Source organism: Mustela putorius, unplaced genomic scaffold (genome assembly GCF_011764305.1).
Source record: "Mustela putorius furo isolate JIRA1106 unplaced genomic scaffold, ASM1176430v1.1 tig00000139_pilon_pilon_pilon, whole genome shotgun sequence".
Lineage (NCBI taxonomy): Eukaryota > Metazoa > Chordata > Mammalia > Carnivora > Mustelidae > Mustela > Mustela putorius.
This window is the reverse complement of record NW_025421293.1, coordinates 13,327,174-13,469,369: the sequence shown is the minus strand read 5'-3', so window position 1 is coordinate 13,469,369 and position 142,196 is coordinate 13,327,174. Positions and strand designations below refer to the sequence as shown.

General features: G+C 51.0%; 1 protein-coding gene and 2 long non-coding RNA genes across 10 annotated transcripts; 2 read left to right on the top strand and 1 right to left on the bottom strand.

Moving 5' to 3' along the window:
- Positions 1-20,525: 20,525 nt before the first annotated feature.
- CARD11 (caspase recruitment domain family member 11) lies at positions 20,526-131,427 on the bottom strand. 4 transcript variants are annotated; one of them, XM_004776364.3, is made up of 25 exons: positions 131,180-131,427; positions 60,008-60,141; positions 50,875-51,087; positions 49,343-49,480; positions 48,131-48,456; positions 45,273-45,452; positions 44,241-44,393; positions 43,686-43,811; positions 43,031-43,228; positions 41,618-41,794; positions 40,814-40,865; positions 39,194-39,276; positions 37,957-38,057; positions 37,037-37,089; positions 35,537-35,669; positions 34,696-34,897; positions 34,166-34,292; positions 32,115-32,355; positions 31,443-31,539; positions 30,953-31,048; positions 29,256-29,391; positions 27,840-28,019; positions 23,986-24,110; positions 22,865-22,980; positions 20,526-21,173 (listed from the first exon to the last, which is right to left on the bottom strand). In XM_004776364.3, exons 2-25 carry the CDS (start codon positions 60,012-60,014, stop codon positions 20,969-20,971), a joined length of 3,465 nt encoding a protein of 1,154 aa, XP_004776421.1. In that variant the 5' UTR covers positions 60,015-60,141; positions 131,180-131,427; the 3' UTR covers positions 20,526-20,968. The 4 variants fall into 4 exon arrangements, with proteins under 4 accessions (XP_004776421.1, XP_004776422.1, XP_012903232.1 ...); XM_004776365.3 differs by lacking the exon at positions 131,180-131,427 and adding an exon at positions 74,842-74,931; XM_013047778.2 differs by lacking the exon at positions 60,008-60,141.
- LOC123390707 lies at positions 75,099-79,296 on the top strand. Of its 3 annotated transcripts, none has more exons than XR_006605279.1 (3): positions 75,099-75,448; positions 76,199-76,346; positions 76,570-79,296. It is a non-coding gene; the product is annotated as an uncharacterized LOC123390707 (long non-coding RNA). The 3 variants fall into 3 exon arrangements; XR_006605278.1 differs by having other exon boundaries at positions 75,106-76,346; positions 76,570-76,697; positions 76,792-79,294; XR_006605280.1 differs by having other exon boundaries at positions 75,109-76,346; positions 76,570-77,520; positions 77,885-79,294.
- On the top strand, positions 122,926-131,190 carry LOC106004090. Of its 3 annotated transcripts, none has more exons than XR_001176942.2 (3): positions 122,926-123,985; positions 124,649-124,918; positions 128,496-131,190. It is a non-coding gene; the product is annotated as an uncharacterized LOC106004090 (long non-coding RNA). The 3 variants fall into 3 exon arrangements; XR_006605281.1 differs by lacking the exon at positions 128,496-131,190 and adding an exon at positions 126,873-126,997; XR_001176941.2 differs by lacking the exon at positions 128,496-131,190 and adding an exon at positions 125,980-126,465.
- Positions 131,428-142,196: the final 10,769 nt, after the last annotated feature.

The window sequence follows — 142,196 nt, the reverse complement described above, 5'->3', positions numbered from 1 at the left end:
AAGGATGGGGCCCAGGCTCTGTGTCAAGGTGAGTGCTGGAGGATGAGGCTAAAGCCAGGCCCACTGAAGACCCTGAGAAGCATTTTGGACTCTGTTCCTGAGCTCGAGAATTCTCACAGCACCGAACACATTATGAAATTATCTCATTATTTACACGCTCATTCTCTGCCTCCCCCATTAAGGTGGACACTCTGTGAAGCCAGGCATGTGACCGTTTTGTTCATCTCTAGATCCCCAAGAGCTGGCGGGCAGTGGGCACTCAGTGCATGTTTGGGGGAAAGAATGCATGAAATCCTCCTGACTGGGAGGTGTGGTCCCTGTAGCTAGACCTTGCTGCCACTGTGTCCAAGTCCTCAGGCTCCCACTGAGCGGCTGCTGGCTTTGTGGGTGTTCTAACCTTGGCCCTGATCTGGTCTGGCCTCCTGGAGAACATGGCTCGAAATCCCCACTGGCACCCACCAGGTGGCGCTCATGCCACACAAAGAAACCCAGAGCGGGTTCTGTTGAACTGCGAGTGAGGAGGGGTAAGTGGGGGTGAAAATCTCATCTGGGAGCCACAAATGAGTTCTCCAGGCTGCCATTTGTTCTCATTAGTGCCTGGATTCCCTTCTGCAGAACCAGACGGGGTGACCAGTGTCTTGGGACCCCAGGCCTTGTCCCCCTCCCCAGCCAGGGGCAGCTGTAGGTGAGAAAGCACAATGGCACGGGGAGGGGTTGCTGGGGTCGGGACCAGGGATGCCTGTGTCTGTCACTCCCATCCAGCCAGGAGCTCTACTGCTGGCCACTACACCTGTTCACCAGGCTTGGTCTTGGCCGCTTGGGAGAGCAAGGCCATTCATCAGCCCACTGCATGCTGCCATGCCCCCACCCCCCCCACAAACCGCCCCAGCCTCCAGAGGCTCAGCAAGCCCAGGGCTGCAAGGTCAGACTCCTGACACAGCTCCAAGGGAATTCTCCCTGCTTGTAGCTCGAGGTGGGTGCTTCCAGCCCCAGGGGTCTGGCCATGTCTGCCTTCTCCCACACAGCTGAGTTCTGGAAGCTTCTGAGGCCACCCTGGGAAAGAACCTGTCTCATGACCTGGGTGGTGGGGATGCATTTCTTCCATCAGGGACTCAGGTGTTCTCAGCCTGATGGCTACTTTGAGACCGTATTCGAACCCATGGCAGAAAACGCCATCTTGGCCAGTTCTGGGTAAAGTGGGTCATTTAAACTCAAGAGTTTAGAGGGTCCCTTTGCCCTTCTTTTGGCCCTGGCGTGGCAGTTATGTTCTAGGGGGTCATACAGACTTACGGCGCTGAGCAGGTGCCTGGTCATTGGTTGTTCCTGATGCCAGTGTCCCCTAAAAGGACAGGGGTGTGTCTCATCCCCCTGCTCTACTTGTCCGGAGAGAGTTTCCTCTTCGGTAGCCTGTTCGCTGTCCCTTACTTCCATGCCCTTTGTCCCCTCTGTGCTCCCACCCCCACCAGCTCCTCCCGTATTGGCACCCCCCAGCTTACCAGATTTCCCTGGGGTCTGTCTGTCCCCCGCTGTCCAAGTCCTGGGGACTTCTCATTCCTCTCCCACCGGAGGGGGCAGACTGCAGGGCCCCTTGTCCGACCCCCCAGTGACATCCAAACCCCGTGCTTTCCCCTCCGTCTCTCCACTTTCCTTCCCCAGCTGGAAGGGGCTCCGGCTAGTTTAGGAGCAGGGAGAATGCGTTCTCTGGATCTTAGTTTCTTTCCACGGATTTTGGAGCCACATGTTTTGTTCTGCCACAATGGTCAAGATTTGGCTTTCTAAGCTCTCTCCCCCGAGGGGATGGCTGCCGGCTCTGCCAGGGAGGGGCGTGAGGTCGAAAGGGGTGTGCGCATGCACGTGCCCTGCGTATTTCCGGTGGGAAGACGCTCCCAGGACCACGTGGTCTTGGTGAAACAAACACACCTGTTCCACGTGGCAGGGGCGTGGCCTCGTTCCTGGGATCTGGACGTGAGATCGCTTAGCCCTGCCGTGACTGCCCGCGTGTGCTGGGGCAGGTGCGTACCAGGCAGTACGCGGGCGCTAATGGCGTCCTGGGCTTCTGCTCCCGCGGTTAGAGCAGAGCCGCTCACCTTGCAAACAGCATGCATGCGGCACACAAGCAGCGGAGGTATCCTGAGATTTTCTGGTAGCCTCATTAAAAAAGGAGGAAGGAACCGTGAGAATAAATTTTAAGAACATATTTTACTTAATGTGTGAGCAGTAGCAACATGTAATCAATACACGAGTTATTGATGATGCAGGTTTAAGTCTCCAAAGTCTGGTGTGTATTTTCTGCGTGTAAGGCATCTCAGCTCTGGTGCTACATTTTAATGAGAAAGAGTTGACCTGCCTTTAGATGTCACAAAACCTACAGCCGGAAGAGAGATTCGCATACCCCAGGTGCACCGAACGTACTTAAAAGTTTCCCAATAACTGAACAGTGTCAGTTTTCAAATTAAAAGAAAATTTAAAAACTTGGTTGCTCAGTCTCACGCCCCACGTGTCCAATGCTCAATAGCCACGTGTGGCCAGGGGCTACCCTGTTGGACAGAGAGGTCTAGAATGTTCTCTCCTTCTCTTCCTCTCAACACACGTTCTCTTCTTCCTTTACCTGGCTAACCGCTCCCCACCGGTGAGCGCTTGCTTCCCCCAGCTTCCCAGGATGCCCTGGCCCCTCGCTGCTGGGTGGGCGCGGCTGCAGGTTTGTTTTCCAAATTAATGGCTGATTTTGAGGAGCACAGAGACCCACCCTTGAGGCCCGGCCGCAGTGTTAAAATGAGGCTGCTATAAAACCCGCATCTGACAAAGACATGTATCCAGACATGTGTATAAAGAACTCTCCAAGCTCAAGGGCAAAGAAACAAACAATCTAATAAAAAATGCACAAACTATTTGAATGGACACTTCGCCAAAAATAGTGTTTGGGTAGCAGATCAGCACATGAGGAGACACTCCGCTTGAGAGCATGATATGGTGCCTGGAAAGAAGGAGGGTGGGTAGAGAGAGCCTCGGCTGGCAGGGCAGCTCCTGATAATCTCGGCCGGGCCAGCCGGGGGTTGGGAGGGTGTCACAACGCCCAGGGCTGCCTCCAGTTGGGCCCGGCAGCTCAGGGCCCTCCCTTGGCAGTTGCCTCCTGAAGAGAGAGCGAGGGCCGTCCCTGTGCTAGCAGATGGACAGGCGATGCAGCACGGTCCTGAGGTCAAGGAGGCTTCTCCAGGGGGGAATCCCACAGCGGAGATGTTAGCCAGCAGAAAGGGGTATCAGAGAGCAGGGGATCAGAACATCACGGAGGGACTGCACCAAGGACAGCTTTGTGGGAGCCCACGGTGGGGGGGGGTGGCAGGAATCATATTTGAGGTGAGGCTGGGAAGGTGGCAAGGGCCGGTCTTGCAGAGCCTAAGGGGCACATTTAGGATTTTGATCCTGACTACCGACTCCCTTTGAGTCTAATGGCCAATGCAGCTCAGACCAAACCTCCCCATTGGCCTGGCCGGGGGCCCACCAACCAGTGTCAGACTGCTGCCAAGCTCCTGCTGGCATTCTGGGCTCCTCTGCTGATATATGTCCTGATGCCTTCAGGCAAGTTCTGAGAACTCTCTCGGGCACAGGGAGCTCTCGCCCAGGAGCTCATGAGAAATGCTGAGTCTCGGGCCCCGCCCAGAGCAACAGGACTGGAGTCCTGGGGGTGGCTTCGAGGGATCGACCTTTCGCAAGCTTGGCTTATGATCTTGTGCCCATTCTGGTTTAGGAACGCCACAGTCTAGGGCCAGCTCTGCATTACACAGGTGTGTGGACTCCCAGGCTTGCTCTGGGTCCTGCATGGAGACCGTGTGGGGCCAGACAGCACGCCCGCCCTTTAGTGTCTGAAGAACCTACCTTGACACCGTCGGTAAAAAATGCATCAAGACCCACCTTGTGCTTTGTGGGAAAATGCCTGGGTGGTTGGCATGAAATAGAATTCATAGGCTCATTCTTCTGGAAAAGAAATCCATCCATTTGCAGGCAGTGAAGGGTGTCTGTGCAATGCCGGGGACAGTTTTGGGAGCCACGGTATGGCTTTGGCCAAGACCCACCTGCTCTGAATATGGTTTCTGAAGCAGCCAAACAGGCAGCCTCCAAAGTTGCCCACAGTTCTGGCCACGTTCTTTGCTCTGCTGAGAGAGTGGGTGCCTCTGTCCCCCTCCTCTCCAGCCGGCGGCGGTGGGGGGGGTGCCCACTCACCCTTGGGCACATAGCTTCAGTGTCCCCTCCTTCCTGCTTGAGCTTGTGTGGGACTTGCCTAGGAACTGCCCCCTGAGGGTAAGCAGCTGGGGTTGAAACCAGCCCCTCCCCTCCAGGGTGTGCGGAGCGGGCTCAGACCAGTGAAGAAGACCCAGGATCCCCATCTTGCCTGAACTTTGCATTTAGCAGCTGCGACAGCAGCAGCACCTAGCTGGCTTGACATGGCCATGGAGGAGTACTGACACCACAGATCCAGTGAACAAAACCCATCGGGGCTTGCTTTCCCTTCTAGTTAACCAGCTCTCCATACCGCTCCTGCCCCTCCACGGATGGGGCTGGCTCTCAGCGCGCTAACTCCTGGCACCCCAGTCTGCCCTGCAGTGGGCAGAGCAAGCTCCGCTGACCGGGCATCCCCCAGAGAGGCGCATGTGGGAGCTGCCCAAGGGCGACCTCTGGGCTTTGGCGGAGCGCGAAGGGCACCGGCCACAGGGGGCTGGGCTGGGGAATACCGGGGTCCAGCTTCCGGCTTGCTAGGTTTGCCAATGGGACTGAGCCACTGACTGTCTCTTGGCAGAGTCCAAGCCGTGCTGACAGGGGAGGCCAAAGGGCAGAGGGTGTTATTATAGAGGAGAGACCATGATTTACAGCAGCAGTGGTCCGGGACGGCCGGGCTCGTGGACAGCAAGGAGATGGAGGAGAGCTGGCAGGCTCCTAACAGGATGAGGGATGTACATTTCATTGAGACGGTGTGCCCGAGTCCACGCGGCAGAGATTAAATAGCCCGTCCCCTGCATGCAGAGAGGCAGAGATAAATCAGGCTTTACTGCAAGCAGGGTGGCAGGGAGTTAATTAGGAACAGGGGGAAAAAATACATTTCAACTCACAAGGAAACCGAGGGAGCAGCGATGCCCAGCGTGGCCCCACCCGGGGATGTTTCTCTTGGGGAGAAGCTGCGGTCCACCCTCTCACCAAAGGACACACGGAGGGGCTCTGGGAGTGTCCCCTGGGGAGAGTCGGCACCCAGGTGAGAGAGGGTGAGACTGCTGGTGGTCCTCGGAGCTGAGCCCACTTGCATCCATGGGGCTTGGCCGGTGCCTTGCCTGTGGGATTCGTGGGGTCTGGAACTTCCAAGCTGAGGTCAGCTCCCCAACTGGCCCACTGTCTTTCGGAGGCCCGTTCGCTGGGCTGTTTCGGCTTCTGCACCACGATTGTGCAGTACCCTCTACCTGGGACACGCACCGTTCAGAGCCCAGCTCATTTCCAATTGGTCATCAGCTCATTAATCATGTACTGAGCCCCTCCTTTGTGCTGGGCTCCTGCGTTGGGATCTAGAGTCCTTCCAGCCATGTAGCCGCCAGGCGCAGAGCCCTGAGCAGGCAGGGCTAACCCAGTGTATGGAGGTGTACTGGGGGCACTCAGGGGCTGTGGGCACCAGAGTCAGGGCAGCTGGCCTCCCTCTGTGGTGGGAAGAGAGGGATTGGTGATCAGGAAATTCTAGAGGGAAGCTTGGCTTGATGTATGTGACAGTCTACTGGGGCTATGGTTATAGTCCAAACGTCATCACTTAGAATGACAAGGCTTTGTGTGTTGGTAACACACCTGGCTGTGAGTCCCTGCGTCTCTCAGGTAGTTGTCCTTTGGGTAGTGACCAGATGACTTTGATCTTTGGCATCCCCATTCCCTGCACTCCCAACATGTGCTGGTCCGTGAAGGGAAAGGATCTCGAGAGCCTCTCCCTTGGTTAATTCAATGCTTCATCTAGGAAACAGCACAGCCCACTGGCCACGACTGGTCACGTGGTGCAGCCTGACCCAAGGGGGCAGGAAGCGGAAACTAGTGGTAGATCCGGAAGGAGAGGGAACCCAGTGACGGTGTACATGTCTGGGAGCCTGCACCCTGAGCTGAGTCCCAAGAGTAGAAACTAGCCAGACAGGGGAGGGCCAGCAAGGGTAGGGAAGGGGCAGAGCACAGCTGGAGTGTGTGTACGTGCATGTGTGTGCATGTGTGTGCACGTGTGTACGTGTGTGTGCACATGTGTGTGTAGGGTAAGATGATAGAATCAGCACAGGGTGCAGAGACCAGACGGGGCAAGGCTTTGGAAATCAAACAGCAGAGCAGATGCTGTCCTGAGAGCAGTTGGTTGCCGGGGGTGGGGGTGGGGGGTCCCTGGAGGGCTCTGAGCTGTGGCGGGACCAGGCCATATTTGCATCTAGGAAGATTCCTCTGGCTGGAGAGAGGCGAACAGGCACAGGGAGCCTGAGCAGAATGGGGGGAGACGCTTTCTCTGTCCAACGGAGGGGAGAGGGGCTTGTCCTTGGGGTGGGGCTGATGACAGAGAGAGAGACCCCGTTCTGAGTGTGTCTGTCTTGCAGGCTCTCGTGCAGGACCATCGCACAGGCTGACACTTTGGACACGTTGTTCTGCTTGGCTTCTAAGCCTGTGAGTCCATGGGGGGCACAGATCTGGAAGTTGTAGCCTTGGGATGTGAAAGAAGCTTTAATAACTACTGGTTCTCAAAAAAGAATAATACAAAATGGGGAGGGGACCACCATTTCTGGCCCCCTATAATGGGGCAAGCACTGCTCCATGAGCTGGGAGCTCCCTAACATGGTAGGAGCGATCCCCATGCTTTTCTGGGCGTCACCCTCTTTCCTCCCTGCCTTCTGCTTCCAGCTCAGGCCAGTCCCCATGTCCTGCAGCTCTGCAGCCCTGAGCCATCATCCCCCCTTCCCCAGGGTCACCCCTAAAGGTCAGAGGTGCCTCAATCCTTGTAGGAGGAGCCCAGGGTTCCAGCAAGGCGTGCACAGGGCAGGGTGGGGCTGGGGGAGGGCACAGAGGGCTGAACTCTCCTCCTATGCACCGGTGTGAACATCTGACGCCCAGACGGGGTAATGGAAACTTCTAGAAGCAGTCAGATGCTCTGCAGGGGAGCATATGGGTCTTGAAAAAAGCTTTATGGTTTTTATCATTACAGAAATATTATGGGCTGGCTGCAACGTTCAGATCTTTGCAAGGCGGGAAGCCAACGCCCCCTCCTCCCTCCAGTTCTGCAGCCCAGAGGTGAGCCTCGCTGACAGTGGTATCTACAGGCACATTTTCTGTGCATGCACAAGCCTGCATACATGCGTACACACGTCGGTATGTGTGCATACGCTCACATATAGTATGTGCTTCATGCATCATACATGTATTACACAGAAGGATAATTTTCTCCTTTTCTCCCTCCACGGGCTGGGACACCTTTGGATGTCAGGATACACGAAGCAGCCTCCCTCTTTTTCACGAGCCCAGAATCCCATGGGTCCGTGATGGCCATGCTCTGTGGACTGCTGAATACGTTCTTTTGCTCCGATTTGGGGCTATGACCAGCAGCAGGCACGCATGAACACAGCCGGTGCGCCCTTGGAGGTGAATTTCACTGGTACAGAGGCTCAGCGGTGGGATCTGCTGTTACCTGGCCTGGGGCTGAGGCTTGGTTCTCCCCCAGCGGGTGGGCACAGAACTCTGTACCTCAGTTTGCCTATCTGTGAAATGGGATTGCAGCAACCCCCTCCCCTTTTACAGAACAGCATGGGTCTGTGTTCAGTGGGGCATCGATGCCACTGTGGGTCGAGCTCTCTAACGACGGCTCTCCACCTGGGGTTGGGTGGTTTGGGGTCCAGGACCCAGGATCCCAGGCTCCAAGTGGGGCCCAGCCAGCAAGGGAACAATGCCCAGCTCTGGGAGAACAACGGGCCCTTCCCCGCCTGTCAAGGCATGAGGATTACATGCAGAATAATGCAGTCCCCGATCAAACCTGCAGCTGTAACTCAGGCCCCAGACGCTGCCAGCGCCATAAATTTGGGCGGGAAGTGCTGCTCTAGCAGTTTGCGAACAAGAGCGGGGGAGGTCGGGTGAATTACAGCCACGGAGGAAGCCGAGGCCCCCTGCCCGGCATTGTTAGCCAGAGCCTGGGATTGATTGCTCACTGGCTTAATGAAATTGAATTTTAATTTATATCTCAGCCCACGACGGGGGGGTGGGGGCCAGGGGCGTGCCTGGGCAGAGGTGGGCTCAGCCCCAGGATGGGGGCATCTCCGGCAGGGCTGAGGGCCCAGTGGTGCCACAGACAAATCCTGCAGGAGGGACGCATGGGCTGGCCAGGGTGGCAGGTGCTCCCCAAAGTTTCAAGGGCATTATCCTCATGGGCATGTTTGGCTTTTCCCTTCCCGCTAGCGTGCTCTGGGGGGTGGGGTGGGGAGGGCACTTCACAGAGTCAACATTTCGGGGTGACACTGACCTGGCCCTCATTCCCATGTCTCCTGGCCTTGGAAAGCCACTTGTCCTCCTCCAGGCCGGTTTCCTCCTCCAAAGCTTGAGATGGTGGGAGCACCTATCTTTTAGGGTGTTTTGAGGTTTCAGGAGGTGGTGTTTCTGTGTCCGGCCCACGGTGGAGGTGAGATTTGCAGGAACCACAGTCCCCAGTGGAGCCTCCCCAGGCATGGCCCAGATCTCATGGGCAGCGTGGGACCCACCCCCGTGGCCAAAGGAGAATGAGGGTCTCCTTCGGGCCCAGTGAAGAGGGGGCTTCACAGAGGCTCCAGGTAGGGAGGTGCGGGGTTCCCAGGAGCTAGGGTCCTGCCTAGATGGGAAGCAAGGACAGGCTGAGGGGGCAGGAGGGGCTGAGCCTGACCTGACCTGCCCGGGAGGTTGAGAGAAACACCAGAATTTTTCTCTGCCTTTTCCTACTCGGTGGCCTCCATCATCTGGGCCCTGCCAGGGGCTTCCTATGTGACAACCGGCAGGTGGCTTCAGGTGCAGTCCCCCCATGAGTGAGGTAGGGGGAATGGCCCAGCTTCTGAGGGTCTGGACCCCTCCCCACGTCAGGCTCTGTCCATTTCCCACCGTGGCACCTGTAGGGTCTCTGGGCTCAGGCAAGCTGTGATGAGGCCCACGGGCCCCCTGGAATGAGGGATGCAGAGACATGGGTCGTTCCTGGGTCCTCAGATAGAAAGGAGGCCACGTGTGGTAACATCCCTTCGTGTATAAACGTAGCTGTCCATCCCTGATGAGCAGGCAGAGGCCGGACCCCTGGCCGGCCCAGAGGGTCCTGATCAGCACCGACGTGCCCACCCTGTTCTTCAATGTAAACACACTGATTACAGAAGAAAAGTCTAGGGGAAGCCAGCATTGCTCGCCAAAACCAGACAGCTCAAAAATAAATATCTTAATTGTCTCCTGTCTCCTCCTCATACTATAGTGTATATTATCTGTATATGCATGTCTATGTATTTTAATATATCACATATATATTATTTGTGTATATCACATACATATCATTATACATAATATTATTTTTCAAAAGTCTGTGGAGTTCCTAACGTCATTTGCGTGTCGCATACCAGGAAACGCTTCCTCACTCTGAGCCTGTGAATTCATTCTCTTGGGTTGATGTCTGTTGCTAATCCGTGCACCCTGCAAGCAAAAGCAAAAGCAAATTCAGGCCCAAGGAGGAGCTGATCGGCTGGCGGTCCCAGGGCTGGGGAGGGACAGAGGACAGCAGAGGGGGGACAGTGAGGCCCCGGGTCAGGACTGGTGGGGGTGGGCAGCAGGTGGTGGGTGCAGTGGAATGGACAGGGGTGTCCCTGGTGCTGGGACTGGGTGCTTTCGACACACCCTCCTAACAGTCCTCTGAGGGGTGTTAACATTCTTGCTTCATTTTACTATCTTTTCATGAAATAATTCAAACACAGAGAAAGCCAGAGAGTAGAATAGACCTGTCCCATGCCTGTCTTCCAGCTCCCCTGAATTCTATGACTTGTCCTGTAGGTGTTTTTCCGGATCTGATGGAAGAAAGAGACCATGACAGGTGTACCCTATCCCAGGCCTTTTCCCTTCTCTCTCCTACCCGGGAAAGAGCCACGTTTGCAATGACTATTCGTCATCTCATCACACGAATTTGTGGTGTGATCAGGCACATAGGTCAGCGTAAACAGTGCGCGTGACCCTCTTCTGATTTTATACAGACCCACGCCCATTTTACAGCTGGAAACACCCATGCAGTTCCCATGGTTGTCAGCGGCACAGCCAGACTCACACCCTGCTGGTGGGGGCTCCGGTAAAAGCACAGAGAGAAGTTTCTCCCCTGAACGGGCCACCTGGGGCCTGCGGGAGGATGCTGGATTTATCGATGTGACTTTTAGGGTCTGGGACCTCCAAGGAAGTGCCAGGCCTTGGAGGGCCCCGGGTGACTTGGGGGGATGGCAGGAGCCAAGAGGAACCTGCCCTTTTGGCCCCGTGTTATTTTACAGAGGGAAATCAATAGCTCCTTGCTCCAGCCGCTGGTGCGGGGAAAGTCTGTGGCTCTGGAGGGGACAGGAGAGGCCGAGTCTCTGCAGAACCAGGGTGGGCGTAATCCTGGGAGACTGATGTCAGCAAGCATTGCGGAACTCTGGGCTGGGGGAACAGGGTCCCGGTCCCCCACCCCCGTCTCTGACCAGAAAGTGGGTCAGTGGGCCTGAGGGTGAGGATCTGCAGGGGACCGGGTGTGACAAGCTGGCCGCAGCCTGCCTGGGGAGATTTGAAGAGGGAGGGTGCATTGAGGGCAGATGGCAGTCAGCCTGCAGGGAACAAGGCCAGCAGTGGGGCTGGGGGTGGTGGAGGAAATTGGGGCAGGGAGGTGGGGGGGGGGTTTGCCCCATGAATATGCATGTGGCTGAGGGCCCTGGACTCCTGCGTGCCCTACCATGGACCTGACACCCTCCACACACGTGCACACCCACCCCAAACACACACACATGTGTGCACACACCCCAATACACAGACGGGCACGGAAACGGTGAAGCCTTTCCCACCACTAGAGGGTGCTAGAAGTCTTCCCAGACTCTACATCCACTGGCTGAAGCTGGTGTGCATGGACACACACACACACACACACACACACACACACACACAGCCTGCGTTGAAAAGAAAAGGAAAAGCAAGAGTGAAGAAAATCCTCAGAAAAACCAGCGGCTGATGGTAATTCGAGTGGACGAGGGCCACAGATCCCAGATGAAAGGAATGGGGCCAGATGAACCCGTGTTTCTTGCCTTCCCTCCCAGATGGAGGGGCTGTACAGACCCTGCTGCGCCAGCCCGGGACTCAGGGTGCCGGGCATCCGGCGGGCCTCCTTCCCCGTGCTCCCCTCTAACTCCTCTCCGCAGGGAGGGGTGCAGGGGTAAGAAATCACATTTCCCGGGCTGGGCTGGCCACCCTGCTCCCTAGCCATGACCTGGAGCGCAGCAGGAACCAGGCATTGCAAATGTTGCCGAGCGCCCGGCCACCACCCTTCCTGCCGGGCCTGGAGCCCTCCTGGATGGCAGCCCTTGGCCGCCTGGGCTTCCTACCCAGCCCCTGCAGGGGTGTAGCACAGGGCGTCCCTGCCGGGCCCCTTGTCCTTGGATTCAGAGAGCCAGGATGAGCGCAGCGGCTCTCCCTTGAGGCAACACAGCCTTCCTCCCTCTCGTCTGGTGCATGGGGAGGGTAGCTGAGAGTGTCTGGCGTTCCTCTCTAGGTGAGTTCCCGGCCAGGCTTCCCCCGCTCAAGCTTTCATTGAAGGTCTGCATTCCTGCCATGATCAAGGTCCGACCCACCCTTAGCCCTCGCCAGGCAGTTGTAGGGGGTGGTGCCTGGTTCCACTCTCAGTGCTCGGGACACCAGACCTCCTGGTCTGTCCATACCGCACCGTGGAGGTGGGGCTGGGCTCCCTTGCCCTGTGTCGGGGACACCTGCTATCCGCTCCAGGCTTTGCTAAGTTTGGAAACAGAAGGATGAACTAGACCCAATTTGTGTTCTAGACGGGCTCCTTCCCTTGGGCCTGTTGTGAACAGAATCCATGGGCATCTGTGTGCTTCGACTGGACGGAATGACTACCTCACTTTCTCTAACTCTGAATCAAGGTTGGTGTTTCCTTCTGTTATCTGCGGGGGCAAGGAGCGAGCCCCCTGAGGAATGCATCCGTCCCCGGGGCTGGCTCGCTGACAGACACGCAGGCACCTCGTGGCAGCTCCACTGGTGACTGGAGACACCATCACACCTGTCCCAATGTCCCCGCCCTAGGTCTTGCCGTTGAATCTTGTTACTTGAAGCATTTGCAAGAAGACACATCAGTGACCAGATTACAGATTTGCTCTTAAATACTTTGAGAACTGTATTTCAACAAAGACAGTTTCCCTTACAATCCTGTGAGCCTTATTTGATGCACGGGCAAATGCTGCTTTGAGAGGAGGAGGGTCTCTGAGGGGTTTTCAGATGCTGGAGGGATTATGGGGCACACCCTGGTGAAAACCACTCCTGGCCAGAGACACACTGGTGGCCTGGGGGCCGGTTGGGGCGAGGTCTGGCCAGCCCGCTCCCTGGGCAGTGGTTGGGGGTGCTGGGAGTGGGGGAGGGATTTGAAGGCCACAGTGGGTTAGCCTGGGCACTAAGGCTGAGTGTTGGTGGCTGGTGGGGGATGAGGTTTTCAGGCCACCCCGTTTGGTTTTGAACACTTGGGGCAAACCCAACCTGAGAAGCCTAGGGGCCCTGGCCTCGCCAGACTGTCCCGTTTGGGGGATCCCTTGTGTGAGGTCACTTGGCCCTCACAGCCACCCCCCGCTGGGCACATCAGGTTTTATGGCCTCACTCTACAGAAAGATGACCTTCGGGGAATTACAGAAAGTTCCCTTAGAACTCAGATGTTCCTCTTCCATCCCTGGGTTTCTGCATCTGCCAGCCCACAGACGCCTGGGGACCCCCTCCCCGTGCAGGTACACTGTCCCCAAGGAGTCTTGTGTCCACCCCATGCTGGGTTTTGGGCTGGGGACACGAAGGGTAAGGACCAGTCTTTTCTGGAAGAACTAAAGGTCTCTGAGCCTTGGTGTGCGTCTCCGTCTCTCACACACACATGCGTGCGTGCGCACGCACACACATATCCCACAGCCTTGTAGCCACATTTGTGCCCAGTCAGCCCAGCTGAGGAGCCTTGCAGCCTCGGTCAAAACAAGGTCAGAGCTGAACACGACATGTGATAGAAAAGGAGGAAATTCCAGTTATTAGACATTCATTTCCAGTCAGCCGTACCGGCTCGGAAACTTTCGAGACAATTTTTAGACGAGCACCTGGGGTTTCGGCTCAGCCAGTGCTGAGAGCAGAGCGTGAGCCCGTGGCCCCCTCACTCACAAGCTGCTAATTTTAGCACCCAAACAAACCAGCAAGCCAAGCGTCTCCTCTTCTGGTCCACGCCCCTCCTCTCCCACCCCCCTTCTTGTGAGCCCCACGCTTCCTGCCGCCCCTGCAGGGGGCCCCTCCCTCTCCCTCCCAAAGACCAGGGTGCTCCGGCGTGACCCTGACCCCTGCCCCGACAGTGAAGCCTACCCCAGGGATGCCCCAGCTGGCTGTGAGGGGTACCCCGAGCCCCCCCCCCTTCAAATCTCATCTCTGCCCCTTCCCAGCAACTGTACCTCAGTTCCCTCATCTGTTAAATGGGGCTGACGTTCGCCACGGGGACATGTTGGTGCCAGGACTGGTTTGAGGGTCTTGTTCAAGGCCAGAGGTCCAGGACCCTCAAAGCCAAGGGAGCAGGCAATCCTGGCCAGCTCGGCGGAGGTGGTGGTCAGAGCCCCAGGTGAGCAGATGACCAAGAGAAGGAGGGGAAAATCAATGTGGGTGAGGACAGGCTGGCAGTGCCCGGCGACCCCCCAGCCCCATGGAGGGAGCTCGATTCATCCACAGAGGTCGGATGACAAGAGGGCAGGGCGAGAGGCAGGACGGGAAGCCGCCAGGTGAGGGCCCGCTGCCCGGATGGGCCACTGCGTCCCTGGCCCAGGTCTGTGTGGAGGGGGTGCTTGGACCCTGCAGGAGGAGCCTGGCTGGCCCAGACCCCGGGGACCCCATGAACCCTGCAAGTGAAAGTGACAGCCACCTTTGGTTTGTGACTGTTTCTCTAACAAATAGAAATTCACCGAAACAATAGAATCGGATTGGGAGAAATTAGGTGCGAACCGGGTAAAGGTCACGGGGTCACGTGAGGTCACGTGAGCTGCCCTTTCTGCTAAGAGTGACACCTCCAGCTGTCAACATGCAGTGTCCTTCTGGTGTCCCACTTGGATTTCTCTTCTTTGAAGGTGAGGGCCTGGGGACAGCCAGGCTTGTGGAAGCGCAGGTACCCGGACTACCTTCCCTGTACCCCCTTCTCTGCCAATGGCTGGTCCCCTAACCCTGACCTGCCTGTGCTCACAGCTGGGCACGCCAAGGGAGCCCCCTGCCTGCTGTCAAGGGAGAGTGAGTCCTGACCTGGAGTTTTTGCTGATCCCATGGTATCAACACTGTCCCCACGCCGAGGCTCTCCCTGATACCATCTGGCTCAGCCACCCCCAGGGCTGCCTTGTTTGCTGGCCCCTTGTCACCCCCATGGGGCCTGACTGCTCTGGAACTTTCTGGCTGCAGATATTCTCAGCTCCTCTGGTGATGTGACCTGAGAGTGGCCTCTCGAAAGTGGCCGAAGCCAAGAAACACAGTCCGGCAACCATAAAAGGCATCCCAAGACTTGAGGTCCTTAAATGTCACGAAGCAAACACATTGTGTGCACTATAACCCTGGAAAACATTCTCTCTCTTTCTCCCATCGACTTCTCTCACTGCGGCTCCTTCCTCCACTCAGAGGATTCCCCCCAGGCCCCTATTCTCATTCTTGGCCTCCTCCTGACATAAAAGGTCCAAGGGTAGGAGTGGTAGAGCCCTCCGTAGGGGAACAGTGTATCCCATCACGCAACAACCTGTCCTTCTTTTCCACTTGAGCTAGCTGGGGCAGGCTTCTGTGTCTGCCCCAGGACTTTTGCACCTGCTGTGCTCACTGCTTGAACACTCTTGCTCCACATTGTTTTTCCATGGCTTGTTGCCATTCCCTTTGAGCCCTTGCTCAAAATGTCACCTCCTCAAAGGTGACATTTACCATCTAATAGATTTACCATCTAAATAAGCTCTCTTGTGGCAAATGTTGTTGTTTCTTCCCATAAGGACTAGTCCTGTTTCCTATGTTTGAGTGACAATGTGCATAGCCCCAGAGTGGGTATAGGATTCAATACTCGCCAAATGAGACATCAGAGAAGGCCTACTGGGGGTTTCTGGGAAACATATTCCTCCACAATAAAGGAGAGATCTTCCTTTCTTGTTTTGGGCACCAGAAGTGAGGATGTGATGTCTGGAGCTGTGGCAGTCATCTTGTAACAATGAGGTAATTGGCCCGAAGAGGAAAGCCAACTGTTCTCTAGAACAATGAGAAGGTCTGGTAAGATAGGGTTTGCTTCCTACATGACATTAAGTGATTGGGGCTGAGTTCCAACTACCTCCTTTAGATGAACTACATGCTGGCCAATTTGTCACAGTCCCCACCTATCCCTATGGACTTACCATGGCCCACTTCACTCACTTACATCCTTGCTGGACTCTGGGCAGCTCCGATGGAGATGCAATGACTTGCACTTAATTATATGTCCAACCCAGCAGCTGCCTGTGCCCAGCTACTAGGTGTGAGGGGTAAATTAGACAGACCTGCTCTCCACCCTTGTGAAGCTCACAGTGAAGACAGTCACCCCAACAGGGTCTGACAAGAATTGTGGCGGGTGTGCCCCTCAGGTCAGATCAAGTCAGCCATCCTCCCCAAGAGGACACCTGATGCATGAGTAGGAGGGAGGCAGAGTGAAGGGAACAGCATATCAGAAGAGGAACAGCCTGTGCAGAGCCCTAGAAGCCAGAGAAAAACCAAGAGGGCTGATGTGGTTGGGGGGTGCTATGTGTGGTTTGGGGGTGTCCCAGCTGACAGCAAGAGGCAAAAGGAGGCCCAGCCCCGAGGCCTGGGCCAGTGTGGCAGTGGCCATGGGAAGAGGTGAATGGCTTCAGGAGGGAGTTAAGAGTTCCAGGATGAGTGAGAGTATAAGTGAGACAGAGACACAGTGAGAGAAAGTGGGTGTCACCTAGCGTTTTTGGCTGCAGGATTGAGCAGGGGTGGGTGGGGAAGGCAGGTTTGGGGTCTGAGGGTGTGAATTTGGCTTTAGGCCTGTGTAGACTGGTATTCCTTAGTGGAGGACAGGAGGTGCTGTGGGGTCCTGTACAAAGCTCCCCCCACCAAACCCTGCTTAACCACTTTGCAGCAGAGAGCAGCCCCAGGGGCAGGGGTCTTAGAACTTCCAAGTTTCCCCAAGGCCAGAGAGGATTGGCTGGCCACACGCTGACAGCCCCTGTGGGTCTCGAGCGACAGGCCCATGGAGAAAGCCCCAGACCAGAGTGCCAGGCCTGTTCTGGTCCTCACCCACAGAAGCTGGCCCACAGAAGCTGGCCCACTGTGATGGAGGGCACCGGGGGCTGTGCAGTGAGTGGGGTGATCCAGGCAGAGCCCCTCTCAGAGATGCAGGGCCACAGCTAGTCCCTGCCAATGACCTACATATCTAACGAGAAAAAGATGGGGTGGCCTGCCGGGGACACTAGACAGCTGTGGGAACAGATAGGGAGAGAGCTCCTAGGTATAAAGTATGGGACAGCGTTGAGTAGTGTCCTCTGTCATGCACCAAAGCGAGCAGTGGGCACACCATAGCTCGATTGTGCACGAAGAGCCTGGACGGGTGCAGGCAGCTCTGGGGGATGGGGACAGGGCAGGGGACAGGATCTACGTGGATGGTGTCTTCTAACACATGCTTCTGAAGCCTGTGATATTTTATCTGTTAGAAATAGATTAAAAACCAAGGAGCCTCTGCCCCCACTGAGGTTCCTGGGTCCTTTCTGCTGGCCTCAAGGGTGATGGTCTGAATTGTTCTCAAGGTCTGTTTTGTTTCCCCCCCAAGCCCCACAGCCTGGGTGGGGAGGGAGCCAGGACAGTGGGGTAGGACACTTCCTGTTGCTTTTAGTTTGGGTTCCTGGGGTTTGAAATGGAAACAAAAAAACCAAGGATCAGTCTCAGTTGGAACCCTCCTCCTGGCCCCAGACTCCTGCCCCTGGAGATTTCTCTGGCCCCAGGTCATCAGAGCACAGGCTGAGGCTTCCTGGAAGTTGCTGGAACCCCTGCAGAACATTCTGGATAACACAGGGGCTGGAGCAGGTGCTAGGAGGCGCATCTCCCCATCAAGCAGCCAGAACATCCTGGTTGACCTTGGCAGGACTGCCAAAGACAAATCCAGGACAGGGAGCAAAGCAGGGCTGGAGGGAGATGCCAACCTAGATAGATGCACTCGCAGGGAACGTGACCCCGGATGCCGTGGGTTTTGAGGCCATTGTGATGGCACGACGCCAGGGCTCAGAGAGGAGTCCCTCCCCCACTCCCCTCCCCACCTCCAAAGTGTGGCCTGGTTAGGTAGAAACCCAAGCAGGCTGCCTCGGGGGAAGAGAGGAAACACACATCCTCTCCCTTCTGATCCTGAGACTTGGCCCCAAGCCAGCCACTACCTGGGACCCCGGAGACTGTCCCCAGTCACTGTGAGAGCAGAGAGGCCCGGCAGTTGCCACCAGAGCCCTGCCCTCTGAACTGGAAGATCCAGCAAAGCTTGCAGTTGGCAAGTCAGCTGGGGCTTGCTGGAGTTCCAGCTTTCCAGCTGTGTGACCTTCGTCTAGCTACTTGGCCTCTCTGGGCTTTTCTTCTCCTGTATAACATGGAGGAGAGTTGTGGGGTCAGTAAGTCAAAGAACACTTACAAAGTGCTTGGCACAGAGTAGGAGCTCAAAAAATAGCTGCTAATATTTTCCCAACCCGAGAGCACAGGTCATTAATCTGGGGATGCAGGGACCCCAGGAATCTGAGAAAGCCTGCCGTTTCTCCCCCCGGGGAAAGTGTAGATCTACAAATGTGACACAATTTCTGGGGCTCCAAGCTGTGTGGTTGGTGTCCTTGGAGGAAGACCATGCATCTAACCTTGGTGTTACCCCCTTGGCACAGGCTTCCTTCTCGAGCCTGGGGTCCTGGTTTCTCTATGCAAGCAGCAAGCTCTACTGTGCATTTCGGGCGCCTCCCTGAGCCCCGGGCCAGCTCCCAGGGGAAAACACTGGCTTGCAGACTCTGGTGCAGTAATTTGAGCTGCAGTCAGTCTCCCCATCACCCAGCCCCACGCATGTCCCACTTTCCTTCCCAGGCAGCCTGGAGCTAGAGCAGATGATGTCAGAGGTCTTCTTTGACACCCCCCCGGGGTGCCAAACCCCAGTCTCCTGCTGACTTCCCCGTTCCATTGGGGACTGACCCAGAACACAGCAACTCATTCCTGACCTTCTCTCCTCCTGCCCCATCTTATTAGCACACACACAGGCCTGCCTTCTGGAACCTGATGAAAATGGCTCAGGGGTGCAGGAGAGAGGAGGGAGAGCCCACCACCAATTTTTTCCAGACATCTTTCCCCACGTGTGTCGTTTCTTCACCCTTTGTCTTCTCCCGCCTCCCAAATTGCATGCAAGCCACGAGTTTGGTTAGTCTGCCCAGGCCTGAGCATCTGAAATTAAATAAATAAATAGAAATAAATCAGCAGACCTTTCATTCCGGGTCCCTCTTCTGGTCACGTCTGTCCCCTTGGCTCTAAGTACTTTAAGAGGAAGCACCGGGTATGAGTGGAAACACAACTGCCCCGGCTTGGGTAGAATTTACTGTTCAACGTACAGCTCTAGCAAGACAGAAGCCGCCACTTCCAGCTCCTGCGGACGGCTTATCTGGGGACAATTAACCACAGCTGGGCCTCCAGAAGCATGGCCTCTCCGGGCCCAGTGCATCCAGCTTGATTCTGGGGGCTGTTTTGAGAAAGGAAAAAAAAAAAAAAAGCCTTACTAACTGGCTCTTGGGGGAATATATTTTTGTTTGTAAAGGCGTTGCTCTCTCTGGCAAACCTGGGTCTTGGGTGCGGGGACTAATCATCATCAAAGAGGGACAAGGGGACCAGACCCCCTGCCTCGGACACCCCTCACCCCCACCCCCACTTGTACCTCCCCAGGCTTTGTGGTGCTCATTTGACTTCTAAGTGTCAAAATGCTAAAAAATAAAAATTAAAAAAATCCCGCAGGATGCACAGTGTTGTTTTTTAAGACCGAGATATTCATCAAAAGCTCTTTTATTTGTAATTCATATCTTGACTATGTGGCAAAAACCTAAACCACTCATGCCCATGGTATTTAAGACTAAGAGTTGTTCCTGTATCTGTTAGGAATTGCTTTAAGCTGTTAAGTAACCAAGGACTGAAATAATAGTCATTGAACACAAGATAAAAATTTATTTCTGTCCCATGTAAACAAAACCCAAGCAATAGCCCTAGGCTCCAAAGTGCCATCAGTGACTCAGACTCCTTTTCTCTTTCTTCTCCACCACCCTCTTGCACAGTTTCCATTCTCAACGTCACCTCAAGGTCCAAGGTGACTGCTGGAGCTCCAGCCATCACATCTGTAGTTCAGGCAGGAAACTAGAGGAAGGGCTGTTTGTCTGCTTTGTCTTTCCTCCAAACCTTGTTGCCTTACATTTTCTTGATTCCTCCCTAGCTGCAAGGGAGGCTGGGGTATATGGTCTCTTAGCTGTACACCGTTTCCCAGAATAAAAACAGGATCTTGTTAGTAAGTGGGCTGTCAACCAGCAGTTTCTCCCCCGGTTCCCATGAACACGTAGACCTGGGATGGAAGCCCATCCTACCACCTACCCGTTTGATAAATACTCAGTGTGGTGGCAGGCTGGACTGGCCTGGTTTTGGCCACGCCCAGTCAGGTCCATACTTGGAAAGTCTGCATGAAGAAGTCCAGGAGGAGAATGGTTCTAGAACCCCCAGGGTCTTTGCTATCTGCTGCGGAGGGAAGCACAGCTGTCCTGCACACACACCTGCCGCCCCAGCCCTCAGGCAGTGGGAGCAAACCCAATCCAGACCCTTACCCCGCATGCTGAACGGAAGGAAGCAGCCAGGCTGCATGTATGAACGTGACGTGCAGAGAAGCAGAGAGCCCGTGTGGGGAGAGCAGAGTAAGGGGCCCTGGTCTCTGGGGCTGGAGTCTGGGACGGGGGTGGGGGGAACCTCCCATGCAGCGTATGGAAGGACAGTCCTGTTCCAGAGTGACTTGATAAGTTGTCACCACAGTCAGGACGTAGCTTAGTCAAAGAGGAGCTGGGACCCATCCCGCCCAAAGACCAGGGGTGACTCAGGTGTGTCCTGGGTGAACTGGATGAACTGGGATGTCCAGTCTCCCCGCCTGCACCGGACATGGGGCTTGATCTAAGCGATCCCCGAGTGCTCTGCAGGTTACTGAGGGGGCAAAAGTTGAACACCTCTGCCAACGATGAAATAATCATAATTTTATAAAGGCTGAAAACAAGGAAATGGAGAGATTTTAATGCAAGAAAAATAATAGCATGGCACACTTCCCCCTCCGCCCCAACTGTCCTGCCTGGGAAGGCGTATCTGGCGTGTTCCGAGGGCTGGCGGGTGCCCTGGTGTTCAGGGTCCCTGCCTACAAGGAGGACACCTGTTCCATGCGTTACATTCATCTCCTGTTCTGGCTTCCGTGGGGCCGCTGGCCTCCGGCCTGGCGTCGGGTCCTTCGGGGGACCCTGCCTCCCTGCTGGTGCTGTGGGGCCAGGTCAGCCCCGGGGGGCATAAACCCGTCCCGTCCCCACTGGAGAGTGTCTGTCCCCTCAGCTGCGTCTGTCCCGGGGCTCCCTGGTGACCAGGAGGACCGAGCCCCCTCACCCCCCGGCACTGCCCGCTGGGGTCCGGACACCCTGGGAGCTGCGCTCGGACTCCGGGGGCCCCCTCACAGCTGGCCCTCGTCCACCCAGATGGTCTTGCGTTGCTCCTCGCTGATCTTGTCTTTGAGGACCCGGAGCAGCTCCTCCACGCTGCCCCACATGTCGGCCTCCACCGTGGCGTACAGGCAGGGCAGGGCCTCCAGCTCCTTCTCCTTCAGCCGGCACAGCCGCAGGAACTCCTCCTCTGTCTCCGGCCGTGGCAGCATCTTTCTGTGGGCAGAGGGCAGGGGCGGGGGAGGGACACACACACACAGGGCGCTGTGGGAGCTGCACGGCAGCCCAGGCCAGGGGACCATCTGTCCCCGGGCTGGGCGGGGGGAGCCTTGGGGTGGGGGTCAGGGGGTGCTGTGCCACTTGACCTCCCCTGCCCACTCCACAGCCACCCCCTGCCGCCTTCCAGCACTCCACCGTGCCACGGGCCCCGTTATTCTGGTCCCTGTGGAAATCCCAAGAGGTGGGGCTTAAAAAAATCTTAATTTTTTTCCTTTAGTTTACTTAAAAATTTTTTTTTTCCCATCTTTCAGAGCTAGTTGATGGACCACGCAGGGGAGCTACGCTGCTTAGTCTTATATAATCATGTTCACACACACGTAAAAGTTCCCGTCCTGACCGCTATTACAGAGCACAGGCCGGTAGTGTTACGTCTCTTCACATCACCGTGCCACCGAGCTCCAGAACTTTCTCATCCTGCGAAACTGAGCCGCACATCTGCGAACATGCTAACTCCCCCTCACCCTCCCCGGCCTCTGGGGTCACCATCGACTCGTCTGCGACTCGTCTGGGGGCCTAGAGTAAGTGGAATCGTGCAGTATTTGCCCCTTGTGCCTGGCTTGTTTCACGGAGCTTGGTGTCGTCGAGGTTCATCCCTGTTGTCACTGGTGCCAGAACGTTCTTCCTTTCTAAGGCTGCATCACAGCTGTGAGCTGTTCCAGAGATGATGCTTTGGGTTCCTCCGGGCAGGGTGCCCTGGCGTGGAACCACTGGGTCATGCGGCCATCCCGCGAGGACCCTCCGGGCCGCCGTCTTCGGCAGTGACCGTGTGCTCCCATGTCCCCGCCTGCAGCGTGTGAGGCTTCCCCTGAGCCTCGCCATCACGAGGCCATCTCGGGTTTCCGGACAGCACCCATCACAATGTGTATGCAGTGGCGAGGTGGGGATTTTGGTCTTGTGTGCTCATTCGTGGGTTCCTTGGGGCCAGGCACTTAGTAGGTGCACTGGAAGAATTTGGTGGAAGAGGCCAGTGGCCTCACTACCTCTTCTCACTTGCAGCTGTGTATGTGTGGGAGAACTGGGGTTAGGGATAGCACCGCCTGATGGCCAGGTGCCAAACCCCACAGCCAACCTGCCACAAATACCACGGGCTTGACCCTGAACATGGATTCAGACCTTTCCTCATCGCCTGCGAAAGAGGATCGGGTTCTAGCTCTCGCCCAGGTGGTCCTAACCCCTGTCTCTACACAGCACGGGAAGGAGCATTTTACGTCCTGTTAGATTATGTCAAATGGCGTGGTCTGGACCCCACAGCTGTGAGATGGCTCTCCCCGTTACAGTCCAGCACATGGTCTCTTGCCGCTGTCCCTGCCTCGAGGTCTGGGCTCTTCTCCCTCAGCACCTGCCCTGCTTGCCCTCGCAGCCCGAGGGCTGCTCCAATGTCAGCTTCCCTTCCCCAGCTGCCTGCCTCCCCCTAGTCCTCGTCCCTCTGGACGTGCTCTGGGTATTATTTTCTCCGTTGCTAGAGGCTGGGGGTCAAGTCTGCCCTGGATGGCAGCCAGGCACAGCCAGGCACCCTAAACAGAGAGCAGGGGGACCAAGTGCCCAGTGGTTCTAAGTGGCAACCCCAGAGGTATGGCAAGGAGGGAGGGGCTGCAGGAAGCCCGGCGGTAGGGGTCTCTGAGCTCTACCTGAACCTCTTGATATTCTTCTCTGACACCCGAATGAAGAGCACGATGGGGTAGATCCTGGATTTGATCAAGTCCCTGGTACAGCTGATCCCGGCCTCCAGCAGACAGTGTTTGTCCTGCAAGCACAGTGGCCAGTGGTCAGTAGCTCCTCCAGCCCCTCTGGGTAGCGGGGGCGGGGCCCATGGTGTAGGGTCAGGCTCTGCGGGACAGGGATAGGGGCGAGAGAGCCCTGAGTGCCCCCAGCGGCACCAGGGAACCAGGTGAAGCCTGACCCCTGCTTGTTGGCACACTTGGTCCCACAAGGCTATGCACAGCAGTGAGTGCTTCCAGAACACAGGCATCGAGCCCAAGGGGAAGCAGGAAGCATGAGTGAGTTTTAATGAAAAGCAAAATCAGCTTCAGGAACACCTGCTACCCCTTTCTGCTTACGAAGGCGTTGGTGGTTCTATCAAGGGTAGAAAACCCCCGAAAAGTGAGGTGGGGCTGGACAGTCCCGGGAGCATCTGCAAGGCGTGATTCTCTGGCACCGAGGAGCTCACTGCTTCTGAAGGACAATCTCCGTGTGACCCCTCAGTCACCATCCACTGCAGAGCTGACACCCTACATGCTAAGGCAGCACTCAACAGTTAGCTTTGCTTTGGAAAGGGCCCCAGAAGGAGAAAGAACTCAATGCTTGGGGCCAATAAGGACCATATTGTCTGGCTGCAGAAGATTCTAGAATGCATGCAGATACTTCTCTAGTTGCTACCAACTTCCCTCTGAGGGGACTAGAACTCCTGGTGCCCACTTGTTCTCTCTGCCTGTCTCTCTGACCCACACGCCCTGTCTCTGGCCCTTGTTCTCACAAACAGGCACATGATCCTGGGCGAAGTGAATTGGGAAGACCAGGGCCAGGGAGCCATCAGAAATAGAAGGTGGCTTCAAACTGTCAACGTGCATGTCAGACCCCAGAGAATGAGGGTGTGTGGAGAGGAACATGGGGCAGAAGAGAAAAGGAAAAGGAGGAGGTTTGCCCACAGGGAGATCAGAGCAACTCTGTACCCCACCCTTGTCCACGGCTGAGGCCGCCTCACAAATATCACTGGTGGTCTCTCCCCATCCAACCCCCAACTCCACCTCACCTTGGCGGCCACAGCTTCGATGTTGGCGGGAACAATACATTCAAAAGTGTTGGGGTTCTTCTCCCGGGAGTAGATGATGGTCTCTGTCTTCTGCTTCCTGAGGAACTCGTCTCTGGTGACAACGTCTGCGGACAGAGGGCCAGTCCTGAGGGCAGCACAAACCTCCCCTTTCTGGGCTCAACAGAACTCTACCTTGATCCCCTTCGGGCCACATTTAAATGAACCCTAGCTCCGGTACTAGACTGTGAGGCTTCTCAAGGGCAAGGTCAAGGGCTTCTTTACACTTCCCACAGCATCCCACAGAAGAGCTGGCTGGTAAATTCTCAGCATTAAGTTTCATTGGACAAAGTAGCTCAGACACTGAAGTGCAATACTGGTGAGTTGTCTGTCTATCGTGAAGGATGGACAACTGTCCACCCACCCAACCTTTCAGCCATCCATCCATCAAACCAACCATCCAACCAACCATCCATCCATCTGTCCTTCCATCCATCCATCCTTCCATCCACCCAACCATCCACCCATCCAACCATCCATCCACCCTTCCATTCAACCAACCATCCATCCATCCACCCACCCATCCATCTATTCATCTACTCATCTACCCATCCACCCAACCATCCACCCATCCAACCATCCATCCACCCTTCCATTCAACCAACCATCCATCCATCCACCCACCCATCCATCTATTCATCTACTCATCTACCCATCCACCATCCATCCATTCACCCATGCAACCAATCATCCATCCATCCATCCACCCATCCATTCATCCACTCACCCATCCATGCTTCCATCTACACATCCACACATGCGACCATCTATCCATCCACTTACTATCTATCCATTCATCCATCCATCTACTCATCCACCCACCTGTTCAACCATTCATCCAACCACCTACTCACTCACCCATCCAACCGGCCATCTGTCCGTCTAACCATCCCTCCACGAATCTACCCATCCATCTAACCGTCCATCCACCCAGCTACCCATCCACCTACCTATCTAACCATCCATCCCCCCTCCAGCTATCCATCTATCTCTCTACCCATCCACCAATACACCCGTTCATCTATGTACTCATCCAACTACCCACCCATTCATCCATCCCCCCACCTTCCCTCCATCCATCCGCCCATCGCTGAAGTTAATTTTTGTTGAAATTTATCATTTATTGAAAATCTAAGAATCAGTCATTAGAATAAAAATATGCTAAACACATAGCTGTTGTTGTACTTGAGAACCTATGACACAGCTGGGGAGAAGAATGCGGGATACAGGAAGCTACGAAACAATTTAGTAGGCACAGTGATGGGCTATTTACTGTGGCAGCAGTGAGGAGGTCTGGAGGGAATAGAGGAAGAGGCAGGCTTCCTGGAAGAGGAGGTATATACTGGAGACCCAACTCACTGGCTGGGTGACCATGAACACATCTTTAATCTCTCAACCTCAGGTTCTCCATTTATGAAAGGAGAGGGTAGAGTCAGTCCAGGACTGGAATTCCCTGCTCAGACCCAGGCTGGCCGGGGCAGCCCACACTAGCCCGTGGATTTGGTGTGTACGCTACATTGTGCACTGGAAGTGAGTGGGAGAGCCAGCATGGGAGGAGCCAAAGGTGATTTTGGGGGAGGGAGGCAGCCTAGAACGCCCCCCCTACAGTGCCCACAGCTGCCTGGCTGTGAATGCACCAAAGGGAAGACAGAGCACATTTGTAGGATTCAGAGCGGCTAAGTGGGCTTTTTAAATCGGCTTTCTACCTAATCTCGTATTGCCAGGGAGGAAGCCTCAGGCAGGAGTGAGGTCCTCTTCCCAGAGCCTCCCTGAAGAGTGTGTGAGGTTCCCAGATAGGCAGGCAGAGCCGGGGGTGGCACACCCTTGAAAGGTTCCTACACCTGAAGCTGGGCTTGGGAGGGCCTTGGAGACACACAGACCCTGTCGAGAAAGGCGGGGGTTGTCGCGGCAGCTGCAGGACTCAATGAGCTGTCTGCACCCGCCTGCTCCATGTGGGGGGGGGGCTAAGAACCTGGAACCCATGCTGTCCTTGGCCCCAGGGTAGCCTTTGGCCATCCATGAGCTTCTAACTTCTAGGAGAAGTGGCCACTATTATCCTAGTTCTGCAGCAGAAGGAACAGAGAGCTTGATACCCTGCCCCAAATAAACAGCTGGGGAGCGATGGGAAGGGCAGAACCTAACCCAGAGACCACTCGCCTCAAGGAACATGCTCATTCCCACCAACGGCACTGTCTGCCGAGGCCCTCCTGGCATAGAGGGTCTAAACCATGAGGTGGGCACTGGGGGTGCAGCCTCTCACTTCCCACTGAGCCGGGCATCCAGGGAGAGCTCAGGGTCATCAGTGCCAGCATGCAGGAGAAGCCTGCGTGTGGCACTGTGTCCCGGGAATCAGCAGGGAGGTCTGCTCCCACTCAGGCCATCCCTCCAATGTTAGGGCTTACTGATGAATGCAGGTGTCAAAAAGCAGGAGAGAATGCTCGTGATATCGGGACCCCACCCTGTGATGGTTCTGAACGTTCCCGGACCCAGACCCACACGAGAAACCCACACGAGGTCTGCAGAAAGGACCCCTGATGGATGGATACGGCCGCTTGGGTCGCAGGGATGGGACTCTGCAAGCAGCAGGAGCACGGATGGGTCTCAAAATCATTATGTGGGGTGAAGGGAGCCAGTTACAAGGGATTCTACGCTGCATGGTCCTGTTTGTAGAAGAGTCTAGAAAATGCAAACCAATGTGTGATGGCAAACAGATCAGCAGCGCCTGGGGCAGGGGGTGGAGGGGAACCCGAGGGGACCTTGAGGGGATGCAGTGTCCTGTCTCCTGCTCGTGGTTGGGTTGTGGGGTACAGACACCCGCCCAGACTCATTCAAGGGCACGGTGAAAATGGGGGCATGTTGCTGTATGTAAACTGCACCTCTGAGGGCGAACCCAAAACCTGGAGGTCTGCACGTCACATCCATTAGCACGACTGCTGTTAAGGCACAGGACCAGTGTCGGTGAGGTAGACACAGAGGGGACTGTCCCTCGGCCTTAACGAGGAAGGACATGCTGCCACCGGCTACCAAGGGGCCGGACCTCAAGGACACGATGCTGAGTGACAGAAGCCAGAGGCCAAGGGACAGACACCGGATGACTTCCCTCACACGAGGCCCGCAGAGAAGTCAGATCTACACAGACAAAGAGTAACATGGGCACCCAGGGCTTGGGGTGGGCACTGAGGGTTTAGTGGGGACAGAGTTTCATTTTAAGAAGATGAAAAAGTTCTGCAAATACGGTATACTTAACAAACCTGCACTGGATACCCTGAAGCTGTTGAAGTGGTAAATTTTATGTTACGTGTATTTTATTATAACAAACGCCCTGCTGGACACGTGACTTTCAGTTGATACAGGGGTCCCGGATGGCCACGAATTAAATAGATGATGCTAAGGACGACTGTAGTTTGCGGTCAGGATTGGGGCTCAGCCCTCTGTTATCGGGTGTGTGACCATGGTCCCCTAGCCACATCAAGGACACAGGCGCCCTAGTGATGAGGGATGGCTCGGCTCTTACCTAAGGGGCCGGAGTGGGCACCCCAAGTCCCGTCCTCTAACTGACCCTGTGCCCTTCATCCCGAACCCTTGGTGTGAATGGTGAAGGGGAGGTTCCCTGCTCTGGGGTCACGGGGAACTCCGAGGGGGCTGCCACAGCGACAGGGACCGTGACTCTACCTCCCTGTGCACACCGGGCCAGGAGGGAGCGTGGCCCTTCCATCTGCTCTCCTGCCTACCCCTGCACCTGACCTGGTGGAGGAGGCAGCCCCGGGATGCGCTCCTGGCCGGTGGGGCGCACTCACCTGGCTTGCACATGGTGAACTCCATCGCACCCCCAGAGTTGAGCAGTTTCTGCACCAGAGCCTTGGCTAGCATGGTGGGCGTGAAGAGGACGGGCCGGCGGCGCTCACAGTGCAATGAGTGCACTGGGCTGTAGGGGATCAGGCTGAGGTTCTTGCTGAGCTCACTCTCGGGGTCCATCTCTGGGAGGGGACAGGGAAGGGCCAGCAGTGAGACCCCGGCCTGCCCGCTGGGGTGCAGGGCACGGAGGGCCTGGGAGCCTCCTTGACCCCACGGGGTCTGCAGGAACCAAGATGTCCCTTGGCCATCCGGGAGTGTTTACGAAGTAACCCAGGGCCCGGCCCTGCTCTGGGCAGCTGGGGCCATGGCCCTGCCTCCTGGTGCCTGCTTTCAGGGAGGTGGTGGCGGCTGGAGGCAGGTCAGAGGCCTGTAATGAGCCCCACCACTCTGGGCGGCAGTGCTGAGCTCTCAAGAAGGGAGTGGGAGCAGGATGGGCAAGGATGGCTTTTCTGAGGACAGTCGGGGACTGCGGCCAGGATTGGGGCTCAGCCCTCTGTTATCCTTAGAGAAGGAGCCAGGTGAGAAGAGCTGGAGCAAGAGCTATCCCTGAAGGGGAGGGTGGGTGGGGGGTTCAGAAGGAGAGTGAGGGGCCGGCAGGAGCGGACGAGGGGGCTTGGGTGGGAAGGGCCGGCCAAGAGGGGCTTGGGGCTTATTTCAGAAGCTCTGGGAAGCCACCAGGGCCAAAGGCAGGGAATGATGTGGCCCCCCTTCTGCCTTTTCCAGCCTCTCTGGCTGGTGAGTGGGGAGTGGCCCAGAGATGGCCTGGGGCAGCTCCAGGAACCACAGCTCCAGAAACCGGCGGCTTGTCCTTTCCTTGGTCCCCTGACCTGGCTGTCAGAGGGCCAGTCTGGAGGGGAGCCCAGGCCCTCCTGCCATCTGTGCCTGGGCCACCTGGCCCCATGAGGGCAGCTGGGAAGGCTGGCTCGCCATCAGTCCCCTTCCACAGGGGCCCGTGCAGCTGGGGACCCCGGGCCGGCTTGATAAATGGCAAGAAGCACGCAGTGGGGAGAGAAATCAATAAGTGAACACTTCACAGCAAACAGCTCCAATTAACATGGGCATCTGGGCTCCAACCAACGCTAGCGAGTGTTTGTGAGGGGTGAGCCTGGCGGGACGCCCTCCTCCCCCACCCCTGCCGGCAGGCTGTGTGCGCCACGGGGCCAAGGCCAGGCAGGTCCCCTGGCAGCTCCTCCCAGGGTGGAACCTGTTTCGAGGGAGTGTGTGTACCAGACCCCTGGTGGGGAGCCACAGGACCCGCCCGGACCCCGGGAAGCCCCCATGCCAGCAAGCGGTAGGGAGGGGCCAGGTTCCCTCCTGCTTCTCAGTCAAGAGCTGGGTGGCATCCAGGAACGTCATACCTTCCTGCTTCTCAGTCAAGAGCTTGGTGGCATCCAGGGATGTCCGGGTCAGGCTCCCCAGGGGGCTCCCCGAGACGATGCGGACTCGCTCATTGCTGTTCATTCTCTTGTACTTGTTCTCGGACCTGCTGACGAACTGGAGGACAGGGGCGGGGCTGGTGGGCCTTGTTTCTAACCAGACTGAGCTGCCGCCACCAGGCTTGGGGAGACCTCTGGTAGGACCCCAGCTCTTCCCAGGGACTGGGGTCAGTCACATTCTCCCGTGAAGATAGGAGACACTTAGCAGGCTGGAAGGGTCCTGGAGCGATTTTGGACATCACTGCTAAGTAAGTAAGCAAACAAAGGCTGACTCTCCTCCCTAATCAGGTTTGAAGCCTGCCGAGGGGTATGGTGCAGGTGGGGTGCACGGGGAGTCCCTCTGGCAATCCCATGTGCATTCCTGGGGAGCCATGGGTGGGAGGTCCCTGGCTGGGAGCCCCCACCTGGTCGGCGTGGGCAGGACAGCTCCATCTCCCATGACACTGTTCTCCACAGTCCCTGCCTCAGTTTCTCCAAGTGCTCTGGGCGTACCCGCCTTGTACAATTCAGAGTTGAGCCCTGGAGGGTGGAGAGGGATTCCTCCATGGTGGACACAGACTCTAAATTCCCACCGACTGTCTGAGCTGCTTTGATCCCTCCATACCCTCCTGCAGCAGGAAGAAAAATCTGGGGAGCTGAGATCTCAGTCGGGCTCTGTCGTTCACCGGCCCTTGGGCCTAGGGGCGCCCAAGGTTTATGACTTTTGCACGAGGTGTGGGCAGTGACGTGGGCAGGACTGTGTGGTCTCATGTGGTCCTGCCTTTAAGAGTAGCTCAGACTCTCCAGGGCTCCTTCTACCTCCCTAAGTATCTCTCTGGTACCTGTCTGCATCTACCTGGTTTCAGGGTCACACCGCTGGGTGTGACCTGGGTTTCCTATGTTCTCACACTAGGATGAAGCAAGTGGAGTGACATACCAGCTCTGCTGGGGTCTGACTAGCATGGTATCAACGCAGGGACAACCTTGTGGGACCACACCTTAACCTTCCTCCCTTAGCTCTTGTCAGCAGGGCTGATAAGGCTGCAGAGGATGCTTCTGCATTTATGTGAAATCCCTTCTGAAGCTATCACCTACTGTGCTACTCAATGTCCTTGTAAAAGGATTCATGCAAAATAAAATCCATTTTAGAATTAAACATGAGGGAAACATTTTTCTGGTCCCAGAGAACTAAAATGTTTCTGGGATCAGATAAGATTTAAAGAATCTGCAGCCTTTCCCTTTTTCCCTTGGCTGCCATGATGCTCAGAGATAAATTTCATGCATGATCAGAGGGATGAAACTGACCTAGACACCTGTGATGTCTGTTTTTTTGGGTCCTGATTCACTGTTTCTGATCTATCAATATTTGAATAGCTAAGTCATTTAAAATCTTCTAGCCTTAACTTCCTCCCATTTTTTATGCAAGTGACATTGTTTCCAACAGGTGCAGAGACTGTCCACTGACCTGTCACTGTGAGGGCACGATGGGAGGGGAAACGTGAAACACTGGGGAAAGTTTCGAGTGGTATACAAACACAGAGCGCAGTTATTTTGATCAGGTCTTCTCTTCTCGGCAGCAAGAGGGCACAGACATAGCCAAACACGATTGCAAAGTCAATAGGCGCTCTGGGGCATTTTACCTGAAGGAGCTGGCCAAAAAGGAAACTTGCTCGAGAGAGGCGGGGACTGACCCGGGGGTCACTGGTGGAAAGTGGCTCTTCGGGCTGAAGGGTGTTCTGAAATCAGTTATCAGTCAGTCAGACTTGCTGGGCTCAGCAGGATGCGAGAGCCCATGGAGGCAGGCCACTGAGAACCAGGGACGTGTCCTCCAGCCCCCTTGGTATGAAGGGGAGAAGCATTAGTCGTGGAATCAAGGCATTCCAGATGGAGAGCAAGCTTGGAGGGTAAGAGGGGCCTTGTTCTAGCGGAGACTAGAGATGCAGGGGAAAGGCTGTGTCCCTGCTGGGGAAGGTCCCCAAGGGCAGGACTCCTCCTGGAGGGGCTGTCCCATTCCCAAGGAACCAAAGTCCCTATAGCCCATCACCCTTGAGATTAGTGGCTCCTGTGTCCGCCCTCTCCAAACCGCCCCTGGGTGGGAGGTGTCCGATGGCAGGGCACAGGGGTACCTACCCGGAGCGCCCTTAGGGTGTGGTGGGTGTTGTCTGTCTCTTCTCGGTTTCCCCTGTGCATTAGACGCTGTAACTTGACCAGGAGAAGTTGCTGGGCTCTGGGGGAAACGGGAGAGGAGGGCAGAACCTCAGGGCCAGGCCTGCCCCTAGGCAGGGGGAGCTCTGGGGCTCAGGGGCCACCCCAGGGAGGACATGACGCCAGGCAGCTCAGTTTGAGCCCCGCGGCCAGGGCTGACCATGGCAAATCCCCTCCTCCGAGCCCTGGGAGGGGGTGTCTGCAGGTGCTGACCTTACAGGGCCGCCCTGAGTGACCACTGGAGTCCGCAGGTGCTTAACCAACACCTGCCGTGTCTAACGGATGCACTATGGCTGTCTAATTACGTGAGAATGTCAGGGAGGTGGCCTGTGGCAGCACTCACCATGACTAGCCAAAGAGCATAAAATCAAAAGCCCCATAGCATCCCCCGGCAAGGCTGAAGGATGGTTTCCCAGGCGTGAGTGAAGCAACAAGACTCAAGGGAGAAACACCCATGGGCGGCTGGGGAGCTTCAGGAGGAGGAGGGAATGGGGGGGGGGCTCACTGGTCAGCAGGCGCCAGTTCCCCGGTGAGCCCCTCTGCTGGGTGGCAGCCCCTTCTTCCCCTCCCTTGCCCCGGCACCAGCTCTGTCCTCACCGGCTGTAGCTGGGTATGGTGCCCACGTCCAGGTCGTGTTTCGTGAAAGGGTCGACCCGCGCGCACAGCCACTCGTGCCTGTCCTGGTACATGGTGTCGATGACATGCACGATGTCATCACACTTCAGGGACAGGGAGCAGGCGTCCAGCTGACTGGAGATGTTCAGGTTCAGCCGGATGTAGAAGGAGTCCCCCGAGGTGATGAGACCCTCCTCCATGTCCTTCAGCAGCTTCCGGTACCCTGTGCAAGGAGAGAAGGTCAAGGACGCGGGGGCTGTCCGCCGGCGAAGGGCTTCCCGCTGCCAAGATCCTCCAGGCACAAATTCCCTCCTTGCTGCCCCTGGGGATGCACCCAAGTGGCGCATGCCTCTTAGAGCTTGCAGGGACTCCCCCGTGTCCTGTGCGGGTTTCCCTCTTTGTCTTGGCTGCCAAGAAACTCGCAGCTAAGTTGTGTGCCAAGTTGCAACAAGTCTGGGACCTCTGCTATGACGCCCTCCACACTTTCATTTAGCTCTTCTGCTGTGTGCGCAGCTGCACTGTTCCCAGGGTTTGGCTGTGACATGTCGCTCTGCTGGGAGCAGTTTCATACGTATCTTTTGAGGACACGCGCTCTCGTTTCTCCTGGCTGTACTCACGGAAGTGCAATCACTAGGTCCTTGATTATCTACACACGTAGCTGTCCAGACACCACCCAAAGGTCTTCCTAAGTGGTAGGACCACACTGTGTGCTGTTTTAACCTTATCTAATGCCACTGTCCTCTACAGTATGTGTGTACAAATCCCTCTGGACGAAAGCAGGGCATAAACCTCAAATACAATAAATCCAGCAAACTGAATGTCTATAACATAAATCCATAATGCAAATCCCTAAATCAGACCACCCCCGTCCCCCGCAAAGCTGCCTAACCCAGTAGAAGCTATAAACCGTTCTAAGAGTCAGGCTCTGTGTGTCGTCACCACACGCACTGGGGGAGGCTTGAACCCGCCAGCAGGGCTGTCTGGTCAATGTTTCTGGAGAAGCCAGGGATGGCTGGTCGGGTCCTTCCAGCTCCCCAGGGCGCCCCTGGGCAGAGTTAACGCCCATCGCTATATGAGCTCTCTGCTGACTCAGAGAAAAGCCCTACAGACCCTGCTAGGCGGGACCTTTCTGACCCTGAATTCTGGACCACAGAGTTTCAACTCAGGGGACTGCTGGCCAGTGGGCAGGGTGCTGCCCAGAGACTTTCTGCTGGGCTGGAAAGCCGGGCTGGGAAGAGGGGAGGAGACTGCCCGCGAGAGGAGGAGGAGGCTTGAGCTGCTGGTCCCTGTGTGTGGGGACAGAGCCGTCACAGTCATCTTCCCCAGCAACCAGCCACTGCCGGGAAGGAGTGCACGCTAGCAGGGGGCAGTGGGGAGCGGCTAGAGAGAAAGTGGTTATTTATTCTCTGTTGAAACATTCATGAGTCCTAGTGGTTAAAAATAAGATCCAGCTGCAGAGACAATCACGCAGGAAAAATAACCCAGAGGTGAGAATGGGCGCTTAGTCTTTGGAAACTGCAAGGTGGAGCCTGGTGCTCACTGCCCAGGACTCGTAGCCCAGGAAGAGGAGCCAGGATCGCAGCCCTGCTGGGGCCAGATGACAAGAGAGGGAGGCCTTCTGGAGATGGTCCTGGAGCCTCGACCACGGAGCAGAAGGCATGGCCCAGACTGTGGCTTGGTGGCCCTGCTGGTGCCGGGGCGGCCAGCCTGGAGTGTCCGCCTCCATTGGGGCCAGGAAGTAAGCTTCCACTGGGCAGGGAGAAGGGTGAGGGAGGCTGTCAGCCAGAGGCCCCTGCTTCCTCCTGCCCGGTCCGGCTGTCTACATGCGGCCAAGCAGGCTGTCTACACTGAGATATCCCAGGGTTCCCATTCACCTGCCCTCCCCTGCCTGCCAGGGTCCCGTCAGACCCTCCCGATGGGGCTGCGACCAGCTCGCTCCTCCCACTGAATGTGGAGGCTGCTTATCCAGGGCCCTACCCACACGGGTTGCGCTGCTGGCCGTGGCCGTGCACAGGTGGGCGTGGCGGCCTTACCTTCCTGGTTGAGCTTGTAGTGCAGGGTGATTGGGCCGCTGCATCTCTGGATGGTCCAGTGCACCTCCTCCTTTGTGCACGTGTCCAGGGGGACACTCTGCCGCTCGCCTTTGATGCAGCCTTCCACCTGGGTATCAGAGACACACTGTTCTTCTGGGGTCCACGGGCGGGAGGGGCTACAGGGGTGAGGCTGCCCGGCCGGGGAAACAAAAGCCCCTCTCCCCAAAGTGTGACCAGCTCAAGGTCACCAAGAGTCAAGGAAGTGGCCCACTTAAACTCATCTGCCTCCCCGTGGGCTGATGTGTGTGCACAGGTGTGTGTGCATACGAGCTCCAGACACATGCACACGCACACGCACACACACGGGGGCCTTTGGAGAGAACTGGGCTGACGGGCTGCAGGCCTGCCCCCCTCCTGCTCCCTCCTGCGGGTGCGTGTTCCCTCTGTGAGCACAGGTGTGGAAGGAGTGGGGAAAGCCCTGGGCCCTACTCTGGCTGTGCTGCCACCTCCCCCAGCCCCCGGCCCCTCACCAGCAGCAGCTCGTGGCCCTCACGGAGGCCTGCCTTCTCGGCCAGGGAGCCCGGCTTGACTGCGTGGACAAAACTGCCTCGTGTGTTGCCCCCGAGCAGGGTCAGCTGTGAGGTGAGACTGTCGCTGTTCAGCGTGGTGTGCTGCACCGACGGCCCGGGACCCCGCACGTGCCCCACGGACGTGACAGATGGCCGGAAGGGTCTGGGTCAGGGAAGAGAGCGGCGGTTAGGATATGCCCCACGGTAGGCCTCCAAGGGTAGGGTCCCCTCCCACGGGCTGCAGTGCTGCAGGAGAAGCCACCTGGGCTGGGAGGTGTAACTGGCATTCATGGGATGGGGGGAACCCAGAGGTGAGAATGGGAGCTTAGATTTCGGGAACTGGAAGACAGAGCCCAGTGCTCACTGCCCAGGAGTCACAGCCAAGGAGGAGGAGCAGGGTCCCATCGCTGTCCCCCCCAGCCCGTGGCCTCGGCCACACTGAGCTCTCCCACTGGACGTCTGTGCCAACGGGCTGCTCGGCTCCTCCTCGAACACCGGGGAGTGGACGGCTGCCGTCGGCACCGGTCACCAGGCTTCCCGCCTCTCAGGTGGGGTGGGGGCCCGATGGACATCAAGGGCTGCCCCCTTGCCTCTCTGGGGGACCCTGGACAGGCCCCTTCCTCTCTGGGCCTGATCGGGGTCCGGGGAAATGCTTTCCGGCTCTGGGACCCTCTGAGCCTAGAATCCAGGGGAGCTGGATGGTCCTATTTTGGGAGATCTAGGGGTTGGCAGGCTTTACCCTGCGGTCCCCTCGGCCGTCCCCTCCCCCAGCTCTGGCTCCCCTTTCCCGCCACCAGGGTACCTTTCTAAAGAGAACTTCCTAAACATGAGGTTGACTTGCTCCAAGTCGTAGGCATCCAGGCCCTCGGACTGGTGGGAGGAGGAGGAGGAGTGGATGGACGGGGGTCCGAAGGAGCAGTGCTCGTGACTGTCGTCTGCAAAGGGGCCAGTGTGCTCGTGAGAACCCGCAGAACAGGGAGGGTGGCTCCTGCTGCTCCTCGCCTGCCTCCCAGGAAATTCTCCCACTGGGCCCCGGGCCAGGAGGCTGGCCGTAGACGCTGCACTGAAACTTCTTCCAAAAAACCATGCCCCTGCCTCTGAGGCCCTTCTAATGGGAAGCCCTGCCAGCTACCTGCTTTTTAAGACTCCTGCGTCTATACGTAGGGAAGGGGTCTGCCCTAGCAGAATTGAATTGGGGTCCATCTTTTCACTCAGGACCACCTTAAGTCTTACATCTGCTGCTTCTAGGCTTGCGGGCTGGGGCGGGACCTGCAGGGCAGACTCTGGATGGAGGACTGACCCCTCTTCCCAACTCAGTGGGACCCCAAGGCCTCAGGAGTCAGACACCTGCTCCCTGCAGCTCAGGCGCCAGAACAGAGGACGTGCAAACCAGCTCTGAGCTGGTAACAAAGGCCTCTGAGCATCAGGAATTTGTCCTGACGCTGCAGAATGCCTTGGATGGCTGCCCAGAATTCTCTTTGGAGCTCTCCCCTTTCCAAAACTCCTTCAATTCTTCTCATTACCCAGCCTCTATGAGGTGCTAACCTCTCTTTAACACTTGATAGCTTCTGATGGTCCCCAATTAGGGAGAGCTGCTAATCCTTCATCGTATCTGCTGGCAGCCTGAACCGCTGAGGGTGCGGGCAAGGTTGGGGGAAGCCCGGGAACGAGAGAGGGCGGCAGGCCTACCTGGGGCCGTGGGGGCCAGCCCCGGTGCTTCCGGCGGACGAGGAGCCGTTGGAGGCATGGGAGCATCTCCAGGAGGCTTCTGGACCCTTCCCACCCATCTGTCTTCTGCCCACCCAGGCAGGTGCTTGGGGTGGGTACATCACAGCCCTACCAGGGGTCAGGCAGTGCAAGGACTCGGGGATGAGTCTTTGTGTCCTGTGCCCCAGGTGTAGTGGGCTGTGGGGGTTCCATGTGTGCTGGCCTAACCCCCCCCATGCCCCGATTGTAAGGGGCTGCAGCTCCCTGGAAACTGAGCCCTCGTTCCCAGCCTTTGCAGAGCTTCTTGTAAACCCAGGGAACGTCGCCTCTGTCACAATGGCTCTGCCGTGGGGCCAGTTTAGGACTGCTGCCCACCCTCGGTCTCCCCAGGGCTCGTCTGCCCCACACCTCCAGTCTCAGGGAGGAAGGGAAGGAAAACACTGTCCTCTCAACGTCCACACTGCATGTGGACCTAGGAGGCGCAGGGCTCTGCCCTGAGCTAGAAGGCCCGGAGTGTGGGTGACACGGTCGTGCCCCCGCCAGACGGCAGGCAGCCACCACGCAGGTGTGCCTCTGAGATCCGCCCGGTGCCTACCGTCAAAGTCCAAGACGTCGAACCCGCCACTGTCATTGTCTTCTTCGACTGTGCTGCAAGACACAAAGGAGGCACGGGGAAGGGCAGGTGACCAAAGGAGCTTCCCAGGCTGTGTGCCATGGTTGAGGGTGGGGGAAGATCCTGGAACGTTCTGGCTCTCTGAGAGGCCTTGGCTTAGAGAGGGCAGCATGGGCAGGAGGGGAAGGTGGCCAGAGAGCTGGACGGACCACTGGAAGCAGGGTGTCCCAGGAGGCCGGTGTGAGGAGGCTCATCAAGCAGCATCCCAACAGCCCCACTGGCTGGTTCCCACTCACTCCCTTCCTGACACAGAGCCTTGAGCACCCACTCGAGCTCAGGCCACCGTGTGGGATGGGCCTACATGGCTGAGGGTGCCCTTTACACAAGACAGGGCACATGCTCTGAGTTCTAAGCTCCCCACGGCCACGAGGCCCACACCAGGCCGTGGACAGTTCAGGGACATGGATTCCACCCTGCAGGGTGCTGGGTGCTGCCAGACCTTCTGGAAACCACGCAGGGATCTCTAATCCCAAGCCGAGCATGAGATGCCCGATGTCCCGCTGACCCGCAGCATCTGAGTGCCCAGGGAACACCTCCACTGCGGTCTCCCCAGGTGGGGATGGATGGTTTCCCAGAGGTGAGGAAAAGGGAGGGGAAGCAGGAATGGGGAGACTCTTGCTGGGGTCTATGGCTCTTGGCAGGAAAAGCCTGATTTCCACGCGAGCGGGGCAAACCGACGTAGGCTATGGCGTTTGGCAGTTTGCGGAGCGACCCTGGGAAAACCAAGCGCCTTCTCTGAGCCTTGCCTCACCGGTGAACTGGGCAGCGCGAGGCTGGCTCAAGGGCTGAGTGAGTGGGTGTGGAGACTGTGGGGCGCCCTCTGGTCACCCCCCGCCACCTACCTGCGATGAGGCGCATCTTCCTTATAGCGCCGGAGGATGGAGTCGTTTCCGGGGGGCTCGGCGGTGATGGACATGATGCTGGAGCGGCTTCGGTGGGGCTGCTTTGAAACACAGATGCGCGATGGGGAGCCCTGTGCCTCCGTGGGCACAAATATTACAGATACAGGGGCTCAAATGCACGTGGATGCGTCCCTGCCCCCAACAGGGGCAGGCGAACTGGTTCTCAGCAGTGACCTTGGCCAGAGAAGGCTTGCGCTCAGCCGGGGGCCGCTTAGGGCAGCTGTAGCCAGAGTGGGGCGCACATCTGCTCGCACATCTGCTGGCCTTGGGCGGGGGCAGGGAGGCCGCTGGGGCTGAGAGTGGGGCTTGCAAGGTGTGGGTGCAGGGCTGTGCCTTGAACCCTGCTCGGTTGGGTTCCACGGGCCCGGCGGCGCTGGGCTTGTAACCCCGACTCTGGAGAGGAAGACCCCGGGGCCTGGTGGTGGCGGCAGCGACTGATGCCCCAAATGGCATGGCTGCTAGAGGATGACCCTTTGAAGGAAGGCCTGCTGGCTCCTGGCAAGGGCTGCCTTAAATAAGAGCTGAGGCTTTTGCCCCCCAGAGCCACACACAGAAGGCATTTCTTATCAAACCTCTGGGTCCCCCAGGGCCTGATTTTGGAAGCTGAGCTGACAAGCTTCCCAGGGCTTTGCCTCTGGGGTTAGAATTTCTAATCCCACGCCTTCTGCTGCCTGCCTGGGGGGGTTGGGACCCCCAGATTGGGGGGGTAAGGGGGTGAGGAGGGCGGGCTGGGACTGGGGGAAGGGCAGGGAGCCTGGCCTGTGTGGTCTGCGGCTCCTGCAGCTCCAGCTGCTCCAGCAACCCGCCCTCTCCGGGGCTAGCCCCCCAGGGGCTGCCAGAGGAGCCCGGGACCTGAAGTCCTGGCAGAATTTTCAGCGGCTGCCTGTGTGGTTCCCTACGGCTCCTCGGAGGCCCCTCTCTTCCTCCCACCAAGTGTTAAATTGGGAAAGGAGGCAGTGAGAAGGTGTAAATACATCCTGCGCCGGAGGAAACATCTTCAAATAAACATAAGGAGGGTCTGGGCTGCAGCCGCGGAGTGAGGCTGCCCGCACGCGCAGGGCAGAGCACAGAGCGCAAAGCAAGGGGGCGGGCCTGCTGCAGCCCACGGAGAGGTGGGGCTGGGGACGGGACGGGCTCTGAGCCAGAAGCGGGTGTGCTGGGGACCCGGCTGGCTTACCGTCTTGGAGAAGGAGTTGGTGATGGGCAGGGATCTGGAGGAGCTGGGGCTGGCGTCTGTGCCTTCTTCTTCATGCCCTCGCCCTGTCCCGCGGAGGCAGGAGGCAAAGGGGAAAGGCAGGGGAGAGGGCGTTGAGAGCCCCCCGTGAGCACCGAGCACCTGGGTGCTGGCCTGTCTGGGTGGCCTGTTCTCCTAGGGAGGGTGGGGGGCAGCCTCCTCCCTCCTCTCGTTTCCCCAGCTGTTGGCTCCCGGGAGAGAGTCTCTGGTCTTGCCCACTAGTATGTCTTGCCGCCGCCAGGTCCTGGGCAGCCTGGGACCATGTCCCGTGTCTTGGGACTCAGATGGGGGCCCCACCTGGCGCTCTGTGAAACAGCAGGAAAGGAAGCATGGGTCTGGTAGACTGGAAACCTCCCTGCCCAGGGACCCTATCCTCAAGACGGATCCCACCGTCTCTACCAAACAGGCCGACGGGAGACGGGAGCCAGAGTCCGCGGCCTCCTCCGTAAAGCCCTGGGTGGCCCTCCTGCTCCTCTGGGGGCTGTCTGGGGTTTTGTGCACACTTCTCTCAGCCCTTGCCTTGCTGCACGGGAAAGCCAGCTTTCCCACCCGCCCCCCCAAAGCTTGTGCGTGAATAGTCGGACACACACACACATTGCCCTAGACAGTGGTAAAGGCTAGAGAAGGGTCCAGAAGTTCCGTCATTCTGCTGCCTCTTTTCCCTCTTTGTGGGGCAAACACTCCTTCCACAGGCCTCAGGCCCTTTACAGCCCTTTCTGATGAAGACGATTCTAGAGGTACCTGCTCTGGCAAAGAGAGGGGTGGAGGGACCCCTACCTGTGGGCTCCTCCTTCCCCTGCCCCAACCAGACCCAGGAGGGGTGCACATCCTCAGTGTGGAGCTCCTGCCCTCTGACCTTCTGCAGCCCCACTCCCAGAATTCCCTGCTCGAGCACTGGAAGGGCAGCACGCCAGGCTCCTCCAGTCTGCCCCTGCACCCTGTTGTGTCCCGAGTGGCCTTCGTGATGGCTCTTTATCCAGCCGTCTTCCATCCCCTCTTGCTTGGGTGTCCAGAGCCACATTCTCCCTCCTCACTGATGGCCCCGTTTCAGAGCACAGGCTCCCACCAAAGGCACCTGGCACACAGCAGATATCTGACTTCCCCGGGCACACCCTCACTAGCCACCTGTCCCCCAAGGGTCATGGTGAGAATGAGGGGCAGGGATCCTGAAGATGCTGTGTCTTGGAGAACCAGGGGCTCACAGCTGGACCCAGACTGCCTGACCAAAAGCTGGGACGGACAGTGGAGCCCGTGTCCTGCTGACAAGCCGTGAGCTGAAGCGCCAACCCTAGCTAAGGGATCACGGGCTCCGGGCTGACCTCAGTGCGTGTGTGAGCACGTGTGTGCATGTGTGCACGTGTGTGCCAGACGGGACGTTTCTACATCACAGCTCTATCCCTGTCCCATGACGATGAGCGTTAATTACTACCAGATGCCCCACCACCCTGGGCCTGCAGGCCTCTCTCAGGTTGACTGTGCAGGACAGATCGTCACAATGGGCAAAAAGGAGCGGGAGAGGCAGACGGACAGAGAGAGAGGAGAGGAGTCTGGGTGCATACCAACCTTGGAAATCTGAGGCTCGTTTCAGGCTGATGGGGGACTTGGCTCTCTGTAGCTGTGAGAGGGAGGGGAAGACAACAGACAAAGGCGACAAATCAGACAAGGCCTGAGACACCTGTCAGCAGAGTGAGGGAACAGACAGAGGAAGCTTGTGTAGCCTCAGGATACCTGACGGCATGTGATGCCCGCACCCCAGGCTGTGTGGCAGCGGCTTGCACAGAGGGGCCCCCCCCATCCTGGGAGGTGACAACACATGGCTCAGTGGGTATTAGAGCTGACAGTGGAGGCCAGGGAAGGAGCGCATGTGGGTGTGAAGCCCAGCAGAACCAGGTACATGATGCAGATATGGGGAATTTTCCAGAAAGCATGAAGCTTTTGGCTACCCTCGCCCGGCACAAGGTGCTGGTGCTTCCAGGGGGGTGGGGGGTGTTCCACCCTGCGCTGCCCGGCCCTTCTCATGGGAGATGATCTCAAGAGCTCATTCCTCCTGGAGAGGGAGCCTCGGACGGCCCTGGACACTGAGCGGAGCGGACAGGAACCCCAGCGGGCCTCTCACAAGCCATTAATGTCAATAAACATGGGATAGACACTCAATACCTATTTGCTGAATAAACGAATGAATTTTGAAATAATGCTTACTTCATTCCGTCTCTAACTTCAGCTACGCGGACGAGAAATGGGAGGTGTGTGAAAGCAGATGGGGGAGAAGCTGGGCCTGGCGGGATTCCCACCGATGGGGCTGGAACAGGGGGAGTCGCATCCAGCCATGTCCCCCAGGGGCCCCGTGGCCGCCTCACCCCCCCGTACCTGGATGCCCTTCAGATTCATCCTGCGTTTGGGGGGGTGGTAGGGCAGAAAGTATCTGCTGTCTTCCGGAGACTCCTCCGAGGTAGACGAGTCGTCAGCTTCCTGCCCATTGGTCCTGGGGCTGGCGTCCCCAAAGTTCTGAGAGATGATGGCCACTGGCAGGTTCCTAGGCAGACTCTGGGGCGGAGAGAGGTCAGCACCAGTGATGCGGCAGGATGAGCGGCCACCATTGGCGGCTGACCTTCCCAGGGGCCCCAGCTTGAAATTCAGGACGGCCTGTGCATCTCCCTGACCCCTGTGTCCCCCTCTCCCCCTCCCTGATGCCCAGGCTTGTGGTTCTGGCTCTATCCACTTGTCAGCAGCCTCCTGCCCTTGTCTCCCCCTGCTTTGTGGTGTTTGCAGCATCAACAGAATGGCCCCTGGGGCCTGACAAGCTACCTTCACACCCCAAGGGGCAACCCTGGGCCTGAGCTCCAAACACAGAACCTGGCAGCTCGGGCCTTGTCTGTCCGGGTGCTTTCTAGCTACTGCCTCGGGCCCAGCTGCACGGGCAGTCGGTAACTTCCAGCTGCCCTTCCCAAACCACACAACCTTCCCGCTGCTTCCTCCAAACCCAAAGCTCTCTGCCTTACTTCCCGGCACAAAATGCATCAAGGTCCCCAAAGAACAACGAAGGGCCTCAGCCCTCAAGCCGACTTGGCCACCTCCTGCCACCCGTCCTGGCATGTCTCCTGCCTGTCCCTGCCCACCACCGAACAGGTGGCAGAACCACCCAGAGGGACAGTTGTGATTCACAACATGGTGTTGAAATGCCAAGTTCCTGGACTGGTGTCCTCTGTGGGTCTCGCTACAGGTTCCCCAGGCCACAGACCAGGGGTGCCCCCAGCTGCTAGGGTCTGGGCTCCTTCCCTAGTACATGGGAACTGTCATGGTACCTTCCTGGCAGGAGGGCTTGGTGGGCCGGAGCTCACACGCAGAATGCACTCAGCCTGCATCTGTGTGTGACTGCACTCGATCGCACAGCTATGACAATGGTAATGTCGTCTGCTCCGATGGCAGCGTCCAGTGCCACACTATCCGTAAAGGACGGTGCCCTCACAGGTACCAGGGGCTGCAGTGGGCAGCGGGCACCTGACACCCAGTGACCTTCCACGTGGTGGTGGCAACTCAACGGGTGGCTGGCAGCCAGCCATGGTCCACGGAGAAGGAGCTGAGGCTGCCTGGTGAAGTCACTTGCCTAAGCAAGTGGCCAAGACAAGGTTTCACCCCGCATTTCCCAAGTTCAAAATTCACTGTCTGTGCAGAGTGGTGTGTGCCTGTGCAGGAGGGTCAAGGACAGGGTGGGGCTGCGGTGTGGGGAGCCCCCCCACCCCAGGCTACAGGTGTGCAGGGCCCTGCCCCGCCCGGCCCCACCTGCTCCAAGCTGCTGCTGTCCTTGGAGAGCCGCCGGAGCTTGCTCTCCAGGTTGACGATGCAGGCTTCCCGCCGGACCATCTCAATCCTCATCTCGTCGTGCTTCTCCTCCAGCTCCCGGATCTGCTTCCTGTACTTGTCCTTCTCGATTAAGCACTGTGAGTACTGGGTCTGGGCTTCGTCCCGGGAATGGAAGGCCTGCGGGGTGGGGGTGGGGGGTGGGGAAGACAAGGCCACTTTGGTTCTTCACCCTGACCGATCCAAATCAGACCCGGGACGTGCTCTCTGTCTGGACGCCTGCCTCCCAGCTCGGGGGTCAGGCTGCTCTTCTCCTGACCCCAACTCTTCCTCAACAGTCCACATCACAGCTGCCAAGTGTCCCCACCCTCGCCAGGCCCTTGCCAGGAGCCAGCACCGTGCTGAGAGCCCTGGGGCAGTATCTCTCGCCAGCACCCTTCCCCTAGCGGGTGGGGCTGTCTTACTCCTCCCATTTTCCAGATGTGGACACTGAGGCCTCCCTGGGGCGGAGCTAGCCTGCACATCTGATCAGTGACGGAGCCTGAACGTGGCTGTCTGACTCTGGGGACTGCACACTGGCGTAGGAGCCCATGGAGCCCAGCGCAAGCCCCCACGCCGTCTGGACGCCAGCCTGCACCTGGTCCCGCTCACGCTCCACCTCCTCCAACTGTAGCATGACCGTGTTCATTCGGTGCTTGTACATCTCACAGTCCTTGCCCAGCGTCGAGCACTTCAGCTCCAGGTCCTCCTTCTCCTCCAGGTACTGCAAGCGACGGGGAGAGCTTGGTGCCAGCACCCAGCGGGCAGAGGGCAGGGCTTCTAGGCTTGGGGGAGTCTCCCAGCCTAGCCTCCCCGCTGGGCTGTCCCTCCCAGAGAGCCAGCTCTCTGAAGAGCAGGGCCCACATTGGGGGGTATTTAGCTGGGATGTGCTTCCTATCCACTGCGCGCAAGGGAATGCGCAGGGGGAACAGGGTAGACACTGCGTGCCCTCACAGGGCCTGTGGTCAGAAGGGGGAAGGCGGGGGCTGGGGTGTGCAGCAGTTCACCAATCACAGCGAGGGGCTCAGGCCAGCATGCCTGGGAAATCTGGACCGGACTGAAACCTTAGTCCCCAGAAGAGAGTGGGGGTCGGTGTACTGGCCGGGGCCGGGGATGGGGGTGGGGTGCTGCCCCTCCACCTGGGGGCTCCCACCTTGTCCCGCAGCTCCTCCGCCTGGCGGACCTCCTCCTGCAGGTTGTAGATCTTGTTGACCAGGTCCTGCCGGTCCTCCAGAGCCTCCTTGCGGTCGTGCTCCAGGATGTCCAAGATGGCCTTGTCGGAGTCCGGCAGGCTGCGCTTCCCGGCCTGGGCGGGTGGGCAGGAAGGTGTGACCATGCTGGGGCTGGGGCCGGGCTAGGAGCCAGGTGGACCCAGAGGGAGGGGTGGGGGAAGGGAAGGGGGGAACCACAGAGCCAGCGACAGACGCTGAGAGAGGCAGAAGGTTTTGTGCCAGGGAAGCAGAGAAGGAGTTGGTGCCTCCTGGGGTCCTTAAGCAGCTTATTATTTAAGAATTTTATCTCCTGGAGAGAAGCATAAAACCCACTTCTGCTCAGGAACATCCCAATGCCTATTGTTCTGCCCTAGCTCTTATCAGAGCCAAGAAAAGCAGCTGGTGCTCCCCCAAACACTTCACAGGTGACAGCAAAGAGGGGACAGCTCTCCCGTCCAGATGCATCCCCCCAAATATCAATTAATCTGCTTTGGTTAACCTGGGATGCATTCTTGGCTCCAGATCCACGCCTTAAACCCCGGGCAGCCAACCTGCCTCCAGAATGGGGGAGCCATTCTGGAGGAAGGGGGAGGGGAAGCCTTTTTCTTTCCCTGTCCATGAGTTTCTCAGCTGTCTCCTCCTCCACACCCGAAAACAAGTCCGTGATGAGAAACATGGGGAGCCACTGGACATTTTAACAAATCATGCGGAGCCGAGAGGTGGATTTCTTGGGATCTTTAAGGGGGAAATCGGTTTCCTGGTGGTCCCTGCCTCACAGAGCACGGGGCAAGTGTCACCTCCCATAATGTCGTGTCTCCTGCAAGTGGGGAGGGCGGTGACCCCACCTGCCAGGGTGGAGACATAAAGGACCCCAGGGACACCGTGGGCTGCCTGCGGCGCTGCGGTCAGCAACAGGGATGCACACCCAGGCCGGGGTCTGCCTCTCTTGTCCCCTGCCCTGCCCCAGCCCACACCTGGATGATGGACTGCAACTCCTGGATTTTGGTCTTCAGCATCTCATTCTCCCTCTCCAGTTCCAGAACCTGCTCCCTCTTGGGCCGGTTCTCAATGTCATTCTTCAGTTTCAGAGACTGGTTTCTCTCGAGCTTGCATTCTTCCTCCACCTTATTCAACCGGTGCTTGAGCTGGTCAATCTGAAACATCCAACGGTGCGGTTGGCAGGCAATACAGGGAAAAGGCAATGGTCGCCCAGATGCCCAGCGGACTTCCCGCACAAGCTGCTCCGGTTAGCGACAGAGAAGGGCTCAAAGAAACCCGCTGCGGTAAAACTAAGTGCCACCTTCTTGATGAAGAGCTCTTGATTTGTTAATTTAGGATAATTATGAAAGGGGCTACATGTCCCTTAGAGAACCTGGGGGTGCTCCATTCAAAATCCCATGTCATCGCAGGAAGTGAGGTGACCACGAGCTCAGGGTTCTAGGCCCCACACCCTGACTTTGCCCCCAGGGTGACTGGTATAGGCTTGTCCTTGTGGGTTTCCCACAAACTTCTATTCGGACAAACAGCACTGCTGTGAAAAGGACTGTGTGCGACCCTCTGGGTTCACAGCATCTCTGTCCTAAAGGACCCACACTTAGGGCCGGGAGAGAGGCTGCTTGGAGGAGGCAGTTTTGACACCCAGAAAGGCAACAAGACAAACGGAGATGTGCTGAGCTCTGCCCTGGAGAGGCGACTGTCAGGAAGGTGGCCCAGGAGAAGACTTCTTAGACCTTCGTGACTAAGTGTGTCTGTCTCCCCAAACTGATCGACCTTACAGAACACCCACAGCAGGCCTGACTTCAAGGGCCACAGGAAAGGGAGGTGCCAAAGGGGCAAGCTCCCTCTTACAAATCTAGGCTTACGGGGAGAACCCTGCAAGGCACCTGGCAGGCAGAGTGTGGTAACTTCAGCAAGGAACAGTGCTTGGGCCCCCATGGAAGGGAAGGAAGGAAGAGGCACACAGGGAAGCAGCCTGGCGCTGGGAAATGACCTAGGGACTCAGCTGGCCAGATGTTCTTTCAAGTTCTGGACACGCTTCCTTTCTGTTCCTATATCACCAGGGAAATATAATATAGGACAAAGTTCTAGGAGAGAAACTTTTAAGTCACTGTCATGGGCTAACGTCTCCAAATCCTAGCTACAGCAAAACTCCTTCCCGGCATCTTGGAAGGTCAGCCCGAGTGCCCAGTGCTGGGTCCAGATCCTGTGTCCCACCCAAGTGGGCATGGAGTGCCAGCACTGTGGGGTGCTTACTGGGTCAGCTATTTTGCCAAAGACAAGGGGCTGTGTCTCAGCAACCCTAAGACACAGGAATTATTTTCCATGATGGCCATTTACAAATGAGGAAACGGGCTAAAAGCCAAGTAAAGCGGTAAAGCCAGAAACCAAAGGCAGATTCGAACTCAAATGTGTAGGCTTTCAAAGTCCCGTGTTCTTGGCAGAAATGCTCTACTGCCCGCCATGCCACTGACTCCAGTCACCTGAATTCCAGTGAATTGTTTACTGATCTGTCTGCTTCAACTAAATTGTAAGTGACCCGAGCAGAAATCAGGTTATTTATCCCCGCGTCCCCCACCGTGCTTAGCACTGCGCCTTACACATGGCAAGCGCTTAATAAATATTCCGAGTCTATTTTCCACCCAGCAGCCAGAGTAATCCTTCTAGATATAAATCAGTTGTCACTCTCCAGCTCTCAATCCTTCAGTGGCTTCCCATCGCAACCGGAATAAATTCCGGAGTTCTTACCCTGCCCTGACGATCTGGACCGTGGCCACCTCTCTGGGACACTTCCTAAGTTGGTTCCTGGCCACTGGCTCTCTTGATGGTCAAAAACACCAAGCATGCCCCCTACTTAGGACCTTCCATGTGCTCTTTGCTCTTCCCCATGATCCCTGCATGGCTGGCTCCCTCTCTGTCCTCAGACCTCTGGTTCCGTGTCCCCTCCTCAGAGACCCTGACCATCCTCTTCAAAGTTGTATCTCTCACTCACTATCCTCATCCTCCTTCCTTCCCTCTTCTTAGTAGCCCTTATTATTAGCAGGTGCTTATGTATTTGTTTGCTGATTAGCATGTGAGCTCTGTGACAGCAGAGCCTGGGTCTTGAGTTATGTATCCCTGGAAAAGAACCTGGTGCACGGTGGCCCTCAATAAATAAAAAGGATAAATGAGTTAAGCAAATTCCCTTCCCCGTCCCCATTTTGGAGGTAAACTCATTCATGACATTAATCACTTGGGTGGCGGATTGTTCATTGATAAGTACATTGACCATCCCCAGTGCCATGCGGAGATTTGTGGATACAGCTCTGAACGGCGGCGTCCCGGCCTCAGACACCTCAAGTCTCCAAGTATCCGCCTCCTCGCTGTTCTTCCTGAGGATCACTCACGGTCAGGGCCCCTGGGTTCTCCATCGTCCCCATCTCCTGGCTTTGCAGAGGGGGTGTGTGGGCATGTGTGCACACGCACGTGGTACCTGGGAGGGAGGTGGGGGGCGGGGCGGGATGGGGGGCGGGGGGAGGGAAGCCCCACCGGTTCCATGTGCGCATGTCCGGACATGCGCATGGAGGATCTGAGGCCGGAACCAGGGGCGGGAATCCCCGCCGGGTCTGGATGCGCATGTCTGCACACGCGCACTGTGGCCCCGGCCCTCAGCTGTCATGCTAAGCCTCACTGGTTGCTGTGTTCACGCGCATGGTGGATCCAGGCGCCCCCAAGAACAGAGTGTTCCCCACTGTGCCTCTCCTAGCTGAGTGAGAAGCTCTGGGGGCCCGTGCGCACCTGCCTTCGCGGGGGTCCCGAGCCCCAGCAGCCCCCCGCCCCCGCGCATGCCGCTCACCTCGAGTTGCAGGTCTCGGCTTCTCATGACCGCCATGTTCTTCTCCTCGCTGAGCTGGGCGTAGCGCATGGCCAGGTTGTAGTTGTCGTCCTTCACCTTGACCAGCTCGTCGTTGTAGCTGTCGCGCTCCTCCTTCATCTTGTAGTACCGCTCCTGGAAGGTCAGCAGCTCCACGCGAGTCAGCGTCAGCTGCTTCTTCTCGTCCTCCAGCTGCCGCGACTTGGCCAGCAGCTCGCACCGCTGCAGGTCCTTGGCCTTCATCTGCTGCTGTAGCTTGATGACCTCGTTCATGAGGAAGTGCGTGAGGCCCTCGTGGCCCTCCTCCACTGCGGAAAGGGGGCGCCCGTCAGGTCCGAGGAGGGGGAGAGTGCACGGGGTCCAGGGGTGGGGTCCGGGTCCATCCTTCAACTCACCCACTCACTCACTCATTCACACCAACACTGCTCTGAGGCTTCAGGTCCTGGACGCTCAGAGCGAGCAAGAAAGCGTTGAGGAGGGAAAACGTCCTAGGAAGGTGGAAAAATATTGCTAAAGCCCTCCAGGGAGCCCTGCCAGGAGGAACGTGGCACATTTCAGAAACGGAAGGAAGACCGAAGTGGCTGGAGTCCAGAGAGGTGGAGAGGCAGAAGCGGGAGCATCAGCGGGGAGGGGCTGACCACGTAGGGTTCTTGTGGGCTCCACTAAAGCCATGGGTGTCAGCTGGATGCCGTGGAGGACCACCAAAGGTTTTCAGTGAGGAGGGTGGCTTGAAGGCTGGAGATAGCACTGGAGAGAGCAGGAATGGCTGTAGAGTGGATGGGATTGGAGGAGCCTGGAACTGGGGTAGTGGTGGAGGCAGAGAGAAGGTTGAGTGAGGAATATTTACGGAGGAAAGTTGAATGAGGTTACCGAGGGCTCTGGCTCAGGGTTGCTGCCGATACAGTATGCAAGGCAAGGACAGGATCCAGAGGGCAGTAGGGATTTCTGCCCCACCTGCACCAATACTCATGGAGGTTGCTCCACGGACACCCACTTCTCTTGGCGCCTCCTTTGGTCTGTCTCCGTCACCTGCCTTTGATCATCAGGCCGAAATGAGTGGTAGACAGCGCACCAGGGCCGCATGAACACTGTCCTAACATCATGGCACGGTTCCCCCACTGGACTCATACATACACACAGATGCACACACACTCCTACCAGAGTTCCAAGGCTCCTGATGGCAAAGCCACGTACCCACAATGGTGGAGAATCTCCGGGTGGGCTCCTTTCCGGTCACTAGCTTGTACAGTTCTGGGTAGTAAAATTCCAGGCTCTCCAGGAAGACCACGTAGCCCCTTTGGCCCTTGGTATGTAGGATGTCCAACAGTCGGCCTGGCAGAATGGAAATCACCCAGTGAGAAGAATGCACTTCTGATTGGATGCCAGTCTCAGCGTCAGTCTCACCCTGGACTCCTAGCCCTCGATAAACTTTAAGAAGACCGTCTCACCACATCCTGTCACTTGACAGTGGTATCTGGGAGTCCAGATACTATAAATCAAAGTGCCAGGTCCTCAACAGGGATTTAGGGGCTGTTAGTTTTCTTTTCTCTGAGAAATTGGTAGAACCAGGATAAATGGAATTGCAGTTATGGGAAACCAACAGTTTCAAAGAGCTTCCCAATTGACTGGCTTGACGGGTGCTGAAATTAACCACACAGGCTCCAGCTCTTCTGTGATTGAAGGGGGCTGGAAGTACAAAGCACCTACAGAGTAATGCATGGTTTTCTGATACTCGGAGCAGGAAGACAAATCTTCAGGGGCAGAGCTAGGAAAAGTCATGGGAAACAAGCACGGCTCCACGATCTTTGGGAAACACCTTTAACCTAAATGTAACCTGCCAGGCACTTTCAGTTTCTTTGCTACTGGCTCCACATAATATTTACATTTCTTGGACCATCCTCAAATATTTTATTTTCAGTTATTTCTTCCCTTGAGGTCCCAGGACAGATATAATAAATACGTTTCACCATACGGCAGGGAAGTGATTTCCAAACCCTTTCAATGGTGAGCCACTGAAAGAAAGATATTTTACATTGTGACCTTGTGCTCATACACACCTACACAAACACAGGTGTACATATACGCTTATGTATGTAAAACCAAGTTTTACAAATCACACTTAGTACCTTTGAAGAATGGGATAAAGGGTCGTGGCCCCTTCTCAGAATAATATTTTTAAGCAGATAAAAAGGAATTGGACTATAAAGGGAATCAATTCTAATAAGATATGTTATCAAATATTAAATTTGAGATTCAGTAATAAAAGTGCTTCTTCACTAATGCATTAATAACACGATCTCTTGGCAGCTCTAATAACTACTCTAATTTTGAGGGGGAGATGAGTGTAAATGCTATTTTGGAAGATCTGTAACAGCTGTAACGTGGTATGAAGATATCTGTAATTTCATTGTTGACAAAGTCACAGGTATTGCTAAGCCCAACTGCGATTCGTAGCCTACATACATTTGCAATTGATGGAAACGCTAAATCTCGGTTAAAGTTAGTAAAATAAAGATGTAATTTCCCCCCATCCAAGTTCACAGACACTCGCAGTTCCAGATGTAGAGAGCTCGGTGGAGGAACAGGGGTGGGCAGAAGTCTGCGCACCCCAGTTTGAAAATTCCTGACCGGGAGAAACATCGTTCTGGTAGTCATCTACAGGGTAATTCCTGGAGATGCCACAAGAGGGCGCCCACCCTTTCCTCCTGGGCGGCTCCTTGGGTTACCTGCCCTGTTGATCTTGGATGGCAGCATGGGCGCGTTGAGGACCTCGTCTTCATCCTGCTCATCAATGACCTTACACTGGCGCAGGTAGGGGGTGAGCTTGGCCGGGTTGATGTAGCGACTGAGCATGTGCCGGTTGCACTCCACATTCTCCCACAAGGCATCCTCCTCATCCTTCAGTGTCTCCATGTAGTCGTCCATCTCTGGCCCTCCTCCTTTTGGACAAAAGCCCCAAAAAGGTTAATAAAGGAGCCTCACCGGAATGACTCCTTAAACTCTTTTAGGGTGATCTCTAGAATATACTGTCGAGTGTTAAATATACTGTCGAGTGTTAAAAAAAAATAGTAAAGTACATAAGGTATTTTACCTCTTATTTAAGAAAGGAAAAGGATACGGACATAGAGATATATATTTCTTTATATACTACACATAAACAGTGGACAAGTAAGCCATAAAATTTGAAAAAAATTATTTATAGAGAGGGAAAATTTTGCAGTTGGAGTATATCCTTTCATCCAAGTTTTTATCTTACTAAGAATTTATCTTCCCCCAAACAATACATGCTATTGCTTTCTGTTTTACAATTTCACATAAAAGACATCATATTGTATGCTTGTTTCCTTTTTCAACTTGTTTTTTTTCTTTCAACCTTTTTTGAGTTTTATCTGCATTGATACACACACGCACACACACACATGCGTGCATTTTTTAAAAAACGGCTTTATTGGGATAAAATTCAGGTACCATACAATTCACCTTTTAAAATTCAATGTGTACGTTTCAGTGGTTTTTAGCATATTCACAGAGTTGTGCGACCATCACAATGGATTTTAGAACATTTCCATCATCAACCCCAAAAGAAACTCTATCCCTCTTCACTAGCATCTCCCCATCCCCCTGTTCCTGCTCCTCCAGCGGTAGGTGCCCCCAATCTACGTTCTGTCTCTGAGACTTAATATTCTGGACCTTTCATGTAAGTAGAATCTTGCAACATGTGGTCTTTTGTGACGGACTTCTTTCATGGAGCGTAATGTTTTTACTTTTCATCCATATTGTTTCAGTACTTCATTTCTTTTTCCTGATGAATAATTTTTCATTATATGCCTATATCCTATCTTATTTACCTATCCATTGGTGAACATTTGGGTGGGTGGCTTCTATTTCTTGGTGATTATAAGTTATGTTGCTATGAATGTATGTGTTTATGTAGGGGTTTTTGTGTAGACCTATGTTTTTTTTTTTTAAAGATTTGTTTTTATTTGAGAGAGCAGAGAGCACATGCAGGGAGGGAAGAGAGGCAGAGGAAGAGGGAGAAGCAGGCTCCCTCTGAGCAGGGAGCCCAATGTGGGGCTCAATCCAAGGACCTCAAGATTATCACCTGAACTGAAGGCAGATGCTTAACTGACAGAGCCACCAGGGGGTCCCTAGGCCTATGTTCTTATATCCCTTGGACAGACACAGAAGGTGGAATTGCTGAGCCCCATGGAAAGATGGGAAAGCCCATCTTTACCATTTTGAGGAACTGCCAAACGGCTTCCCAAAGTGCCTGCCACAATTTACATTCCTGCTAGTGACATGTGAGAAGTCTAACGTATCCATATCCTTGTCAACACTTGTGGTTGTCTCTCTGTTTTATTAGTCATCCAAGTGGGTAGGAAGTGGTATCAGTGTGGTTTTGATTTGTATTTCTCTAATGGCTGACAATGTTAGCATCCTCTCATGGGCGTTACCAGCCATTTGTATATGGAGAGATGTCTATTCAAACCACCCCTCCCCCGCCCAGTTTTAAACTGGGTTGTCTTTACTATGGAGTAGTAGGAATTCTTTATGTGACCTGCATATAATTCCCTTATCAGATATAAGATGTGTAAGATATTCTCCCAGTTACATTTTCACGTTCTTAAAGGTATTATTTGTAGCACAAAAGTTTTTTAGCTCTGATGGGAGTCCCATTGATTTATTTTTTTCTTTTTTCACTTGGGCTTTTGGCATGTACCTAAAAACCATTGCCTGGTTCGAGGCCGTGAAGATTTGCTTCTATTTATCCTAAGAGTTTTATCCTTTTAGCACTTACATTTAAGGCCCATGATGCATTTTGAATTCGTATTTGCAGATGGGGTGAGGTTGAGGTTCAACTGGTTCTTTCACATGCGGGTATTTAGTTGTCCCAGCAAAATTTGTTGAAAAGATTATTCTTTCCCCATGGATTGGCCTTGGCATCTTCATCAAAAATCAACTCACTGTGTTTGCTTCTGGACTCTCGATTCTATTGCATGGCTCTATAGGTCTGTATTTACACCAGCACTGTACTGTCTTCATTACTGTAGATGTGTAGTAAGGTTTGAAATTGGGAAACATGCATGAGTCCTCTGAACTTTTTCCTTCTTTTTAACATTGTTTTGGTTAGTTACAGCAATTCCATAGGTTTTAAGGATCAGTTTGTCAATATCTGCAGAAGGAGGAAGCGGGGATTTCAATACTGAATCCACTGGCTGTGTAGACAGATTTGGAGGCCCATGAATATGGGGTATCTTTTCATTTGTTTGGGTCTTTACTTTCTTCCAGCAATGTTTTTTAGTTTTCAGTATACAAGTCTTTTTCTTTTTCTTTTTTTTAGGTCTTTAATTTCTTCCAGCAATGTTTTATGGTTTTCAGTGTCTTTTTTTTTTTTTAAGATTTTATTTATTTATTTGACAGAGGGAGAGAGAGATCACAAGTAGGCAGAGAGGCCGGAGAGGGGGTGGAGGGGAAGCAGGCTCCCTGCTGAGCAGAGAGCCCGATGTGGGACTCGATCCCAGGACCCTGAGATCATGACCTGAGCCGAAGGCAGAGGCTTTAACCCACTGAGCTACCCAGGTGCCCCTTCAGTGTATAAGTCTTGCACCTCTTTTGCTTAATGCATTCCTAGGTATTTTATTCTTTTTGATGACATCATAAATATGTACCGTTTTCTTAATTTCATTTGTGGAATGTTCACTGCTAGTGTATAGATAGACAACTGATTTTTCTCTATTGATCTCTCATTCTGCATCCTTACCAAAAGAGTTTCTTAGTTCTAATTGTTTGTTGGCGGGTTTCTTGTGATCTTCTCTATGCAAAATAGTGTCACCTGCAGTTAGATAGTTTAATTCTGTCTTTTCAATCTGGACAGCTTTTATTTCTTTTTCTTGCCTAACTGCCCTGGCTAGAACTTCCAGCACAACATTGAATAGGATTGGCAAGAACGTCTTTTCTTGTTCTCGATCACAGGGGGAAAGTGTCCACTTTGTTTTTTTTGGTCATTAAGTGTGATGCTAGTTGGTTAGTTGTGTGTGTGTGTGTTTAGATAGCAGGTTGGGGGAGATCCCTTACATTCCTGGTCTGTTGAGTAATTTTGTCATGAAATTAATCAAGTAGATGACCATGTGATTTTTAGCTTTGATTCTGTTAAAGTGACATATTATATTACTTGATTTTCAGGTATTAGAAAAACCATGCATTCTTGATATAAATCCCACTTTGTCATGGTATATAATTATTCTTATATACTACTGGATTCAATTTGGTGGCGTACTTTTGAGGACTTCTGCATCTATATTCATAAGAGATATTGGTCAGTAGTTTTCTCACTCGTGAATGTCTTGGAGTGGTTTTGTTACTGGAGTAATATTGGCCTCACAGAATTAGTAGGGAAATATTCCTTTCTTTTCTACCCTTTGGAAGAGTCTGTGAGGAATTTTCTCTTTTGTTTGGCAGAAGCTACCAGGGAAGACATCTGGGCCTGGGCATTTCTTTGTGGATATATTTTTGGTCACTAATTCTTTACTTGTTATATGTTTGCTCAGATTTCCTGTTTTTCTTGAGTCAGTTTCAGAAGTTTGTGTCTTTCTAAGTATTTGTCCCTTAGTCATATAATTTATTGGAGACAATTATTCATATTATTCCTTTATAACACTTTCATTTACAGAAGCTTTCTAGTAATGTCCTCAATTTTATTTCTGATTATACTAATCAGAATCACGTTCTTCTGGATCTAGGGTGCCCTTGAAACTCTACCAAGGGATACCTTGCCGTAATTACGGGAAACAAAATGAATACCTATTTTAACTTCTTACTGCCCCAGCCATCATACTTTCAAACCATGGTTTCTCTCTTCTTAGTTTCCTGTAAGTCTCATTAACCTCAGAGGGGGGAGCGGAGGGAAGGGGAAGAGAGGAGTGGAGAGAGAGAAGGGGACGTAGAAGGGGGAGAAGGGGAGAAGGAGAGAGAAAGGAGGGGGAGGGGAAGGGAGAGGAGGAGGAAGGAGGTGGGTAGGGAGAGAGAAGGGGGAAGGGGGAGGAACAAGGGGAGAGAAGGGTGGGTAGACTTCTCTCTTTTTTCCTTAGTCACTCTAGCTAAAGGTTTATCAATTTTGCTGTTATTTCAAAGAACCAACTTTATCTGAAACGAATGTAGCATTACATGTCAAACATTCTTTAAAAAATTAAAAACAACAAAGAATTTTCGGTTTCACTGATTTCCATTGCCTTTCTATTCTCCAACTCACTGAATTCTGTACTGATCTCTATTATCTCCTTCTGTCTGCTTCCTTTGGGTTTAATTTGCTCTTCTTTTTCTAGTTGCATAAGGTGAAACACTAGGTTATTAAGATCTTTCTAAGTGAAAACGTTAGAGCTATAAATTTCCCTCCAAGTGCTGCTTCAGCTGCACCCATTTTGGTAGGCTGCAATCTTCACCTTCATTCATCTCGAAGTACGTTTCCTAATTTCTTTCCTGATTCCTTCTTTGACCCACTGGTGATGTAGAAGTATGGTGTTCAGCTTCCCCCATATTGGTGAATTCCCCAAATTTCGGTGTTATTTCTTTCTAATTTAATACCATTGTGGCTGGAAAACGTGTTCCCTATTATTTCAATCCTTTTAAGCTGCTGAAGCTAGCTATACGGACCCGCATACCACCAAGCTTGGAGAATGTTCCAGATGTGTGCTTAAGAAGAGTGTGTCTTGCTGCCGGTGGGAGGAGTGTGCTAAGGACATCTGCTAGATTTAGTTTGTTTATAGGGTCATTCAAGTCCTCTGTCTCCTTGTTGATCTTCCGGCTAGTGGTTCCATCCATTATTAAAAGTAGGCATTAAAGTCTGCGACTATTCAGTTAATTGTTCAATTTGACTGTTTTATGTATTATTCCATTGCAAGAATATACCATAATTTATTTACCCATGTCTCTACTAATGAATATTTAATTTCCCCCAGTGTTTTGCATGGACGCTAGGCGCTATTTGCAGCAGGAACCCACGGAAGCAAGCTCGATGCCGGTCAGCTGGTCAGTCCCTACTCCACAATCCTTTTGTACTAGGGAGTAACCTTGGAAGGGAATGTGGTGGTGTAAACACATCACAAGACACATTGTTTTAAAAAAAGTCAAATTTCAGAATACATATATGAAATACACTATCAAAAAAATTTTTTTTTGGTCTTGGTCCTGGTTCCTGACACAGAGCTCTTAGGACTCTTGGAATCTTGAATGATGAGTGTCTTTTGTATGGTAATGAGATGACACTCGGCTTAAGAGCTTGGAGATAGCTTTGGGGGGGTTGGCAGGATGGATGCCGGAAAGACCAAGTAGTTAGAGGGTTATGACATTCAGCCCCACACCCCTACCTCTGGGGAGGAGAGAGAAGCTGGAAATTGAGTTCAGTCATCAAGAATGAATGATCTAATCAATCATGGCTATGTAAAGAAACCTTGATAAAAATCCTTCAACAGTGGGCTTCAAGGAGCTACTGGGCAGGGGAATACATGTTTCCGCTGAACGGGTTTGCTTACCTCAACTCCATGGGGACAGAGGCTCCCACACTCCAGACCCTTCTAGATTCCACCCTCCAGCTGCTCATTTGCATCCCTTAAGCTGTAATTAGTATCATGTCTTCTTGGGGTATATGAGTCATTTTGGCAAATTACTGAACCTGACAAGGGGTTGTGGGAACCCCAGATTTGTGGCTGCTTGGGGAGAGTATGGGTGGCCCCTGGGAATTTAAGCTGGCATCAGAAGTGGGGGTCTTTGGTGACTCTGGAGAGTAGTGTTGGGATTGAGTCGAGTTGTGGCACCCCTAGCCGGTGTCGGGAGAATTGGCTGCTGTGTGTGGAAAATGACATGTTATTTGGGGGTCGGGAAGAAGATGTCACAGCGCAGTGTGAAACCACAAACGTAACACACCGCTAAGCAAGACTAGTCAAGTGTGTGTGCAGAGAGAGAGGAAGGAAGGGAGAGAGAAAGGGCAGGGAAAGGTTCCAGAAAACTGGACGCAACGGTCACATCTGAGAAGAGGAATAAGTTCAGAGGCTAGTGACCAAGGCGGACGTGGACATGGCACTGTTTTAGTATTTACAACAAGCATAAGGCAGTGAACGACTTGTACGGTTTAGAAGGAAAAAAAAAAAGACAAATGAATGAAGGGAGAAGCCAAGTACGGCACAATAGTCAAGCCAATATCCAATCTTTCCCCCCAACACACATCTTCAGGGAAGACCACAGGCCCAGCGGCTTGTTTGCACCAAGGAAACCCTCTGGCTGGTCCCCTGACCTGCCTCACGAAGGACTGGTCCACAGGCTGGGGGTTTCAGGTGGGGCCGAAGAGATAGCAGGACAGTGAGTGTGCTGTGGGCAATCGAGCTAGACGCGGCATTGGGGTCATCAGAACTGGGTCACAGAGAAGCCACAGCACAGACAGGGGAGACTGGAACCAGAAAAGGTGGAGGAAGGCAGAAGAAGCTGGTCTGCTGAGCAAAGCCTCAATGAGAAGCCAGGTGGGTCCTGAAGAAGAGGCAGGAGCCGTCTCTCTCTAGTCCTGGCCCCATAAGCCTTGGCTACGTGTGCTGCCTGGTGCTTGCTGTGAGATCTCCGAGTCTCCACACCGATCTGAGCTATGCAGGTGGGTGTTTGCTTCATACAACTTGAAGGACTGTTTGCTGTCACCTGTTTGCTGTCATGAGTAACAACTGATTTGGGTGCAGAATGGGACGCAGACAGCCCTGCCTCCCAGACACAAGTCCTGACCCCCGCCAGCCCTCTCGCTGACACAGAGGATGGCCACCGGGGTCCCGTGGTGAGCCTGTGGTTTGGGGCGACATGAACATGCCCACGGCAGCCACTCCTCCCTGACGCTGGGTTAGTATGGCCATTTCTACCCAAGAAGCAAAATGTACTTTCCTAGACTATTCTCAAAGACTCTATCTAAATCCTAAGCACTCGATTCAACCCATTAATGGAGCATGTGGCAGCCACTGCTGTGTCTGTCCTTGTCACCACCCAACTCCTCCTGCATACAGAATCCTCAGGGTTCTCAGGAACTGAGTAGCCCGGGGCTTCAGGGAGGCTGGGCATCTTCTGAGCTGGGAGGAGCAAGGTCTTGTGCAGTCCCTACCAGTGGCTTCAGAAAAGGCACGTAGAGTGCTTTATAACACACACAACCTGTGGGAAAGCCTGCTGTGGGAGCACTTGGGTGCTTTTCCTTGATCTTTGACAGGGACACAGGAAGGAACACTGTCCTCCAGTTTTGGGATGTTAGCAGGTGGAGGTGTGTGTGATGCTTGGAGTTGTGCAGCCATTCTGTGACCTGAGGACTCACCTGAGGACAAAAACTAACACCCTCAAGATGGCAGAGCAGAAAGATGGAGAGAACCTGGGTCCCTGATGTCCCCTCCTGGGCATTGAATTCACTAATACCAGATGTCCCCCCCCCCCCACTGCCACTGGACTCCTTCATAGGCAAGATAATAAATGCCCTTTCCCCTGAGCCATTTTAAATTTGATCAACTATTACAGCCATCCCAAACCCTCCTGCCTAGTGAACATATCTACCTGATACAAAGACTAGCTAAGGACAGTGAGCTGAGAACCAGGTGCTCACACAGGCGGACGCTGGTTACTGGGGGTCAAGGCCTGTGCCCAGAAATTAGTTAAATTTCAAGCCAGGGAGACATGCAGGTCTGTGTGGAGCAGAGAAGCATTTCTGACCTCTCTTCACGGGCCAAGAAGGCAGTGCCAGGCATAGCCAGTGCAACAGAAATGCCTCCTCCAGGGACTGGGGTGCCCTTTCCATGGCCTCTGCTGGGAAAAAGGAAAATAAAAACGAAGCAGGACATGACTAGAGCCAAACACCGCGAGCCTTCAGTGATGCTGCGCGCTGGAATGGCCAAGCAAGAAGCAGCTGCCTGCCCCCGTCCTCACTGAGAAACCTCGGGGTGTGACGCAGGGACAGCAGCGGGTCACGGGAGCCCCCACAATGTGACACTGTTCATGTCTCTAAAAAGGACCGCTGAGCTATGGTGTTAAGGATATACAGTGAAACCATACTGAGGAGCAAGGAACAGAACAAACCAGAAAGGTGGCTCCCGTGCAGGGGGCAGCACCGTGTCCTTGTCCCTGGGAGACACCAGTGATTCTGGGGCCTGGGGTGACGCTCAGCTGGGGACATGGTGTCCCCTGTATTATTGTTTCACACACAGACACACAGACACAAACACACAGACACACACACACACACGCAACTACATGAAGTATTTCATGGGTAAAAACTACTGATAGTGTATCTAACCTTGAAGAAAAAACCATTTCGACACAATTTCAGATCATTTCCTCCCCATACACTTGGCCGTGACCCAGCCTGACTCTGTCTGGTCTTCGGAGATGGATCCACCGGCAGCTGGTATCTGATTCTGGGCAGTTTCCTTGGAAAGAGTTTGCCCAGAATCGTGCCCTCAGACGCTGAGGCCCTGATGGCCTATGGTGCTGGGTGGTCCTGCCTGCTCTATGTCACGGTCCCCACAGTCCTCACTGGGGGTCGTGGGGGCTGGTGTTCAATCCTGAGTCAGAGCCTAGATCCCATGGGCCTTTTTACAAACAGCAGGAAAAGCAAGTTCAAGGGTCCTGGGGCAGGTTCTATGGAAAGGGTCATTTTGCTCAGCTTTGCTCCTGCTGGCTCCCAGACTCTCCTCTTGACTGTGTCCCAGGCTCTTCACCAAACCTGCTCACACACCTCTCTCTGCCTAGGACCTCCCCCACTGCGCCCCTGTCAAGTCTTAGGTAAGCCTCACTCAGAGGTTTTGTTTTGTTTTGTTTTGTTTTCCAATACAGAAGGTAACACAAGCCAAGTACCTGGCATACAGTTGGTGCTCAGTAGACAGCAGCCACCGTCCCGATATGGAGGTGCGACTTCTGAGCCTCCAGGTTGGTGCCTGGCCCTCCCCGAGCCAGTCTTCCTCGGGATCTAGAGCTGCGATGGCCAGAATCTATAAAAGGAAAGATAATCTGACTTGGCACAAGGGCGGAGGCTGGAGAGAGAGAGAGAGAGAGAAAATGAACCACTCAAGCATCAGAGTGATGCCCTGCTTTGGAAGAAAAGGCCAGAAAATCCTGGGGTGCCCATCTTTCCCGGTAGCAGTGACGCAGTGGACCATGGCCAGGAGCTGCTAGGGAGACGGGTTTTTGTCGCAGCCCAGGGCCAGCCTGGAAGGCCAGGGGCCACAGGTCCTGAGCCCTCTGGGACTGGGAAGAAGGGCAGTGGTAGCTCTGAGGTTAGTCCTGGCCAGGGTGGAAGGTCTTTACAAAGTCCTTGGCAGGAGTGTTTGCAGAGTGGAGACGTTCTGATCAGCCACAAATTCATTAGGTCAAAAGTGGCAAACCACCGTCCTGAGCCCAGAAGACTTCCCTTCCCTGTGAATTACGTCTTCAGCCCCCAGCACGCCATGGCTTTGGGCAGGAACACACCATGGCATGCACCGTAATTTCCCCAAGGTGGTGTTCCTTATGGTGACTGACAACGCTGTCGTCTGTGCCCAGCTTGGCCACTCTGGGAGCCCGGGAAAGGAAAGCCAGGGAGGCGGAAAGGTGAGGCACAACCCCAGAGAAGGTGAGGTGGGACCTGACACCTATCCCGATGGCAGCTGGGATCCCGGTGGTGGGGACTTTAAGCAGCTGTTCATGACCAACCGCTCTTATTCGGCAATGACAGGGACCCTGGGACATCACTGTTTAATCAGGAGCTTGTTTGGTTTCAGCTTTGACGATTAATCACAGGTGACACCAGATCTCCCAGGGCTGATGGAAGCTTCTCTTGTCGGGCGTCCACTTAGATCAGAGTGAGCTGTCACAGGCCCTCTGCCCTGGGGAGGTGGCAGTGACATGCTTCTCTGGAGGACACCATCTCCTTCGTTGCCTTGTGGCCTCCCTGCTCTGCGGCTGGGAACGGGGCCACCACCGCCTGGCTCTGCAGGCGAGGGCCAGGGGAGCAGGGGATCTGCAGAGCGAGAGGCCCCAGCAGAGACTAGCAGGCCGATAAGCAAAGGCAAAGGGAAATTATACTTTCCTTTCATTTGCATTTACAAGCAGGAGGACATACATTTTTTTTTTCATAATCAGAAGAAAAGGCTTTTACAGAATTAATTGTAAGAAAGATTTTAGTTATAAGAAAGGAAAACCGGATTTCCATAGGGTTGTACAGCTACCCAACATGTCAATGCTGGTTGGAAAAACTGAGACACAAGACAACCAGTGACGAGGCTGAACTTTCTATTTCTGCTGTTAGAGTTTGGACGACACCCTCAAGAACTTGGTCACAAGGTCGGAAAAACATACAGGACGTGTTTCTTGAGAGATTAGCTTATTGGTGTAACATTCAGATGGTTGAAACACCATCCCTGAGGCTTATAGATTATTTACTATGTGCCAGGCCCTTGCTAAACACAACTAAGCAACCTCAAAAACTCTCCAAGATAGGCAGTATGATTCGTATTATTATTGCTATCATCATCCCCATTTTATAACCAAGTAAATCAAACCTGGTAGAGGTTCAAGGTCATATAATTAGCACAGAGGTCAGGATTTGGACCCAAGTTTCTCTGACTTAGCACACACAGCCCCTAGAATCACCTTTTAAAAGAGACAAGTTTGCTTTTAGAAGGGCTGGGATCCAGAAAGGATATGTACGTACATTCCCTGAAATAGCACTTTTACATGCAAACTTAACAGAGAACTCCAAATGCATTCTAAGAGGGCAGCTATAGGCTCAGGGTTACAAAGAATGATTGCTTCTGGAAGTCGACTGCTTAGTGAGTTATTAGTGTATTACTCAAACACAGTCTGTGCCCATTCACCCTACGGCGAGGCTGTTAAATCGACAAGCAGAACTTGTACACACTGCTTTTGTCAACTCCTACTTAAGGATAAACAGAGAGCCAAGGATCACTTGATGTTGGAGGAGAGTCTTCATGTGAAAGGAAGAAACCAAAAGCAACAAGTTGCTACAAAGAACTTGCACGAAGCAGACGATGCAGATTAAGAGAAAATTAAAAACAAAACCCCTCAAAACGAGAACCCCAAACCTGATGATTAATATCCACTGAAATTAAATAAGATATTGCATCTTATTGTTTTATAAACAATAGTAGGATGCTATGAAAAAGGAACAAAGAATGAGAGGGAGTTCTTGGCAATTAAAATAAAATACCAGAAATTTATCAATAGAATGTTTGGAAGACAAATTTGAGGAAATCTTCCAAAGAAGTTAATAAAAAGTTAAATGGAAGAAAGATAAGAAATGGTGGGGGAAATGAGGTTAATAGGTCTAATATCCAATTAATAGAAATCCTGCAAAGAGAGTGCAGAGGTAGTTTCCTTTCTTGTCTAGCTTTTGGGGCTAGCATGTAAAGTTAGGGATGAAATTATCAGAGAAATAATATTAGAGGTGTTTCCCGATGCAAGACCACAAGTCTTCAGATTTAAATGGCCCTTTGGGTGCTCATTGCCATCAGTGGCAAAAGAACCTTTTCAGAACCTCTTTGTGAAATCTCAGGTCATCAGGAAATAAGAGAAGACCCTAAAAGCTTCCAGAGAGGACACATCAGGTCATAGGCAAAGGACTAGGAGTAAGTTTGGCATCAGACATTTCGACAGCAATACTGGAAGCTAGGAGACAATGAAGTGACGCCTTCACATTTTCGATGGAAAATATTTTTTAACCTGGAATTCTATTAAACTCCCCCCCCTCCAAACTATAGGCAGGAAAATAGAATGATACTATTTTCCTAAAGGCAAAAGACTCTAAATACTTATTTATTTATTTTAAAGATTTGGTTATTTGTCAGAGAGAAAGAGAGAGAGAGAATGAACAGGCAGGGGGAGTGGCAGGCAAAGAGAGAAGCCTAGAGCCTGGGACTCCATCCCAGGACCCTGGGATCATGACCCGAGTCTAAGACAGAAGCTTAACCAACTGAGCCAACAAGGCTTCCCGACTCTAAACATTTATTTCCCGTGTACCATTCCTTAGGAAGCTACTAGAGGATATGTTCCAGTAAAATGAAGGGAAAAAAGCAGTAAAGAGGAAGGTATGGAGCTCAGAAAACAGAAAAACTGGACAAAGCAGCAAGGAAAGTTCCAGGATGAGAGAGAGGTAGCAAGAAGGAGCTAGCCAAGATTGTGACAGGATCACGGAGGGCCCACTAGCAGGAGGTGGCCAGGGGGAAAATGGAATGGTCCTCTGATATATTTCACAATTTAGGAAATAATATTGTCGGGTAAATGACAGGACTGTGAGTCAGATGGAAAAATAGTGAAGGACAGGCATGTTAAAAAACAAAACAAAACAATAACAAACCCTCAACAAATGAAAAAAAAAAAGGCAGTATTAACTCCAGGAGAAAACAAAAAGGTAAGAAAAGACATCATCACAGCATACAACCTGCCCCCAACATAAACAATGTTTACCTAAGTGATAATAATGTAACACATAAAGCTGTGATCTAAACGCATGGAGAGAATGCAGGAAGGGGAGAGGCGTGGAGTGGGGTACTCAGAAGAGGGCTAAATGCTCCTCTACCTAAGAGTATGTCAATAAAGAACGCCTTGAAGAGGCTATATCTGTAAATAACCATGCAAACCCTTTACTTAGAAATGAGGTAAGTAACAGAAGCAAACAACAATGAAGAGTCAGAAGTGCTTGCCTCTGGGGATCAGGACTGAGAACAGATGTTTTTATTACAAGCCTACTTCACATTGCGACTCTGCAAGACTTATCTTATCCTGGCAAATAAATGAGCAAAAATTAACATATGTCAGTAGCTGGAAACAGGGACGATACATTTAAGTATAAAGAATCAAAGAGTTATCTCCATTCTCTGTGCACTTAACACAGTCTACCTTTCGCAGCGTTTGTCGGACAGCGCCCCTGTCTGTACACCGGCAGTGCCGCCTGTGTGTTTCATAGACGTCGCCTCCCAGGAGCTCCGTTAGGTAGGTTTTATTATTCTAGATTTTATTATTCCCACTCTGTGAGAACGAGGTAGGATCAGAGAGTTAAATAATGGGGTGAGATCCCACTTGCCACTAAGCGGCCAAAGATTCCAACTTAGCCCTCATTGATTCCGACTCATCTGATGTTAATTAAACTAGCGGTGGTCACAACTAACATTTATTAAGCAGAACATCTATGCTTCATATGCATCTATGCTAATTAGCATCAATGTTATCCAGCAATTGATTCCTGGCTCCCTGGGCTCTCTATCTTTCTCTTTATGGCTTTATTCCCTCATTCAGTGGGAGCACATCCTCTAATAGCTGTCTACGAAAATGTCCATGGTGTAGCTCTAGGTAGACACTGTGCTAAATGTTCCATGTGGATTATCTCTTTTCCTACAATACACTAGAAGACATGTACCACTGTCACCATTTTATAGAAGAGAGACTCAGGGAGGCTCAGCGACCTGCCCCACGTCTGTCTCATCTCCTATAGAACTTAGCATGACAACTTACTCTTAGGAGCTGTTCAGTATATACTGGCTAATAAATAAAAATCACGTCCTGGGGGTGCCTGGGTGGCTCAGTGGGTTAAGCCTCTGCCTTCAGCTCAGGTCATGATCTCAGGGTCCTGGGATCGAGCCCCACATCAGGCTCTCTGCTCAGTGGGGAGCCTGCTTCCCCCCCCCTCTCTGCCTGCCTCTCTGCCTACCTGTAATCTCTGTCTGTCAAATAAGTAAATAAAAATCTTAAAAAAAATTACATCCTGAATAAGATAAACAAGAGGCTATTACTATTTCAAATACAGGGAGTGCCAGCCCTTTGGAAAAGAACCGTTTGTGGGACAGATACCTCCTCTCTCCTAAGAGCTGCCCCAGAGAAAAAGCTCTGGAACTAGAAGGGGGTCAGCAGTCAGTCAAATAGATGTATCTTGGCTTAATTGATTTGCAGGGATGATTGGAGTGAGAGACTTGAGATGGAGGGTTTCATTTTTCCAAAGAAACCTCCATTTAATTGAAAGGATTTCTGGCAAAAAAAAAAAAAAAAAAAAAAAGGAAAAAGATTATTTAAAAGGATGGTCTATGGCTTGTTAGAAAGGACCAAGGAGCTGGTCCAGCCATCTACATGTTCACAGCCCTGGAAATGAAGCTTTATAGAAAAGGACCAAAACGCCCCCCCGCCGTGGCCCTTGCCACCTGCAGCCCCCACTCCTATAAAAAGGACATGTAGAGAAACAGGAAGAAATATCCCCCCTACAGGATTCTTCCCTGGGATCCCAGGTAACTTTCTAACCTATCTCTTTCAGCTCATTCAACAGAAATATTAAGAAGATAGTATTCCCCATCAATTAACACCTGTACAGCAATCAACAGAGCTTCCCTGATATGTATTTTGAAAGCAGCAATTATCGTTTTAAATTCGCAGTGGAGTGGCCGATCCCACCCGCTGCCTACCTAACATCCATTCTCTCTCAGCACAGTCCCAATTTTGTGGGAAGCCTCGAACAACTATGCTTACACCTCTCTGGCAGCTAGATGGGACACAGTTTTGGCCAATGAGATGGAAGCAGAAGTTTCTGCAGATGTTTAAAGGGCTCTGTAGAGGGGTGGGGCAGAATTGGGGCAGAATCAGGGCAGAAGAGCCTTTGATTTGTTCTCGTCTTCATACCTGGAAAGTGGATGCAATGTTCAGCTGCACAGCAGCTATTTTGTGAGCATGAAGACAAAGGTCACACTCTAAGTATGGCTGTGGAAGATTTCACAGTAGGATGCCACAGGCATTTTGGGTCTAAGCTTAACCTCTGAATTCTTGGTTCATGAGAAGAATAAAATCCCTACTATGCACAAAACTGATTTTGTCTCAAACGAAGGCGATTCAAGCCTCCTAAGAAAGTCCTATGAACCCTAGCAACAGACTTCTGAGGCCCACAATCTGAGTGACTGCTTCTTCCGTTTGTGCTGATTCCTTTTTTTCTAGATCCAAAACCAGAGTAAGCAAGAGATCGGTAAGGACCAAGGACCGCCCGCCCACGAGCAGAGTGCCCTCCAAGGGGTCGGCAGCCCGTGAGGAGATAAGGCACAGTCCAGGACATGTGACGAACAGATCCTGCCTCAAGCCCTGAGCCACGCTTTTCAGCTTTTTCAGCCTCGAGTCATGTCTCCAGCCTCCACCACATCCACTGGAATCTCTCTGTTCTTTCATTCAGCTCTCGTTCTTCCACAGAAGCCCACTGTCCCCCAGGTTCCTACCAGCCCCAGCTCACATGACAGCCAAGCTCCTCGCCGTCATCCCAGAGCACCGCCAACCTCCCCTGACCATCTCCTCGGGGACCAGGCCACCCGTAATCACACCTGGAGCTCCCCTAGGGGCTTCATTCATCTACTTTCAGGTAATCTGGGCAAAGGGCCCATGGTTTCTGTGAATAAAACTGTGTCGACCTGGTATCTTTTAGGAAGGAAGAAGGGAGGCATCAGTAGATATCAGGGTTCGGGGTTGGTGGGGAGCACGAGGCATTGACTGAAGCCAGAGACCGAAAGCACAGCGAACACCACCCTTTTCCCGTCCCCAGGCCTGACACACACCCCACCTTCTCCTGCAGCTTCTAACACACACCGTGGCAAAGAACATGGGAAGGGCACACACCTCTTGCATTAGCAAAGAATACTGCCCCCCTCCAGCTCCCGTTTTCCCATCAGTGCTGCACAGCAGCTTTTGAAACAAAGCACTTCCAGGAAAAACAGGTTTAAATTGTTCTGAAATGCATATCAATTCATTGCATTGGCTCTTCAGAAGCACCTGGATTCTGGAGCCCGGCACACAGTGCTCCCACAGCGCTGACGGTCTCCGGGAGCCGGGGCTGGGCCACTTGGCCAAACCTGGGAAGCATGGTCTTGCTCTGGGGCTGGCCAAGGAGAGCCCTGGCCTCGGCGATCCTGAAATGCCGTTCTCTCGGAAGCCTGGTCAGCAGATGGCCTTTGCTACGGGCACGGTGACGTCATGGTACCCACCAGCCAAGTCCAGCCCCGGAGCCCTCTGTGATTTCAAAGACAGACCCTCTGCTTTATCCGGGTGCCCAGTCTTCACTGTTCAGCTGCCGCTTTGTTCTCTGGGTTGGGAGAAACTCAGAGCGTCCGCGGGCCCCTCTGAAGGCTTCAGGCTGAGACCTGGCTTGAAGTCACGCTAACATTTGCTAAAGTAACAGCTCTAATGGTCTAAGGTATTATGATAAGAACATTCCATTGTCTCAGAACTGTGTTCAGTCATCGGTTAGCCAAGATGGCCTGCATGACGGCTGGGGATATGGTCAGCCCATGGAGCTGCCCTGCTTCGACCTCTCCCAGTGGAACCCAAGTCCCTGCTGTGGAACAGACCCACATTCCTGTGCTCTCCACCCGGGTTCGCCATCACCCATTTGCACACCCGCTGTGATTCCTTGAGAGGGCTTGTGTGATGCTCACGGGGAGTGTCAGGCACATGCCGCCGGCCTGTGGTGAGCTCTGCGCACATCTGCCTGATGAGCGAACAAACAGGGCTCCTTCCAGAGTCCGGCCCGCATGCCTGGGGTTTCTACCGCGCAGAAACGGGACACAGAGTGCATTTCGGTGCATGAATCATAAGGAGATGTAATTCCAGCCCGGGAGAAGCGGAAGGAAACCACGAGTTCCTTTTTGATTTGGGGAATGGGGAGCCAGGTGGGAAGGGAAGGAATCAGACATGGGGCAGGCACAGCCCTAGACCGGATCCTGCACGGATGGAGTCCTGCCCCCGGGGCTGGCGGGTGAGTGCGTGTGGTGAGAGTCTTCTGAGTGAAAAGGTTGGGCCCTTGCGTTTCACAGAAAAGGTCACCAGCGTCATCAAGTAAGAGCCCCATGCAGACAGCGGCCAGGAACGAGGCTGGAGGGTTCTGTGCAAGCCACACCTGGACCTTAAATCTTCCCCTGTTTACCTCCTCCTGATGTCGCCTGGTTGGTTCTGCAACCCCAGGGGGAGTGCGAGCCCAGGTCAGAATGGCAGAGCCTGCCGGGTCCTAGGGGGTGATGGTAAGGAAGCCTGCAGGTTCGTGGGAAGAGGTAGGGCAGGAGCAAGGCTGGGGAGAAAGAGGAAGAAGGAAGCCCGGGGTGGCAGGTGAGCCTCTGCTTGGAGAATGCAGTTCTGAGGTACAATGCGGTGATCGGCCAGGGGAACGAGCAGCGGGCCACGCGGGCCACACTGCCGCTCAGATGGACTTATCTCCGGGGCCCAGGGCCGGTCTATAGCCTCACGAGCATGCTTTGAGGCCCCGGCAACAAGGTGATCTGGGCTCTCTCTCTTCTGCCTTTCGAAGGCGCACAGAACACAGACTCCGAAGCCATGCGGTCAACAGCCAAAAATGCATTTGTATTTTCATGGGGCTGTGCCTTCTGTGAAATATCATGAGGATGGGTAACTCAGTGACTCTTCTGAACACGTTTCCACACGTTTGACTAGGACTCTGCTGATGACTTCAATCAGGAGCGGGCTGGTATCTAGAAGCATGCAGATTTCAGGTTTCCTCCTGCGGGAAGAGAGAGGTAGCTTTGGGGGCAGGGTGTCCCTGCCTCTGGCTTTTTCCGATGCTTCTGCCACAGTCTGAGTGGACCGCACCAAGTGAAACCAGTGGGGCCGCCTCTGCTGCTGGAGGGCAGCCCCTCAGAGGCCTGAGGCTCCTGCTTTCCCGCGGCTGCAGGGGCTCCCACAGACGTCTTCTCGAAAGGCCTCTGGGGCTGGTGGGACCACTGAGGCAGGAAGCAGCTTGGTATGTGGACCTCAGACTTTCTTATTTTTACCCTGCGGTGTTCGAGGCTTGAGGTCAGAGCTGTACTTTCTCCGACATCAGTCCCCTGGACAGGTCTGCAGGCTACAGCAGCAGAAGAGCCAGAGGGAGGGCCTTTGCTAGATGCGCGGTCTCTGCAGACGTCTTTGGGGTACGCCTACAGAGCTGGGGCGCTGGGGTTGCATTTGCAAGGAGGATGTAGAGCCTGTCCTTGAGAGGTCAAAGTGCACTGTGCTTGTCGATGTCAGGTGACATCCCCCCCTTCCTGGAGAAGATGGGATCTGCACATAAAGAATCAAGGAATTCTACTCTGAATAAACTGAAAGTCTAGTCAAAAAAAAAAAAAATCTTTGCATAAGGAACTAACACTGTGTGTCCTACTGGAAAGCATCTAATCTTTTTTTCTTTTTTTAAAGATTGTATTTATTTATTTATTTGATAGACAGATCACAAGCAGGCAGAGAGGCAGGCAGAGAGAGAGGAGGAAGCAGACTCCCCGCTGAGCAGAGAGCCCGAGAGCCCGACGCGGCGATTGATCCCAGGACCCTGAGATCATAACCTGAGCCGAAGGCAGAGGCTTAACCCACTGAGCCACCCAGGAGCCCCAGAAGGCATCTAATCTTGAAGTGGGGATCCTGGGTATGAGTTCCAGCTCTGCCGTTTTCTGCTATGCGGTCTTAGGCATGTTGCTTAACCTCTCTGAGCCCCTCCCCCAGTCACTACCACCATTTCTCGGTCTGTAGAATTGGACAAGCAGCGCTAACATCTTAGGATTGCCGCTGTGCACACGGTAGGCACTTAATCAATATCACTTAATCTGGCCCTTTGGAAGCCAACGGCAAACTCTGGCTAGAAACAGGGTCTCTGCCGGATGTCCTGTGCAATCATGCCAAACAGAACTTAGACAAAAACACCAAAGATCTGTCTTCAACCGTTTTGTCGGGGCCGCCGGTTTGCATCTCACCCGCCCAGCGCTGTTGGCATCTCCTTATGTCCACTGTGCTGCTTATGGCCTCCGGGAAGGGATCCCTCTCTTTTCTTCCCTGGTCCACGCTGCGGTCCAGACAGGAGCTTGCACAGATGGGCGTTTAATATTTATAAAGGGATTGATTTCCAATGCATAAGTGCGCTCTCTCTTTTCCTCGTTTTAGCTTCCTCCCTGTGGCGGGGGAAGACCTTTGTGTCTGCAGACGTGGTGTGGGTCTTCACGACAGCCTGTGGACTGGCTCACACGCCCTTCTTTGGCACCGGCTTGCTTTGCTGTGTCTGCAATTTGGATCTCAGCGTCGATCTCTCTCAGCCTCTCAATCAGTCACGGATCAGAAGTCTAGAATCCACACTCTGTCCAATTTCTGACCTGCAGGGACAGAGCTATCTTGTCACAACCCACCCCGACTGGGTGAGAGCTGCGGCAAAGCCAGCTGGCCTCACGTTCTGTCGGGAAGAACACGATATCAGTCACTTTTTGCAGGGTGCTCCTTCCCTGGGGCACGGTCCGAGTCTGCAGGGCCGTCTGCGTCACCGCAGACAGTCCGTGCTAGCCACTGGCATGCTGCAAATCCGTTCGGTGTGGAAGCCTCCTTCTTGGAAAATTGCTAACCCCGTACCAGCCAGCACTTTCTGGAGAACGCTGAGGGCCTCTCTTGGTCCTGTGGGAGGTCACTAGCTGACCTTCAGGGGACACGTTTCTGGACGAAACTGTGGGTGTCTGACATGCAGTGGGCACTCATGCAGTATCAGAGGAGGGGAAAGAATGGAGCGTTGACAAAACCCACAACAGACGGCGGGAGTGGAGGTGGGCAGAGTGTCAGAAAAGATGGCTATGGTGCAGAAGGGCTGGAAAAACCACCCTCTGCAAATTCAGTGTGTCTCGCGGAGGGCGTCAGTCACCTAATCTAGGATTACGCTAGACCGGGCTCGCGCTTCCCAGGAGAAAAGGGACAATCAAGACTCCGGTGATGGAAAGCTGCGGGACGCGTCCGTGGTTGTTAGTTTCAACTGGGTGGCAAAATGAGAGTGGTGTCTCGCCGCTCAGCACAGTTGCTCGCTCACAAAGGACTCCGGGACAAACCACGGCCTCCGGAGCCTTCTGGGACCAATGACCCAGTTTGTGGGGGTTCCAGAAACCTGATTTGTTCCATTCCCCTCTTTCTGCACGTCTCGAAACGTCACCACTTATTGCAGACATGTTGGGGAGAATATGTTCGGCGCCTACCTCCAGCACTCTTATTTCCTTCCCCAGATTATTGTAACAGATTATTGTAACCATGAGCGTGTCCCTGCCAGATTCCGCCAGCACAGAGGTGAAATTCAAACCAGTCAGATTTCCTGTGCTGGGGCGGGGGGGTCTGCCCAGAGATGGCAAGGTGGGGGGGGCAGTAAGTCAGCTACAATGTATTTATTGAGGAACCACTATGTTGGGAGCAAAATAAGTTTGTGCCTCCAATGAAACATCCGGCTTTTGGGAGGGAGAGAGAAGCAGGAAAGGACCCAGAAAGGGTCCCTTTACTTACAATTAACTGCAAAATAAACAGCTCCCCCATGCATCAGGGCCCCTCCTTTCCACAGCCCCTATAGCCTCACATTTCAATTAGCTCTGTTTTCTGGCCCCCTATCACCTCGGATAATCAAGGGCTGGCAGTAATTAATTGTGATAATGTGCTCTGGGGCACAGCCAACCGTAGCTCAGGAAGGAAGGCCAGAGACGTTCCTGTCCTCAACATGCCCGCGGACGAGGGCTGCTCAGGGTTCCGGCTGCACAGGCCTCGGGGTGGGCAAGGGTGGCGGGTAGAGAGCCTCACAGGCCTGCAGGTGGCTTCTGGTGTCTGCGACATCATGGCGGCAAGCAGGGGTCCCCCCCCCCCCCCCCTTCCACCTTCCTTCCTGGTCCTCACAGCCCCGAGCCCTCCAAGCCACTGACTCCAGAAATGAAGACATTTATACGCACAGTGGGATACGATTCAGCCACGAAACGGAACATGGTGCTGATCTGCACTATACCACGGGCAAACCTTGAAAACCTCACACAGAGGAAAAGAACCACACCCGAAAGAACCACGTTTTGTGTGATCCCGTTTATGTGCCATGTCCAGGAGAGGGAAATCCACAGACACAGAAACGAGGTGGACGACAGGCTACCAGGGGATGGGGACTGGCCGAGATGGAGGGGTGACTGCTAGCAGAGAAGGGGTTTTATTCTGGGGGTGCTGGAAAATGCTTCAAAGCTAGGTGGAGGGTGTGATTGTGCAACACGGGGAGAGTGCGGAATGCCACTGAATAGTTCACTTTCAAACGGGGGTGCACCTGAGTGCCTCAGTCAGTTAAGTGTCTGCCTTCTGCTCAGATCATGATCTTGGGGTCCTGGGATCGAGCCCTGTGTGGGATTCGCCGCTTAGCAGAGAGCCTGCTTCTCCTTCTCCCTCTGGGCTTTCTCTCTCTCTCAAGTAAATAAGGTCTTTTAAAAACAAAATAAAAAGGGGTGTGGAGGTTATGTGAACTTCACCTCCATCCTTCAAATCAGATCAAATAAATAAATACAGCTACAGTTTCTGGAGCACACGAGAGGTGCCAGGTCCTTGCTGGGAAGGTACTATCAACTCTGATGAAGAAGTAAGAGGCCCAGGGCCTGGTGGCGGGGTGGGGGGGACCTGAGGGTGGTTGAGGGACCGAGTCAAGCCTACGAGGCCCGCACGCACCCTCCTCCTCCAGGCACCCCTGGGAATCAGGAGTGACGTCTGCGGAGGGACGCTGCCTGCAGGAAATGCAGGACAAGGCCCAAGGGAGGCAGAGGCAGCAGAAGCAGCCGGGGTGCGTGCGGGTTTGTAGAGAGGACGAGGGCGGAGGAAAGGGAAGAGGAACTCATGGTTTTTAGCCCCCACAGCGGGTTAAATAACCCACAGGTGCACGGCCCAGGGATGGGACGGACGCGAGTGGGGGTGGGCTCCGGCCGGGGGTGGGGGGGCGGGAATGGGAAAGTGGGGTCCGGCCAGGAAGGGCTGCTTCCGTGGAAGTGTCCGTGGAACCGTCACGTCCCTCCTCCTGGGAGCGACCGCCGGCGACCGGCACATGAACTTAAGCAATTTCCCGTAGGCCAGCTCACCTGTGTTAAAGCCACCAGGCAGCTTGAAACGTAAAAGAAACAGAGGGAAACTCACATTTTCCACTCCTTTGTGCGGGATAAGAGGGTAAATGGGACGAGGATTTGGCAAAGCATCTTAACACACCCGGCTGTTCCTTGTAAGGGGAGTTCTGTCTTGTGTGCGTCTCTCCTTGTTAACGAGCTATTAAGTAAGAGTGTCTTTAAATGAATCTGTCGGGGCTGGAGGCTGGTGGGTGTCTCTTTTCACTTTCTCCCCTGCTGGGTGCTGGCAAACACCACCCGTGTTTTTCTGATGTTCTCTGTGCTTCCTACACGGTGGGGTGGAAACATTTGCCTAGCCTCTGAGAGCAACAGGGGCAGGAATCTGGGGATCTCCACACTCAGAGACCATCACTAGCTTCTGTCCATGAAAGCGAAAGCTCGTAAATCAGATGCAATCAGAAAACCTTTTTTTTGGGGGGGGGGCTTGTGTCAAATGACTTGATCACCTATAATTAATTAAATAAGGCGCCTGTCAAAACTGCACCCAGACACGGGAAATCAGGACGGACTCGAGGGCTGTTAAGAGTGAGCGTGGATTGCTGGGGACAAGGGAACCAGCTGATTTTGTGACCCTCTCTGGGCCTGTGTGGGGAGCTGGGAACAAGTCCGTCTGCAAAGCCAGGCTTGAAGGCCAGCTGCCTGGCGCTCTCTGCGATTGTCACTGGCCAAGCGGGCCTTTGTCCCCAGGCCAGGAGACTTCTCCATGGAGGAATGGCACCCGCTGCGAGACTTTGAGACACCCCTGCGCTTATACTGTCTCTTGTTTTCAAGGATGCCTCCTAGACCTCCCTGCCTTCTTTCTAACCCGTGATGTCAGTTTGATCCCCTCAAGGTACGACTGTCTGATAAACACAAGAGCCCAAGGACTACAAAAGTTTCAGCCCAGCAGGACCTAAGGGATTCTTGAGGCCTTTTAGTAGGAAATGAGGAACCTTCTCTGAGGCCCTGGGGAGATGCTGGTGGGGCGGGGGCAAGGGGTGGGAGGACTTCCCCTTGGGCCCTGGTCCTTCTGCCTCCCAGAAAAGTCATTCATGCCCCGCTGTGCTTTTCCGCCCTGGGTTCTGGATCAAAGTTCTCTCGCTGGGCTCAGGCTCCAGCTTCTCTCTCTCTCCCTCTGTGTTGGCTACAGGCAGGGGTTGGACCTCGGGTTCACGTGCTGATGGACCCTCGGCAACAGGTTCTTTCTTTGCACATGTTATCTTACTAAAGCTCAGAAGAGGCTGCTAGGAGCTCCTGGGGAGGGCGGGGATCCCCGGAGGGCAAGACTGTGGGGCTTCTGGCTGCCGACCCCTCCAGCGGGGAGCCTGGGTACCTCTCTGTGCACTCACGCCCACACCTCTGCCCTCGGCCCCCGCCCCGTCAGAAGAAAGTTAAAAAAAAAAAAAAAAAAAGAACAACAAAACCCAGCACACAATAATGGGAGCGTTCTGGTCCAAATCGACCAGGCATTTATCGAGGGCCCTTCTCTGAGCTCCGTTCCACGCTCTGTGCAGTCGACATGACAGCATCAAAGAGTCGCCCCAGCACCGGGGGGTCGGGAGCCACACCGTGTTGTTTAAGAAGTTCAGAAATGGACAGGAATATGCGTGAAGCCGTGAGACACACGCTGTGGACGAGAGCAAGAGGGAGGAGGTAGGGGGTGGGGGGGGGTCGCCCAGCAGCCCCCAGTCTGCTGCAGAAGCCCTCCCTGACAAGGACGCAGCTTCCCCAGCTCTGCACCCACATGGTTCCAAGCAAAAGGACCGGCCAGTCAGAAAATATACTTACGTGCTTGAAAACTAGCTCGGTCCTGGGTCTGCCTAGGGGGGGACTCTGTGTGGTCCCCTCCAACTCCCTCTCCTCCGGTGCGTGGCCTACAGGGCCCCCAGAAAGTGCTGATGCTGCAGGGAGCCAGCGGCCTCCCCGGAAGCCCACACAACACCCCCCTCGGAGGCCGCCTCTAATTTTAGCAGGGCCAGAGGTGGGGGCTGGGGGGCTGCCATACTTCCCTTTTTATTTTTGTTCTGAGCAGAGTCTGTGGGTGACTTTCCACCGAGGGGGAGGCTGGGAGACGCGGAGGGGACGCTGCTCTCTCTGGCAGGTGGGGCCGCGTCTGCCGCTGGGGCGCAGAGGGGATGGGGGTGCCGGAGTGGAGGGAGGAGGGGCCAGGAGTCTGGCATCACTTGTGCTCTCCCTGCCTGCTGGCCCCTGCCGCCGTCCCAGACCTCACCAGGGACACCGCAACCTCCTGCCTGTGACCTCCACCAAGGAGGACTCCTGGCTGGCCTAGAACATTCCAGGGAAGATGCTCCCGCAAGTCTCATATCAAGCTGCCCGGAGCCAAACAGCCCATCCTACTCTTTTCTCCTCCAGACATCCCATCCAGACGTCCACGGTAGGCGACGGACCCGGCTCCCCTCTGCCTCTCTGACCACCCGTGTCTCTGCCTTCTTACCCTGTGGGCTGCCCAGCGGGGGGGGGAGGCTCTGATCACCCCATTCCCCTGGGGGAACACAGGGCCATGTCCTCTCAGGGAAGTGGGGGCAACGGAAGCCGTGGGTGGACGGGTCCAGGTGACGCTCGCACACGCCGGTGACCCAGCAAGGCCGTCCCGCCCCCTTCCTAGAAGCTCCCCGCCCCGCCTCCACACCTGGGTGAGCGTCCCCGCCCAGGCGCCCTGGCCCCACACGGCGGAGTCCCACACTGCTTCAGCTTCCCTCCTGTGTCCCAGCCTATGTGGATCACCACAGAACTTTCTGGACCCTCTCCACTTTCCTAAAATACTGCAGTGAGATCAGGAAGCCCCACGCATTCTAAGTACCCAGTGCAGTGAGTTCTGAAAAGAAGACCCCCTTATGACCAGTTAAGAAGTGGACTGTGGCCAACACCCTAGAAAGTTCCTTCACAGACCTTTCCATCCTGTGTTCCCACCCTCCGGGGTCACCAGTCCTGGGATGTCTGTCACCGAAAGACGGAAAAGCATGCAATGCACTGTTTAGGACCTGGCTTGCTGTGCTCAGCATGTCGAGGGGCATGCATTTGTGTCATGGTCACGGGCTTTTGCGCCTCACAGCTTATCTGTTTGCCTCTCAGTGGACATTTGGGTGGTGTCCCAAGCTCTCTTTTTGGGGACATTCTCGCACAGATCTTCATATGGACATGTGTTGTCATTTCTTTGGAATAAATACCTGGGATTAGAATTGCTGGGTCATGGCGTCGGGGTACCATCAGCTCCGTAAGAAACCGCCCATTTTCCAAGGTGGCCGTGGGGTCCTGCCCTCCAGCCCGAGCGGGTGAGTGGTCACACACAGAAGCCAACGGTCAGGGAGCTCATGCACAGAGCTCACTCTGGTCAGCCTCTGGGCACGGCGGGTGGGCTGGGTCTGCAGGGCACCCTCTGAGCCCTCGGTATCTCCACTGTCACATGGGGACAATGACCATGCCAGTGTCACTGGGGGTGTGAGGATGAAAAGGTGAAGTTTGGAGAACACGAGCTCAGTGCCTACATCTGGTCAGCACTCAGGGCTGGACACAGCTGATCTCCCATCAGGGATGGCCCAGCCTCCCTCCTGAGGACAGAAAGGGGTTTGCAGCATCTCCTGGTCGTGCTCCCATGTTCAAGGTGCTGATGGCATCACTGCTGGGTGAGCGGAAAGGAGTAGGAGGGAGGTGAGCACGTCCCCCTCTCTGGGCAGGGGAGGACCTTCAGAAGAATAGCTGGGTCCATCTTCTTCCCAGTTCTCGCCCTCCAATTCTGAAAGCCGAGCCCTACTCTAATGCCACAGAAGGGAAGTCCTGCTTAACGGCAAATCCTGCCACGGGCCAGCAGTCCTGTGTAGCAGCTGACATTACCACCCAAAGCCAAGCCTCGGGGGAGTCGTAGGATTGGCCTGAGGCCACACGATGTCTTCGTCAGCTTCTGCTGCTACAGCAACACCCCTCCGACTTGGTGGGCTTAAACAAGAGGGACTCAGCTCTCACAGTTCTTCAGCCTGGGCAGTCCAAGGTCAAGGTGCTGGTGGGTTCCGTGTCTGGTGAGACCTCTTCCTGGTTCACGGATGGCCACCTTCCCATGCTGTCCTCACCTGGCCTTTCCTTGCCTTGAGCTCATGAAGAGAGAGCTCCCCTACCTCTTCCACTGCCTGTAAGACCCCAACCCCATCACAAGGCCCCCACCCTCATGACCGCATCTAACCCTAATTACCTCCCAAAGGTCCCTCCTCCAAATACCACCCCACAGGGGCTTAGGGCTTCCCCACATGAATTCTGGGGAGGGTTTAGGGCTGGCTCTGCCTGGGATAGAAGGCTCCTGTGTGTGTCCCAAAGGAGTAGGGCCTCCCTCTACCTGCTATGCTGTGAATATCACCAGGACACTGTCAACTGAGTGACGACTCCCGGACTCGCTGGCAAATCGATGGGAAGGAAGCACCACGGCGAAGCCTCCGTCCTAGTTGGTCAGAGCGCAAGGTAATGGGATTTCAGACCCAGGAGTGGTCTTTGGTGCCATTTCAGACCCCTTGAAACAAGGGGTGAATCCCCTGTTAGCGAACGTGAGTACTGACCGATGGAAGGGAGCCCTTGCTGAATGAATGCTACCCACAAATGGTGGGCCTGGTGTCTGCAGGGCCCTCCGCGGGCGTTCCCGCAGGTGGCCTTCTCCATGCCTGCCCTGTGGGATAGGTCGCTTTACCCTCATGCTGCAGAAGAGGGTCCGGACACCAGGGCCCAGACCCCACGGGGTGGTGGGGGAGGCACAGGGACCGATTCCGGTCTTCTCTACCTCTGCACCCTGGACTTTCCATCATGCCCCATTTTTCTTTGTCCTGCACAGAAAGCGGATCTTTCTAAGGAGAGATAAACCCACCAGAGCCAGGATGAGGGTAGGGGAAAGGGGGTCCAACCACGTTGCAGGGTAGGGCCAAGTGCTTTCATGTCCTTCTGTCCCTGGGAGTCTAAGACACTCCCCACCAGAGAGACCAGCACGGGGTTGGTAGAATTCTTTCCTGGACTCAATGGGGAGATGCCCACTGGGCTCATCAGGGGCGCAACACAGGGGGTGGGGGTGCCTGCATGGAAAGGCAGAGGGAGCTGTATCGTCACGGGCAGCCGCTGAGAAGAGGTGCCCAGAGCCCCTCCAGGGGAGGTGGCAGGAGCTAAGTGACACGTGAGAGGAAGTGGCTTCCAGCAGCTTCCTGCACGCACACCCAAGGAGGTTCAAGTCTGAGCTGTAGGTGAAGAATGATTTCTCTACTATGGCAAGAAAGAAGAAGAAGAAAAAAAAACCCCAACAACAACGCAAAACATCCGGCTCTGTAATAACAGCCTTGCGCGGTGTGGGGGGCAGGGGACCCAGACACAAAACACACCCAACGTGGAGTGGCGCTTTGGGGCATCAGCTGCATCCCGGAGGCCCCGGTCTGTCCTGCTACGGCCCCAGAATGCGTTCGTTTGGGCCCACCCAAGGACGCAGGATTCAACCTCTCCCCTTTGTGTTATTTGTTTAATTTATCTCCGCCTTGAAACCGTAGTTCTAAACACTGCAGGCCCTTGACTGCTGACTCAGCTGCCAGAGCCAAAACTCATAAAATCCTGTTTCCAAAAGGTCCAATGATTTTATTTTCTGACCATAAATATGAAATTTAATTAGCAGCTTGCTGCTAATGAAGTCGCCACAGAAGCCAGCCTGGAGACCGCAGAGCAGGAGCAGAGCAGGAAAAGACCGCCCCACATTAAACAGAACCTGTGGACCTGTTAACCCTTGCCTCTCCCTCTGCCCTTCGCCACGACCCCTGAAGCCTGGAGAGCAAGGGAGCAGACTCCGAGCGGGAAGGACTAAGGCGGGGTGGGGGTTGCTCACTTAGAGACTGGGATGCGGGTAGGATGTCCCCTCCGGTTGGTGGGAAGTTCCTGGGCACTCTGGCCTGGCTGTGTCTCCACGGCAGGGGGGGGGGGACTGGAAAGAGGCTGAACGAAAAAGAACTAAAGCTAAGGAAGAGCCCCGTTACTCTGTTTCGTTGGACACTTGGGGCTATTCACACTTGACCAAACACATGAATTCCAACACCCACCTGCTCCTCCAACTACCCCTGGTCTCAGTTTAACTTTTATAAAATGGAGTCTATAAATAATCTATAAATAGTTTATCTATAAAATAGGCATAATGCTCACAGCTGGTGGAATTTTAGTGATGATGGAATGTATTTCTAAAGCCTGTGCCTGGAATATAGCAGGTGCTCAATAAATGGGAGCCATCATTATTAATATCCTTGGATGGATTCATTCATTAAACCCAAAGTCCAGAACTCAGTAAGATCTGAAGTCCTATTGCGAAGAAACGGACTATTTCAAGCATCATTCAAGAAGCTGAAGGTGAAACATGGAAACCCAGTCCACACGGTTGGTGCTAAAATAATGCTGTCATCAACCAAATGTGTCCTGCGCCAGTGTCTAAGACCCAGGTGTGTGTGGATGGTGTGAGAGTATGTCCATCAAGCAGAGGTCATGGCGCACACACAGATTCCCCAAACAAACATCTGTTAGATGTGAGGGTCTCCTTCCCTCCTGAGGGGATCTCCAGCACGAAACTTCAGACTGAGTTTGCAGTCAAGGCACACTTGTGTGACAGTACGATACTCTAGAAAAAAGTTTATGGCAGAAGGTAATAGAGTTTTTAGGGTTGTTTTCATGCTTGCCTTTTTTTTTTTTTTTTAACTGAAGCATGCTTCTGTTCTGCTGGCATATGAGAACTTGAACCAGTAGGAATAGCACGTGTTTCAGCTCCTGTGGCTCTGGGGGAAATTCTCCTAGGGTCACCGCTGAGATTTCTGGGATGCTAGAGGCTGAACCCCCTCAGGTATAACTGTCAGCCCCAGCAGGTGCAGATGGCTTTAAGGATTAAATGTCATGGGTAAACGATGCTGGGTAAATCCAACCCTATTGTCTCCATTTACTGGGTTTAGCACCACGGTCTCCTCTACACCACAAGCATCAGTTGATTGCCCATGTGAGGAACTACCCTGGCTCACGGGCTGAAATCCCTCCCCCATCAGTGCTGTCCCACGGCCTCGACACCATCTGGAGCCTGTGGGACCTGCAGCTCCTTAGGCCTCATCTCAGACCTTCTGAGTCAGAGCTTGCATTTTAACAAGCTCACTGGGTGACTCACACAGACACGGGTAAGTGCTGTCCTAGCTCAGTCCTCACTGTTGGCAGAGACGCGGGTTGCTGACTTGCCTGTTCACTCCCCATCCAAGTCTTCTAGAACGTTTCTTTGACACGGGTGCTGGTCTCTCACAGCTCACACCTTGCCTGGCCTTTGATGAAGCCCATTTTGGCTCAATACATTCATTCAGATCTTAGAGGTGACTGAGCCCCATGTGGGACCAGGTCTTTATACTTCATACCTCAGTGGCCCTCACTTTGTCCTGGCCTTGCTGTGGGCCCTAGATGCTTATGTATGCAATGCAACAGCTCAGTGGTTCACTGGCTTCATTTCTAATCAACAACCTGGAAACAACTTCTAAAACTTAGGGACCTGGGCTCTGCTGTCCATTACCTATCTCTTCCAACAATCACCTTCCAATGGATCATGGAAGAACACTATTTACTTGTAGCTAGTTCTTCTGTAAAGTGAAGTAAGGGTTTTTCTGCAAAGTAGGATTAAGCTCCTCAGGTATTTCTTATAAAATTCCAGTTTTTAAAAAAATTTATTTTATTTTTTATGATTTTATTCATTGATTTGTCAGCAAGAGGGAGGGTACAAGCAGGGGGAGGAGAAGGAGGCTCCCCGTCGAGCAGGGAGCCCGATGTGGGGCTCGATCCCAGGACTGTGGGACCATGACCTGAGCTGAAGGCAGACTCTTTACCAACTGAGCCACCCAGGCATCCCTAAAATTCCAATATTTTATACAACAAGATTTTTGGGTATACTTAAAGTCTTTTCTTGTGGACAGGGTGCCCCATGATTTCTACTTACAATAAATCCTAAATCATTGCTCATCTTTTATAATACCTTCTTATCTGGCTTGGTGAATTCAGATCAGTCATGAGGTATGCAAAAAGTAACACACCATGAATAACAGCAAAAATATTAAACAATTATAAAGTGACAAGATACCTGAAATAACTATTTGTAGACATTGGGACAGGTGGCTCAGGATGACCATAACAGAAGAGAAATTCAGGAGGCAGGCCTCAGGACTGCTCTGGCTTTTTGCCTGGATGCATTTTACATAGTATGGGCAAAAAGGTGGATCCCAGAGGATGGCAGGTTCACCAAACCGTGGAGACGAAGATCAGCGTTCAGGGCTGTTGATGTCTAAAGTTTGGGAGGAGAGATACCAAGAGCAACTAACAGACACAGACACAGACACAAGCTAAATACTAAACTATACTTACACATGGAAGACTCCATGAGTGCAGCAGACAGTAACTATCACAGGGCTGTGAACTGATAAATTTCAGATGACACACAGGACTGAGAGATGTCAGACTTCCAACTAGCCAGACCAGAGAAACTTCACTGAGTTCAGAGATCCAGAAAATCTCTACCTTAGCAGTAGATCTACTCTAACTCCAGAATAAAGACTGCTCTAGATATACCTAACAAAGCTTAACAATAAGTTTCAAAAGGATTAGGCCCATTCATACATAAAGTAATCAAAACTTATCATGATTCATGATCAAATCCAGAAACTTGGTATTCACAATGACCAGAGTTCAAGAAAAAAAATTATTAGACATGTGTATAAGCTGGCAAATTTGACTCATAACCAGAAGGGGGAAAAAGTCAATAGAAACAGATCCGGAAATTACAGAAATATAATTTTTTATTTTTGGATCTGGAATGTGCCTGCTAAGACTTTGAAACAGCTATTATAAATATGTCAAAATTTAAAGAAAACATGAGCACAAGAGCAAAACAGGTATGAAACAAGAAATAGCTACATGAAAATTCTAGATGTAAAAATTAGAATATATAAGTTATAAATTCAAATAGATGGGTTTAAAAACCACTTAGACATGCAGAATCATCAGTGAACTTGAAAATAGAGCAAGAAAAACTATCTACCTGAGGCAGAGAGGAAAAGAAAAGGCTGAAAAGACTGAACAGAGAATTAGTGAATTGTGGGATAACATCACATAGTCTAACACTCATGTAATTAGAGTCCCAGAAGGAGAAGAGAAAGAGAAATTGGGGGAGAGAAATTATTTTTAAAATGTTTCCATTTTTGACAAAAAATATCAACTCACAGATTCAAGAAACTCACTGAGCTTGAAGCAAAATAAATAAAAAACTATAATAGGAATATCTCAAATTGCTGGAAATTGAATATAAAGAGAAAAAATTTAAAAGCCAACTGAAAAAAGAGATATTCTATACAATGGAATAATGATAAGAATTACCGTTCATTCCTCATGGGAAACAATGTGAGGGGGAAGAAAATAGAACTACATCTTTAAAGTGCTGAAACAAAAAGTCAACTAGGAATTCTTTATCTGGGGAGACATCTTTCAAAAGTAGGATGAAATAAAAGCTCTTTCTTTGATATAAACCTGAAAAGATACATCACAGCAGACCTGTCGTATGAGGAATGTAAAGAATAGTCTTCAGAATGAAAACAAATGATACCAGACAGAAACTTGAAGTTGCATGAAGAACTGAAGAGTGTCAAAAATGATAAATATGTAAGTAAATACATTTATTTTTCATTTTTAATTTCTTTAAAAATAACTGATGATTTAAAGCAAAAATAACAACTTATTGTGTACTTTATAACATATGTAGAAAACACAATAACAATAACACATGTAGAAACAACTTATTGTGTACTTTATAACATATGTAGAAAACACAATAACAATAACACAAGAATGAGGGGGGTTAAATGAAAGCATACATCCTAAGTCTTTATGCTAGATGCATAAAGCTATATAAGTGCAGGGTAGATTGTAGCAAGTTAAAAGGTGCGTTATATGAACCATAGAGCAACTGTGCACCTACAAATAAAGCAAAGAGGTTGTCTAACAAGTCGACAGAGGAGATAAAAATGGAACATCAAAAAAGACCTTGATTAATCCAAAGAAAGGCAGGAAAGAAGGAAAAATGAAACCAAGAATGGATGCATCATAAAGAAAAGACTCAGACAGTAAATGTAAATGGACTAAACACATCAATTAAAAGGCAGAGACTGTCAGGGTGAATTAAAAAAAAACACTCAACTATATACTGTGTTAATAGACACACATTAAATATAAAGACATAAGTAAGATAAAAGTAAAAACATAGAAACATTATTCATCAGACCTGGAATGGCTATACCAGTATCCTAAAAATAGGCTTCAGAAAAGGAGTATTACCAGAGATAAAGAGGGACATTTTGTAAAGATAATGGAGTCCATTCATCCAGAAGCTTTAACAGTTCTAAATATGTATGCATCTAACTATAGAGCTTCAAAACATGTGAAGCAAAAAATGGACAAAACTGAAAGGAAGGTTGGACAAACTGACAATTATAGTTGTAGATTTCAACATCCCACTCAGTTATTGTTAGGATAAGTAGATAAAAATCAAGGACACAGAAGATTTGAACATCACTACCAACTAACCTGACCCAACTGACATTTACAAAACACAACAGGTAACAACAGCGGGATCCCTGCAGAATACAGGTGCTTCTTAGGTGTGTATGAAACATTCACTAAGATTTTATGTTGGGCCATAAAACAAATCTCAACAACTTTATAGGAATTAGAATTATATAAAATATAATAAAGGGAATAAATTAGAATAAATTTATAAATTTAAGGCAAAAGGGAAGGGAAAAATTAGAAAAAGGGAAATAAATTAGGGAAAAAGGGAATAAATTAGAATTGATAATTAAAAATCCCTAGATATTTGGAAATTAAATGATACAGTCCTAAATGATACAGTCCTAAATAAAGAAGAAGCAAAAGGGAAATTTTGAAAATATTTTGAACTGAATAGAAATAAAAACACAATGTCAAAAATTTGGGGCACACAGCTAAAGCAATGGTTAGAGGGAGATTTATGTTTTTTTTTAAATTTTTTAAAACAGATTTTATTTATTTATTTGACAGAAAGAGAGAGAGAAGCACAAGTAGGCAGAGCAGCAGGCAGAGGAAGAGTGAGAAGTAGGTTCCCTGTTGAGCAGTGAGCCTGATGTGAGGCTTGATCCCAGGACCCTAAGATCATGACCTGAGCTGAAGGCAGATGCCCACCAAACTGAGCCACCCAGGTGCCCCAGAAATTTATAATTTTAAAGGTTTATATCAGGAATGAAGAATGGTGTAAAATTAAGTAAGTAGAGGAAAGGAGACAATAAAGGTAAGAGTGGGAAACAATAAGATAGAAACTATAAGAGCAATATGGAAAAAGTCAACAAAATAGCTTGTTTGAAAAGATTAACAAAACTGATAAACCTCTAGCTAGACTGATTAAGAAAAAAAAAGAAAAAACAAAATAATTCAAGTAACAGAGATGAGATACTAACTATAGATTCACCAGGTGCTGAGAAGATATTATGGGAATATTATGAAAAACTTTATGCCCACAAATTTTATGCATAAAAGGACAAAAACTATTCAAAAGATGCAAATTTCAAAAGTTGGCGTAGGAAGAAATAGACAATTTGAGTCAGCCTACCTAATAAAGAATCTGAAGTCATTATCAGAAACTCTTTCACAAGGAAAGCTCTAGACTCATTTGGCTTCACTGGTGAATTCTACCAAACACTTCAGATAGAAATAACACCTACAAATTCTTTTTATAAATATAACATCTATAAATTCTTTCATAAAAGAGAGAAGTAGTACTCCCCATCTCATTTTAATGTGCCCAACATATGCTGATGCCAAAACCAAAAAAAGTACAGGAAAAAAAAAAACAGTACCCTCCATGAATATAGATGCAAAAATCCTTAATGTAAATTTAGCACAAAATTTCAGAAATATATAGAAAGGATATTACATCATGACCAAGTGGGATTGCTTCCAGGAATGCAAGGTTAGTTCAACATTCAAAAATCAACCACTAGTTCATCATATTAAGAGACTAGAGGAAAAAACCACATGGTTACCTCAATAGAAGCAGAAATCAGTTGGTAAAATTCAACTCATTCATATTAATGACCCTCAGCAAACTAGAATAGAAGGAATTTCCCTCAAGCTGATAACAGCTATCACCATACTTCATGATAAAAGGCTACATGCTTTCCTTCTAACATTGGGGCCAAAGCAAGGATAGTCACACGAATCACTTCTATTCAACATTGTACCGGTATTTCTAGATGTGGATTAGGGCCAGTAAAAGAAATAAAGGAAAGGAAGTTTGGAAAGGAAGACATAAAACTGCCATTATTTATAGACATCATAATTTTGTACAGAAAAAATACAAAGGAATCTGTAAAAAAAATACGAGAGTATCAGTAATAACTACTTTCAATTAATCATAAATTAGCAAGGACACAGGATGCAAGGTCAATATACAAAAATAAAAAAACTAGTATCAAAAAACATAAAATACTATAGATTTACATACAATGAAAGATGTATGAAATGTCCACACTAAAAACTACAAAGTATTGCTAAAAGAAAGAAAGAAAGAAAGAAAGAAACCCTAAACCAATTGGAAAGACCTAACCCAATGTTCATAGACAGGAAGACACTTCGGTATCATTAATTAGGATCCAAATTTACCTATGACAGCGAACATTTCAATCAAATATCAAAGAGCTTTTTTGGTATAGCATGAATAAACTGACTGTAATATTCATGTAGGACAGCAAGGAAAATTTGTGGGGAAAAAAGGACAAAATTGGAGGAATAGGATATAAATTAATATATATTAATTATAAATTTATGTATTACATATTCATTTATATGTTATATACTACATTCTTAAATAACATGTAATTATTATATTATAACATATATTATATACAGATATCATGTCCAGGCTTACTGTGAAACTACAATCAGCAAGACAGTGTGTTTTGCTGTGTAAAGATAGGCAACGTTATCAGTTAACAGAGGAGTGAGTCCAAAAATAGCTACACAGTTGGTTAATTTTTGCCAAAGACACCAAAGCAATTAGAAAGTGGCAGGAGAGTTTTTTCAGTGATTGATGCTGGAACAACTAAACAGCCACACATAAAAATATAATCCTCAACTCCTACCTCACGCTGGACACTAAAATTAACTCAAGATTGAGCTTTAAACCTAAAATTTAAAAAAAAAAAAAAACCACCTAAAATCCAAAACTATAATGTTTGGAGAAGAAAACATAAGATCATCTTTACAACCTTAACGTGGGCAAAGATTTCTTAGACAAGATCCAGAAAGCACTTATGGCAAAACTGAAGATAGGGGGAAAAAAAGTCAATAAACATCATCAAAATAAAAAACTTGAGAAACCATCCACTAAAAACACTCGTAGGAAAATGAACAGGGATGCTCCAGACGTGGCAGAAATTGTTGCTGTATATATACCCTGATAAAGGACTAGTATGTACAACAAATAAAGAACTCCTACCCCCAATAAAAACCCTCAGAAGTCAAAGAGCAGATGGAAGGCTTGCAGAAGCACTTCTACACTTAAGGGCTGTGTTTTCCAGTGTACAACTGGGTCTCCATGGGAAAAAGAAACTAGAATTAGAGAATTTGAGATGACCATTCTACTGCAAAGCTGTGCTTTCACTCCCTTGCCATCTGAGATGACCTTGCAGTGGGGGCGGGGGAGAGAGGTAGAACTTCGGCAAACACCCCGGAGATGAGGTCAACCTCACTGGAGCCCTTGGCATTGTGGGAGCCCCAGCCACCACGTGTGGGGGAGTACAGAAAGGCTGAGTGCCCCCCAAGTTAGTCTATCTGTGTTGGTTTCCCAGGGATGTGGCTGTAAGACGGAGGTGGGTTGAAACAACAGAAATTTATCCGGGCCTCGGTTTGGGGGGACGGGAAGCCTGATCTCAAGGTGTGGGATGGATGGGTTCCTTCTGGAGGCTTGGAGAGAGAAGCTATTATTCGAGGTCCCTCTCTTTCTGCTTTTTTGGTCATTTCTGGCGATCCTTGGCATTCCTGGACCTGGAGACACATCACTCCAATCTTTGCCTTGCTGGGCCACGTGTTCTTCTCTGTGCATTTCCATATCCTCTTTTTTTTTTTTTTTTAAGATTTTATTTATTTATTTGACAGACAGAGCTCACAAGTAGGCAGAGAGGCAGGCAGAGAGAGAGGGGGAAGCAGGCTTCCTGCTGAGCAGAGAACCCGATTCGGGGCTCGATCCCAGGACCCTGGGATCATGACCTGAGCCGAAGGCGGAGACTTAACCCACTGAGCCACACAGGCACCCCGTATCCTTTCACAGGGGCGCCAGTCAGCGGACGCAGGGGCTACCCTTTACCAGTACCAACTCCAACACCCGGTGAGTCTTTAACTGTCTCCAGAAGGCCGCTGTTAACACACACACGTCTCCTGGAAGGAGAGGCTGGTCCTGGCAACTCTCTTGTCCTGTTAGAAAGCTGTAATTCACCTTGATGGGCTCAGGGATCCTGGTTCCCGGCAGAGGACACAAGTCAAGCAAGCTTCAGTGCAGGGAAATGGGCAAGGCTTCTTCAGGGAACAGCATGGGGCCTGGGTCACCGAGGGGGCTCTGAACAGCCCACGGCTGGGTTTGGGATCTGCACGCCCAGGCCAGAGAGGTGCAGCAATGGCCTGTTTTTCTGCATTAAAATTCAAAAGAGGAATATGGTCTCTCATTCGGGCCCCTCTCCCACGGGACACAGGGCTGCAAGAAGCACCTCTCAGGGTTCTTGAGAGAAAGTTTCTAGTGGCCACCCTGGATTGGTACCTCATCCATCTGGAAGCACGACTCAAATCTGGAGGGCCCTGAGAAACTGGGAACATGCCCCCACACTTGCTCACAGTGCAGGAAAGGGGTTGAGAGTCAGGGAGAAGGTCGCATCCGCAGAGAAAGGAACCCCCCAGGCAGGACAGACGAGGGAGCCTCAGTGGGGGCGACCTCCTGCGGGTTTAGGAGCTGGTTCTAAGGAAACCTGTCCCCGCCCCTCCAACGACCCCTCGCCTTTCTCCAGGCTACGTCACCAAATGCTCAGAGTCCTTATGCCTCCTTAGTCTTGTCCCATCAAACTCTGCTCCCAGGAAAGACGCGTAGAGCAGAAACAGAGCGACCAGCTGTCTTCTCACAAGTCCCCTGGGATGCAGATGCTCCTGGCCACACTGGGCTCAGAGGCATGAAGCCCCAGTCCAGAGTGATACTCTGGGGTGGGGTGGGGTGGTGGGGTGGTGGCTTAGCCCTGTTCACACACAGGCGCGGGGCTCCGTGACCTCCAGACCCTCCACGCTTGGGCTCCGGCAGCCGGCTCTTCAGGGCACCCGCCCTTCTGCACACACCTGCTTGGGAACAGGGAAACAGCGATTCCTAACTGAGGGCTTGAAACATCAGGAGGTCTGACAGCCGTGCGTGGGGGTGCGGGGACAGGGCTGTTCTGGGAAAGGGTGCCTCGAAAACACAGCACTGTTTGTCCACGAGAAAAAAAAACACATGTAGAGGGTTGAACGGCAGTGGGTCCTGCCCGTGAACGCCTTTGCTGGACGGAAGCTCAGAAGTCTGCAGGACCGTCTGAAGAAGGCAGGTCAGAAACGCTCGGTCTCTGCCGGTGACCGTACTGGCTCCGGCTGTGCGAACAGAGCCCCACAGACCGGGGAGCCTTAACCAATAACTACTGATTTCTCGAAGCTCTGGAGGTTCCAAGGTCAAGATCAAGGTGCCAGCAGGGCTGGTTTCTGGAGAGAGCCTCTTCCTGGCTTGCAGCTGGCGGCCTCCCCTGTGTGCCCACATGTGGGGTTTCTTTTTCTTCTTATAAAGGGATTCATCCCACTGGGTCAGGGGCCCCCCTTTATGACAATTTTAGCCTTAATTAGCTTCTTAGAGGACTGTCTCCCAGGACAGTCCCACGGGGGCTCGGGCTGTCCACATGTGAATTCAGAGGGGACACAATTCGGTCTGTGAAAGTGATTCAGCTCACCACTTGTTCTCCGTCCTGAAGAATGTAGGACCCCATGGACTTCTTTAAACAAAGGGGACTTGGTGGATAACACAGTTATTTAAGACTCTTTCCCACCACGCTGCAATTGGTCCAAATACAGACCTCCCTCTGAATTGCTCCCCCTGGCGACGGTCTGGAAGCTTGGAAAACAATCCCAAGGGTGAGGACTGCAGTCCTTTTGTGTGTGGTGACAATGACCCTGGGAAAGCTGAGACCCGCACAGCAGCCCTGCCCAAGAGCTTAGGTTCCTCGTGCCCCTGCACCTGGCCCATGCTGTTCCCTGCACCTGGGATGCAGATTCCTGATGCAGGAGGTCGGAGATGCAGCTGGTCCACAGGTGGCATTTTGAGTGGCAAGGACTTTTTCCCCTTTGTTGGTCACCAACAGCTGCCATCAGCCATGGGACTAAACTGGTAAAGGCAGTCTCTCGTGTAATCCTTAAGACAGCCGTGTGAGCACGGTTTGGAGATCATGTGCCCTTTAACTGAGACCCAGAATCTGGAGACAGCTGGTGACCGGTCCAAGGTCACTGGGAAGTGAGTGGTATGGTCAGGATTCGAATCCAGGTCAGCCAACAGATGCTCAATCCCCCGCTACCTTTTTTTTAAATGCCAGGTGACCTGAGATTAACCCTGTTTTTGGTTTAATCTCTCCCCTTCCTGCCTTCCGCTGGCCAGCTGGGATGAAAATCTATCACAGAAAGACAGAAATGGGGACTCGGGAACACATCAAGAATAACAAAACCGAGTTAACAAAGACAGAGGTGACTCTTTCAGGTCTCCTATAGCTGGCCGTGATTAATTTACCGCTTTTTACATGCTAATGTTTTCCTGCCTTCTGCCAGTAATAAATAACCAATATGCTTTAATACCTAGTTATTATTCATCCCTTTCAGAAATTTGGATTTTGATTCTTCACTGCGGTTCAATCGCATCGCATTTCTTTAACCAGGACAGCTCCATTAAGAGTCCCCTCCAAGGACATCCTAGCGAGGCAGTGACAGTAATGGATAACGGGTGACAAGAGAGAGTGGGGAGCTGCAGCACGAAATATTAGCAGCTATGGGGAAAGAGGGGGAAACCACGATAAAAAACACCACCAAGCCACACTGAAGTAATGCTCAGGTTAGGACACACACCAGTAAAACCAGGAAACTTAACCCCTGCGGCTGATATGCGATTCGTTAACGTGCCTTCCTTTCCCTGTTTCTGGAGCAGAGACGTGGGTCACCCCATCACCTCCCTGCCACGGAGGGCTTCCCTCTTGCTCTGCCTTGAGCGGAGAGGACTCACCAAGCCTAGCCGTGTATTTCAGGAAGCTACTTGGAGCTCTTTCCGTCTCCACTTCCTCAAGGGGTCTTTCAAGCAACAAAGGCCAAACGTACAAGCCAAAGCTGGGTGGGTTGAGAAGTGGACGCTACGAGCTCCATTCTGCCCTGCGGCCACTCCGAGGGCACGAGCATCACTCCTGTGGTCTCTGATGGGCCACCTGCCTTCACGGTCACCAGAGCTGTCCACTCTGCCTGTGCAGGCTGGCCCACTCCCTCTCTCTTGTCACCCATTATCCATTACTGCCACTGTCCTCCAGTGCAGGAACGTCCAGGACGTGTCCAGCACAAGGAACTCCTCCCCGGGGGGAATGGCGCTTCCGAACTTTCTTGAACCCATTCGGTACCTGGAACCACATCCCGAATGAAGTTTTTTTTTTTCCTTTTTTAAAAGATGTATTTATTTATTTATTTGACAGAGAGAGATCACAAGTAGGCAGAGAGACAGGCGGAGAGGCAGGCGGCCAAGCAGAGAGCCTGATGTGGCCTCGATCCCAGGACCCTGGCATCATGACCTGAGCCAAAGGCAGAGGCATTAACCCACTGAGCCCCCCAGGTGCCCCAAATGAAGTTTTTAAATACGCGATGCACCCAGAGGAGCACACAGGAAAACCACTTTGTTGAGACGCCAAATATTTTAAAAAATTATCATCTTCTAACCCATATGCTGCCTTATTAACGCCTCCAGTAATATCCAAGCCTGGGGCTCAACGATTCCCCTGATTCTGGGAACATGCAAATAAGACGTTGAGGTATCCACAATAACCGCAACGGGATAGGAAAATATCTGTGATTTCTGTTGAGAGCGCACTGATGCTGTCGTGGCTTGTCACTGAATTCATCATCGAAGGAAATGCTGAACTTTCATTAGAACTGATGGGAAAAAAGATGTAATTCCCTTCCAGGCAAGTTCATGGGCTCCTGAATTCTCTCCACAGATCCTGGGGGTGGGGGTGGAGGCGGGGGCGCCCAGGCTCCAGGCTAAGCTGTCTGAGCAGGTGCAGGACCCCCAGGTAAGGGACCCCATTTGTCCGGTTTGCTGTGGTCACATATGCCTGGCAAAGGTCTGGCGTGTCTGCAGCTGCAGAGAAGTACCGGGGGGTGAATGGCATGGGTACACCCTCACTTTGCATCTGTGCATGGCATTTCTGGGGGACTCCCTGAGAAGAGTGGGAAGCCCTGGTCTGTTCAGGCTTGCCTCTGTGCGGACTCGTTCAGTAAGCACCACACATCGTTATATATGTTAACTGAGCTCTAATTTACGTCTCATGAAATCTCCCATTTCAAGTGTATGATTCAGTGCATTTCATATATTCCCAAGGTTGTATAACCCTTTTATCTAATTCCAGAACACCGCCGTCACCCCCAAGAGAAGCCCGTACGCCTTAGCAGTCACTCCCCAGCCTCCCCTCCCCGCAGCTCCTGGCAACCAACCGCCAGTCTGCTTTGTCTCTAGGGAGTCCCTCTTGGGACATTTCACATCAAGGGAATCCTACAATCTGTGGGTTAGGATCCCTCAGTTTGCCCATCTGTAAAATGGGGACGGGTCTCCCTCGGAGGGCCGCAGGGAGGATTTAGAACGTGAATACACTTAGAAGTGTAGACTTAGAATATGCAAGACTTAAAATATGCTTGGCACATGGCGAGCGGTGGAGAACAGAATCAATAAATTATGTCAATCCTACTGGGTCATTAATGCCAGGAAAGAAGCAAGCAGGTGTTGACGGTATGGTGGGTCTCCAAGAGAGGGCCCTTGGATGAGGCAGTCAGGGAAAGCCTGTGTCGGTCTTTTTTTTTTTTTTTAAAGATTATTTATTTATTTATTTATTTGACAGAGATCACAAATAGGCAGAGAGAGAGGGGGAAGCAGGCTCCCTGCTGAGCAGAAAGCCCAATGAGGACCTGGATCCTAGGACCCTGGGATCATCAGCTCCTGAGCCAAAGGCAGAGGCTTTAACCCACTGAGCCATCCAGGTGCCCTACGCCCTGCCTGTGTCAGTCTTAATTCAAGGCCCAAAGGATGAGAAGGAACCAAATAAAATGAAGCCTCGGGGAATCCGGGATCCTGGCAGAGAGACAAGCAGGCACAAATCTAGGGAAGAAAAAGGCCCGCAGTGGTCCAAGAGGAAGATCACATCGGCCAGGAATAGGGGCATCATCATAAATCCTCCAGCTGTGACGTTACAGAAACTCAGAAGAAAACAGGGAAAAGTAATTTCAATAATACGTCGCATTTCACCGAATATAACCAAAGTATGAACATTTTGACACGTGATCAATATAAGAACCGTTGATGAGACATTCTGCATTTTTTAAACCCAAAGTGTGTTTATTTACACGTACAGCACATCCCAGTTGAGGCATGGAGTTCAAGTGCCCGATGGCCACACCGGGGAGTGGCACAGACAGGGCCTGCCAGAGGGGGAATGCGGCGCGAGTGTTGATCTTCCGGGACAGGAGGCGTGGCCTGCATCTTAAACAGACTGAAGAGACTGTTTCGGGAGAACAGGCTCAGGAGGAAAGAGTGAAGGCAGGAGGCCTCTCAGGGGGCGTGGGGTCATGATGACCTTGGACACCAGATGCTAACAGTGGACAGAGGGGCTGACTGTCCCATCTCACCACCTAACTCCTGGTGTAACTAAAAGACCACCCTTCTTCTTCTTTTTTTTTTTTTTTTTAAGATTTATTTATTTATTTATTTGACAGACAGAGATCACAAGTGGGCAGAGAGGCAGGCAGAGGGGGGGGGTGGGAGCAGGTTCCCTGCCGAGCAGAGAGCCTGATGCAGGCCTTGATCCCAGGACCCTGGGATCATGACCTGAGCTGAAGGCAGGGGCTTTAACCCACTGAGCCACCCAGGTGCCCCTAAAAGACCCTTCTTAAGGTACTAGATGGTGGTGCAAGATCTCACTACTGATGCCACCTCCAGTGCTTCCTGTATTAAGGCCCATGTCTGTTTCATTCATCCTGCTGTCCCAGCGCGGGGCCCAGAACTCAGCAGGCAGTCACACCGCTGGGGGAACCCTTGCTGGTCCCGGGCCCCTCAGACACTGGAAAGCCACACACCTGCAGCAGATCACACACGTCCCTCATGCGGTCTAGTCTCCTGCCCAACTACTCATCACAGCCTGGCCTATTAATAATGCATCTTTGCCGGGAGGGCCTCTTAGAACCTTACCCTACTGTCACATCGGCTCAGTGATGTGTTTTGGCAAGAACTCAAAGTCAAGAAGGGCATAGGAGCGGATGCCTTCACCAACAAGCGGCCCAGAAAGCGCGGGGACCAGCTTTTCACACTGCCCGCTCCGAGTCACCTCTTCCCCACCTCGGGTCACCGTGGGAGGAGGCCACATCTGCTGCATGTGGATCGCAACGCGGTCTACTCCTACTCTGGGCCAGAGCATCGCGAGCTTCCTGCAGGTTACTATGGAGATGGGATGTCAGGTCCCCGCAGGGACAGGGTGAATGAGCGTCATGGGCTGAGGGGCCAAGAGGCCCAGGACCAGGCAGAGTGGGGATTTCCGGACTCCCCAAGGGGCTTCAAGAGTGGCCAAGAGAGGAGAAGTAGCTCGGTCAGCGGCCGGGTGTGCAGTGACTGAGGGCAGCACCCTAGGGCATGTCGCATAACCCACAGCCACACGCCAGGGAGTTCCAGAGAGCAGACCCTGACTTGAAGCACCACTTGGGGCTGGGAGAGAAGCCAGCAGCACCCCCCCCACACACCTCCCTGGGCTCACAGCCAAGTCTTCCCAGGGAAGCACTCGCACCGGCGCACACTTCTGCAGCCAAGGCATGCCTAAACGTGCCTGGCACCACGCTTGATCTCTTTCAGCAGGAAAGTCTGGCCACAGAGAGGTTAAGTGAAATCTCTAGAAAAAGACCAAGACTCCGGCTGCACTTTAGTTGGGGTCCCCTGGGTCACCCTCCGCTTGGGGCGAGAGACTCAGTTCTGCAAGCTTGAGGAATTGAATATTTTCCCCTTCGTTCTGGGTCATCTAGAGCACCGGGCTCTTCCGAGGCTGACTCATGAGGCAGAATGCTAATTCATTTGTGTCCCATTATAAATGGTCACCTTCCCCCAGAAGAGCACAGCAGTGTAGATTCCGGAGTGAGGCAGGCCTGGGATTGAACCTGGTTCTGCGGCTTATTGGCTGAGGGAGCTGGGGAAGGGACTCGAATTCTCCAAGCCTCAAATGCTTTACCTGTAAGAGGGTAACGATGACTCTAGAAACTTTACAGGGTTGCCACAGGGAGTAAATGAAGTGATGTGCAGAAGCTTAGCTCAGCGCCTGACACGTGGAAAGTCAATTAGAATAACCTGTTAATTGCACAGACTCTGCCCCAGGAGACCAAAATAATGACTGGAGACACATTTAGTCTATGTGTACACACTTCTGAGTACTACTACACACCCGTTCTTCTCTGGACACTAAGTCTGCAGGGGTGAATAAAACCAGCGTGATCTCTGCCTTCATGGAGCTTACAGTCCAGTGGGTAATATTAGCATGAAACAAATAAGCATACTAATAAACCCAGAGTAAGACACTGTGATATGAGATTTAAAAGCAGTGAAGCGAGGTTACAAGAGAGTAAAGGAGTGAGGTATGTGCCCAGTGAACAAGTTCAAAAAACAGAGCAAAAAATGCGAGGTCTCCAGAGTCAGGATTTCCCTCGAAGTATGTTTAACAACAACAACAACAACAACAAAGTGAGTAGTGGGGGCTGTGATGTGCTCAAATTGATTGGAAGCTTGGCATACTGCAGGACTTCTCAGAGCCTTAGCTTGTACATCTCCCCAAGGCAAAAAAGCAGCAGGCAGCCTTTCCCAACTTGTTTGATCCAGAATCCTTGCTTTATGGAGCAACTCACAGGTGTTCTTTGTCACATACAAAGCGTCATCTCAGCTCCATGTACATCAATGTGGAAAAGCATGATGAACTCATGTTCACTCCAGGGATGTGTCTGTTCTGAAAACAGGGACTTGTCAGTAGCACCAGGCTATGCCTTCCCCAGGACAGTGCAGGCAAAGAACACAAGGTCAATTCTCGCTCTCCGCCAAGAACTCCTCTGCTCTGTCATGGCACCAAAATTCATGATGGACAAGTCCAGTGAATGAGATCCCATGCATCTGGTTACATTTGGCTTGGTGTCTACTGATGAGGTGTGGGAAGGGCCCATTAACTCCAGCTCGTCTTTTAGGGTGGGTGACCCCCTGTGAGGGATCACCTCACTCATTTTACCTCAATTCCTGTCTGGTGGAATGTAAACAATTTTTAAAAAATTTATTTATTTGACAGACAGAGATCACAAGTAGGCAGAGAGGCAGACAGAGAAAGAGGAGGAGGCAGGCTCCCTGCCGAGCAGAGAGCCCGATGCGGGGTTCGATCCCAGGACCCTGGGATCACGACCTGAGCCAGAGGCAGAGGCTTTAACCCACTGAGCCACCCAGGCGCTCCTGTCTGGTGGAATTTTAGAGGATGGTGTTTTCTGAGCCTATTCCAAATGGCAGACCAGGTGGTGCCAGGCCTGGGGAGGGACCAAGTGAGCCACAGAGGGATTGGGCTTGGAGTCAGACAAACTCCACTGTAACCAGCTGTGCAAGGCAAGGCAAGGCATATCTTCATCTATTTTTTTTTAAGATTTTATTTATTTATTTGAGAGAGAGACAACGAGAGAGAGCATGAGCGAGAAGAAGGTCAGAGAGAGAAGCAGACTCCCCGTGGAGCTGGGAGCCTGATGCGGGACTCGATCCGGGGACTCCAGGATCATGACCTGAGCCGAAGGCAGTCGTCCAACCAACTGAGCCACCCAGGCGTCCCAGCATATCTTCATCTATGAAGGCAAGGCCAGCAAGGCATTTTCTCATCTATAAAGTCAGAATCACAACATCTCTTCAACTGTGGTGTGGCGCACTCTGTCTTGAACACAATGGCTTCTGCGTCAGAACGAGCACACGCGTAAGCATAAGGCCCCTCAGGAAATGACACTAATACTCTCCCCCAAGAAGCTCCTACGCCAGCTTGGCAGACAAACCAGTATAGCAGAGCAATCGGGAAACAATGAGACAATTACACGCTGATCTGCTAGAATTAACAAACGGTACGTCCTGATTTCAGTTCCTGACTAATTTTCTGTGATAACCTTGAGGATAAGATAATAGAATTTAGATTGACTAGTCTTCCCGACAGGTGAACTCGGGAGCTGTTGAACAGCATCACCTAAAGACTACTGACATCTCTGCTGAATAAGTGAATAAACATTGGGCAGGGCGTCAAATGGTAAAACCAAAGAGCTCATTTCTGGGCCCTGTCGTGGTCAACATTTTTTGGCAATGACAGTGAAGTAAAGGAGAATCTTATCAGATCTGCAGGTCACACAACGCTGGGAGAGACCGTTAATATGATAAATGTGCTCATCAACATTCAGAGAGATTTGACAGGCAAGGATATAGGGCCCAAACCACAAGACGGGATTCAACAGAAATAAATGTAAAATGCTGAAATTTGCCTTTAAAAAGTGTAGACGGGCAGGATACGGGGAACTCGGCATGGCAGAGACCAGTGCAAATAAAAAAGCACTATGTGCCTGTACTTTCGACTAACTAAATGTTGAAAAGGACCCAATAATGTAACACAAGTACTTAAAACACAATGTAGGGGGACGCCTGGGCGGCGCAGTGAGTTAAAGCCTCTGCCTTCAGCTTGGATCATGATCCCAGGGTCCTGGCATCAAGCCCCGTATTGGGCTCTCTGCTCAGCGGAGGGCCTGCTTCCTCCTCTCTCTCTGCCTGTCTCTCTGCCTGCTTGTGACCTCTGTCTGTCAAATAAATAAATAAAATCTTAAAAAAAAATACAATGTAGGATCATATGAAGAAGAGAAAGTCTGTGTACCATGTAGTTTCTCCCTTCCCTCCCACCCCCAGCCGATGCATGAGAAATTGCAAGGACTCTTTTGATAAGCAGAAGATTGAAAGAGGAAACCTAGGTCCAAATGACTGCAGAAAGGGCCTATTCCCAGCTTGGAAGTGCCCAGCACAAGAGTGGCCCTAGGGTGACAGGTCAGAGCTCTGCAGGGACAGGGGCAGCTCAGCAGACTCCTACCCCCTCTGCCATAGCCAGGCAGCAAATCATGGAGGTGCCTACCTGGAGGTGGGAGGCTGGTGGTCAGAGAGGTGGGGCAGCAGCTAGGGCCAGGGATGAGGGATGGGCTGTGCAGCCAAGGTCCAGGAGCCCTGGAGGATTCAAAGCCGAGAGAAGGAATGCCTGAAGCATCTTTCCCCATGACACACCTGCGATCATCTCTTTCACAGAAAGGCTAAAGTGACAGGTGCAGCCATAACAGATAGGTGACAGAACATTCAGTGCAAATATAGTCCCTTCACGAGAAACCCTGGGTGTTTGCAGAACACCACTGCCACCGAAGAAAACCAAGTGCAACAAACAGAACCTCCTGCCCGGGAAACCATTCACAGAGCCAGCAGAACAAGCCACGAATGAGAATATGCATATTTAATGTCTTCAGAAAGAGGCAGAATATTGGCTCAGCCAGGAGAGATTTGAAACGTCTCTGAGCCAAAAATCAGCAGGTGGATCCAAGTTGCAGCATGGACAGAGCTCAGGACTGAATCAGTGAGAATTCTGAGGAATTCTCCCGGAATCCAGAAAAAAGGTGGGGGGGAGGGGTTTGCTGAACAGAATGAAAGAAAAGTCAAGAGAAATGGAAGCTAGAGCCAGGTGGGACAACATTTCTCTTACAGGTGACCCAGAAGGAGAAAATGAAAAGAATGGAGAGGAAGACAATCTGTAAGACATTCTAGGAAAAATAAACCCTCCAGAATTGAAAAATTGGAGGCCTCAGCTAACAGGACACACAAATTGCCAGTAAGATAAAGGAAAAAAAGGCCACATTTACCTTGTGATGAAGCTCAGAACACCAGACTCACACAGAAAAGTCCTAAAAGCTGACAGAGATATATTGCCTACAAAGACATAGAATCAGAGGGACCAACTGCAGTACCAGATACAAGAAGACAATGGGGACAATATCCTTACATTTCCGAGAAAAAATACTTTTAAAACTAGAATTCTATGTTCAGTTAACAATGACTTGAGTGTAAAAAAAAGGAAAAGAAACACTTTGCACACATACAAGGACTCAAAACATTTACCGTGTACAGACCTACAATGAAAAAGTCACCAAACAATGGACCTCAGTGAGGAGGAAAGAATTTCAAGGGGGAAGAAACAATGGTACCTACGTGCTATGATCTGAATTATGTCTGAAAAATTCATGTTTGTTTGTTTTTTCAGTAGTTTCCATGTCCATTGTGGAGCCCAGAGTGATCTGAGCCCACAACCCCAAGATCAAGACTTAAGCCAAGATCAAGAGTCAGATGCTTAGCTGACTGAGTCACCTAGGTGCCCTGCAACATTCATATGTTAACATTCTCCAGCCCCTATACCTTGGAATGTATGTGTATTTGAAGACAGCTCTTTAAAGAATTGATTAAATTAAAATGAAACCATTAGGATGGGATTCTAAGAATGGAAAAATATATTCCATATGAATAATAACCAAAGAGAACTGGGGGTGAGGTGGGGCAGCTTTCCCAATATGAGACAAGATAGACTTGTAAATAGACTTTACATTATATATTGTAAAAGGGCTGATTAATTAGATACAACAATTATACACATATACGCACCTAATAACAGAGCCCCAAATTACATAAAGCAAAAGAATTAGAGGGAGAAATGGTTCTACAATAACAGCTGGATACTTTAATAACCCACTTCCAATAATGAACAGAATAACCAGATAGATTGATGAGAAACAATGATGAGGGGTGTCTGGGTGGCTCAGTCGGTTTAGGCGTCTGACTCTTGATTTCGGCTCAGGTCATGATTTCAGGGTTGAGATATAGAGCCCTGCTCCGGGCTCTGTGCTGGGTGTGGAGTCTGCTTAAGATTCTCTCTCCCTCTGCTCCCTCCCCCACCTCTTAAAAAAAAAAAAAAAAAGAAACGACGATGATCAAACCATTATAGGAAAAAAAAAAAAAAGAACAAAAATACCCGACCAATTCTACAAAAGGCAGGAGGCTAATAAATCATGAGAAATGGGAACCACGAAATGAAGTGCTGAGAGTAAGTCCAGTGTGTCATAATTTACAGTAAATATAAAAGGGTTTAGGGGCACCTAGGTGGCTCAGTGGGTTAAAACCTCTGCTTTTGGCTCAGGTTATAATCCCAGAGTCCTGGGATTGAGACCCACATCGGGCTCTCTGCTCAGCGGGGAGCCTGCTTCCTTCCCTCTCTCTCTGCCTACTTGTGATCTCTGTCAAATAAATAAATAAACATCTTTTTTTTTTAAAAAAGGGTTTATGAGAAAACAGAATTCAAGGGAAAAAACATTAAAAGGGACAGAGAAGATTTTTACGTGATTAAGAAGAACCATCAACCACCTTGACTGTTTATGCACCTCATAACACAGCTTTGAAGCACATAAAGCAAACTAAGAGAAATAGAAGAAGTTGGCAAAGACACTGCCCCCATAAGAGATTTCATAAAGTCCTGGAGAAAAGACCAATGAATACAGTTGCAGAAGACAAAAAATAATAACAAGTTTGCTGCAATGGATCTACAGAATTCTGTATCCAACGGATAGGGAAGACAAGTTCTTCTCAAATACACGTAGAAATTTTACAAAAATTTACCATGCATCAGCCACAAAAGAAATTTGAAGGCAACGAAAAGCAAAAATAACATAGGGCATATTTGCTGGTGAAAATATAAAAATTTTTTAAAATGGCCAGAGACTCCCATTTCCAACCTGTATACCCCAAAAATACAAAAACATAAATTAAAAGCTATTGAAAAAGGAACAGTAATGAGAACACTATTTGCGAGAACTGATAGGAAGACTGAGCAAGGTGACCAGATACAGGATCAACTTGTATCTCTCCATATACTAAAACATATCGTAAAATAATAGGCCACAGAAGCACAGATGTAGATAATTAGATCAATGAACAAAGGTCTAGCAAACAACTATGTGCAGAAATTAAGTGCATGAGTAGGGTGGCGCTCCAAATCCAGGCAGAGAATTAAAGGAGTGTTCAATGACTGTTGGGATAATTTGCTAACAATTTGGAGAAAATTCTACTCCTCCCTTGCTCCACTGCCAAAATGATTTGTGGGTAGATTAATGACTTAAAAATTAAATAATGAATTCTGAAAGTATTAGAAGAACCAAAATATGCTTATGACCTTGGGATTGGGAAGGCCTCCCCAAACAAGGCATAATGTGCTAATGTCATTTGGGAAAAGATTGATGTGTCTGAGTCCATCATAATTTAAAACTTCCGTATGATGGAAAACAGTGCAACCAAGTTAAAAATGTAGACTATGGTCTAGGAAAACATCTGTAATGTATGAAAGAAAGATTAATGCAGAGGATCAATAAGAAACAGATGAGGAACAGAGCAGAAGGAAAGTGAACCTGCAAGTCACAAAGGTTTCCGTGATCAATAAACATGAAGCCATAATTAGGCTCTGAAAACCGGCTGAAACTCAATGAGATCTCCTCATGCACCTGAATTTCTTCCGCTACAGAACAGAAACAATGAAACCGACCCCACCTCACAGGGTTGCTATGGGATTCACTGAGCTTATATAAATATATAAGTAGAGATTCTGGAGTAGTGCCCGGAACACAGTCAACCGTCCATAAGCATTAGTGACTATTATTGTCTTTCGCATGTTTGAGCAATCTGAGTGGCAAGAATGTTATATCTTGGTAATACAAAGTTTTGGTAAGGATACAGGAAAAAACAAAAAACAAAAAACAAAACCTCTCAGGGGCACCTGGGTGGCTCAGTGGGTTAAAAGCCTCTGCCTTCAGATCAGGTCATGATCCCAGGGTCCTGGGATCGACCCCCGCATTGGGCTCTCTGCTCGGCAGGGAGCCTGCTTCCTCCTCTCTCTCTGCCTACTTGTGATCTCTGTCTGTCAAATAAATAAATAAAATCTTTAAAAAGAAACAAAAAACAAAACAAAACCTCTCACACTGTCTTGGTAGAATATAAGTTAGTCCAGCCAGCTTTGGTTGGATGATTTGGGGATAACCATTCACACATACAGTAATTGTAGCCTACATCCAGGAATTCCCTGTTGTAAATTACATTACGTAAAACATGGGGCCTTCATCCCACAGGAGACCTTGCTGGCATTCGTGAGAACAGAGTAGAGCTTAAACTACGGACAGCCCCACTTTCATCAGGGGAACGCCCCAGGACTGACGATATGCTTGTACACAGGAACGTCATAGCTTTGTCTACACTGCTTGAAAAACTTAAAAGAATGGCTTCCCGTATGAATTTTTAGAAATGCAAATAAATAAAATACAAAACCAAGCCAAATGCCAGTGAAATCTTTGGTTACTTTATTGTGGAATGAGTAGGGTATCCAGAGTATAAGAAGCATCAGCCTCTCCCCCTGTGTGGTGGGAAAGCCCCACGTCTGCGATTCTGAGACCAATCAGAGTATCAGGCTCAAAGAGAGACTTTCATGACCACAGTGCTCTATCTCTATGATACTTCCCCATTTGCCCAGTACAACCCGGTTTCTGCCAATTGCCCTAGTGTAATTATGAGCAGTGTCTCTTCTTTCAATCAAGAGCTCCCTGGTTTGATGTAAAGAAGTTCTCCCAAAAACAAAAATAAAAACCACAGGCACGATTCTCCCCAAACAGGTGTGGGATCTGAATACGGAACAAATAAGTGACGAAAAGACTCCAAGAAGACCCAAATGAATGAGGAGACATCTGGTGTTCAAGGATGAAAAAACTCAACCTGGTAAAGATATGAATTCTTGCCAAACGGATCTATATATTTAATCCGATTTCAGTAAAAAAAAAAAAAAATCACAGCAGGATTTTTTGTAGATACAGATAAGCTAGTTCGAAAATTTATATGGAAAGGCAAAGAAACAAGAATGATCGAAACAATTTGAAAACCTGATTTTGGAAACTATTATAAACCTAGAGTCGTCAACAGGGTATGGTATTGGGGAAGGAGAGGACTTAGATCAGAGGAACAGAGAGAGTCCAGAAATAAACCCACAGAAATATGGCCAAGAGATTTATAACAAAGGTTCAAAGCTACTCAATAGAAGGGTGGTCTTTTCAATAAACGGGGAGGAAATAATTGGGCATCCCTACGTGAAAACATGAACTTCCACACAAAATTCCACATTGTCTAAAAATTAATTCAAAATTGATCCTGTATTTAAGAATACAAGGTACAACTGTATATAACCTTTAGGAAAAAAACAAAATATCTGTGACCATGGGTCAGACAGAGTTCTTAGATAAGACACCAAAAGCAGAGCCCACGAAAAGAGAAATGGACAAGTGGGACTTTTTGAAAATCGCAAACTTGGGAAAAGACGGTATTAAAAGGATGAAAGAGAAGATACTGATTGGGAGGCTATGATTGCGCATCAGTTGTCTCAGAGAGCACTTGTGTCCAGAACATCATAAACTACCCAGGAAGAAAAGGGACTCGTTGTTGATATCCATAATAATGTGGATGAACGTCACAGCCATTATGCCGGATGGGGCGTCTGGGGGGCTCCGTCGGTGAAGGCGTCAGCCTTCCGCTGGAGTCATGATCCCAGGATCCTGGGATCAAGTCCTGCATTGGGTTATCTGCTCAGCAGCAAGTCTGCTTCTCCCTCTCTCTCAAATAAATAAATAAAATCTTTTTAAAAATTATGTTATGCTGGATGGAGGAAGCTAGCCTCCAAAATTTCACTATGTGATATTCTTCAAAAGAGAAAGTATAGTGTCAGAACACATCAATGGTTGGTTGGCAGGGCTGTGGGGAGGGAAGGGTCTTACCGATTTGAGGGAGTTGTTTTGGGGGCACAGAGCGGTTCTCAATGTGGATTACGGCGGTGGTCACCTAAATCCACATATACACTGAACAAGGAACGACGCAGCAAAAGGGCGTTGATTTTTTGTACGTTAATTGAAACAAAGAGCATCCTGATTTGACAGGAAGGGATACGGTCATCCTAACCATCCAGGGAAAGGACCGAGTTAGTGATCAGTGTGAAAATCCCAACAGGGACCGTAGAGGGGACTGGTCCATACCTACAAACCATGACTAAGCTGTCCGCCTGCCTGTGACCCTCTCCTCATCAGCTGTGGCCTCTCACACATCCCCACACAGGAGCCCTGCCTCACCTACAAGGGTGGACTGGATCCAAGCTCCCGCTGCCTCTAAGAGTCCACGAATTCCTCCTTCTCATGGGGATGAAATTCACACAACAGGAAACTGACCGCTTCCAGCGCATGGTTTAGCTGCGTTTTACACATTCCCCGTGTTGTACAGGCACCTTTACCTGGTTCTAAACGCCCTCCCCAGTCAGGTCCTCCCCCCTCCCAGTCTTGGGCAACTGCTGGTTTGCTTTTCTGTCCCCGTGGAATTGCCTATCCTGGACGTTTCGTATAAGTGGAAGGAGCGAGGCTCTTTCGCGCCTGGCTTCCACGCGGCGCGACGGTTTCAAGGCTGTCCTCACACCAGGCGTGTGGATGCCATTCCTTTTCATGGCTGATTAACAGTCCATTGTCTGAATTTACCACATTTTGTTTATCCCTTCCTCTGCTAACGTGTACTACTTGGGTTATTTCCACCATTTGGCTCTTGCGAGTAGTGTTCCCGTGAACATCTGCATACCAGTTGTGTGAACACCTGTTCCCAATTCTTGTGGGGGGCTCGCCTAGGAGTGGAATTGCTGGATCTTACAGTAACTCACTGTTTAACCTTTTGAGGAAGTGCCAAAGTGTTTTCCACACCAGCTGCACCATTTCTCACCCCACCAGGGTTTTGCTTTTAATCACAAAATGCATTAGAAGTTCAGAGGAGGGAGGCAGCTGAATGAAGTAGGGCACCCAGCAGAGGTTCCACGGGGCCCGAGCCAGATTGCAGGATGGGTGGTCTCCATGGGCACAGAGGACAGCCAGGCAGCGCAGGGAGGGAGCCCAGGCTGAGCCCCAGAGGTGGCCGCCATCTACGTAATCAGCTCAGTTGAGTACCCACATTAAGTTGCAGGAAGTTGACTGGATGGGTGGGTTGAGGGCCCTTTAGCAGAGACTGGGCTCTGGCTTGGGACCCAAGACCTGTCACCCATGTCCTTTGGCTTCTAAGCAGATCGTGGGAATCTGCGGTAAAAGGCGGACTGGACAGGACAGAGTGCTGGGGGCCTTGTAATGAGATCATTCTTTTGTCCTGACCCCCGAATTACAGAGGCAGGATACCCAGACCTGTCATTCAACAGCTTCCAACTACCATAAAAGAGATGTGCCAAGTGGGGAAAATACCAAACTAGATTTAGCATGCAGTCAAACCGGGAATCAGCCGGCTCCTGCTTCTCCTCTCTCTCTGACTTTAAAATGAACTCCCAGGAGCTCCCACAGTGGGTCTGGAAGGCCAATTAAAAAAAAAAAAAAATCAGCTCAGCTCCATGTTCACCCAGCAGCTCCACGGTAATGGGGAAGGACACTAGGGAACCACAGGGAAGGCGCAAACCCAAACTGCTTCCTCAGCCTGCTTCCCCGCTCTGCTCTGGGGAACCATGGGCTGGATGTGTATTTGCGGTTGATGCCGAAGTCAGGTCTAATATTTGCTATATCACTGCTTCTGGTGTCCAGAGGAGAGTGTCTGGTTCCCTGTCTGGGGCTGTCGCCCACGTCGGGGCAGGGAGTCACATCAGAGGAGGCAGACGTCAGCAGGTCCCCTGTATCAGTATCACAGACCAGGTGGCCGGGAAGGCAGAATTTGGTTCTGTTCTAGGTCTGGAGGCTGAAAGTCCAAGATCGAGGTGTTGGCAGGGTCAGTTCCTTGTGAGGCCTCTCTCTTGGCCATGCAGACGACTGTGCTCTCCCTGTGTCCTCCCCACGGTCACCCCCCTGGGTGTGTCTGTGTCCTGATGGTCTCATCTGAGGACGGCACCGGTCAGATTGGATTAGGGCTCACCCAACTGACCTCACTTTACCTTAACGACCTCTTTCAAGGCCCTTTCTCCAGACACAGTCCCTTCCGAGGTCCCGCGGGTGAGGATTTCAACAGGTGAGTTTTGGTGGGGGAGTACCACTTGGCCCAGAACGCCCCATGGTGCCTTTTGCCCTGGAGCCAGCCCCCTCCTCAGCTGGCTGAGTCAGGCTGCTCTGGCGGGCAGCATGTCCAGACTCAGATTCCAGAACCCACTCAGGAAGTCGGTGAGTGGGCGAGGACCTGTTACTTCAGAGAAAACCCCAGGCACCAGTTCCCTGTAGGAGGCATGTGGGAGTCTCAACCACCAGCACAGCACCAGGAATGAAAACTCCCAGTATCTCAGGGGAAACTCAGGTGCCTCGTCCAGCAGGCAAAGGAGAGAGACAGTGGGTCCCGGAGAATCCAGCTCTAGGAGGGGCTGTCCTACTTATGAACCCGAGCCTGTGTTAGGGCAAGGCTCGTTGAAAAATCGAGGTGTGGAGGAGAGGTTGTGGGATGTCGGGGAGCAGAGACCCGTTTTGCCTCTGTGGGGCCGGGGCCACCTGCTCACTAGCGGCAATGGACGGGCCCCTCAACCTGTTGCTCAAACAGGACGTCCCCAGGGCAGGACGAAAGTGTCTGGGGAGAAACTTCCAGAGGATGCCGCTCGATGGTACCCTGGTCACGGGTTTCTTCCCACATCAGTCCTGGGTCCCGCTGTGGATCCTGGACGATGCGATCGAGTTCAATTTGTCTAGTTTGTCACGGGGGCCAAGCTTGGCCAGGAAAACCCTGAGTGCTTCGACTGAATCCAAGATCCCAGGAAACAAAGCTCTGGGACTTTTACCACGAGTCCAAGCCTCTGACTCCAATAACGCTGTTGCTCAGTAGCTGTGCATAAAGTATATTAATTAAATGCCCAGAAATCTACTCTCTGCCCTCAGGGCTGCTTGGGATTCTCTAGAATGTTTCTCAGTGCCAGGCTGGGAACTTCCCAAGGCCATGGCTGTTTCTCACTATCTTTGGATATACCTGGCTCTCACCTGTGGAGCTTCTAGAACACGATGCTCGATGCTTGGGGTGCTGCCCCAAAAAGGATGTGACCAGTCGTGGTGTGGCCCAGGAAGAGTGAGTTTTGGAAGCTGCTTCTAACATGGAGGTTGTGAAGCACTACAGCAGAGCTCCTGGCCTGAACAGAGATCCAAGCGGAAAAGGAAGAAGGGGCCAGGACACGAGAGTGAGAAGGGCCAGGAGAAGAGGCCCAATGGAGTCAGAGGCTTGGACTCACGGTAAAAGTCCCAGAACTTTGTTGTTTCACTGAGCTGTGCCTCTTGAGATCTGCTGCATGTAGACATCACCAGGGGCTCTTGTAGAAAGAGCTTGGAGGGTCTGGATTGGGGTCTGGAAGCCTGGATTTCTAACAAGAGCCCAAGAGATGTCAGTGCTAATGGTCTGAAGACCAATGTTTGAGAACCAGGAGAAGGGGGCACCAGGAGAGAAGTCATCAGCAAATTCAGAAAGACAGGGAGAGGAAAATTACTTAAAATGCTTCATGTTGGATTTCCAGTTATATGCCTACATAATTCTCTCCATTCCTTCCTGACACAGCACCTATCTGACAGTAAAGGAACGAAACACACACACACGCGTGTGTGTGTTCACATGGACACAGAGAATGGAAGGAAGCAGGGCAACTGAGACCTATCAACAAAGTTTTGGAGACGGAAAGCAGACAGAGACTACCCCTTCTAGGAAGACTACATGGTCTAAAACATTTCCACCATAATAGATCGAAAATGCCAGAGAAAGTCTTTCAGAATGTTAATTAACATACATAACGGACGCCGTAAGACCGTAAGCGCAGTCCTCAGGGGCTGGGAGCAAAACCAGAGCAGGAGCTACAGAAGTTAGGGAGGAAACACTGAGGTTGGGCTGTCCGGCAGCCCCTGCTGAGCCCAGGTGAGCCAACTTGGGGCCAAGCTGGTGATGGGCACTCAGACCGGAAACCCTCACCTACAGTACAGGACCCCTGATGGGCTGTATTTCCCAGAGACGTGATGGATTTTGAAAGCTCAGATGAAGGGGCACCTGGGTGGCAGAGTCGGTTAAGCGTCTGACTCTTGATTTTGGCTCAGGTCCTGATCTCAGGGTTGTGAGATTGAGCCCTGAGTTGGTCTCCACACTCAGTGAGGAGTCTGCTGGAGATTCTCTCCCTCCCCCTCTGCCCCTTCTGCTGCTCGCTCTCTCTTTCTCTAACTAAACAAATAAAATCTTTTAAAAAAGATTTAACATGGGATGCCTGGGTGGCTCAGTCAGTTAAGCTGCTGCCTTCAGCTCAGGTCACGATCCCAGAGTCCAGAGATCGAGTCCCGCGTCAGGCTCCTTCCTCAAAGAGAGCCTGCTTCTCTCTCTTCCTCGCCTGCTTGTGCATGCTCTCTCTCTCTCTCTCTCTCTCTGATAAATAAATAAAATCTTTAAAAGAAAAAAAGATTAAACAAACTCAGAGACCGCAAGGGAATTCACCCATCTTAGCCTCCGCTGAGAGGCAGGGAATGTCCCTGCTGTGAAACTGTAGCCACCTGTTTCTGGCCAGCTTGAGGATTTTCGTTCACCTGACTTCATGGACCAAAACGCACCAAGCGGAGGATTTAGTTTAAATCGTCCTGCATGCTCGTACAGCCGATGGAAATATGTGAACATGACCGTTGCAGAACACGATTAGTAGGAAAGCGGAAACATGAGTATCTTGCACACCCCCCGCCCAATTTCTCCATTCCTAGGTGTGAGACCTGACAGACGAGCACGGTCTATTCACACGGGACACACATGGGAAGCTTGTGGCATCAGATCCCTGAATGGGAAGCCATTCTCCTCATGCTCATCAACCACAGGAGAGAGACATGAAGTGGAGTACTACACAGCAAAGTCAGGGAGCACAGCCCCACGGACGGGTCTCCCAAGCGCGTGCTATGTTAAAAAAGGCCAGCTACGAAGGAGGAGCCCAGAGCGTGAGGTTCGGTCAAGAGAAAACAGAGAGAACCACCCTGTGCTGAGGATGGTTGTGAGCTCGGATGGAGGACATGACCCACAGAAGCAGGAGGGGAATTCTGATGTTCGGATCACCTTCCACTGCCAGCCACAAACGCTGTTGGGTAATGACTTGCATTTTGCTCGTATGTACGTTGTACTTCCATAAAATGTTCCCATGAACCAAACAGACAACGTGAGCCTGCTCCTAGGGGACCCGGGTGTCTGGCAGAAGCAAAGCCACATCGTCTTTGAAGAAAACACACACTCTATTCGGGCCTCAACATTTTTCTGCGGAGAACGTTTCAAAGAACGTCGGCTCATGTAAATACGGAGGAAAACTGGTGGTTGCCGAAGACGGAGGGTAGGCAAAATGGGTGGAGGGGTGAAGAGGCACAGATGTCCAGTCATAAAATAAATTAATGAATCAGATAGAAATAAAATTAGTTAATAATTTAAATTTATTTTAAATTTAAAATAAATTTAAAATTGTAATGAAAAAACTTCCTTAAATTAAAAGGATTTTAAATTTAAAAATAAAATAAAATAATTAAATTATTTTATACATAAAATAAAATAAATCCGTTACAGGGATGGTAAGTGCGGAACGGGGAATACAGTCAGTAATGCTGTTGTATGCTCAAAGTGGTGAGCCTTCGGGATTGTTATAACTGTTGAATCATGCTGTGATCCAACAATTGAAGCCGTACTTCCATTAAACATTTAAAAAATTTTTTTAAAAATTAAATTCAATAAAATTATCTGTAGAACTGCCAAGCCAAATTATTCTCCTTTCTTTTTTTTTTTTTGGAATTCACGACTGATAGAAATCATTTATGCAATTAAGGTAACACTTCATGTTTCCCAAAGACACCAAAACAGGGAACGATTTTTAAAAAGGGATAAATCAAAGGGAAGCCCGGTCATCAACGGAACAGCAACGGTAGCATCAGACCCACAAGGAACCCAGATGTTAGAGGCTGAACAATGCGGAACGCAGACATATTATCTTTAATATGCTTAAATAATCAAAACGTTCGATATGTTTAAAGAAACTAAATATAAAAAGTAAAGAGCAACTCAAAGCAAACAGGCAGATTTCTAGGTGAACCAGATCATCATGATGGACGCTGAAAAACTCCCGAAGCAAGGGGCTCTCTTTGAAATGAGGCAGAGCTGGGGATGTACCCCAAGGCCCATGGGCGAGGGGAGAAGGGCCACAGGCTATAAGGAGCGCACCATGCGCAGCGAATGACAAGGAAAGTGTTCACCCTCTAAATCTCTCTTTGTGTGTGTGTTTGAATAAGTCCTTCATAGTATGGTTTTTAAAGCTCCCAAAGGATGGTTCAATGGTAGGACAGATACACCAGAGGGAAGGATTAATCAACTGAATACAGATATGAAGAAATCACTAGGGGCCCCTGGGTGGCTCTGTTGGTTGGGTGTCTGACTCTTGGTTTTGGCTTGGGTCCCGGTCTCGGGGTCCTGGGGTTGAGCCCTGCATGGAGCTCCGGGCTGAGCAGGGAGTCTGCTTTTTCCTCTCTCTCTGTTCCTCCCTGTGCTCTCTCCTTCTCTTGAATAAACAAATAAAATCTTAAAAAAAAAAAAAAAAGAAATCACTAAGATACCAACTGCCAAGAATTTACCAAGAAGGGGGTGCCTAGGAAGGTGAAAAAACAAAAACTATCAGGGAGGTTGAGGCACATGGAGGCACAACGGAAAGGACACCACGTGGGTTTGGACATCCAGGAGGAGAGACAGCCCTCGAAGGGGGCGTGGTGGAGCATTTTCCAGAACTGAGGAAAACGTGAGTCTCCGTAGGCAGAATGTACGAGGAATCCCCAGACGCAGAACAGATGTGTCGACCCACACCCATTGCGTTTTGTGGGATGAGGGAGAGCAAACACTGTTAAGATAGAAGGCAGCTGTAAGAGAAGCCAGAGATAAGAAGAGCACCCCGGAAGGAAGAACAGTCACTGGGGGAGGAGAAAACTGTCAACAAGAAGAGAAACTTCAGGCAGTTGATGGTTCATCCAAGGTACTGAGAAAACCTATCAGCTGACTCGCAACTGTATACTCAGGGCAATTTTATTTCAAGAACAACAGCAAGGGGTGCCTGGGTGGCTCAGTGGGTTAAGCTTCTGCCTTTGGCTCAGGTCGTGATCTCAGGGTCCTGGGATCGAGCCCCGCATCGGGCTCTCTGCTCAGTAGGGAGCCTGCTTCGCCTCCCCCCCCCACACGCCTGCCTCTCTGCCTCCTTGTGATCTCTGTCAAGTAAATAAATAAAATCTTTAAAAAAAAAAAAAAAACAACCCAACAACAGCAGCAAAATCGGGGCCATTTTCAGACCAAGAAAAAGAGAGAATTTATCGCCAACAGACCCTCATTAAAGGAACTTCTAAGGGACATAACTCTGAAGGAAGAAAAATACTAGGTCTGGATGCGGAGAGGAATAGTGATCAAAGAAAATGGCAAATATATACATAAATCTAGACAAATGTAGAAAACAAAACTAAGGATGCCTATTTTGTGGGTTTAAAAATAAGAGAACTAAAATACTGGGCAGCAGTCCATGAGCTGATATGCTTAACATTTAGAAATGAATCCAAAAGTCCTTGCATTTTGGGGGAGGAGAACAAAAATGTTAGTTGACTTTATAGCTTATTAAATACGAATGTTTAAACGTCTCCAGTCTTGGGAAGCCTGGGAGCTCAGTGGGTCAATGCCTCTGTCTTCAGCTCAGGTCATGATCTCAGGGTCCTGGGATCGAGCCCCGCATCGGGCTCTCTGCTCAGCAGGGAGCCTGCTTCCCCCTCTCTCCCTGCCTGCCTCTCTGCCTCCTTGTGATTTGTCTGTCAAATAAATAAATAAAATCTTTTTTTTAAAAAAAAGGTCTCCAGTCTCCAATAAGTGAATAAGAAATGAAGTGTATAACTTTCAAACCAGAAGCCTGTGGGTGAGGGATAGAACTGGGAGGGAAGCACAACAAATATCTCAATCCTGAAGGGAAAAAAGTATATATAGATATAGATATAGATATAGGTATATCTATATATATATTTGAAGTTGGGGAATAGAAAAAGCACAAAATGAATGCTTTAACTCAAAAAGATTGTCCAGGTAGGAAAAAAAAAATCTAACTACAATAAACAAAATCATAACCAAGTTGGGTTTATCCTAGAAATACAAAGTTGCTTAAGTTTAGAAAATAGTATAAGAGATTTGAGTAAGGGGCGCCTGGGTGGCTCAGTGGGTTAAAGCCTCTGCCTTCAGCTCAGGTCATGATCCCAGGGTCCTGGGATCGAGCCCCACATCGGGCTCCCTGTTCAGCAATAAGCCTGCTTCTCCCTCTCCCACTCCTCCTGCTTGTGTTCCCTCTCTCACCATTTCTCTCTCTGCCAAATAAATGAATAAAATCTTTAAAAAAAAGAGATTTGATTAATTAAGAGTAAGGCAGAATTGTACATACTTCAGTAACTGTAGAAACAGCAACTGATAAGATCTGACATGCCTTCAAGATCAAACATATTTGCAAACTAGAAATGGAAAGGAAATAAATAAACTAATTAAATATATATATATATATATATATATATATATATATTTATCTCCACAGAAATCCTCCAGCAAACAAAATAGTTAGGAGTGAAAGTCTGAAGTTTTTCCTTCAAGACTGAAATGAAAACACAGATGCTCACTATTACTGCTACTATTTGGTGTCTTGTTCAAGATCCTATGCAGCATAGTAAAAATAAAATTAAAAAATATATAAAAAATCGAAAAATAGAAAATACTTATATAAATATACATAATACACATAAAATATTTATAAATTTATATTATATATTTATATAAATATATAAAACATTAATATATACAAATATTTATATAATATTATATCATATAATATAATATTAATTAATATAGAAGCAATTATATTATATTAATATGATTAATATATTATATTAATGTTATATATTATATTACATATATAAAACATAAATGTTTTATATATTATTAAAACATAAATGTTTTTATGTTTTTATAATATATACAATTGCATATAAATGTTTTTATGTTTTTATAATATATATAAAACATTTGTTTTATATATATTATATATAAAGATATTTAAAAAATAAAAAAAGAATGAAAGAAAGGAAAAAATAAAAGATCTAAAAATTGAGAAAGAAGGGGAAAAATCACTATTATCCCGCACAAATGATATTAGTATGTGCATAGAAAAACCAAAAAACCTGGAGACTAATTATCAGAACTTAAAAAAGAATTCAGTATCATTCCAATCCCAAGATTAAATATATAGAAAACCCCATGTTCTCTACACTAGTAAAAACATAAATGCTAGGTTTTAAAAAGACATCTACTAGCAAAAATTCAGCAAGACCTTTAGAGAGATTTTAAACGTTTATTGAAAGACGTTCTAGAAGACCTAAAGAAATGGAAAGATAAACCAAATTCACAGACGGACACAGTATCGGAAAGATGCCCGTTCTCTGCAAATGGATTGAATATAGATTCGAGACAAGTGAAGTCCCAACAGGGTATTTTAGAGAACACGAGGAGCAGGTGCGGGAGGTGCTAGAGGGGAAGCAAGTGATCAAGAAGAATCAAGACACAAGATCAAAGAATGAGGTCAAATGGATTGGTCCTACCAGGCATTAAGATCAAAAGTGAAGCAAAAAGTGATTGAGCCTGCTGGCTGCTGGGGCACCTGGGTGGCTCAGTGGGTTAAGCGTCTGCCTTCGGCTCAGGTCATGGTCTCAGGGTCCTGGGATCGAGCCCCGCATCAGGCTCCCTGCTTGGCAGAGGGTCTGCTTCTCTCTCTGCCCCTCCCACCCACTTGTGTGTTCTCTCTCTCTAATAAATAAAATCTGAAAAAAAGAAAAAAAGGTTGGTAGGTATTGGGGGGTGGGTGGAGGGACAGGTGTGTGAGTGAGTACATTTCCTATCTTCTTTAGAATGAAGTGTGGTCATGTGATCGTGTTCCTTTCAATTCCAGGTGAACAAAAACAGTAGGTCTTCTTCCCAGGACAGGTGCATAATAAACCTCCCATGTGTGCACTTTCCTGCTCTTTCCCTTCCATTGACCAGGTGAAAACACCATGGCCACGGGGTATGGTGGAAAGAGCCTGGCGCCCTGAGCGAAGGCAGCTGTCCTCCTAACCTGAAAACCCGCCCCGCGTTTTGCATGAGGAAAAAAAAAAACCAGATACTTCCTGTTCTTTAAGACATTGGTATTGTGGGGTCCCCTTGCTCTGCAGTACAGCCGACCCTCAATACTACACTACAGTAATGAAGGCATCTTGGTATCGACCTGTGATTTTGGGTAGAAAAAGCTGGATAAATGGCAAATCAACACATTTCTTGAGAACTAAGAGACTCAGAGAACTAACATCAGAGGAGTGAGGTCACAGGACAAATGGCCTCCTTGAGAATGTGAGAGACGGGGACATCTAGCAGGAGGCAGCAATAGAGACCTATTAGAGGGACAGAAGCTGCTGGTACCATACACTGGTAGGAACTCTTCACGGTGGTTTTGGCAGATTGCTGGAGGCCGAGTATTGACCAGTGAGACTGAAAAGCTAGGGGACCTCTCTGTGAAGGGGACACCACAATCTTCTTGGTTTCTCTACCAGGAACCCCACCAAGTTCTCACAGGGAGGACCCCAGGAAGATGTACCAGTGGCTCTGGCAGAGGGAGATGAAAGGAACCACCTTGAACAGACCCAGGACCTTCTTCACAGCCATAGTCACAGGTAAGGAAGGCGTCAAGGAAACAGACCAAGACACTGGCTGGAGGCGGGAGTGGGGCATAGAGGGGAAATCTGTATCCCTGGGGTACCCCAGCTCCAAGGCACAGGCCCACTAAAAGACTGACACTTTATCACACATTCTAGAACATTCCACCACACCAGCAGGCTCCAGGACTACCATGGATTAGAGCTGAAAGTGCTGTAAAAACTCACCCTTTGAGGTGGAGGGAAGCTCAAAGTCAAGAATGGAAACAAAAATAGAGGTCTCCGAGGCGGCGGGAGCTTGATTTGTGCCTACAGCTACCGTGGACCTTAAACAGAGCTCAGTCCTGGTCATATGAATGTATGTCCTCCCGCTAAAGGCCTCTTTACCTCAGGTTCTATTACTCTCCATGGAAAAGCACAAGGAATGCCAACAGGCAAGAAAAAAATCCACATTTTGAAGTGACAAGGCGGTGATCAGAAGCAGACTCAGGTACAACAAGGGTACTGGAACTATCAGATGGGGAATTTAAAATAACTGTGGTTAACAGGTGGATGGTGCTATTTTTTCCAGTAGTAAAAGTAACAGGCAGATGGGTCACGTAACCAGAGATGGAAGCTCTTGGTGAGAACCGAGAGGGCAGGCTAGAAGCAAAAAACACAGTATTGGGAATGAAGAGCACCTCTGACAAGCTCGCAAGGCAAAAAAGAAAAAAAAAGAAAAAAAAATCAGTGGGGCACCTGGGTGGCTCAGTGGGTTAAAGCTTCTGCCTTCGGTTCGGGTCATGATCCCAGGGTCCTGGGATCGAGCCCCACATCAGGCTCTCTGCTCAGCGGGGAGCCTGCTTCCCTCTCTCTCTCTGCCTGCCTCTCTGCCTACTTGTGATCTCTGTCTGTCAAATAAATAAATAAAATCTTTAAAAAAAAATCAGTGCATGTGAATATAGGTTAACCTAACTTCCCAAACTGAAATACAGAAAGAGAAAAGAGTAGGGGGAAAATCAGAACGGAATAAGCAAGAATTATTGGATAATATCAGAGGTGGAGGATACATGTAATTGGATGAGTCGGGGGCGGGGCAGAGAAAAAGAGAAGCCGGAGGTATATTTGAATTAATTTGAATTAATAATTACCTAGAACTTTCCAGAGCTAATGACACCAAACTGCACAAATCCAGACTGGTGCAGATCCATGAGCCAGCCCTGCACCTTCCCACCTGCCCTCCCCCCTTCACCGACAGCTGGACCATGACGTCAGATTGTACCCACGTAGCTGGGATTGGGAATGAGGAGGGGGTTTCTCACCCCGCAAATGACCGGAGAAACAGACGTGCAATTGAAAGAGTTTATTTTAGACTATAAAAAAAAAGAGAGAGAGAATACCAAGAAGGATAAATAACAAGAAAGACACATCTACAGGGGTGACTGGCTGGCTCAGTCGGTTAAGCATCTGCCTTTGGCTCAGGTTGTGATCCTGGGGTCCTGGGATCAAGCCCTGCATCAGGTTCTTTACTCAATGGGGAGCCTGCTTCTCCCTCTCTTCCCCGCACGTGCTCTCTCTCTCGCCTGCTCGCTCTGTACTCTTCCTCTCAAATACATAAAGTCTTTTAAAAAAGAAAAAGAAAAGAAAAAGCACCTACATACATCAGATCCAAACTACAGCAGTCCAAAGATGAGCAGGAAATCTAGAAAGCATCCTCAGGGGGAGAAAACACCTACAAAGCACTAATGGTAAGAATCACAGTGGTCTCCTTGTCAGCCATCATGCAGCGAGAGTGGAGGGCCGTATCCAAGTATCAAGAAAGAAAAAGTTAGCAACCTAGAATTCTATATCCAAGGAAATCGTCCTCAAAGGGAAAGAGAAATAAAGACTTGCTCAGATAAACTAAATGCAGAGAATTTATGGCCAGCAAGACTTGCCCTGTAAGACATGTTAAAAGTGGATCTTCAGGCAGAAGAAAGACATTATAAAGAAAGGAAGAACACTGGAGAAGGAATAAATAAATACATGTAAAATAAGATCTTTCATTTTTCTCATTCTTTTTTTTTTTAAAGATTGTATTTTTTATTTGACAGACAGAGATCACAAGTAGACAGAGAGGCAGGCAGAGAGAGAGGGAGGAAGCAGGCTCCCTGCCGAGCAGAGAGCCCGATGCAGGGCTTGATCCCACTGAGATCATGACCTGAGCTGAAGGCAGAGGCTTAACCCACTGAGCCACCCAGGCGCCCCCATTTTTCTAATTTCTAATTGACCTAAAATAGAACTGTTATCTCAAGTACAGATCTTCCTCGAGTTCTGATGGGGTTACCTCCTGATCAGCCCATTGGAAGCTGAAAATACTGTTAAGTCAAAATGCAACTTAATACACTTAACCTATCGAACATTACATCGTAGCTACATTTAAGCCTACCTTCCATGGGCTCAGAACACTGACATTAGCCCACAGTTGGGCAAAATTGTCTAACACCAAGCCAATTTTATAATAAAGGGCTGAATATCCCATGTCCTCCATCGGATACTGTACCGAAAGTGAAAACATGGGTGTGTGGGTGCAGGATGCTTGGAAGTGTACTGGCTATGTTCATCCTGGCACTGCTGAGGGGCAGCCGCAGCCCAGGGCTGCCCAGCAGCAGGAGAGAAATCATAATGCAATAGCCAGGCTGGGAACATACCCAAATCCAGCTCAAAGTACAGCTTCTACTGAAAAAGTACAGTTTCTACTTTTGCATCACCATAAAGTCAAAAAATGTAGGGTCTTAAGTGGAACCATTATAAGTGGGGGCGGGTCTACGATAGCAACAATGTTTGTGACTTTTCCCTAATAGTCACAGTGTATCAGGTGATTCTAGTTTGGGGGCTGGTGAAATGAATGACCATGTTCTTACTCAGTGCCTATGCTACCTATGAGCCCAAGGCAGATGCATAACCTGACTAAGCCACCCCAACTGATTTGAATTTTAAAGAGATACTTAGTGTATAATTTTAAAATGCTTGAAGACTTGGAGAAACATGTAATCTAGTGCTTTGTGGTCAAAGAGCTGGCAAGAAGGGACCCAGAAAGGCTCAGAAAATAGTCACCTTATACCATAGACAGTGGGCATGCAGAGGAGGGCTTACACCAGGACGGATGGTTGAAGATGTGGAAAAGGAGCTGTTATCCCCCATATCTCCTCCCCAGCCCAGGAGGAGAAGGAAAGTTTGCTCCCTGGAGAACAGGGCACCAGGTATGAGCAGTAAAGGGCCATGGGAAGAGGCAGCGGAGTGGGGGAGCGAGAAGCCTGGGGGGACTGTAACTTTCTATGATAAGCCATGAGGAAATACTGCATATTTAAAACCAATACATGTATTTATTAGATAAATATAAAAAACAAACTTGAGGGCGCCTGGGTGGCTCAGTGGGTTAAGCTTCTGCCTTCGGCTCAGGTCATGATCTCAGGGTCCTGGGATCGAGCCCCGCATGCGGCTCTCTGCTCATCAGGGAGCCTGCTTCCCTCTCTCTCTCTCTGCCTGCCTCTCTGCCTACTTGTGATCTCTCTCTGTCAAATAAATAAATAAAATCTTAAAAAACAAACAAACAAACAAACAAACAAACGAAAAACAAACTTGAAACAAGGTCAAAAAGGTAACAATAAGAACTCCCCAATTAAATCTCTTCTGAGCTCGGTCCTTAGGATGGCTTTCTCCGTTCTGGTCCAGGGCACAGGACCTGGGCACAGGTCTGGTTGCAGGATGCAGCAGCCCCATGAGCCTCCCCACTGTCAGATCCTATCCCTCCCCGGAGGCCTGTCCCTACATGGCTGGGGTCAGAACTCCATCCGGGGAATACAGGGTGCTCCCGTAATGACTTCAACACTTCTTCTCAACTTAGTCCTTCTTCTCACTTTCATTTTTCCCCCAAATGGGATAATCTATCATTTACCCTGCCTTGCCTGGGGCTATGCTATTTATAACAATAGAAACAGCATTTTTGGCTTGTCATCTTTCTCCAAAGGAACTCAGATTGCCTCTAAACCTTTAGTGTGCATACAAAGTACCTTGGAATATTGTTGAAATGCGGATTCTAATTTAGCGGGTCTGGGGGCGGGACCTAGGAATCTGCATTTCTAGCCGGCTTCCAGGTAAGTGGAATGTTCATAAAACAGTACTGCTGGTCCATGGCCCACACCCTGAGTGGCAAAGGGACCTGGGGCAACTTTATGGGGTCATGGAAACAGTCTATGTCTTGACTGTGGTTGTCATTACATGGGTATATACATTTTTCAAAACACACTGGACTGTATAATTAAAATGGGTACATTTTATCCTATGTGAATTATCCTTCAGTAAAATTTATATTAAAGGAAAATCACTCTACAGGGATTATAGATATAAATGTGGAAAAAGAGGGACGCCTGCCTGCGTGGTTCAGTCGGTTAAGTGACTGCCTTTGGCTCTGGTCATGATCCCAGGGTCCTGGGATAGAGCCCCATATCAGGCTTCCTGCTCTGCGGGGAGCCTACTTCTCCCTCTCCTTCTATTCCTCTCCCTGCTTGTTCTTCCTTTCTCTCTCCCTCTCAAATAAATGAAATCGTCAAAAAAAATGTGAAAGATGAAACAATAAAGCTTTAAGAAGAAGCCATAAACCTTGGGGTAGACAAGTCTTTCTGCAAAGGATTCAAAAAATAATTGGCCATAAGGAAAAAATCCACGTCAACTGGACTACATTAAAATGAAAAACTTCCATTCATCAGCAGACTTTATTAAGAAGATGAAAGAGCAAGCCATAAACTGAAGAAAGATAGCAGTAACACACATGTCTGACAATGGACTCCTACCTATCATATACAAAGAACTACTATAATTCAATAAGAAACTGCCAACCTAAGAGATTAACAGACAAAACACGTTAGGGGGTGTTTTGCCAAGGACGATATCCAAAATGGCCAATACACACATAAAAAGTGACTCGACTTAGTCACAGGCGAAATGCAAATTGAAGCCACAACATTATTTATTTTGGCCGTAGCCCTACTGGAATGGATAATACGCACAGACAGACACCAGCATGTGTGAGCAAAGACGCCGGGCAGCTGGACCTCACATGTGACACTGACAGGGGTGTAGTCTGGAACATTCTTGGAGAATGACTTGACAGAATTTAGCAGAGCTGACTAGCAGCAAACTCAGTGATTCAGCAGATCCGCCTCTGGAGTGGAAATACAGGCCTGGATCTCCAAAAGACAGGGTAAGAATGTTCCCAGCAGCCTTATTCCCAATGGCAAGAAATCAGAAACAACCCAAGGAGCCTTCACCAGTAAGTACAGATAAAAATGTATAAAATGTGCAATATTCATGAAACAGGCTGTCTCTGGCGAGGGGCTAAGTGCCAAGTACAGCCACACGTGCAAAACGTAGATGCCACTCGGGGGGTCTGGATAGAAGATACAGCTCCCAATTAGATTTGTAGTTTCAAGAAACAGTATATTTTTAGCATCTCGATGTCCCACACAATACTGGGGACATACCCATACTAGTCATTATGACTATATGGAGAGTCACTATGATCACTAATGACCATACTAGTCATTATGACTATGATCACTAATGATAGTCATTAATTTTCAGCCCGTCAAGTTCTGTTTCCTTTTTTTTTTTAAAGATTTTATTTATTTATTTGACAGAGAGAGATCACAAGTAGGCAGAGAGGCAGGCAGAGAGAGAGAGAGAGGGAAGCAGGCTTCCTGCTGAGCAGAGAGACCCATGCGGGACTCGATCCCAGGACCCTGAGATCATGACCTGAGCCGAAGGCAGCGGCTTAACCCACTGAGCCACCCAGGTGCCCCAAGTTCTGTTTCCTGATGTGGGCGCCGGTGACATGGACACGTGAGCTTTGCGTAACCTCCCCTGGGTCGTGTGCTTGGGGTCTGCACACGTCTCTCGTGTGAAAGTTACCCTTCAATGGGAAGTTTATCTGAAATCACAATAAAACGAATCCTGGCCCGTGTCCCATCGCAGGGAGGGGCCTGCCTCTCGCCTCGAGTCTCCCATCTGTTCTCCTTGTTGCCACTCGTGATCTTTCGAACCTGCACATCCATCCTGGCTCGCGGCTCCTGCTCAGAACCCCCCAGCGGCCGGCTCTCGCCCACAGGACAGCATCTGCCTCCTTGGCACGGCAGCCCACGGCTCTCAGTGGCCTCTCCTCCCTCTGCCCTGATTCCTCCCCATCTTTTCTTTTTTTTTTTTTTAAGATTTTATTTATTTATTTGACAGACAGAGATCACAAGTAGACAGAGAGGCAGGCAGAGAGAGGAGGAAGCAGGCTCCCTGCTGAGCAGAGAGCCCGATGCAGGGCTCAATCCCAGGACCCTGGGATCATGACCTGAGCTGAAGGCAGAAGCTTAACCCGCTGAGCCACCCAGGCGCCCCCCTCCCCATCTTTTTGTCTGAGCCTGACGCTCACTGCCCCTCCATGGCTTTAGCATAGGCTGGTTCTCTGCAGGCAAAAGCCTTGTTATGCTCCCAGACTCTGTTCAGCCTCGATCGGGTGCTCCCTCACCTGACTCCTCACCACACTACAGGCCGGTTGGGGCCGGGATGCCAGCTCGCCCTCCTTTTATCCTTAGCATCTAGCAGGGGGCCTGAGGCTGGTGGACAATGGGCATGTGTGAGGGATGGGTAAATGGATAACAGCAGTAATGGGGGGTTCAGGTACGGCGGGGGTGGGGGTTGGGTAGAGGAGTAAATTGTTCTCGATATATTCTAGATTGGGCATGAGCACTTTTGGAGCTTGCTCTAGGTTCCCGTGCTAACAAGCAGCATACGCCTGCACCATGAGTGTGCACGTGTCCCTTCCTGTGTGTCTCCCCAAGTGATGAGCCCGCTGCAGGTGCTGGGCACTCAGGGGAGGGCATCTTGCCTAATACTGCTGTGACCCCCACGTTACAGAAGAGGAGAAGTGCAGAGATGTTCGGGGATCCATTCAAGGTCTTGTGTCTGGTGGGAGGCAGAGCCCACACCTTCCACGTATACTCTTTCTTCTGTGAATAATAACCAGGTGCTGAATCACAAAAATGTCCCTCGGGACAGGAAAGGTGAGGGAGGAAGTATCAGGACCCACTCCGCCCCAGCCGTGGTTTGACTCAGGCTACCCTTCTGGTCCTGCTCAAATCAGTCTCTGTGGGTAGCCACCCCCTGTCCTGTGGAACGGCCCGTCGGGAAGGGGCACCACCCCGAGCCCTTAAACACGACGTTCAGCTCTGTCCAGAGACTTTCAACGCCTGCCTGAGATTTTCAGGTTTGAAACAAAACAAAAATCTGATTCACTGTTTCCAGGCCTACAGGAAACACAAGTCCTTTATTTTTCTGCCACTAACCAAAAAAAAAAAAAAAAAAAAAAGAAAGAAAGAAAGAAAGAAATCAACCCAGAAAAAAAAGACCCTTTATGTCTTCGAAAAGTTGTGACTGCTTCTCATTTCACACCACACCAAACATTGTTCATGACAAAGGCCGGAGAATGAAGCCAGAAGGAAATGAATTACAATAAAACGCACTCGCTAATAAATAAGAGCCCGACCAATGAATCCAACTCAGAATACACCACTGGCAAGAAGAAATGCCCCAAAGCTTCGCTTAAACCAAATAATGTAAGAACAGATGGCTCCCCTGGGTCTGAGGGAAAAGTTCATGCATACAGGAGGCTACAAATGGGGACTCTTGTTTGGGATTTTCACAGAAAACACAGGGCATTAACAACGTTCAAGGTGAAAGCAGGGAGACGTGTGGATTTGGGGACAGGGAAGTTTTTATCAGGTGACAGAATGGATGGTTAAGGACTCCTCCATGGAGGTCCACTCTGGAAATAAGCCGGAGCTGGGCTCGGCCACAGGACCAACCTCTCCCGACTGCCCAAAGGGAGAATTAACTTAACTCCAGAATTTGGGTCCTAAAGATGAACCCTGAAGGGAGACAAAAATTTACTTCGGGAAGATTTTTGTTCCCCACCTGCTGGGCGGAAGCATCACAAAGTGGGGGGGGCAGACCATGGTTGGAGACACAACGGCTCACCCCTGACCACCTGTAGGGCCCCAGAGAAAGCCACCTGCCCTGGCATTAAAGATATCGCGATCTTCCAAGCTTAGAAGATCATGCCCCACGCCCAGTATTATGGTCCGCCCCCCTTCCTCGTCATCATTAGGGAAATCCAAATGGTGTGGTCTTGCCAGAGCAGGAGAAAAGGAAAGCAAAGCCCAAGGAGATGGTGCCGAGGAAGCCATGGCTACCAAGAGTTACGGACTAGAGAGGTCAATTAATAACCATAAAACCTCACACTTATATATAACATTTTGTAATTTCCAAAGCGATTTTTCACCGGCTATCTCATCTGCTCCCCAAAGCAATTTTTGGGTGGTCGGGAGGCAGAGGTTGTTTATCTCCCTCTTGCTCGTGAAGAAGCAAAAATCTTGGGACAGTGAGGTGATTTGCTCAAGGTCACGCAGCGATCACAGATTTTGAAGGCTCTGAGCATTCCCGGTTCTGACAAGCAAGTGCGCAGATGACTCATTGGGGGCACCCAGCTTCAGTTTTCAGTCTTACACCCACAGCAGACGTGGGCAATCGAGCACAGAACTCCTCCACCGCGCTCGGTCCTTCTCACGCAAGCCCTCACTAGCTGCAAGGACTGGCCCTCGAGAAGGACCTCGTGCGCCGTCCCAAGTCCTGTGTAACTGTGTTGCGTCGGAGGAGACTGAGCCCAGAAGGCAGAAGGGACTTGGCCAAGATTGCGCAATGGGTTTGCGGTCCAGACTCCAAGTCCCCACCCCCCCACTCCCTCGGCCTTGCTGAGCTGGGCGGTGTCTCCAACACCCCACGCCATTCTCCACCCGCTGGGGGAGCGAGGCCCCAAAGAGATGCACCAACAAGGCGTAAGAAGGGCGTTCTCCACGACCTCACCAGAGCAGGTGGATTTCCGTTAAGCAGGGCACGCAGTGCTGTTTCTGAGAGAGGAATCAGGAGCCTCTTGGAGGTGGTTAAGCCTGGGCACCCGGCAGGGTCGTGAAATTCTGGATCTGCTCTGTGTCCAGGTCAAGTTGAGACTGCTGGCTGTTGGCTTCTAGAGCTCAGGAGGGGGCCTGAGCAGCAGACAGAGACCTGGACGTCGTGAGATTGGGGGCACCTGGGGAAGATGAGCACGGGGAGAAGAGGCCCCAGACACTCTGACCCTGAGGTCGGGGGTTACGGAGGAACCAGAAAAGAGAAGTAGGAAGGAGTGGTCAGTGCGGCGGGACCCACGCCGTGTCCTGAAGAGGACGGAGAGGACGGTCACGTGAGGCCGGGATTAGGTCATGGGAGCACTAAGAACGGACCCCTGGATGAAGCTGCCTGGGGGCCATCAGTGACCTTGATGAGAGCTATTAGAACTGAGTGCTGGGGCCCAGACGGAGGGCAGCGGAGGAGCGGGGGACAGAGAGTGTAGACAACCTTTCCAGAGAGACCTGCTCGAAAGCTGATGGCCTAAATTGCATCCTCCGTGTTCATAAACTGAAGCCCCAGGGACCTGTAGTCGGCGATCCTCCATCAGAGGAGGAAACGGGACACACACATAGTCTTAGCAGCAAATGCACCGAGCGGGAAAGGTGGCCGTCCACCTGCCCTAGATATGGACCTTCGGAGACCCCAGCCCTGGCCTCACGTTCCTCGGGGACGTCCAGCCTCCCGGACTGAGACAGTAAGTCCCCACTGTGGGATTCTGCTCTAGTGGCGGCGGCGGGGGACTGGTGCGAAGCCGGCCAGAGCCAGGCTTGCCGGGAGCCGCGAGGGGCCAGGAAAGCCGGGGGGGTGGTGGGCTACTCTTTTCTTTAAAGTCTGGTAGAGCCACAGCCTATCTGTAGGCAGATGGCCATGATCCTTAGGGAGAGGGGAGATGTGGACGACTTAGGAGAGCAAGGGTGCTGGGGGGCAGGGATCCTCTGGACAGATGTGACTGGCCCCGGGACCCATGCAGGGGGAAGGGGGTGGGGAGCGGCAGCGAGCCCAGACCCAGGAGGGAGGGTGGCCGCCGGCTCAGGGCAGGAGGGCCTGTTCGTTTGATTCTGCCACAAGACAGAGAAGGTTGGGCTTAAAAAGTATATTTTAAAGTTAGTTAAGAAAGGCACAATACAGTGTCAAAGTTCTATATGACACTGAGGGAGAAAGATGGGTCCGTTCCCTGTGGACGCCCTGTGCTCTGCTGTAGTCGGGGGGGGGGTCCCCTACTTGGAGTCACTTTCCTCTGAGACCTAAAACCTCCCCGAATATAGAAGCCATGAGACAGAAACTGCCCAAGAGACCCTGGGAGAACATCCCCCCGAACAGAGGATCTCTCTGAACCCGTCTCTTCGTCCACAAACAGGGATGACCCCGGGTTACGGGGCCCCAGGAGTGATGGAGGTTTACATGCGGGGCTTTGAAAAGCACCTGAGAATCGGGGCCTGGAGCCTGGGATGGCTGAGTGAGGTATCTCTACTACTCAGCTGAACATGTCGCCCTGAACCAACTATACTTGAATCCCTTAAAAAAAGAAAAGAAAAGAAAAAAGAAAAGAAAAGGCCATTTCTTCTTAGAAACCTTCAGTGAATCCCATAATCCTTACTCAGAGGCCAGGAAGGAAGTACTAATGTCGGTAAGTCACGGTTATATTTCATTCCAATGTTCATCCACTAAAATAATAATTAACTGACGTTCAGTAATGCTGGCGTGGGGCTTCTGTGTGCCTTTAGATTTAAAAAAAAAAAAAAAAGAACGGGTCATTGCTACTCAGACTTCCGCAAGAATGTCCACTGCGCCTTTATCATAAGAGCCCCTAAGTGCAAACACGCAGATGTTTCCCAATGGGAGATGGTAAAGAAAGCGCGGTACGTTCACACGGCGCGGGCCCTACAACCCCAGTGCGGCAGCACACGGCGTCAACCAGCGGGTCTCAGGCAGGAGGCAGAAGGGAACGTGCCCTGTGGTTCCATTTATGTGACATCCAAGGGCAGGCAAAGCAGGTCGGGGGGGGGAGGTGAGCAGCAGGACTCACCAACCCCAGGGACCTGGAAGGCTCCCTGACCCCAGGGGCTGGAAGGGACTTGTGTCTCCACCTGGGTGCTTGGCTACACAGGTGGATGGACACACTCAGTGGCTGTGCAGGTCAGATGCATGTCATGTCTTTCAACGGGAGTGCTGAGGTCCTGGGATTTCTCTTACTGTGATGCCACTGAGATCAGAAGTCAGGTTCTCGGGGTGGGGGGGAGCGGGAAGGTGGGACCCAGGGCAGCTAGGACAGCAGCAACAGTGGATGGGAATGACTCTAGACATGCTTCCTAACCTTACTTTTTATTGTTTCCTTTTTTTTAAAATTTAATTTGAGAAAGAGCACGTGTGCACATGCCTGAGCCAGGGGGAGGGGCAAAGGGAGAGGGAGAAGCAGACTCCCTACTGTGCAGGGAGCCCGACATGGGGCTCGATCCCAGAACCCTCAGATCGGGACTCGAGCCGAAGGCAGATGCCAACCAAGCCACCCAAGCACCCCTGCGTTGTTGTTTTCTTGATCATCAAGATAACAGATGCTCTTGGTAAAAAAAGAAACATAAAGAGGGACAAAGACACAAAATAAATCCTATGAAACATAAAATAAATACCAAGCCGCTCTCCCCAAGGTCCAGACCAGAGCAGTTTCTTATACGTGTTAGTTTTTTCCAGAAACTCCTCAGATGTCCCCTCGAGTCCTGCCTGGCCCATTAATGGCCTCATAGAATTCCACAGTACTGGATGGACCTCACTCCTGGGGCACACTGGTGTGGCTTCGAACTTTTTCTTGTGATGATGCTACAGTGGACATCGGCGCGCAGAAACACTCCATCTGTGAGCTAAATTCTTAGAAGCGGGATTCCTGGGCCAGAGGGTTTAAGCACTTATCCTGTTGGTGAATATTGTCAAAGCCACGACGTGGAAAGTGGTACGCCCCTGCCGTTTGACTTCGCGTGCATTTCATTAGGAAGGAAACGCGTTGACTGGCGTGTTCATACTGTTTGCTCAGGTCCTTTAAGACTTTTCCTCTTGGGGCGCCTGGGTGGCTCAGTCGGTTAGGCATCTGAATTTGGCTAAGGTTGTGATGTCAGCCTTCCTGGGATGGAGTCCCATGTGGGTTTCCCCGCTCAGCACGGAACCTGCTTCTCCCTCTCCCTCTGTGGCTCCCTGCCGCTCGTGCTCTAGCTCTCTCTCAAATAAATAAATAAAATCTTCAAAAAAAAAAAAAAAAAAAGAATTCTCCTCGTGGACCAGGTTCTCCCCTTCTGGATTTGACAAACTATGGTCAGGGGTGAATCCTGCGTGCCCCATTTTGTGCCCTTGGCTTGATCTGGCCATAGTTGCTTGTGCATGCCGCTCTCACGCTGCAAGACCACAGCTGAGCAGTTTCCATAGCGATCGTCGGGCTCAAAAAGCCTAAAACATTTACTCTCTGGACCATCACAGAGAAAGTGTGCCAATTCCTACATCTTGTTGATGTGTGTGTGTGTGAATTCGAAGAGAGCACTGTGGTACATACGGTTTCGTGTTTAATTCCTCACTCTTCTCCCCACCTCCACCCCAAGGAACCAAGTCAGAAGTACAACTTTAAAAGGAGAAGTCCCCAGACACCTTCATTTGGAGGCACTGAGGTCTACGTTAATTTAGGGTTGGTATTTTTTTTTTTAAGATTTTTATTTATTTATTTGACAGAGATCACAAGTAGGCAGAGCAGCAGGCAGAGAGAGAGGGGGAAGCAGGCTCCCCGCTGAGCAGAGAGCCGGATGTGGGGCTTGATCTCAGGACCCTGGGATCATGACCCAAGCTGAAGGCAGAGGCTTTAACCCACTGAACCACCCAGGTGCCCCTAAGGGTTGGTATTTTTTTTTTTTTAAAGATTTTATTTATTCATTTGACAGAGAGAGATCACAGTAGACAGAGAGGCAGGCAGAGAGAGAGAGGGAGGCAGGCTCCCTGCTGAGCAGAGAGCCCGACGCGGGACTCGATCCCAGGACCCTGAGATCATGACCTGAGCCGAAGGCAGTGGCTTAATCCACTGAGCCACCCAGGCGCCCGGGTTGGTATTTTTATACGCATTTTACACAAGGGCAGCTAAGGCTTGGAGCTATGCTGACTTTCCTGAGTGTGCTGAGGACACCAGCTAGCGCTCTGCAGAGTCAGGGTGCATGCCCCTTCTGCTTCAGTCCAAGACCACAGATATTCCCACTCAAGGATCTTGCCTCCTTGTGGACAGGGCCAGCACCAGGGGTGGGTGGCGGTGACCGGAGAAAGCCAAGGCTAATGAGTGTTGCCTGCGGCACCATCAGGATCGGGGGTGAGGGGTGGGATTTGGGACAGAAGTGTGGCAGGCCCCGCCTTGTCACTACCGCATGTATGTCCAAGGACTGCTCATTCCTGAGTGGGAGTGGGGCAGGAAGGAAGTCTGTACCCTCAAAAGAGAAACCAACAGGGAGGAGGGAGCCCTCTTCTGGGGTGTAGAGTCTGTGCACCCCTCCCTTGGGCTCAGCCACAAGTGAAGACCATCATACAGTGGGGAATGACCCCCTCCAGTTGTGTGGGGAGCTGTGACACAGTACATGTGTCTGGGGGAGCCTGACCGTGGGGCTGGACCACAGAGAGAGCACACAAACCTGGGGGAAGTGGGAACACAACCCCTATGACTCCTTGGCACTGGGCCATGGACACCCGAACACAAGCATGACAGCGACCATCATAATCTCGAAGCCCTGAACAGATCGTGACCAAAAAAAAGTTACCCTCCTGAGAACATTAAAACCACTGATCCACAGAGCAGGAGGAGCTCACCAAGAGGTCAGGGGTTGATGCCCAGAGTGTTTCTCCTGCGAGGGCTGGCCCAGGTCGGGACTGGCATCTGGGAAAACTGATCTTAGAAGAAAAGCATTTTTAAAAAAGATTTTGTTTATTTATTTGACAGAGAGAGACACAGCAAGAGAAGGAACACAAGCAGGGGCAGAGGGAGAGGGAGAAGCAGGCTTCCCGCCGAGCAGGGAGCCGGAAGCGGAGCTCGATCCCAGGACCCCGGGATCATGACCCAAGCCGAAGGCAGACGCTTAATGACTGAGACACCCAGGTGCCCTGGAGAAAAGCATTTTTAAGGGGCATCCTGGAAAGCTGTCTTTCCCTTTTCTCTCTGTTCCTGTATTTAAATTGATGCAAATATTTTCTAGGCCAATGGGATACTGAAGAACGTCCAAACAATCGCCTGGAGGACAGCGTTTGGGGACAAGGAAGCCGTTAGCGATACTCGCAAAGGTGGTCATTTGTCACAATTCGTGTTTTCTCATTTGATGTTTGATATAACCGACAATCCTGAGAATAATCCGTAGGAATATCCGGGTTTCGCCGGGGAGAAACGACTCCCAGAAGCTGATGTGACGGCCCATCCAAGGTCACAGGCAGAGCACGGAGGACACGTCACGCCCTGTCCCCATCACCAGGGCGCCCGGCCTCCAAGGCTGAGCCGGGAGTGGAAGGCGGCCTTAAAATGGGCTCGAGCGGCTCCGCGGATCTTCCAACGTTCCTCTTCATCGCCATCATCTGAACATCAGGACCGAGCTCGTCTTCCCGGTGAGGTGCCGCGACGGGCCGCCTTCCCCCTTCACCACCCCTCCCCTCTGCCCCCGGCGCACCAGACACACAAGCCTTCAGTCCTGGGAAGCAAGTCATCTCTCCAAAGGATGGAGAAACACTAGCAGGAAAGTGAAAGAAGAGGCCAGGATGTTGTCCTGCCAGTGCTGTCTCAGCCTGGAACCTTCTACCCGTCATGCCCTCTGAGCGTGCTCACCTACCATGCCGCAGCCTTACTGCCCACCGTCCTCCCTCCCCAATTCTGTTCCATCTTGTTTTGAGTCTCAGTACGCTCAGCACGAACTACTTAGGGCAAGGACATCTGGGTCTCACTTCCCTTCGGTGTGTCCCCCTCGACGCCCAGGGCAGCACCCCCCTCGACAGTGCCCACTGCCTGATTCAAACAAGGGCCGTGACGTTTCGATGAACAGTTAGGTAGGTCCACAAGTCATCTGAAGAGATCTCACCAAGAATGAATGGATAAAACAAAGCCAAGAGGGTTGGCACCATGGAATACAGCTCAGCCTTAGAGAGGAAGGCGATTCAGATGCAGGAACCGCCTTATGGGAGGTCCCTGGAGGAATCAGGCTCACAGAGACAGAAAGCAGCAGGATGGATGCCAGGAACTGGGGGGAGGGTGGGGGGGTTAGTGTTGAATGGGGACAGAGCCTCAGAGTGGGAAAATGAGAAAGTTCTGGACACAGCAACAGCAGTGGAGAAGGTAAAATTCACATTACGTGTATTTTACCACCATTAAGAAAAACATCCCATCAAGGATCATTCGTGCGCTGACTCAAGACCAGACTGGCGGGGCCAGACGCCTTCCTTTTTGATGCCAGTGCTGAAATAAGCTTTGTTGCTGGAGTGTGTCGAGGCTCGGTGCCAGGCTCCCTCTGGCCTCAGAGCACCGCTGGCCCACGGTGGGACCAGCATTTCTTTATGGCTTCCTCGGGGGTGGACAGAAGGGATGAATCCGTGGCCCCCAGGACTACCAGGGAACATTGCACACACGGTAGGCACTCAGTAATTGTCAAGGGACTGACCAACATGTTTTCCCTTTCTAGAAGGTTGATAACCTTGTAGGTTCGAGAGAGTTGTAAATGTCAGGGCAAATTTTTGGAATTGCAAATCAAAGGCTCTCGGGGCGGTCTAGGCACAGACGTCAGTTTGGTCCAAGTCCAGGTGTAAGCAAATGGCCCTCCGCTGACCCACTCCTGGGCTGGTGGTGCTGGGAGGCTCCCAGCTTAGACAAACCTCTCCGTTCCTGCAGGGCAAGTGCAGCTGGGAAGGCTGTTTCCCTACAGCCTCCTAGTCTCCCTGTGGCCCCTCTAACTTTGTTCTGAGCTATGAAGCCACGAGAACTCACCTTCTCTCCCCATGCCCCAGGGTGCAGGAGAGCTTGGGGGAGGGGGGCCTTCCTGCCTAACCCTGTGCTGGGCTGGTCCTCCATCCAGGGAAGGGAACTACAGGCTGCGGTCACCAGGACCTCCTCCTGGCTTTGCTGGGAACTGGAGCCCCTCCTGTCCCCTCTCCATGGGAGAGGCGGTCCTTCCCCCTCCGCACCCAGGGGCCCCACCTTCTCGGGAGCCTCTTGAGTCAGGCCTCGCTGTGGTACGGAAACTTCCTGTCCTTTCAGATGTTAGAAAAGGTTCTTTTCCTCTCTGTGGGGCAGGTGCACCAAGGGGCGCCCTGCCAGGCCACTGCCAGGGACCGCTCTGGGGACCTGCTTCCCCGGACCCACGTCCAGGTTCACCCCTTTCTTCTGAGAGGGGTGTGGGGACTCTGCCAGGTGGAGACACAGGGAGACTGACCCGTCCCAGAGAGCACCGGGAGGAGACACAGGGAGGTGGAAAGTGGGACTAATCAGGGCTGGAAGGAGAGGTTTGGGGTAGCCGTGGGGGGCGGGGATACCACATGGAGAGTGAGGTAGAGAAAGGGAGGGGGAGAGAGATAGATGGGGGTCCAGCTCCGCAGGGCGAGGAGGGCAAGTCATCCTAGACCTCTCAGGTCGCTCCCACCCCGGGTGTGCTCTCCCCGGGTGCACCCCCACAGCAACCGCACCCCATCGCCAGCACCGCCCCCGTGCCCCACCCCCCATCTTCCCGCCGCACCCCTCCTGGGCCCGGATGCATTGTGGCCCCCCGCACGCCGTCCCACCCCCGCGTGTCCTCTCCCCCAGCACACCCCCCCACACCCCGACGGTGCCCCCCGCGGCGGAGGCATCCCCACGCTGCGCCCCCTAGTCGCGCCCCATGCCCCCCACCCCCGCGTCCGCCCTGCCTACCTGGGGCGCTCATGCTCCACCAGCCGCATTGGCCGCCTCCTCCGCGCAGGCGGCCGTCTTCCCCCTGGGTCCCAGCCCTTCGGCCCTCTGCGCCACCGCCCGGCCGTAGGTTAAAGGGTGCCACCGGCCCAGGGGCTGCAGGGCGGGGAGGGGGCTACGCGCAGCCCAGGCCGGAGTCCCCGAGGCCAGAGGAGGTGAAAGAGAGAAAAAAAGGAGAGAAAGTGTGTCATAGGCTGGCAGGGGGAGGGAAATGCAAAACCCGACAGGAAATGAGACTAAAAAATGCAAAAGGTTAGAAAGAGATAAGGAAGAGGGGGTGGGGCGGGGTTTGGGCCCCAGGCCCCTGGGGAGCAGAGGGGAAGAGAGTGGAGGGGAGAGCCCGTGGGTCCTGGGGTTGCAGTTCAGACCCCCCAGTTCCACTGCCTTGGCTCAGGGAACTTGGGGAGGACCAAGGGGGTGCCAGCTCTGGGTCCGGGTGTAGGCAGCTGTCCTTTTGCAGGAATTGGGCACATTCTGAAGAACTTCCAGGCCTCCTCCCTGTGATTTGGTGGGAGGCTTTCCCCCCAAGGAAGCCGGAAGCTAGGAATCCTATAGCCTTGTCATCCCCTTCCCCCCTAAGCCCCAACCTCTCCTCACCCTCAGCCTCTGTTCTGGAAACTGCTCTGGGCTTGCCCGGCATGTGCCGCTTCTGGACACTTCATGGCCACAGACCCTACTTCTGCCTTCCTCCCCCGACCCACTGTCCTGGGCCCGGGACACCCACCCCCACTAGTGCTCTCAAAAGTTCTGCTGAATGACCCCATAAGAGAAATTGTGCTTTCCAGATGTCCACGTTTATAATAATTTACTCTTGGCAGCTATGGCCATAGATCCTGGGGCGGGGGTGGGGGGGGTGGGGGGTGGTCCTTGATCTTCACTGTGTGGGTGGGAAGATCCTGCCTGAGGCTTTATCTGAATCATGAACCCAAAAATCTGGCTGTCTTGGACACAGCCTGATATTCTCAGACTGTTCTCTCCCGGCTGAGGCACCCCTACTCCCCCAGCCCCCACCACCCCTCCTATTCTGCCTCAGTTTGCCATTTTTCTTCCCCTTCTCTTTTCATTTACCCCTGTAATAGCTAGAGGACATGCCTTCCCATTTCATGTTGTAAGTTCTCTGAGAAAAGTCCCTTGAGCTACCAGAGCGAAAGGCATTTGATATATTAACACATTAAGCGAGAGAAAAATCAATCATGGCGTGTGGTCGGAGCGCGGGAGAATCTGACATCCAGGCATCCAGGCCGTCTTGGGGGGCACGGTGGTGGGGATGTGTGCACACTGGGGACTGAGGAACACAGGCTTGCTTTCTGTGGAGCGTGTTCGAGACTGTGACCGAGACCCGCACAGAGAGAAAGTTCCTCCAAATAAATAGCAGCGAGGCCCAGAGGACTCGCCAGGGATCGGGTCGGGATCTCCCCTGCACTCTGAGACCTTCACATCAGGCAGCGTGGTTTTCAAGAAGTCTGGCTTCCTTTACGCACGGTGGGAAGGGTCAGCCTGCCTTAAAACAACGCAGCCCATTAGGGAGCTAATGCACACAGCCAAGGGCAAATTTCTGCAAAAAGCTTGGTGAGTTGTCACAAGGCAAACACACACCTCTGTAGCCCACACACATAATCAGAAATAGAACGCTGTGCCGCCTTTTAGGCACCCTCCCCACCACGGCTAACCATCCGACCCTTGACAGCATAGATAACTGTGCCTGACATCTGACCTACGCAGCCCCAAAACTGTGTGAATGGAACCACACCTAGATCCCCTCTGGAGTCTGGTTTCTTTCACTCAGCACTGTAATTCTGAAATTTAGCAGTGAGATTACGTGTAGGTACAGCTTATTGAAGACACGCATGTCTCTTTTCCTCCCCAATACCTTCTTAGAATTTTTAAGCATTCAGACAAATTAGAAAAATTGTAGAACGAACACCCATATACCCCACCCACCTGATTCTACAATGAGCTTTCTGCTTAATTTGATTTATTACATATATATCCATTGAGGTATCCCTTAGTCATTAATCCTTATTTCTGATGACACATTTCCAAGTAAGTTGAAAACATCAGCAGACTTTACCTTTCAATACTGCGTCAGGCATCTCATTAACTAGTGGTGGGTTTTGGGACAAAATTTACATACATGCATATCATTAAATGGAAGTTTTTTTTTTTTTTTTTTGAGGTAAAATTTATAGATCTTAACTATGTCATGAGGTAAGCTTTGACAAATGCACACACCGTGGAACTTGATCCCTTATGAAGACAGAACTGTGTCTTAATCTACTTTTTCAACCGTAAATTTTACAAAATCTAAGAAGAGGTCAAGTATTTTCAAGAAAAATTTAGCGTCTGAGTTCAGGTGCTAAATGTGTAAGAGACACCCAGATTTGGAAGAGTCTATAAAAAAAAATACAAAATATCTCATTCATATTTTTTATATTGCTCACATGTTGAAATAACAGTATTCTAGATAAGTTCAATTAAATAAAAGATATATTAAAATGAATCTCACCTGCTTTTTTAACGTTGCTACTAGAAAATTTAAAATTTAAGGCCAAAGAAGTATTTCTTTTTTTTTTTTTAAAGATTTTATTTATTTGACAGAGAGAAATCACAAGTAGGCAAAGGCAGGCAGAGAGAGAGGAGGAAGCAGGCTCCCCACTGAGCAGGACCCTGGGATCATGACTTGAGCCAAAGGCAGAGGCTTTAACCCACTCAGCCACCCAGGAGCCCCCAAAGAAGTATTTATAGGAAACCTGCTCTGAGTGTCCAGGGCTCTTGGAATGGGGACACTGGCCCAAGGGCCCCTCTCCATGTGACATTTACTAGAGGGACAGCCTGCCTAGACCCCCACTGACCTGAGTCCCCCAAAGCAGTGTCTCCTGAACTATTAATAGGAGAAGACATTCCCCAGCCCTCCACCTTTTCAAAAAAAGCTTCTAATCTCTTTTGGACTGGTACTTTTATAAAATATAATAAAAGGAATTCTAGCAAATGACAGTAAATAAAAAAGACACTCAAGATAGAAACTTGCCCTTCATGCTCAGTTATTGCGGCAAGTTCGAAATGGTATAAAAGAGCTTCTAAGCGCTTGGTTTCGATTTCTGTTGCACAGAAGGACTGAGGTTCATGAGCCAGATTTTGTACAGCGCTGCCCTAGAGAAAAGTCAGTGTGGCACGCCACGTCTGCCCCACAGAGCCCTGCCAGCCTCTCATAAGGAGGTCGGAAAACATTTGTCAACCCCCGGTCTTTGGAAATGTGGGCATAAAGCGGCAGCTTGAAAGAGGGGACTTTCTGAGCAAATAGGACAAGCATCTCCCATGGGTGGGGAGGGTAACACAGGGTAGGGAAGGAAGCATAATGATCCAAAAAAACCTCTAATGAGTATCCTCCAAGAGATTCCAGCAGAAATCACACCCGCAAAATAAGAACAGATTGCTATGGAACGGGCTGCCTGAACAGAGGGACAGTTTATGTAAGTACGAAGAGCGACTGTCAAAATACAAGATGAGGGAAATAAGGTACAATAGTGGGGCGGGGAGATGCCCACCAGTGGGATCTCCTAGGCTGGAGAATAAACCCAATGAAACCCACAGAGAGATGAAGAGTGTTGGGCCCTCGTGTGGCTCAGTCGTTAAGCGTCTGCCTTCAGCTCAGGTCATGATCCCAGGATCCAGGGATCGAGTCCCGCATGGGGGTGGGTGTCCCTATTCCGTGGAGAGTCTGCTTCTCCCTCTGTCTCTGCCGCACCCCTGCGTGTCCTCTCGCAAATGAATAAATAAGATCTTTTAAATGAATAAATAAGATCTTTTAAATGAATAAATTTAAATGAATTTTCAATGAATAAATAAGATCTCTCTCAAATGAATAAATAAGATCTTTTAAAAAATAAAATTAAAATGAAACCAAACTAAAAAAGAAATGAAAAGCGTTGAGAGATGAGTTGAGACATTACGTGACCAACTTAAAAAGACTGAGGCCCGGGGAAGGAGTGTTCCCGGCAGGGAAAGAGAGAACGGAGAAAGGAGCTAATCACAAAACGGCATCAAGTGTGTGTGTCAGAGTCGAGGAGGGGAGATCTCCACAGTGAGGGGGTCCGGCGAGAGCCCCCATGGAAGGTGAAAAAATATCAGCACCTGGATTCGGTCTCATGACATTTCAGGGAAGAAAAGAAAAAGGCCGATAATGAGAAGATTCTTAAATCTTCTAGAAAGCGGGGGGGGGGGGAGTATGCATGGCCATGCCAAGGATCAGGTGGGACTCTGGGTTCTCATCAGCAGCACTGGATTATCTTCTAGCAACGAGATAATGAAGTAATGCTTCAGCGTTCTCGGGGAGATTTACTTTAAACGTGGAGTTCTGTATTCAACCAAATAATCAATCAAATGTGCGAACAAAATAAACACATTCTTAGACATGCAGGGATTTTGGAAATTTACTTCGCAAGCACTTCTCAGGGAAAAAAAAAAAAAAAAAAAGACTCGAGAATGAGCCACAGCAAAATGAAAGGCAGTTCCCGAGACAGGAAGCCACGTGCTCTGCGAGTGAGTGAAGCAAGTCCGTGAGAACAGTAAGGCAAGTCACCGAGCGGCCAACCTCGGAAAAAAGTCAGTGTGTGTCTGACCTCTCGGTACAGACCCCAGCTACCAAAACATGAAAAATCGTGCGGTTTCTGGATGGGTCGAGGTCTTATGGCACATTGAGCTGAAAGTCTGATTTGGTCCAAAACGATCGTCCCTAAGGCATCGAGCTAGGAAAAGAGTGAACAGGGCCAAATGGGAAGGTCTTGCTTTTCCCCGGTTGTCCTTCTCCCCCAGAAAATGCACATTTCCATATTCACGCAATACTTTCATCATAAAATATATCCGCAAGGAGCTGGGGAGGGGAGCCCCTGAAGAGAAAAACCCAGGGAGTCACTGGGTGACTGGTTGGGGAGTCACGACCCCTGCACTCAAGTTGGTGTGATGGGTGCATGTGGGTCATGGGATCACTGATGTGACCCACCGTTGTGTTGAGAGAGAACCGCTCTCTTAGTTGGAAGCCATCTTGTCTTCCTCCTGGCCCACCTCCCTCGCCTCCAGGTTAGCGGACCCAATCCCAGTTTTAGCTCTCTCTGCCTTAAAATGCCCGAGACTCTGGTCTGTCCCCTCCGTCCAGGTGTTGAGAGAACTTCAGGGGACCCCGTCTTCCTAAAGCTGGGGCGACTAAGAAAGGGAAGGGGCATCTCGCCTTGGTGTGCACAGCTGCCTGTGCTCCTTCCCCATCTGAGCAGAGGTAGGATTCCTGGGGGTGATTCCAGGAAGGGGTGCTTTCAGAGAGCAGGGGGTAAATGCTGAATGGGAGGGGAGGGGGGGATGCTCCAGCTGGAGCCACAGATGCCCCCAGAGGGTGCTCCCCTGGAGGCTGGGGGCTCACTGGGGAGGGTGTGCACCACAGAGTTTCCCTTGATGGGGTCACCCCAAACTGACATCCTAGGAACAGGCCAAAAACAACAGGCTCCCCTGCCATTGCTATACTGTGGATGCGGTTCGCTAAATTCTTCCCATTCCCCTAATTGTCTGCTCTGTCTGCTACCCCCCCCTTTCCCAGCATCCTCCCCCAGTAGGTCTCAATCTGTCCACCAACACTCCCACCTTCAATCCTCTCCCCTTCTGAACAATTTTAGCCATCTACAGCAGGTTAAGAGCTTCGGGGAGATCAGGAGGGAAAACAGGAGGCTGGCGTTACCTAGAGCCTCGGACCCGGTCACAATGCGGTGTTCTGAGACATTTCTGTATTGCACCGAGCACAAAATGGAAAGAGAGCAGGAACCCAGGGGATGGTGAGGGCCTCGCTCTTAAACGGCCCCTCCCTAGCTGGCCTCCCCCCCGCTTCCCTCCACCTCTCCCCCACCCCCAGAGAGCAATCTCATCCAGCAGTGGCTGTCTTCAACTCCAAGAAAATCACGCCTTATCGCTGAAACAGTCGCACGCTTGGGACAGCAAAAAGGCATTTCACAAACTATTGATCTGAGAATTAATATATTGCTTTTCTCCCAGATGCCACACCTCACTGCCGTTGTATATATTAACACCCCCCAGAACAGCATCGAGAGCAAACCACCTTCCAGGCCCTTAATTACGTTTTACGTACTTTGTACTTTTATGCTGTGCTTGCTCTCTGCTCCTCTGAGCTCATTCCTCTTCATTTCAGACTGCTCCTGTGCCATCTCCCTGCACAGAGACGAATCAGATCCGTGGGTCCACACTGCCCCACACCGATGGAAGAACAACCCACTGAGAGGTCCATTTACTTTCCTGTATGCTGAACCCCTTCAATGACCCTTGACTTGTTTTTGTTGTTGTTGTTTTAATTCCTGCTGAAAGCATGGGTTAAATCCAGGAGGAAAATGTTCCCTTCTAGAGGCGGGTAATATACATGCAACAGTTTCCAATTGTTGGAGCTGTGAAATATGGTGATAGCTGTCTGTGTATCTCATGGGGGAAAAGATACCTTGAAATTCGCTTTGCCACAGTATTGATGGGGAAGCATGACTGCAAAAAAAAAATAAAAATAAAGCAGGGGAGGGGGAGGCGGCAAAATGACAGTGGGCTTGTGCTTGCACCAGATCTGCAGCGAACATAGGGCTCTGTAAGACCAGAAGGGTGGTCGCGTGATGGTCCACGAAGTGCCACGTCGTGCAGTAGGCAAGTGTCGGGAAAAAGAAGACTCAGCCCCGTCACCACAGACCGCCGGGTTTTGTCCATTTTTTCTCCTTTCTGGGGGGGACAGATAACACTCTCAGAAACTTGACCATTTTCTTTTTCAGTTAACCAACATTAGGGTAATTGGCACATCACATCCTTTCTACAGGGTGGCGTGTGGGCTTGTGGCCCCGCATAAATAATGAGTAATTGTGGTAATGACCAGAAACGCGTGTGAGCTATCGCAGCGCCCGGGTAATGGATGCTTTGTTTGTCTTCGGGGACTGAATTACCAGCATGTAACTGATTAGGCTCTAAAACGCTCTGGGTTACCTGAGGCTTGAAAGGTGCTTCATCAAGTGGAGTCCGTTCCCCTCTGCGCGGACTGTAAGAGGGGCCCGGTATTTGCTTTTGGTCCCCCCTGTTTAAAAATGGAAAATATGTAGCCCTGCTCATCCATCACCGTGCCTGCCAATGGCTTTTTCCCCTCCCTCCTGCTTTCAGAGAAAGCAACTGGAAACACCCAAGTAATACAAATGGCTGAGTTATGCCTGTTTTTAGCACACCGTGTTTGAGCACCAAAGTCAGGGCTCATTAAAAATACGAATGCAGTGGCTTATAGAATTGCCCACTTTAAACACAGTCGTCTACACACCAGTGGTTCTCAAACTGCTTTATAACAGGTCTGGGTTTTTATGAGGCATCTCGCAGTATCTGTGTGCATAACACACTTCAGTATATCTCCCCAAGGTTCCGCTGAGCACGGCATTTGCCAGGTCGCTCCAGCCGATGAAGAGGTAAGCAGCCCTCCATATGACTGATGTGAAAAACACCCGTCGCTTCGTCAATGTTGACGCCCGCGTGTGACCGTTATGGGGCGACTAGTTGGAAGAATCAGGTGCCTTTCCAGGCAGGTGCTTCTTTAATCCTTTTAAGCTTAAGCCTGCGAGTATTTTACGTTCTTGAAAACTAAGTGCATTGTTACCTACCTTGAACTCAACCGTGAGCAGAGCGGAAGATTTGGGTGTCTGACCTTTCATTTTCTTAATCAAAGACTTGTGTCCGTTGGAAACGTTTGCCTTGAAATGGGTGAGTTCAGGGTGTCAGAACACAGAGAAACTTGGTGACTTCACATCCAGGATTGGCACGGGAAACAAGTCAGAGAGAAGGGAACTTTCCAGGGAGCAAGGAAGGGAGTGTGGTTCAAAACGCTGAGCTGAGAGATAAACACACCAGAGTATGACACGAGACCCCGTCAAGATAGAAAGGTTTCACTGGGCATATTGTTTGAGACACCCACGTGGGTGTTGCCAAGAGGGATCACACACACCGCAAAATCAAACCAAGCGAAACAAGAACCACCAAACAACTAAATGTACCCTTGTGCATGTACACGTGCATACACACACACACACACGCACACACACGTGCCTGTTATGTATTCCACATTTACGCTACTCTTCTCCAGCACTTTCATTTTAGGGGATGCCAAGTTTAAACTGTAACACGCTACTGGTCCACCCAGTGGTAATAGACTTGACCAATGCATGAAATGTATCAATATCCTACTAGTAACTATGGAGATTGATCGGGCCTGCCTAGATTACTGAGGGTCTAGCTGGTTCATTTAGAGTGTGATATTCCAGCCCTTCAGGACACGTCCCTCCCACCCCAGCAGCAGTACCGGCGTATGTGATGATCAGAGGAGATTATCTGTAAACACTATCCTCTAGACTACAAAACTAGTTTCAGCTACAATTATATCACGATCGGTAACAATCATTATTTGCTCGGTGTCTGGTTTTAAAGCTGTGACCTGTTATAGAAAGAATGAATTTCAATTTTAAAGGTATTATTCAATTTCAGGAAAATATTTCACACGTGAATGAAAATGTGTAGATAATGAAATGAATATTACGGCTCGTGACTCGTCCCATTTCCCTGTTTTAAATTTTAACCATAAATGACAACACGGAGCGGCTGCAGAATGGCAGAAATGAAGTAATTCAAGTTGTTTGGTTCTTTATAATCACTGTACTGTTGTTATTCATTAGAAATCTGCTGTCTCAAGAGGGGAGTGTGCAGCGCCCGGGGGGTTGGAGATAGGAACCAGTCTCAAATGAGCTTCTAACAATTCTGAACCCTTAGGAACTTCTACATTTTAAATAGCTTTATTGAGATATAGTTTGTGAACCATAAAGTTCACCTATTTAAAGGGTACTATTCCATGGCTTTTGGTATTGGTCTCTAAAGAGTTGTGTGGTCATACCGTAGCCTAATTTGACAACTTTCTTAGTCACCCCAAACCCCTGTACCCACTGGCAGTCATTCTCACCACCCCCTCCCCCCGCTGAACCACTAATCTATTTCTATAGATTTGCCTATTCTGAACATTTTCTACAAAAGGAATCATGTACTAGGTGGACTTTTGTATCTGGCTTTTTTCATTTAGCAAAAGGTTACCAAGGTTCCTTCATGACATGGCAGGAATCAGTATTTTATTCTTTGTGCCGCCAAGTAACACTCACTTCTCGAAATGCACCCCATTTTGTTGGTCTCTTTATCAGCTGATGGTGGTTTCCACTTTCGGGCAACTACAAGTAAGGCTATGAACATTTACGTACAAATTTTTGTGTTGACATCCACTTCCTCTCCCTTGAGTAGGTGCCCAAGAGTAGGATTTCAGGGTCACATTGAACTAGAACACGCCGAGGAAATGCCAAAGTGTTTCCCAAAGCAGCTGCACCATTTACATCCTGGCCAACAGTGTATGTGCATTCTGATTTTTCCTTTTCTTGCCACACTTGTCTGTCTCTTCTATTACAACCATTCCAATGGGTGTGAAGAGGCATCTTATTGTGGGTCTTATCTCATTGTGCGTTTCCCTAATGACTAAGGATAATTTTTACTTTGATTTAATTTATAATGGCTTTCAGGTGTTTATTGGCCATTTTGCATATTTTCTTTAGAGATGCGTCTGTTTAAATTCTTCAGCCATTGAAAACATGGGGTTGACCTTTTATTGAGTTTAAGTGTTCTTTATATATTGTGGATTCAAATCCCTTATCAGATTTGTGGACTTTTTAAATACTCTCCCTCATCCTGGGGGTTCTTTTCACTTTCCTGATGGTATTGTTTGCAGGAATAATTTTAATTTGGATGTGGTCCACTTGCCACTTTGTGTGTTGATGAAATATGAAGAAATAAGTGACTAACCCAATTTACTCCCGTGTTTTCTTCTAAGACGGTCATAATTTCAGCCCTTGCATTTAGATCTGTGATCCACTTTGATGTAATATTTGTGTATGGAGTGAGGTAGGGGATCTAAATTTATTTTTATGCAGGTGAACTTCTATTTGTCCCAGCAACCTCACTGAAAACACAGTCCTTTCCTCACTGACTTGTCTTGACCCCTTTATTGAGACTCAATTGTCTGTAAGTGACGATTTATCCTTGAAGTCCCAATTTTATTCCATTATGTATATGTCCATCCTTAAGCTAGTACCACCTTATCTTGATTACTGTAGCTTTGTAGTAAGCTTTGAAATCAGGTGGTGTGAGTACTTCAGCTTTGTTCTTCATTTTCGAGATTGTCTTGGCTATTCTCAGCCCCTTACATTTCCATATGCATTTTAGAGTCAGCTTGTCGATTTTTGCACAACAGCCAGAGGAGTTTTTGATAGAATTGTGTGAGATCTATAGATCAGTTTGAGGCGGATGGCTTCCCACTTATTTAGATCTTTCTTTCACTGATATTTTTCCAAACATACCCCACACCAACTGTGGAGCCCAATTTGGGGCTCGATCCCAGGACCCTGAGATCACGACCTGAGCTGAAGTCAAGCGTTGGCCGCTTCACTAACTGAGCTGTCCAGGCGTCCCTGTTAAATTTATTCTTAAATATTTTATTGCTTTTGATGCTATTGTAAGCGAAGAGTTTTCTTAATTTTTTCCTTAATATTGTACATGGTTTTCTTAATATAGCTTTCATATTATTTCAAGTGGATAGAAATACCATCGATCTCTGTACATTGATCTTGTATCTCTCCAACTTGCTGCAATTATTTATTAGTATTAATAGTGCTTTAGTGAATTCCTTGGGATTTTCCATATACAGGATCGTGTCACGTGCAAACAGAGATTGTTTTACTACTACTACTACTACTACTCCTTCTTCTTCTTCTTTCTTCTTCTTCCTTCTCCAAATCTGAATGCCTTTTCTTTCTTTTTCTTGTCCAACTGCCTTGGCCAGGTGCTCCGGCAGAAGTGCTGAGACAAGAATCTTTGTCTTGTTCCCATG

What these genes read in the sequence shown, in the direction of transcription:
- CARD11 (XM_013047778.2), bottom strand. An exon ending in CCAACTCCTTCTCCAAGACG is followed by an intron (nt 38,058 to 39,193) that starts GTAAGCCAGCCG and finishes TGTGTTTCAAAG; the next exon opens with CAGCCCCACCGAAGCCGCTC. An exon ending in AAGAATATCAAGAGGTTCAG is followed by an intron (nt 21,174 to 22,864) that starts GTAGAGCTCAGA and finishes CTCTGCCCACAG; the next exon opens with AAAGATGCTGCCACGGCCGG.